Source organism: Onychostoma macrolepis, chromosome 02, assembly GCF_012432095.1.
Source record: "Onychostoma macrolepis isolate SWU-2019 chromosome 02, ASM1243209v1, whole genome shotgun sequence".
In the NCBI taxonomy this organism is placed as follows: domain Eukaryota; kingdom Metazoa; phylum Chordata; class Actinopteri; order Cypriniformes; family Cyprinidae; genus Onychostoma; species Onychostoma macrolepis.
In genome coordinates, this window is record NC_081156.1 from 9,172,386 (window position 1) to 9,286,945 (window position 114,560).

A 114,560-nucleotide genomic window follows, 5' to 3' on the forward strand; every position below is an offset into this window, starting at 1 on the left:
AATTGTGATGTTACACGCAGCAGCTCGTTGACACAAATGCAAGCGTTTTTTTTATTTTTGGATGGGCAGTGAAATGCTTGGTCAGAAAATATGAACTTTTCTGCTCAGAGAAGTGATGACATCAATAGTCTGTAGAAATGCTATAGAAAGTAAGTTTTGAGTCAAAAGTCGAATTGCATAAATCCTTGTTTTCTCTAATAGTGGTATATGCTGATTTCACACACTTAGTTCAAAAATTTATTCGAAATCTGTGTTTTTTTTTTTTTTTACTAATTCTGTTAGTAAAAAAATATATTTTTGTAATATCTGTTTTGGTATCAAGTGAAAAGTCTTATACATTAATTTATACTTTGAATCTTAATTTTTCATTTTAACCTATGTTTTAAGGACAAGAGTGATATAAGGTCGGGGCAGGTTGTCTCATGTTTTGTAAATGTTATAAATATAATAAAAACAGTATTAAAGCAATATTTATAGGCTAAAATAATGGTTTGAATTTTTTACATTACCAGTCTTGAATTGATTACAATTGTATACTGTAAAAAAATAAAAAGTGAGATTTTCGAAGTTGTATGTTTTAAAAGGAAATAATATTTCAGACCTTCTACTGTACAAAATTTCACATTTATTTAAATGTTACTGATCAGTTCACATACAAATTTACTTGTGAATTTTACTAGCAATGTCTGAGTGCAAATTATTTCAGAGTAAATCCTACACCTTTCTTTCTCATGTATATTAAATATATGTTTCATGAAAGTTGCATAATCGCTTAATTTCATTATCACTGAATCAGAAATCTATAAATATTGCAACATACTCAATACGTGACAATTCACACTCCATACTAACGTTTCAATACACATGCAAACCTATGTGTTTTACATATTTCATCTCATGAGATCTTACACACAGATAATATCACTGAATTTCTATTACACGTGGAAATAGTGATTTAAAAAGTAGATTCAAATGAATTTCTTGTCAGTGATCAGAAGCATCCTGTGTGTATAGCAGTTATGTCACATTATGACAATGAACTGAGCAGCTTCGGTTGAGAGAAAACATTCCCTGTTTTGATAATGATGATTCAATACATTCATAGGTCATGACCTTTAGAGTGATTTTATCCCTTGGCTCTGTCCCGAATGAGTCACTTACCAAAAAGCCACATTTCTGTCTAGAACTTCAACAGTGACGCTGGTCTGAAAATGATAAGTTGTATGAATCTGTGAAAAACATTTTCATTGTTGAGTTTTCTGAATGTTTCTTTTTTACAGCATTGCAGAACACAATAAGAACACACTACATCTGAATTTTGACATAAAGTGTTTTTGTTCATGTTTTGTTTGTTTTTTTTACTTCATCAGAATGGTATGAAACTTTTTGTGTGAACACAAAAATAAATAAATAAATTAACAATCATGGACATGGTTCGAAAAAGGTTAAATGGTCCAGAACAAGCAGTCAAACTTGTACTGTTTAGGGTAAAAAAAAAAAAAGACTCCATTGGAAATGAATGGGAAACGAATTTCCTCTAGTTGAAATGTTTGGTACTGCGGCCAAACAAACTCTGAAAGCTCATTTTTTGAGATGTCAACCTCAAATTCGGAACACAACTTGTTTAGATTTATGGCTTTGAATTCCTTGCAGTTTTAGAGTAAAACGTGTTTTGGAAAATATATAGTTCATATAAAAAAAATATATATTATTTTTGTTTATTTCAGCAATGATCTGCCAAGCGTCTTCTTGAAAAAGAGACCAAACTTAAGTTTGACGACAGTTTCATTTTCAGGCCTATGCTCAAGTGGTTAACATATATTAAATGGATTATGACTACTGCGTAAATACAATTTAGAACCATAAAAGCCCTGAAAATACAAATATTAAATGAAAAAATATATATATATTAGCAAACTAAAATATAGTGCATTCATTTAATTGAAATAAATGCAGTTTAAAATATTGTCTATTTTTGACGGCCACGCAAACAACACCAGATGGTTAATAAAAAGACATTGTGAAATGTATGCATTTTTTAAAGTGCTAGAATACACAAAGTAAAGAATATACCCAATGTAGAACAGGCAAAATAAGAAGAGTAGTTTGCTTTGTAAATCTTCACGGATCAATGTATTCTCGTCATATTTCAAATAAAATGATTCAGTGGATATTTCTTCTAAAGCTTCGCTCGTTTTCCTTTGGTGATGCTCTACAAATGCATGCGCTCATCATGTCATGTTTACATCCTGTTATATCTGCAATAACACTTGCGGTTGAAAAACTGGAAACTGACTAAGAAGTCCTAATAATGGAGTGGAAATCAATATCCGGCAGGTTTCATTTCTTTGAAGACGACGATAACATCGTTTGTTTACAATTGACACAGACAGACGACACTTTCCCTCCAGCTCTACCCAAAACATGCCGGCTGGGGCTGACACAGTGAGTTTGCGCGAGAGAAAGCTCACGGAAAGATTTTACCCGTCACCTTGGCTTCCTGTTGGGGGAAAGCACCAGCGCGCCTCTTCCCGCTCACGCTCTTCGCCTACCATTTCAAAGAGGTCCGGCCCTGTTTATCAATCGCTTGTTTGTGCTTTTGAGCTGGCGACGTGTTACTGAATGAAAGCTCTGCGGTCTTCTCTCAGGCCTATGGTTGCTCTCTGAAGCTCCAGCCTACCTGCGGCTGTAGGTTAACTCTGGGCCTTGGGGGGGGCCGTGTGGGGAATAACCTGAAAGGATCTTCATTCATACCTATAAATAGACTTATCAGAAATTGCAAGTCAGTTACAGAATGATGCAGCCTGTTTTGGAAAGCAGATCAAGCCACAAGACTCTTCTGCTGGAATGACTGACCTATAACCACACTGTAATTTATCAGATCGGCCTGTGTTATTATTACACCTGTATAACACATGAACGTACATTCTGAATCTACAGTCGTAGATTATACAGTTGAGGTCAAAAGTTTACATCCTCCTTTCAGAATCTGCAAAATGTTCATTATTTTATCAAAATAAGAGGGACCATATAAAAATTCATGTTATTGTTTATATACTACTGACCTGAATGAGATATTTCACATAAAAGATGTTTACACATAGTCCACGAGAGAAAATAATAGATGAATTTATAAAAATGACCCCGTTCAAAAGTTTACACCCCCTTGATTCTAAATACTGTGTTGTTACCTGAATGATCCACAGCTGTGTTTTTCTGTTTTGTGATAGCTGTTCATGAGTCCTGCATTGGTCCTGAGCAGTTAAGCTGCCTGCTGTTCTTCAGAAAAATCCCCCAGCTCCTGCACATTCTTTGGTTTTCCAGCATCTTCTGCATATTTGAACCCTTTCAAAAAATGACTGTATGATATTGAGATCCATCTTTTCACACTGAGGACAACTGAGGGGCTCATATGCAACTATTACAGAAGGTTCAAATGCTCACTGATGCTCCAGAAGGAAAAACCATGCATTAAGAGCCGGGGGGTGAAAACTTTTTGAATTTGAAAATCAGGGTAAATTTAACTTATTTTGTCTTCTGGGAAACATGTAACTATCTTCTGTAGCCTCTGAATGGCAGTTCTAAATGAAAAAAAAAAAAAGATATTTAGGCAAAATAAGAAAAATGTACACATCTCCATTCTGTTCAAAAGTTTTCTGTAATTCATCAGATTGGCCTGTGTTATTAAACCTGTATAACACATGAACGAACATGTAATAACTCCATAACAGATTAAAAATACTTCTGAATCTACAGTCGTAGATTCTAAATAGACCCTTCATATTTTATTCCACAAACATTCATTAAATTGATCGAAAGTGTCAGTAAAGACATTCAAAAAGTTCTCATAATGTTATTTTGAACTTTTGTTCATCATTCATGTGTGAATCCTGAAAATGTATCACAGTTTCCACTGCAATATTGGGCAGCACAACTGTTTTCAGCATTGATAATAACAAGAAATGTTTGTTGAGCAGCACATCTGCATATTATTATGATTTCTGAAGGATCATGTGACACTGAAGACTGGAGTAATGATGCTGAAAATTCAGCTTTGATCACAGGAATAAATTACAGTTTAACAGATATGCACATAGAAAATAGCTATTCTACATTTTAATAATATTTCACAATTTTACTGGTTTTTATTGCAGTATTTTTAAATCAAATTAATAAGAAATTTTTTAAATCTAAACGCTGGGTGCTTTGAACGCTAGTGTATATGTAAAGATTGTTGCAAAAATGATCAAATATAACCAAATGAGATTTCAGGAGCAAATTTCATTTACAGAATGTAATAAAATATAATTTAAAAAAAAATTATTTTATAAATACACTTTTATTTTTTAAAACCCCAGTGACGGGTTGGTTTAGGGGCTGGGTTAGGTGTAGCTCATTCGTATAAATTCATACGAATGTGCAACTCGTAAAATACATACGATTTAGCAAGAATCGTACAAATTTGTATGAGTTAGCCACCTCTTTCTAATAGTTGCATCATTTATTGTTTTAATTTATATGTGGGTCACATGACGGGCCAGACTGCTGAAAAGAAATTAAAAATCGAAACAGATTTTTCTGTGATTTAATTGTGATGCTTTCAGTCTTGTTCTTTACACACCTTGTAGCCTATTGTGATATTTGATCCCATTTAGAGCACTGTTAATCCAGATTTTATAATCTGGAAAAGTCTGTATCTGGATCTAAGTGATCCAATCCAATGTTGCTTTAGAAAAGAAATCAGTGCAAAAGTAAAATTACCTGATCGTGGGGAGCAAAATATGGGATTTTCATATGTGGATCATAATGATCCAGATTAAGCTTTTTAACAACTGGGCCTGCATGGGGAATAACAGATAAAGTGTATTAATATAAGTCACTTTGGATAAAAGAGTGAAATTCATAAATGTAAATAATGGATTTTTATTAAGCATTATCACTAGATTTGACACTTACAATCACTAGTCTGGTTAGTTCAGTCATGTTAAATAATATTTGTGATAAAAGCAGTTCATTTAGATGTTACCAGACAAAATACATTTTTACATTCTATTCTATTCTATTCTAAGGGGTGCACAGAGAGTCAAGCGTCACACTGTCAGTATGCAAAAGTATATTTTGTGGTCTCTTGTTGTTGATAAGTAGCTGCTGTTACAGAAATGTAAAGGCACTAATTGGTGAATGATGAATCATTTTCAGTAAATGTGAATGTGCATTTGAGAGACAGCTCATCAGTCAGACGGCTAGGCAGCTAGTAACCGGGTTATCGGCGTGTGGGTGGGGGAGGCACATGCCGTCTCAAATGTCAATAAAGCCCAGTTAACATGTATTTACACTACATTCTCCTCAATATCACAGCATTGATGAGGCCATCTCATATGCACAGAGACACATGAACACACACATCTGAGGAATGACTCAAAGACTTTCCTCGAACAGTAAGACAGGACCATGTTTCTTAGTCAGGCTGTAGAACAACAAGAGTGAGTAAGCGCTTGTAGAAACACACACACACACACACACACACACAGAGCGTTTGGTTTTGTCAGAGGCCAAAAGTGAAAGTTTTGTGGTTTTAACATTTGAACAATGCTGTGGACAGGAAAATGGGACGGAGAGTTCAGGTCACAGTGAAGCTTCTACTCTCGTTCTGTCAAACCAGAGAAATCTGACTTTGATTTATGACTTTCAGAAAGTAAAAATAGCATTATTTCCTTAAAGGAATAGTTCACCAAAAATGAAAATGTGCTGAACATTTACTCACCCTCAGGCCATCCAAGATGTAGATGAGTTTGTTTCTTCTAGATGAGATGAGATGTAGATGAGTTTCTTGCATCAGTGTCTCAGCAATGGATGCGCTGCAGTGAATGGGTGCCGTCAGAATGAGAGTCCAAACAGCTGATAAAAACATCACAATAATACACACCACTCCAGTCCATCAGTTAACATCCAGAGAAGACAAAAGCTTTGTGAGAAATAAATCCATCAATAAATCTCCAACTTTAAATGTCCTTGAAATGAACAATAATTCGAAATTCTGACTGTAGCATAAATTTGACAGACACTGTGAAGTAGAAGTGCAGCACTGTCACAAAGATCCAGCTGAGAAACGAGAGAAGCTGAAAACGCTTATAAAAGTTTGACAAAGTGTGTTTTTGTCAAAGAGTTTTACTATTTGTCTGAAATGGGAGAATCATTCGAACAATCTCATGCCTTAAATTAGGAGAACGTCTTGGGAACGGCTACAAATTAAGGTGAGGCCAGGTATTTCTATTTTTATATTTATTTGTGTATTTTATTTGCATATGCACTTTCATTTTTAAAATGGTTATTTTTAATACAGTGCATGATGACTATTGATGATAACCTGACAAGTTCAATCAGCATCAGAGCAGTGAGACATTATTAAAGCCGTGCATGCTTCTTTAAAACATGAGGGTTTGGTGTTGTGAGATCCATGTGATATCTTCGCAGACAGAAATGCTTTTGAGATCAGTGATCTGCTGTAGAAACCTCCCAAGAACATTCATTTGGCGTCGATCTTTGTATAATACACAATATCTGCATTTTATGTCTAAACCAGTGACAGCTCTCTTCCATAATTTTCAGTCAGAAATTGCTATTAAATTTCACAAATAGTTACAAAGTAATGGCATGTAACACATTGAATTAAACATGAAATTCTGAAGTGCTCTCCAAAAAAACAGTCTGAACTGAAAGTAAACAGACAAGAGATGTTCACATGGTGAGCACGTCATGTTGTCGTGGAAGAATTGAAAGTCTGTTCAACAAAAAAGAAGAGGAAGAAAGGTGAAGGAGGCCAGAATAATACATAACCAAATTCCTCACTTGGAAAATAATACAGTATTAATACTTGAAAACGGCTTCACTCCTTGTTTATTTCTCATGTCATCACAGCAAAACCTCGATGTAAAGGACCTGTTTATGATTGCCATTCCCTAAACTAGTGTGGTGTCATCAACCTCATCAACAGTTTCGACATAATTCAACAAATTTATTCAACTAAATTAATGCAGCTCTCAATGGAAATGAATGTTATGATATTGCATTGTGATGTCAGAACAATGCCACATCAAATGCACACTGTAATCAAAGCTAAAGGCGTTCTAATTAAATATTATGAATTAAAATGTGCAATTTTATTTTATTTTATTTTTTTAACCAGGCAGTGTATGACATAATGAGCTCACAAAATATCTTAAACACTAAACCTAACCTCACACTCCCTGATCTGAAATCCTTCATATAATACGCAGAAATGACTGGAGGTTTCTAATACATTCATCAAGATTTATAGACCATCCATGGTCAGATCTTAACCAAAACCAGACAAAATCCTTTTAGTCTTGACTCTCTCTCTCTCTGTGTGTGTGTGTGTGTGTGAGAGAGAGAGAGAGAGAGAGAGAGAGTGGGGACAGGTCAGCACACTTTACAGTGTTGCTGTGTATGAAGTGAAACCTGGTAAAGTCACTTCTCTTAACCCTTATTAAGAATTTGATCAATCCAAAGAGTTTCAAACCACAGTTTGTATATATAAATCACAATTGACTCCTTTAGATTCCAAATTGATTCCAAATCAATTCATTTATTCATAATCTTACTTTGAACTCAAAATGTTTGGCGATTTATAAATGAAGGACTATGAAACTCAATCCATTGCTCACTGCATCTTCCAGTGACCTACTGATGCAACTAAACAAGAGAGCGGATGAAATTTGTGTGAATACATGTCAGTATATACTGTATCCCACAACAATCTGAAGCAGTATGAGGTTCTAAAGATGGCACATAAGTGCTTCATGTTTCTGTTGTGACTGGGGAAGTGTGTTTTGAGTAAACAGATACCACTGAATATGGACCACAAGAGACCCGTGCTTCTGCTATTTACCAGACATTACTGACATTAAATGATTTGGGAATCTGTCAAGAATAGGTCCAGGTCATATTTCACCACCAAATCAAAAACTACCATTTAAATGAATTAAGAAAAGTTAAGTTTGACATAACAGTTAAGTAGCTACATTTACATGCACCCAAATAATCAGTTTGTAATCAGATTGATGGCTCAATCTGACTGAAAAGCCCTCATGTAAACACTTCAGTCAATCCATCTGAGCTCAATATAAATAAAATTTTGATCAATGGGAATAAATTAAGCATGCATACGTTTGAATGTGACTTTTCTCACTCGGAGTCAAAAATAGCTTGCTTTGATGCACAAGTTTACATAAGTTTATGTGCATGTGTTTATTTTCATCTGACGTCAGATTGCATCATTTAGGATTCATATAAAGAGACTTTTAGAATCTAAAATCAGATTGGATTCATTCAGAGAGACAAAATTTAGTGTATGTCATGGACGAATTCATATTTGTCATTTCACAACACAAAAACAACTAATGGTCCTTAAAAAGTTTTCATTTACTTGGCACAAATTTTAACTTTATTATTTGTGCAAATCAACTTCAAATTAACTTTATCAGTTGTGTTGGGGGTGAAATATGATGTGTTCATATTTAAAACCCTTGCTGTCCTGCCTTTTTTTTTTTTTTTTTCATATTTAGTCTGTTGACAACATTTATAACTTTGAAACCTCTTTGTCTTCCTGACTGTGGATGTAGATCAGTAGCTCTGAACTTCAGTGATGTTGAACTGGCAGTATCTCTCATTATGCAGGTATTGTTCTGAGGAAATGATGCAGGATCTCATCTTAACCTTTTACAAAGCTGCATTTAACATGACAAGAGTCAACAGTGCATCCAATGGAAGAAGGTTTGAGGTTTTGAGTCTCTATGGAGATGCAGAAAGAGGTTGTGGGAAAGTGGATGTGAAACACCTGGTAAATCAGGTTCACCAGCACAAACACGGATTTGTAGTTTCACATTTACATGCTTTACCGTTAGTGAGTGAGTATTACAGATCACACTAAAGCTGTTCCTTAAAATGAGTATTATTTGGTTAAAATAATTCTCTGTTGATATTGTGCACATCTATCTGGGGATGAAACATCATTTGGAAACCAATATTTTGCTCAGCTATGTTACTAAATCCTTGAGAGGAAATCCATATTTAGGCAACATAGGCTAATTGGAAAAATTATATTTTTGCAAAACTCCAAAAACATACCTATTCATTCAGTTTCCAGCTCAAATAGACTAAACAATAAAGACTTATTTACAGGCATTTCCTAGCAAAATACTGGGTTATGACCTCAAAGTGCTATTATTACAGAGAATGCTTTATCAAGTAATATATTTTCATGTTTGCATAACCATTTTCATGCATGGCTTTTTTAACGCAGTAAACGTGCTCGGAAGCACACCTGGTACAGTACTGCAGTTTATACCAATCCAGTGAGACACGAGTCACGATGAAATGCTCAAAGACATGAAATGGCATGGTTGCTTTAGTAGTAATTGTGGTGCAGTTTTTGCTTTTTTGAACATCGGTTAGGTTTAGTGTAGATGGCACGTTAATATCAAACTCTGTTCAGCGTTAATATTTTATCGTCACTCAGATAACATTTTATTTCTGAACTGCGGGGTAAAACCACCGTAAAGTCACGTTTCCCCAATGGTTTGCATTAAGTGATGTATGCTGACACAAGCATCATTATTATAGTGTTCATATTTAGTTTATAGAGGTTATTATAAATTTCTAACCTTCTGTCTGCACTTCATTTTACAGATGTTTTAATAAAACCTCAAGTCAGGCAGCTGATGAAAACAGGAAGCAGTTTTAGATGAATAGCCTATAATCTTTAAATTATTTCCCATCATGCTTTCTCAAGAGAGTCATGTGTTTTTGAATCTATGTTTTATAAATACACTTCGACAAGTATGCAGCATTACACACTGAATGATGGGATGCGGAGATTGGCTACTGCACAAATGGGCAGCGAACAACTATGGGAGTGATGATGCATTATACATCCTCTGCAGAATATGTATTTTTAGCAATAAGAAAACTAATTTATTGTGAGAATATATTAAAAATAATTTTGTTGTAGTGCATTTCATTTGTAATCAGCCCACCAATAACAGCAGAGCATCCAGCTCAGCATTTTCACAGTTCTCTACATGTTTAGCAACATTCCCAAAAATAAATATCAGGCAGTTTCCCTGAATAAGGGCCATTCCACCAAATGGGTGCCATTTCTGTCCCCAGGACATTTCAGGTACAAACATGCATACAAATTAACTATAAAATACATTTTATTATTAAGCAAAGTGTCCTGCACATTAATCTAACTGCAAATTTAAAATATATAAATTAAAAAAAATATATTAAAAACTACCTAAAACATTGAAAATATAGCATTTGTAAATGTCCCCAGTGTCTAACGCTACATTTTAACATGACAGAAAATGTTTAAAATCCTTCAGAAATCATTTTTATTTAGCATTTTTGTGTACCTCCATATCCCATATGTGCTTTAAATGCATTTATTTCAAAATAAATGTATAATATTTTGGATAAAATACACATTTTAGTTGTGTCCCCAGGTTTTCACTCAGTCCTGTTGCCCTAAGACATCCCCCCTCTAACAAACTGCAACTACAAGACACATTTCAGCATAATATTGCAACATCTGGATGTTTGGAAGGCAATGAAATGATGAAAGCATGTGGTCTTATTTTCTTTTCTGTATATTTGATGATATTGTAACGGTGGCTGGGTGCGTCATTATAAATATACTGTCCTGTTACCTAAATTGTTTCTTAGATGTTACTTGTTTATTTTAAAAATACAAATCTTTGATGAATCACTATAATTTGCTGAGTATTCTCGTAATAGTAGCATGTACTCTATGTGGCTACATTAAATGTATTTGCTCATTTTATCCTAAAATCTCAATCCTGTTACTTTCAGTCCTCTTACTCATATATCCTATACTTATACATAGTAACTGATTAAAAGTAACAGGAGTCAGTAGTGTCATCAGATTTATTAATGTAAATATTAGGTTACATCCATATTAATCTAGATAAAATTGAAAATGCATCTTTTTCTCAACGTTTTGGCCTTCTAAACGTTAATTTTACAAGTGTCTGCAGGACTGTTAGGAGAGGTGTAGCTGCTCTATTTAAAGATGTTTATCAATGCAAGCAAGTGTCATTTGGTCAGTATTTGTCCTTTGAATATGTAGGTATTGTGCTGAAAGGTGCTCCACGCATTCTGTTTATCATTATTTACAGGCCTCCAAAATACTCTCCAGCCTTTGTTGAAGAGTTCACAGAACTGTTATCAATGATTTCCTCAGAGTTTGACTGTTTTACTATTGCAGGGGATTTTAATATTCACATAGATAATGCAGAAATCAAAACTGCAAAATAAATTATTACTGTTTTAAACACTTTTGATCTGATCCAGCATGTGCATGAACCCACACACAATCGTGGACACACTCTAGATTTACTCATCAGTAAAGGTCTAAACATTTCATCCATTGTTGTTAAGGATGTAGCACTATCTGATCACTTCTGTATTTTCTTTGATATATTGATCTCTGTTACCACTGAATCTAGATCTGTCTCTGTCAGAAAGAGATGCATTAACGAGAACACTAGTGCGCTATTAATGAAGGCTATATCTTTAACACCAAGCATTTCTGCAGACTCTGTTGATCTTCTCCTGGATTCTTTTAACTCAAAAGTTAAGAATGTTATTGATGATATTGCTCCGACAAGGGTCTGCAAGAAGAATGGCAGACAAAAATCACCATGGAGAAAATCAACGGCAGCTCAGAGTATGAAAAGACAATGCAGAAAAGCTGAGCGGATGTGGCGGAAGACAAAACTTGAAACTCACTATAGCATCTATAAAGACAGCCTTCATGCTTTCAATGTGGAACTAGCCACAGCTAGACAGACCTACTTCTCAAACCTTATAAACAGTAACTTAAACAACTCTCGCACTCTTTTTGCTACTGTGGAGAGACTGACAAACCCCCCAAGTCAGATTCCCAGTGAAATGCTCTCCGACAGTAAATGCAATGAGTTTGCTTCCTTCTTTTCTGAGAAGATCAATAATATCAGAAAGGAGATTTTTCAAAAGTGTGCTTGACTGTTTAGAAGCAGATCTCTTAGAAGTGGTGAACGCTTCACTTCTTTCTGGGACTTTTCCAAACTCCCTGAAAACTGCAGTTGTTAAGCCCCTTCTGAAAAAGCGCAATCTTGATAACACAATGTTGAACAACTATAGACCAATATCAAATCTTCCGATCATAGGTAAGATTATTGAAAAGGTAGTTTTTAATCAGCTGAACAACCACTTAAACTTAAATGGATACCTGGACAATTTTCAATCTGGTTTCCGAGCACATCATAGCACAGAGACAGCACTCATTAAGATAATAAATGATATTCGCTTCAATTCTGATTCAGGCAAAATATCAGTTCTGGTACTACTAGATCTTAGTGCTGCGTTTGATACGGTTGATCATAACATACTTCTAGAGAGACTGGAAAACTGGATCGGGCTTTCTGGGATGGTACTCAAATGGTTCAGGTCATACTTAGAAGGGAGAGGTTATTATGTGAGTATAGGAGAGCATAAGTCTAAGTGGACGTCCATGACATGCGGAGTCCCACAAGGCTCAATTCTTGCACCGCTCTTGTTTAGCCTGTATATGCTCCCACTAAGTCAAATAATGAGAAAGAACCAAATTGCCTATCACAGCTATGCTGATGATACCCAGATTTACTTAGCCTTATCTCCAAATGACTACAGCCCCATTGACTCCCTCTGCCAATGCATTGATGAAATAAACTGTTGGATGTCCCAGAACTTTCTTCAGTTAAACAAGGAGAAAACTGAAGTCATTGCATTTGGAAACAAAGATGAAGTTATCAAGGTGAATGCATACCTTGACTCTAGGGGTCAATCAACTAAAACCAAGTCAAAAATCTTGGGGTGTTTCTGGAGACAGACCTTAGTTTTAGTAGTCATGTCAAAGCAGTAACTAAATCAGCATACTATCATCTCAAAAACATTGCAAGAATTAGATGTTTTGTTTCCAGTCAAGACTTGGAGAAACTGGTTCATGCCTTTATCACCAGCAGGGTGGATTATTGTAATGGTCTCCTTCCAAAGAAGACCATTAGACAGCTGCAGCTCATCCAGAACGCTGCTGCCAGGATTCTGACTAGAACCAGAAAATCTGAGCATATTACACCAGTCCTCAGGTCCTTACACTGGCTTCCAGTTACATTTAGGATTGATTTTAAAGTACTTTTACTCGTTTATAAATCACTCAATGGCCTAGGACCTAAATACACTGGAGATATGCTCACTGAATATAAACCTAACAGACCACTCAGATCATTAGGATCGAGTCAGTTAGAAATACCAAGGGTTCACACAAAACAAGGGGAGTCTGCTTTTAGCTATTATGCCGCCCGCAGTTGGAACCAGCTTCCAGAAGAGATCAGATGTGCTAAAACATTAGCCACTTTTAAATCCAGACTCAAAACTCATCTGTTTAGCTGTGCATTTGTTGAATGAGCACTGTGCTACGTCCAAACTGATTGCACTATGTATAATCACTTTCTATTCTTAAATGTTTTAAATTTCTTTAAAATCAATTTTTAAATCACTTTGTTTTTATTGTTGTGATTTTTATTATTTTTAATTTCTTATTATTTTTAATGACTATTTCACTTCCTTTTATGTAAAGCACTTTGAATTACCATTGTGTATGAAATGTGCTATATAAATAAACTTGCCTTGCCTTGCCTTGCCTTCTATCCACACTGAGAAAATGCCTTTGCACAGAGAAAACCTATGGTTGTTCCTGTATTGTTGTTTTATATTACATTCCTGCAAGTATGACAGAAAATGTACTTGAAATTTCTGTCCTGTGGCAATTATGTATATTAGACTCATATATGTAAAGGCATTTCAGTGTGAGCTGCGCTATAAGAAAACAAAATCCACAGAAAAACTGAACAGATATTATTTGTTAAGTTTATTATTTTTAATATTAATTTTAATTTAATATTATATATATATATATATATATATATATATATTAAAAAATTTAAATTTATATCTTATCTTATAATCCATCATCTACCCCTAAACATAACCCTAACAAATCCTCTGCAGACTACTAGATTTTTAAGCAGTGAGGTCAGCTCACTAGTCAATGTTCAACTCTTTCTCTATATTGGTGCGGGCATTAATACCTCACATGTGTAGTCAAACCTGTATACTAATACAATGGATACTCCTTCCTGTTACCAATTTCACTCCTGTTACTAAATTAAGTTTGGTTTAAATTAAGTTTTGTCCATAATTTATCCCATTGTTTAATAAATTGCATCATAGAAAATTGATAAGCTTGAGGATTGAGTCGCCTTTAAAATGAAAACATGAGTTTGTGTACTTTAGAAAAATACACCTTGTGTAGATAAATAATGATTTTTTTGACCATGAAACCAACAATTTCTTTAAAATAAACACCTGCCTGAGGGGGAAATGAAGGAATTTGTTGACATATTTTTAAACATGCTTTTTTTCATAAAAGACATTAGAGTTTGGGTAACAGGACTGAGAAAAATGTGTCCATCTTCCACTTAAAAATTGTGCAAAAAATTTAATAAAGTGAGATGAGATAGACCAATACATATTTTGAATAGTTAAATATGTGTCTTTAAAAAATTGAAGAGTTTTGGAAGCAAATGGCACCCATTCGGTGGAATGGCCCTAAAATGCTTGCCTTAAAGAGACAGTTCAAGCAGAAATGACAATCCTAGTCATTTACTTTCTTCTGAGGAACATACAGTATAAGAAATTTTGAGATATGTTTCAGTGTTTCTTTTTGCAAATTTGCTTTTATACTAAACACAGACAGAAAAGTCTCCTTGTAGTTTTCTGCCAAAATAAAACTCGAACATTTAACTTTTGAAAGTGAAGAATTTAAGACTTATTAGGATTGCAAGCTGTTGCATAAAATAAGCCCTCTTATAACCTGGACAGAAATTTAATTTGAAAAACCAACCTATTTTGCCTCTCATTTGCATTTTTGACTCTTGAGATTGACACGCATGCAAAGGTTAAACATTAGGGCCCGTATTCTTAAAGATTCTAAGAATCCTTTCAGAGAGCTCTTAATTTAGCTTAAAAAATTCTAACTAGGAGTCTTATCTTAAAAGTGATTCAGGACCAATCTGAGAGTTTCTCTGAGCGAGGAAAACGCAAAAACTTTTATCTCAGTGAGGAGGCGGGGCTGACCCCGTTGCTAGCTATGACACAGTCTTTTGAAGACTGTGATTGGTTGGTTGTCCAAGAAGGAAACAAGAGAGCGCTTTTTAGAGTAGGGTTTATTATAAGCCTTCACTTTGAAATTACATAAGTAATTTTTCCTGTTTTACCGTCCTCTCTCTCTCTCTTTCTCTCTCTCTCACACACACACACACATTATATATGTATATATATTCTTTACTTTTTTATTTACCATGCTGTCATACTTAACGTATTTTATAGGAAATGAACAGCGACACAATGAGGTTCTGAAAGTGCTGTAACACACCCAAATCACCGCTGCTGCAGAGTTGCATTTTTCCAGTTGCCAAATATGTTAATGTAGTTAATGTAGTGATTATGTCCATTTCTGGCGCTATGGCATTTCTGCGCGGTGTCGGAGATATTAGCTTATCTCAAATAAGACCGGTCACAAACATGATCCCTGCACGATCTAATGTGTAGCGTCTTATTAACTCACTGTCATGCATTGTGTGCAACACATTTCTTCTCTCTCTTCATGTTTAGTCCATTTTCTCTGCTGCTAAGAAACTCTTAAGCCTCTTAAAAGTCCTCGTTCGTACTCCTAACGATTTTGGACCTTAAGACCTCTTTTAAGGGTTAAGATGCTTTCTGAATTACTTTTTTCTTTACTAGGATCTTTTCTTTAATTTTAAGAGGAAACGCCCACATTTCTAAGAATTTTCTTAGAATATTGTTACTAGGAGCATCTCTTAGCACTAAGATTCTTCATGAATATGGGCCCAGGAGAGTATAAGAACACTTACCATCAAGAACGCCTGCGTGTATCTTTACAGAATTTGGGGACGTCCCAGGTGAATTATGTAATTAGTGAGAATTTGTCAGGAATAAAATCAGCAACAGCTACGATAGGGTTAATCCCTGATATTTAACATTATGCCCTTTTCGACCCACTCACCGTAGCGCAGCCTTAAAATCAACCCCTTCACTTCTAGATACTTGTATCTCATTTTTGAAGACTTTCTTCTGAGAAAGACCCAAGAGTTGGGGGAACAATATTTTGTGGCGCTGACAAAGTTTCTGTGAAATGCTTTGTTTCGATTATTTGCTAATATGGGCTGCAGATGTGGGCTTCACTTCAGTGTGTGTGGGTTGATGATGCAGACGTGAAGAACGATCATGAGTGCCGTCTCTAGTGGAACCATTCAGCTCAGTCAAGCCTGACAGAGAGAAAGATGCAGATAAAACAAGGGTTCCCCCTCTGCCCTTTAACATCCTCTCAACCAATGACATTTATACCTCCTAGACATGTGAGACTAAACTCGTTTAGCTCAGATAGAAGATTCAGGATGTTCAAATTCAAGACTTCTCTAAATTATACTCGTGATTTATCCATAAAGAATTGGTTGGATTTAAGAAAGAAAGAAAAAAGAAAAGTCAGGTCTCTGTTTGGTTGAAATAATTTGGTTGAAAAATAAAAGGGAAAATAAAAAGGAAAACTGTTTCAGACTGTGTGTGTGTGTGTGTGTGTGTGTGTGTGTGTGTGTGTGTGTTCACACATTCCATCCAGGAAAACATAATTTGTTTTATGCAATTCTGTATAATTTCATAAGATATTTATTTGTATGAAAATGTAAAATTTGTATGAAAAATGTAAGTACGAAAAACAAACAAACAAACCAAAAAGTGCAATTGCATTTTCCATTAAAACAATACAGTTAAGTGCAAAATTCAAAATACAGGTAAAATACCTGCAACAAATCAATACAGAAAATCCCTTAATAATACAGTACATCGTACCCTATTTTTACAGATTCTTTTTTATAGTCTACCCAGACTGCTGATTGTACGAATTCATTACGAAGTGTGGTGAGACTGTGTTGATCATTCACAAGTCATGAGTGTATAGTAAGAAAATAAACTCATCTAAATTTAATGTTCACTTTAACACAGCAATTGTATATTTTAAATTTGAACGGGTAGACATTTGTACAGTACACGGCTCATATCAGAAGAAAAAAAAAACAGCAATTGAAAGCTTTAGCAAATGATATTAATGAACGCAACAGGAAGGTACAGATGAATTTGTGTGTTGGGTGTATAATCCAGTAGAACAGATATCTGTAAATGTGCAGAGCCCCCCACCCGCTTCTCTTCGTCTCATTGTTTTTCTTGTGGGCTAGTCTTCCTGTGCACCTGTGAATAGGGCTTCCTGTGTCTTTCTCTCTGCACTCACACTGTCCCCTAAAACCACTCTGCTCTCACTCAAGCGTGACTAAAAGACAGCTAGACAGCAGCACAACACGTATACACGCCTGCAGTATCAAAACACAACCATACACACTATGGTTTTGCCAAGTGTGACCTGCCAAATTTTGTGGATGAAAATGAATTTTGTGACACAAAACACTCTTATGCTTTAATGCATGTACACAGGAAATACAAAAGCCAGATACATTTTTGTCTACTGAAACATCATTTTGTGCAAACACAAAGTTTAGTTTACGAAAATGCATTCGTGATTCCCTTTTGAGGATGAAATATTAAAATTCATTGACGGAATTATAATTTTGTTCCCAAAATGCATTTTGTGAAATGCTGGGAGGATTTTGTCCACGAAATTTGTTTTCTGTTATACACAAAAATGAAACAGTTCACCATTATGTCCATGAAATGCAATGCACTTCCCTGATAGCACACATACATCACGGAGACGTCTATTTGACATCTGCAAGACATAATTTTTAGAGTGTTTACTCATCTGCAATACGTCTATAGGACGTTTCCTATCAAACAGGCGTTTATTAGATGTCTTTAAGATGTTTATGATTTATGTAAGACGTCTGTCAGATGTTTGTACACAGCAGATGCTTTCCAGATCAAGCGATCTTTAACAGACATCTTGCAGACGTAAGTGCGCTATCTGGGTTGAGTTAATTTTGTGCACAAATGATGATGACTCTAAATTTCAGTAGAAGAAAATGCCGGTTTTTAAAAACTTTTTAGGTTTTGTCTCTGCGTATATTTGAGTGTAATTATGCAAACATTTTGAAATACAGCATTTTGTGTCAAGAAATTCATTTCATTCATGAAATTTAAGCAGGTCACACTAGCATGGCACTATCAAAAGATTGCTCATGGGTGTGTTTCCCAAAAGCATCTTTAGCCAGTTATGGTCGCAAGGTATATTGTCACCAACATAGTTGAATCCACAGTTCCATTAAATAATTGCAAACAGCATTGCAAACGTGTGTGAGAGCTCTTGACCTGATCTGATCTAGAATTGATTAATTAGCGTAAGCTAGCACTCCACCGCCTGCTTAATGTCAACATGGACAGTTGCAGTACTTGAGACTGGTCTTAAGACCACTTTTTGAAGATCTTGGTCTTGTCTTGTCTCGATCTCATTTGTACTCGGCCTTGTCTCGGTCTCAGACTAAAACTAAAACTAAATATTTTATTTCAAGGCCGTTCAAGACCACAACTGCAGGGACGTCACTATATTGCCAGTGCACTGTCTGAATTATTTGTTGACATCGTTAATGTGATGATGTAAAACTTCCTGCTTTAAATGCAATCAATAACTTATTTCTAATTTGATGCATTTTGATACCGATGTGGCCGAATTGTGCAGAATTTAATGGGGAATTATCAAACGTTTCACCAAAATTAATACAAATGGCCAAAAAAAAAAATTCAAGATATGATTGCAAAAAAGTACTTGAGATCTTATATTACATAAAATGAAGCAATATCGCAAGAGCAAAAGAGCTGGGGCCTCATTTATAAAATGTTGCGCAGAAATCATCCTAAAATTTATCTTATGATCATTTCTCGAATATGCTTACGTGTGATTCATAAAATGAACGTACGTTCAGAAAACGCACGTAATCGCCTCTTTCAGATGCGAAATCTCTGAATCGCAAAATGATCTTGAACTTGCGTGCAAACAAATGGTTTCAGCTCTCTGCCTTATAAACGACTCCTAATTAATGTCATATAAAAGATCGTTGTCCTCATCCAAATTATTTAATTTATAAATGAGGCCCCTGTTAGTTCTTTAGTTCTTTTTGAAGTTCTTTTCGCTGCCACTGATGGAGCCAAAATGACTTCTTGTTTTCACCAAATGTCCTCAAGCTGATTTAGTAATTTATATTATATTACATTATATGACAACAGATATTACATACTCATAAATACAAGTGAACTCAACGATAACCTTTAATGTGCATTAAAATCTGCAAAGTTCTGAAAGCCAAGCAGAAATAAACAATATACAGGACAAAACCAGGATCATAAGAAAAATATCTTTATTTGACTTGACTTTGAAAAATGCACAGATTTGAAATAAAATAGACGATACAACACAAAATACAATAAAAACGGTTCTGAGAATAGAAACTAGAAATTTGAAAAGGTCTTTCTCTTCATGCCTCTTTCATTCACACATCTGACATCACAGTTTTGTGGGCAGTGCCCTGCTATATAGTGTGTTCCCATCAGCACCCAACACGTGAACACACACACACACACACACACACACACACGCGCACGCGCACACACACACACACACACACACACACACAGACAGACAGAGGGGAGAAGCAGATTTTGTCATGATTGATCTTTACTTGAAGGCAGATAACACACACACACACACACACACACACACACACAACCACAAACTGTTTCTTAGTATTTAGCATTATATAACTTCTTGTCAGATGCTATTCAGAGAAATAATTACTTTGATTACATTCAAGATATCTATACAGCTGTACAGTACATTCGGCTGTGCATATAGAAACTTACATACATACAATATAAATACTCGCACGGTGCAGAGTTAAAAACAATGAGAAAAAAAGAGGATTGTGTTAGAAAAGCAGAGCAGTATAGACCTGTAATAGAAAATCTATGCAACTATACATCAACTTACCAAAAATATTTGTCCCACTAACAAACCATTACTATATTTTATGGGGAAAAATTGTTAGATTGTAGTTCTATTTTTGGTTAGCTTCTCTCTTAAATGTCCATATGAAATATTTGGGAGTCCAAAAACCTGCGTACTCTTCTGCTTTGCATAATTTGTCACTACAAATGACATTATCAGCACAATGTGAGTGAAAAGTTGAATTGAAATGAACTTGACAATGTTTTAGCATGTGGTTTGTGTCAGAAAAGAAGCTGACAAAACAAACTAAAATTTTTCCGTGGGTTTTCAGACTTTTGGACTCGTTGAATTCATGAAACTTTTTCATACAAAATGACTGCATCCAATACTGTATGGTGTCCGAAGAGCTGGATTTTCATGTTTGTAGCTTTTGGGATGTGAAAGTGGGCACTTGGTCAGGTAATCGCAAGGCGATTTCAAGTCTTCATTAAGATGTGAATGATCCTCCATTGGCTCTCACTAGTCTCCGCCGGCTGTAGAGCAGATACAGTACGAGCGGCTGGGCTTTGCAGTATCTCAGCTGCTTATATGTGAGGCTTGTTACTCCTGCAAGTGCTGGATGCTTCTCTGATACTCTTCTACAGGTAAAGCACCTTGACTCTGAAGCTCATATCCGCGCAAGTAGTGACCGTTGGTCTGACCCGCAAAATACAGGAGCTGCCGGGCAAACATGGGCTCCACCTGCGAAAGCAGACAAACACCATGAGACACGCTGTCCTTTAACTCACATTTCCCTGAAAGGTCAAAGCGCTGTAGTAATGCATTACTGGATCTGAGTACAGAAATATGCATTTACTGAGTTCATGCTAGTGCATTAACTTTATAATGATATAAATGGCGTGTCAAACTGCGGAGAGGCTGATTTTACCTGAGCTGTGATCATTTTGCTCTGCCGCTGAGGGTCTGGAAACTCGTCTCCGAAACACAGCACCACCTGAGAGCGCGGCATGGGACGGCCGTGGTGAATGAAGCCCTGCAGTTCTGCAGACAGAAAAACAATGCACATAATAATTAACAATAAATAACTAAGTTGCATTTTATTTAGGGGGTGAAACTTACAAATGTTCACCCCAAATGACAATTATAAAAAGAAGAAAAAATATATTGTGCATGAAGGAAATTAAGCTTTTTAGGATCATTGAGATTTTTTTCTCATTTTGCGTCACTGACATTTTTCTTTAATGCCAAATAAGCACTTTTTTTTTTTTTTTTGCCAGAATTTTAAAGCAAATTGTCACTTTTTGCAATTATTTATATCAATAGTTCTCATTACATTTTTGCTCTGATAATAAATGTTTGTATTTAGTATAAATTCAGGGTAACACTATTTTAAGATGTCCTTTTTACACGTTACATGTACTTACTATTATAATAACAATTAATTATGCATAATTACATGCAAGTAACCCTAAGCCAAACCCTAAGCACATAGTAAGTACATGTAATTAGTGAATATTACTCAGTACTTAAATATAGAATTACACTGTAACAAGGACACCTTAAAATAAAGTGCAACCAAATTCAGTATAAATAAAACGAAGTACACCTACAACAATCATCAGGTTTGAATTGCATATCATCGCTCTTTTGTTGGTTTTGATTGCTTCTATTGTCCTCATTTGTAAGTCTCTTTGGATAAAAGCATGTGCTAAATGTAAACGTGATTTAAGAAGCAACTAGCTTGACAAATATAAAGTGGTACAACAGTGTCTAAAAGTGCTGATGGGTTTTAATGTCAAAAGCCTGTCATGACTCTTCCCATCAAAGACAAAAAAAACTCCTGATGAGCAATAATGCGAACACAAGACCCTCTTAAACTGATGACTAGCAGAGAGCTGAAATGCAAATGAACTTTAGCAGGTGGACGGATGGAGTGTGTGTTCATGTGTGTGATCAGACGCTCAGGAGCTCGCTGGAAAATCCCACAGTGTCAAACATGAGCTAATCGTGACATGTGGCCAACCACACACAGCTTAATGAACATGCTTTCATGAGCTCACAGCTTAAATTACAGGCCTTTCCCTCATTCATCAAAAGAGCTGAATACCGTCCAATTAAAAACACATCTACAGCTAAACAAACTGCTCTGATTGGCTGCCATCTGATAAAGATTATTTATCAAGTGAATCAAATCAAAGAGACTGTGAATCAATCATTCAAACGTTAGTTCTTGATTAAACGGCTGCATTACACTGAATGTGTCAGCGTAGGTAAGAATAGTTTTATGAACAATTTAACAAGATGAATCCCAATGGTTTCATAAATGAGTCTTGATGTGTGGAAGCACCTCAAACATCTCCAGCCCTAACAACCACACAAAGTTAATCTAACCAATATGCCAAAAATATATGTGACGCTCAATGAAATATATTTTTGAAATTTAAAATGTATGTAGTTTTAACGTTCATATACCACAATATATTTCAAATTGTATTTCAGGGACAAGAAAATACATTTATAATCTTACAGTAGACCACATTAATGTAAATGTGGATGGAATTAGATAGATTAATAATGAGTATGTTTAATTTTCACAATTTTTAATATGTTCCTTGCTGAATTTTATTCAAATGTGTTCAATATGTTCATACGTGTTATAGACAACAAATACAATTTTTCAAATCAAAACAAATGTGATATATTAATGTATTTTCTTGCACTGAAATATATGGAGGATAAAATTTATTTTGAAATGCTTTTATATATATATATACATATATATATTTACACTGTATTATTAAAATATATTTTCAATTAACAATCAATCATTGCACACCTGCAGATAATAGATAGGTGCATAGGATAAAAGTACAAAAAAAAAAAAAAAAAAAAACATTTGTCAATAAAATTGCGTGTGGGATTTTCTTTTTGTTTTTTAGTTTTTAAAATATATTTTCAAAAAATACACAAAAAAACAAAAACAATATTGCACTGTAAAAAATCAAAAGTTGAGAAAACCTAAAAGTTTAAGCCAACCAGTTTCAGGAGATTTTTGAGTTCTCTCAACTTGGTTGTTTTCAGTTTATACAACAAAAAGTTGAGAAAACTCAAAAATCTCCTACAAAAACAAACAAACAAAAACAAATCTCCTGAAGCTGGTTGCCTTAAAGTGTCTCAACCACTGTTTTTTTACAGTGTGGTAGAAAATATATTTACATGAATGTATTCTGAAATATATTTCAGCAAAAACATTTTTTTGTATATTTTGAAATGCATTTAAATATATATTTGAAAATGTATCTCTGCTGTATGGGAACATCCCATGATTCTGTGCAAAAGTTCTAATTAAGTGAATTAAAGGGAGTTTAATCATGTTGGACTTCAAGCTACAGACAAAACAGTCATGTGACCTTCAAAATCCACCGTGAGGCTGTAAAGCAGCACTTTCTGTTCCCGCCGCGGTGAGATCTCTAACCTGAGAGGAACTGCTGCGTGTCCATCAGCTTGCAGGTCTGCTCTTTCTCCAGCTTGTTGGGTTTGTCTGCGTACGGGGCCAGCGGACCCTCCCAGTACACGCGGCCCTGGCACAGGCGCTTGGCGTAAAGCCCGTCCGGAGCCAGCCACAGCAGCACGCCACGCTCCAGCACATTGGGCAGCTTCTCGGCCCCGCGCCGCTGCGACTGAGGGTACGGGAAGGGGAAGAGCACGGGCTCGACCCCGCCGTACAGCCGCTCCTCGGGGCCCGGGGAAGACGGGGACGAGGGGGACCCTGGAGACGGAGAGGAGGAGATGCGACAGCCTTCAGGGCTGCTGGTGGTCACCTCCTTCACCAGAGACTCGCGGTAATACAGAGAGACGTGCAGGCGACAGTCTGCGGACCACAGAAGAAAGAATTTCACATTAACCTTCATCTTCCCTCGCAAACCTTTCCCTCACGGGTCAAAATGACCCAAAGGCCTAAACATTTTTATACCTTTTTTTTCTTTTCTTAAAATGTGACCCTGGAGCACAAAACCAGTCATCAGTACATGGGTATATTTGTAGCAATATGATCGATGATCGATTTTTCTTTTATGCCAAAAATCATTAGGATATTAAGTAAAGATCATGTTCCATGAAGATTTTTTTTTGTTTTTACCTCATTTTCCTTTAGTTTAACTTAATGTAATAACTAAAACGGAAATAAAAAATGTATATAAACTAAACAGACTCATGCAACAACTGCAAAAAATAAATATATAAATAAATAGAAATGACAAATAACACACAAGAAAATTACTAAAACTAAAATGAAAATAAAAATGGGAAAAAAAAATACATTTATAAAAAATTATAATAGTATCTCAATGATGCTAAAATAACACTGGCAGTGTTCATACCTGAAATGGCCATGGCTTCGGCGGATCTCATATTGGGGTCCATTGCCACCGGATGGGTTTCTGTAGGCGAATATGTGTAGAAGGAGCCAGATATCTGGTATCCTGGAAAGATTAGATGCATTAACATGGATTATTTTACTACCATCAAAATGAAAAATACATGACAAAGGTGCCTAGAGTAAAATAAAATGATTGTCTTTCCACTTCTATCATTTCAAGAGTCATGACCATTTCAGACCATGACTGGACCCGCTGAGACTAAACCCCTTCAGGCCTGTTTTTGTATTCGTTAATTTAGTACAATTAACCCCAAAATAAACAATAAGCAAGACCCAGATCTGGAAAAAGACTATATTTTGAGACCCACCGCTTGCGTCAACTTTGATTGGTCTCAAGACCAAGAACCCAAGGCTAATTCAAGAATGAATTTAAGCTACACTATTCAAAAGACCTTACGAATCCACAGTAAATTATTATTTATTTGTTTACTTATATTTAGCAAATGTTAATAAAGGGACTAAATGTCAGCAGAACAAAGTATGTTCTGTGACACAAATTTATTGGTACCACTTGAGTTTGCCATTTTACAAAGTGAGAAGTGCCATTAATAAACAAGCATTAATACAAACAGACTGAATCATAAATGGATTTCCTCTTTCTGTTTAAAGTCGGCTAATGTTGCTCGCCTTTGATAAACTATCTTCTTAATCTTTACAGAAACAAGTGAGAGCATCTATGACCAAGAATAGCTCTTGCTTCTCTGACATTAATATGCTAAATATGGTACACAACCTTTAAATATGGCCTATAATAATTTTGGCTTACTTAAGATCAGTGTTGAGGCTAAAGCATTACAAGTAACGCGAGGTGTGTAATCAGATTACTTTTGAAGTAACTAATAAAATAATTTACAAGAAAATGTCTCAGTTACTTTTTCAAATAAGTAACGGCAGTTACTTTGTTTTCCCATTTACTGACTGACAGCTCAGCTGTCTCCGCATTGAGAGAAATCAGAGGCACTTCCTTCAGCCTGAGGCTTATTCATTTCACTTTTGATGTGAAAGGGCTTTACAGTTGCCAACAATATAGCTTTTGGGTTTTTGTTATTAAAAAACAAATAAGCAAGTCCAGACCAGGTAACAAAAGTAACGCAAAAGTAATGTAATGAATTACTTTCCATAAAAAGTAACTAAGTAACGCAATTAGTTCATTTTTTTTATGGAGCAACGCAATATTGTAATGCATTATTTCCTTACAAATTAACTAGGTAACGCAATTAGTTACTTTTATGGAGTAACGCAATATTGTAATGCATTACTTTCTATGAAAAGTAACTAAGTAATGCAATTAGTTACTTTTTTATGGAGTAATGCAATATTGTAATGCATTATTCCCTTACAAATTAACTAGGTAACGCAATTAGTTACTTTTTATAGAGTAACGCAATATTGTAATGCATTACTTTCTATGAAAAGTAACTAAGTAATGCAATTAGTTACTTTTTTATGGAGTAATGCAATATTGTAATGCATTATTTCCTTACAAATTAACTAGGTAACGCAATTAGTTACTTTTTATGGAGTAACGCAATATTGTAATGCATTACTTTCTATGAAAAGTAACTAAGTAATGCAATTAGTTACTTTTTTATGGAGTAATGCAATATTGTAATGCATTATTTCCTTACAAATTAACTAGGGAACGCAATTAGTTACTTTTTATGGAGTAACGCAATATTGTAATGCATTACTTTTAAAAGTTACTTTCCCCAACACTGCTTAAGATACGTAGCTGTTTGCCAAATGTGAGAAAATGAGATGAATTTAATGTTGTGCACTCAGAACTGGACACTGTATTATCGGAGAGGCTGGTACCGTTGTCACAGGCTGATGGGTGCCAGGGTAAGGAGCGCGTCGGCGGATACGGGCACTGGCCGTATGGTAACTCTGCATGAGGAGCCTGAGGATGAGGCTGATCGCCGCTGTATTCCCTCCAGTCTCGTCTCTCCTGGGGAAGCATGTATCCCGGCATCTGCAGACAGACAGCGGACGGGTTTCTGAGACTGAACTTCATCACTGAAAAACAACAGTGCTGCTGCTCACCAGCATGAGATGCTATCATGCTGGAGCGCCCCTTAAGAGTTCTTAACTAGCTTAACCAACAAGATTCACTTGGTTAACCTGCTTCACCAGAGAGGTTTCATAAGGCTGTGCTGGTTCACCAAACCAGCAATAAACCAGCCAGCACCAGCTCATCTTTACAGCAGGGTTGATCGCACACTTTTAGTAAAGTTAACTAAAACTAGAACTAAAATGTAATTTATATTTTAAAAACTTTCATTAAAGTAAAATAAAATTTTATCTCAGCTGGTTGCTGAGGCAAAATTTCTCGTTTTTGTTTTGTTTAACTTGATGCACTTAAATAACTAAAACGGAAATAAAAATTAATAAAAAATTATATAGACATATTTTAAAAAAACTAATAAAAAGATAAAAACAACAAAATTACTTACACTTGAACTAAAATAAAAATATTGGCATATAAAAAAACCTAATAAAAATAACAAAAACAAAGTATAAAAATATAAACTAATTCAAAATATTAATAAAAACTATAAAAGTATCTTGATACTACAACATCGTTTCACAGTGAAAGCAGCTGCTAGGAACAAGCAGAGTGGAGAGTGAATACAAAGAAAAACTCTTCACATAAGACGTCTCCCATGGAAATTAATATTTTGTTAGAAAGGTGTGACATGGCAAAGGTGATACACCTTACCTGAGGCTGTAGAGGAGGATAAGAAGAATGCATTGGATAACTAATAGAAGTCACGTGTGCTGCGCTGTCATCCATACTGCTGGACTTAGAGCCTAAAATACAAAAAATAATCTATTCATAACCTTCATATATGCATATATAACTGCACAATAATATTTATGAATCTCTGTCTGCAAAAAAATAAATCAATAATTAAATATCCCCACAATTCGAGCATTTGGCTATAATTGTGATAACTGTGGCCAATTACTGATAATTGCACTTTCAAGCTTCTGACTTTCTTGGTTTGCGTTGAACGCGAGAACAGATTTCGAGAAGCTGCTAAAGCGCCAACTTGAGCTCATAACAAAACTTGAAAACTATTTTAAGAGTTCGCGATTTTATATGAATTTGTACAATTTGATTTGTACGAGAACGCACGTTTTGTAAAAAATAAATAAAAATTAAGCATGAAGGTCCAGCCCTAAACCCAAACCTCAGCAGATCGTACGAAAACATACGAATGAGATTGAACGAATTTGCCACCAATTCGCCAAGGCGTAAAACAGTTACGAATTGCCATGAGAGTGTGTTAAAAAAGCTCATGACCTGACGAGTGCAGTTTTCCTTCCTTTGCTGATGTATTTATTTTGTTAAGAGAAGCTGAGGCTGGACATATCGAACAATTCATCATTTTGTAAATAGCCAAAAAATAGTTTACGCCACAGTCAAGATTAGCTACTTGCTGTTGCTATCAGAGGCAGGTGGGAGGGACGTTTCCATTCTTTAGAGGATTTGATTTTGGTCAAAAGTCAGTCCAAGACGAGCGATTAATTATTATATTTTATATTAACATTTTTGGTCCGTTTTCTTTCCATTTTTGTGTCTAAATCTGCTTTATACTCAAAACGAAATGCACTCATTCGTTCACTTACAGTTCAGTTCTTGCCACTCACTTCGCAGGTAGTTCACAAACACTAATAATAGCAACTATATTAAGGTGTGAAACAACAATATATGTCATTTTTATAAAATTACTGAAATTCTGCATACTCTTGAACGCTTTATGGTCACACCAGAGGTCTTCATGGTCTTGGCCCAGCATCTAAGAGCACAAGCTCGTATTATGCAAGGTCTAAGGGATGATTTGTGTCGCTTTGGTGCTGTGCACTTGGTAACCGAAGCTCTATAAAAAGCTTGAGGGATTTTAGCACATGTAGTGGCTTCCTCTTAGCTTCCTGCTACACATACTGAGGGCAAGTAGCAATATTTAATGAGAATGCATAGCATGCCTCCACCTTTGTGAAACTCTGTTCACGGCTCTTTTGTGAGCTTACTTTTCAGTAAGAGCTGGAATGATACAATGCATCAAACCTAGAGCAAAAACTGCACCCCTTCAAGGTGTGACTTCCTACAAAATGTATATTTGTGGATTAAAAGGCAACCAATGCACAGTTCCAACAGACCTTCTACTGATGCATATTGTGATATATTAAATGCATTTCGCTCATTGCGATTCATTGCTATGCAATCCAAAAATGGGAGTTACCTCTCTTGGCTCCTTCTGGTATTATTCTGTAGACCTTGTAAGGATCTGAGATGTCCAGCTGGCTTCTCTCCACCAGTTCATCAAAGTCATTGCTTTTGTTCAGGGCACAACGCAGCCTGGTCTTCCACGTTGGGGGGTCTGGTTTGTCCAAGCCTTCTCTGTACTTGCCTTTGAACAGGGCCCAAGCCTATAAACCACAACACCAGCGTGAAGATGAGAAGAGATGAAGAGGGAGGAAGCAGAAGAAAATGGCCATGAAGAACTGGTTCACATCAAGTAGGAACTCAGAATACAGGCATATACTAATGCAAACAATAGTTAAAGACTCTTAAAATGGATGAGCAATGTGATTCTTGTTAATAATATGATTATTGTTAATAAGAGTGCTATTATGTAATGAATAAAATACTGTTCAATGTGTCTGATTGCCTGAATTGTCATTGCTTTTGTTTCTACTACAACAGAATGCCAATCTATTAACATGCAATGGTCTTTCTCAGCTCAATACAACACAAATGCATTTTCTCTGATAGGAAATTACTCCTAATAATTTATCCTACAGTAGCCTATATGATTACAAAAAAAAAAAAAGAGTTGCAAAAATGTGCCTTAATAATACTAATACTAATACTAATAAATATACATTCACACAGTTGCCACAAAAACTATTTGTAAACCTAAGCCACTTAGAGGTGCCTGAATGTCATCGCATCAGATAACAAAATATCAAACCACGTGGCTGCAAACAATTTTTCTCGGAACAAACTGCGCTTTACTTTAGCATTTTGGCTTGATTGGGCTGCTCTGAATCAGGTGGTATTTCGGTGATTTTTAGGGGATGAAGTCAAGTTCACACAGGTGTCCAACAGAGGAACCACGAGTGTGGTTCAGTTCAATAACTACGGCATTATCCACTAATGTTTTGCAACCACTTCTGGCTTCATTTTCAACACTAGATCTATTGTTTATGTTTAAGTGTTTATTTAAATAAAGCCACTTGGTTTGATAATAGCTACGAGTCCTAATGCTTTCTGGGGCCACAACACAGGTCTAAAAGCACTTCATGATTGAAATCAGAGGTCCACCTTCATCCTCAATCACCTTGAAGAGCGCCGCGTCCTCGTCGCGGTTGTAGTCCTGCTTTCCCGCGTGTTTCCAGGGAATCCTGAAAATGCTTTTCTCGTCATTTTCCCAAACCAAGCCAGGGTACTCCCCGCTGTCAATCTGATCGATGAGCCACTGTCTAAGTTTGCCATTCCCACAACTGACTGACATGCTGCTGTCCCCATCTAAGTTCATGTCTGTGAGGGAGGGAGGCATGCGAGAGCAGGTGCACATGCAGTGAGCAGAAGAGCGATTCAGATGAGTTCATGCATGCATATTCCGCAATAATACACACATTTATAACGTCTACTGCAGGTGCTCTTAAACGACAGAAAATGTTGCATGAAAAGAATGCGTTCAAAGAACGAAGCTTCAACTTTAAAAAGTTTACGTGCAAGTCAAATGTAGTTTAATTATTATTATTTTAATGGAACAAAATATAGATATCATGAAGAATGCATGAAGCATAAGCATTATTAATAAACAAGCTGCATGCTCATAATAGTTTCTCGTCTTTAACAGTCAAGTCATATTCAGCTCAGTTGTTATTTGATTGTCACACAGATTAAGCCTCTCAAGTCTTACCTTTGTGAATGCAGACAGCTTCGCTTTCAAAGCCGACACTTCTCAAGTCATGTCAGAGGAAGGTGTTTCTATTCTTAAATAATGTAAAGCGTGTTAGGTGGAGAGATGGGTGGAGCGTTACGTAGAAGTGTATTTCTCCAGCACACCATTAGAGCTCAAGACTTCAGAGAAACGCGACATAACCGCAAGAATAAACATCCAACATACGGGAAATCCCTCAGAGGCGCACAAACACACACGATGGAACAAATATCTGTCGATAAAATATGCCAAAAAATCTCCCAGCGCTCGTCATCAGTTATCCTGGTGTTTGATGTTTGTTTATGTCGGTTTGATTTGAGGAAATTCACAGCTGTCGATCGCAGCAGTCACGGAACAACACGGGGTTCACTAACTTATTCTCAGACTGCGAGCGTCCCGTCAACAGAGGCGAATTTGGTCAAAGTCTTTGTGCTTTAATGTGTTTTTAAATTCCACAGAGCTGTAAACTGTTCGGAGTCTTTTTTTATCCCCCAAAATAATTTAAGCAAACGGCTTAAATACGAAACTCATCAAGCAGCCTATTTGATATCAAGCGACTTCAAATCTGTTACCAATCTCTTTCAAGTTCAACAGTGTTGAATATGCTGCCCCCTGCTGTCCGACAGAGAAGTAACATATCTTCAGTCTACCATATATTTTTTCCCAGGTGAAAAAAGTGCACTTCCATACTGTATTTAAAGTGGTCTATTTTCACACACTCATTTTGTACTTAATTAATATACTAAAAATGATTCTTTAGTGCTTCCCAAGATAAACTTAAGATCATCTAAGTGCACTCAACTGTGCTATTTTGGGACACCATGAATATATGAACTAAATTGTGCTTTTAACATAGTATCTCTGTATTTAAAAAAAGAAAAAAAGAAAATGCATTTACTTACCACTTGTAGTACACTTGAACCCATCTTTCATTCACTTGTACACTCCAGTGTACTACTAATAATAACTAAATCATTTTTTTTTTTTTTAAATACAGTTTAAAGCACATTTCATGGTGTCCCAAAATAGCACAGTTGAGTATACTTGGATGATCTTAAGTTTATCTTAAGAAGTACTAAATAATTTTTTTTTAGTGTATTAAGTACAAAATTAGTGTGAAAATAGAGCACGTTAAGTACATTATGGAAGTGCAGCTTACTTTGACATTAAAACGGCTTCGACTGATCCAGCAAGTCTTAAAAGGATAAATGAAGTTTCTGTCACTATTTACTCATCCTCGATTTGTTCCAAATCTGAAGTTTCTTTCTTCTGTTAAACACAAAAGTAGATATTTTGAATGTTGATAACTAAACAGCTGCTGGTGGCCATTGAATTTATTATTATTTTCTTTATTATTATTTAAACACTATGGAAGTCAATGGCTACCAGCAACTGTTTGGTTACCAACATTCTTCAGAATATTCATTTTTGGGCGAACTGTCCCTTTAAGAAAAAAAATTAAAAAAAATAAAAATAAGAAGAAAGTCAGAGATTATAGTACAAATCGTTTTTTATAATATAACTGTGAACACTGAACAACAAAAATGCAAATTTGCTTTAAACGTCACATCAGTAGTAAACATTAAAACCTTGAATATGTCTTATTTACAAAAAGTGTCCATAAGTTAATAAACAGTGCTGTGCCATAGCAAACACAATCGCAGTGTCGCATGATGACGTTTCTAATCCCAGATATCAGTCATAACGACACGACAGGAATGCTCAGTTGTGTTGAAAGTCGTGGTCCTCCGGCGGAGAGGAGCTGGACATCTGCGCCAGCAGGTTACGAACCTCCTCCTCATCACTGAAGGGGTTTTCCTTATACTCCTCCTTCAGCCACTTTCTGAACTGAACACACATCAAACATTATGGCAGAAAGTTGAGAGGGTCTTCAAACTCTTCATAAACAAACACAAACAAACATATTTACCCTATAAATCCACAGTATCATATTTGATACACAAATTTGTAAGGCCTCTAATTTATCAACACGTTTAAACTTGTTGAGAAACCCATCATACTCAATCTACTGCATGTCTTCTGTCATCTGATAGTTTAATGTTTTTTCATCCAGTAAAAGTGTCCAGCTGCTGCTTCTCGTGTCAAATCTTGACTGATTTTGATCAAGTAAGCGTCAGAATAACTGCAGTCATATCTCCAGATGAACACTTACTGGACTGAAGCAGCTCAGCTTTACTTGATTCTCCATCAATCATTTTCAAGAAACATCAGAGCGTCTCAAATCTGATCATCAGGATCTTTTGAGGAGCTTTACTTTCACTGTTCCTCAGCGGAGGAATGATCTTCATCTCACATCTTCTGAGGAGCGTTTATTTCTTCATCTCTCAATCAGCATTGCATTATATGTTTGGATCATTAACATCTCATCTTACTGAGACATATTATTGGAGATATAGAGCGACCGCTGATATTTAGATCATTTTATGTCAGTATCTGCTCTGCTGTTATTAAGATCTCATTGATTTGCATTACAAGCATCAAAATTTCATCATAGAAATATCAGCATCTGCAGCAAATTCATATTTTTGCTCAGTTTGAGTCAAAACTCAATAGTATTTTCCTCCCTTTTATTAGTAATCAGATTATATGAGCCACAAAAGCCTGACAGATCAATTATGGTCTCAACAAAAACACATATGCAAAAATTAGATTTAAAAAAAATATGTCAGGGGTTATTCAGAAGGGCCACTGTCAGGTTTGTGAAGATAGTGCCACAGACACAAAGCGAGGAGGAATCACCTGCTGTAGCTGGCTGGTCTCAAACTCCTGCAGCTGGTTCTGGAAGCCCGAGTTGGGTGAAGCACAAGGTCTGGCCACCTTCACCGCATTCAGAGCCTCCTCCCATCCCAGAGAGGTGACGGTCATGAGGTACGCCACCACCAGAGTCACGCTGCGCGACACGCCGGCCAGACTGCAGAACACCAGACCAGAGCGTTTAATAATGTCATTCTAACATAACAGCTCGTGGCCTTTAGAATGATTACAGGATGATGTTTGCTCATACTGTAGGTTAGTGATCAGAACGAGCTCCTACCCTACTGAAAAATAAATATACTAAAATGTATTTGAAATACATTTATTTCATGCTACAAATACATTTAAATATTTATGCACTTAATAAAAATACCCTGCGATTGTACTTTTTGTACACTAAACTGGTATCCTTAAAGTCTGATCAATTGGAACGACTAATTTTGCGCTTAATGCACTTTAATTGTGCTGAGGTCCAACTAAAGACATGCTGAAGTATATTTGATTGTGCTAAAGTGGAACATTTAACATTTAGTGTGCATTTAAAAGACCGATCTTATTCATACAATCCTCATCAATAGTGACATTAAAACACATTTTAGGCTTAATATTAATTGTGCACAAGTAGTGCACCAAATAAAGTTTAATTATAGTTTTCATATCAGTAAGTCTTGAGCGATTTAAACTGTACTTAGTATGAGATAAATGTATTTTATACTGGGGTAACCGTACTTATTCAACTCGAAGTCACAGGAGGAAGAACGTGAGATTTCAGAGAAATGCTACAGACCTCATGATGTTTTTGAGAATGAAACGCTCGGCCCGCAGCAGTGTTATAATCTCACATTAAACACAGGCTCATGTTTACTGTTGTTTTGGGAAGTTCAAAAATAGCCCACCCCCCTTGACACCTAGTTATCAGCTGTTCACATGGTCACACTGGGCTCGATTAGGGCTGGTATCTGGGTTGAGTGCACATTTTGCTTCCTCTTAAGGTAGAGTTGTGTATCTTGCAATCATACTGCACACCTAACATCAGCTCATTTACAGTGTAGATTCAATAGCTGGAGGACAAACGAAGCCCTCACTTACCAGTGCACCAGACAGCCCTCGCCTTTCAGCCGCGACTCGTGCATGAACCTAATGCTCTTCTCAAAATGCTGAATGCTGTGGAGGGCAAAGAGACGATTGTGTCAACTTCATGCAATTCTATAGAGTTTTTAACAGCTCTTTTTAACTTTTCCAAAAATATTAACATTATAAAAAGTATTGATAATGTTGTTGTTGTTTTTTTTTTTTAAAGCTTTAAATTTTATTTTATTAGCTTGAACTGATAAAAATGAGTATCCAATAGAGTAGTTGAGAAGCTAACATAAAAAAAAGTCTGTGCAGCTGCCGTTAACCTTGAAATTGCAGGTCAAACTGACCCACAAGCATCATGATCGTAATAAACACTTTGCATGCACATACACACATCCCACAACACCTCAGAGTTTCAAAACTTTGCAGGCTTGATCATAACCCTGAATGAGAAATAAGAATAATACAAAATATATAAAATATAAAAAGGGATAACGCATGAATGTGATGGGTTTGTTTTGATATCTTGTTATCTAATGCATTGACATTCAGGAATTAAGTGCGGCTTACAAGGATAGTTCAGCCAAAAGAGAATATCTAGAATGAGCTGTTTTTGTTTTTACATTTACATTACATTTAGTCATTTAGCAAATGTTTTTTAATTTTTTTATTTTATCCAAAGCGACTTACAAATGAGGACAATGGAAGCAATCAAAATCAACAAAAGAGCAACAACATGAAGCGCTATGACAGGTCTCGGTTAGCCTAATGCAGTTTTTTTTTAAATTATATAATAAATAAAAAGAAAACAGATATAATAGAAAAAGAACTAGTGTTTAGAGGCCTTTTTTTTTTTTGCTTTTTGTTAATTGCATAATAATAATAAAAATAGATAGAATACAAAAAGTATAGAGAAGCTAGTGTTAGCCTTTTTTAAAGAAAACAAGCTGTTAGTAAATGAATACAGTGCAAGTCTAAAAGGAGACTTTTTTTTTTTTAAGAATAGAATTAGAATAGAGAGTGCTAGAGTTAGAGGGTCAGATAAAGATGGAAGAGATGTGTTTTTAGCCGATTTTTGAAGACGGCCAAGGACTCATTTTTAATGTGAATGTCAGTGGTTTCCAAAACAACTTTCGCTGTATGGAAAAAATAATAAAAAAAAAAAAAAAAAATGTTTTTTTTTTTTTACATTTTGTGTTCCACAGAAGAGAAAAAAAGAACATCATACAGGTTCGGAACGACTCGAGGGTGAGTAAATGATGACAGAATTTTAATTTTGGGGTGAATTATCCTGTTAATTGTGCAAAAAAAATGTAATAAAAATCATTTGAGGGCCGGTGTAGTGGAGTTTAGGTTTCCTCTACATTCAGACTGAGGCTGACAGAGCCGTTCCTCCAGCGGTGGGAAGGTCGTAACCGGAGCAGTAAACACAGAATTACGAGACATCCTGTGTACATGATGTTTTCCAGATGCAGATTACTCCGCGGCCGGCCGCTCTACAACTCATAGCTTTTACAGCTTCACCATTTACTGCCTTCGCAGTTCCTGTCAAAAGTTTATTTAGGCTTGATGCTGATACTCAAACCGGCGCGTACTGAAATGTTCAAAATATTTCAGTAAGCTGAGCCAGTATAACAGCGTTAAAACACTGGCTTAAACATACAATTATTAATTAGCAATTCTATCCTCTCATCTGCACACTGAATCTAATCATGAACAAGGAAGAGCCCCAAAAATAAAGTTAGGCTCGTTACAACAAAAATGCAAAGAAGGAAAATGCAATGTTCATTGTTTTATTGTATGTTGCTATTATTCCTTCAATTAAAAAAACAAAAAAAGAAAAAAAAAGAGGTCTGACTACTACAGTACATACAAAGTACAAACATACTCTTTTTTTTTTTTTATGAAGGTATATTAAAGCCTAAATTGAAGTTGCTTTATCCAAATGGATTATTTTAACAATTAATTTTTTTTCTTTTTACTTTTTGAAACATGAACATTTTGGTTGCATGGACTCGCAAAATTATCTTCATGTATGTTTGAAGATGAATGAAAGTTTTATGGGTGAATGAATAAATGATGACTGAATGTTTATTTCTGGATGATTTTAACCCTTGTGTGTAAACACAGCCCTTGTGTTCTCCTTGTTTTAGTCAGGTTTTGTCCTCCTGTGTACTTTTGTGAAAATAACATTATTAAAACACTGCATTTGGATCATATTCTCCCTCATCTCTGAATTCTGTGTTACAGAACCAAGACCTAAACCAAGAACAACGGTTTGTAAAGCTGATAAGGATTGCTAAGGAATGATCTAAACTACTGTTCCCAGGTTGCACAGATTTTGCCTTTTCAGATTTGATAGATTTAAACTATTTTACATTTTTTAGTGCCCAAATGAGTCCAACAAACAGACTGACGGGCAAGTTTGAAGATATTTTAGAGCAAAGAGAAACTAGAAAATCAATATACACTCTTAACAATAAAGGCTCTTTATTGATATGCAGAACCTTTAACATCCATGGAACCACAAAATATTCTTTACTGAGGAAAGAAAAAAAGGTTCTTTATGTGCTTTTTCCGAATGGACCCAATAAGATGGAATGCTTTTAAACTATACTGCACGTTTTTAGAGAAATGCATGTAGAAAAGGAACAAACGTTTGTGACCTCGCACACAGAAGCCGTGCAGATGAGATCCAGCAGGACACTCGCTTCATTACGCCGTGTGTTTGTGCAGGGCTTTTCTTCAGAAGGCCTTCGAGGTTCTGGCAAATCCACGATTTATCAGGCTATCAATTTCATTTTTAATCGAGCTAACATGTTTATTTTTCAAATCCACTCGTCACAACTGAAAGCCGAACTCAGAAATAACGTGTCTCCACGAGACAGGCAATAATATAAAGTCATTTAAAAAAAGTAACGGAGCAGCAGTCAAAAAAAAAAAAAGTCGTCGAGTTGGACTCGGGTCTAATTTTATCCGGTCTGTCTTGGGTCAGGTTTTCCCTTTAAAAAATGTATTTATGCACATCAGGTTCGAGTAAGAATTGATTTGGGTCAGGAATATTTTAGGACCCGATAAGACCTCTACTTCACACTAAGAAAAAAATGGGTCTTTTAATAACTGTTCACGGTTGTTTGAAGGACCCAGAATGTTTCTTCTATGAAAAGCCCCTTTGGTACCTGTATTGTTAAGAGTGCAGATTCAACATAGATATTTCCAGGACTTTTACAGGCTTTAAAATAACAACTGTAAAATCCCCTGATATTTACAGGTTTTCCAAGGGGAAAAAACATGCACCACTAATCACTGACAATGTTGGGTTGACATCTTCCTGCTTAAACCTAATGGCTTGTGTGCGTGAATACACACACACACACACACACACACATACACACAACTAAAATGGTTCCAAGAAATAAAACATTTTCGCCTTTCTATTCGTATATTCTGCTTGCAAGCAAAAATGCAGATTTTTTTGGTTTGAAACTGTCCAGATTGTAGCTGTCAAGATTTCCAGAAATCTGACTGTGGTTTCTTCTTAAAGCATGTCAGGTACAGCGGCGTTTCCTCCAGAACATCCATCCTTTTGACAGGACCAGGATGAGAAAGGGCTGGGCTGGTCCAGTTTGGTTAAAGAGGGTCAGTTTCACATTACGCATGGCCAGGTTTCACAGGTTTGAAAGGGTGACAAGAAGGCTGATGGTAAAGGAGGGATAAAAATAAAGGCGTAGAGCGACCAAGGCATCACTTCAGAACCCAGCTCACGACTTCCTTCCTGCACCAAGAGGGCCACAAGAGGAAGTGTGCGTGCGTGCGTGTGTGTGTGTGTGTGTGTGTGTGTGTGTGTGAGAATGCACGCGCGCTCAAGGGTGTAACTAGTTTGATACAGCATAAAAAACTAACATCACAGAGTCAGTGTTAGAGAAGACTGATGAAAAGGCGAGAGGGAGCAGCATGCGTGAATGCAGAACTTTTAAAGCGTTTGTTTATGAAAAGCCTTCACATCTTCATGTTGCCACAGTGACTCGCGCTGCCCACTGGCGGCCGAGAGAGATCGGATAGCTATTAGAGAACGAGCCCATCAGAAATGCAAGCCTACTCACAGGTTTTGCGTGGGAGAATCTGCTGCTGGGATACAAAGATAAGTCATCTCCTAAAGAAACGGAGGAAAGACAGAGATGTGCTTTAATACTCCTCAAAGTCACACGAGAGAGAGCAAAAAGTAAGACACAGAGGGTAAACCTGTTGTGTCATGTCATGTCAAGACCTCATGCACACAACGTTTTATACAAGTGTTCATTTCATAATAAACTCAAAACATGGCATGCATTTCATTGTTTTATTTCATTCGTCTTCACAAGTCTTTGCACCATGCGAGAGCACAATGCATTCAGTACATTTGTGCAGAAAGGGCTAATTTTCCTGTAAGAGAAGCCCTTCGCTGAGAAAGTCTGCTTTAGGGTATCTGCAGAATTTCCTGAATCAAACAGAAGATTTTTAGGACCTGCACAAACACAATTAATATTGCATGTCCACCCAGAACAAATAACTCATGCATCTCAGATTCTTCACTTAATTAAACAGGCTGCAGCACATTCAGCTGCAAAAAGGTGTAATTGCAAGTTTAAAATTCTCAAGACATGTTTTACTAAATATATAACATATCAGTACATAAGAATTAGAGGTCAATCGATGCTGGATTTTGCTGATACAATGATATTTAAAGATTATTGTGCTGATTGTTGTCAAATCTATATATTGCATGTTAAATAATGTTCTTAGTCTTTGCTTTCTGTGACGGGGACTGTGCAAATTATATCCCAAAAATAAAAAAAGACTTTATGCATAATGTGGGGCATTTAATGATAAACAAGCCCAAAATACATCAGGACTTTTATTTTGAAATGTCTATGCTTTACTACTTCCAGCTGAAAGAATATGCACACTTACAACCATCAAGTAAACACTAATTCATAATTCAGTAATCTTTTGAAAGTATTCACCGACTGAGAACTGCACTGAAACGGTGAGAATGTAGAATGCAAAACAGTGCGTTTTGATCTTCCTTTAATTAAATCATATATTTTTTTAAATGGAATAATCACATTAGGCTGCATCGAGGTTCTTGTTTTATCGTCACCCAAATTTAAGACTTCTTAAAATGCTCATTAAGACTTTTTCTGCTGCTTCATTCATCAACACTGAAGCCAAACCCCAAAGTGCAGCAATAAACTGCTTAAAAAGTGTTTGTGTGTCTGTCACTGTGTTAAACTTGCATTTTTTTTTCCAAACAATGGGTGAGTAGTTTACTTCATTATCTATCATGCCTCATAAAAGTCTGCATTGCAAAAAATTTAATAAAATAATAAATAAATAAAACTAGGCTGAAGCCTTCCACTACAGTGTAGATGCTGTAACTTGTAACTGTAACTAACAAAACACTCCAAGCCATCTCAAATTAACTCATCTCAACTCTTAATAACACCTTCTGTTCAATCTCTTCACATTATTGACAATATTTATCGTTCACAGCAAATATTATCCTGAAGTTGTATAGATGGGAATGAAATTAGCTGTTCAGCTACACCTAACTGTTTTGATATTATTTCATTATTTGGATTTGGAATACGGTATTACTGTAGAAATGTAGAAAATTGCTGTCTAATTCAGTTTTGTGTTATGTTAGGCTATAAAAATTAAGTTTTACAGTTTTGAAATGAATATGCAAACATGTGCATGCAGGTACATTGAGTTTTGGTTGTTTGAGTGAGAAAAGTATTCATGCAGTTTTAATGATTGAATTGAATGCATCTTGTGCCAAAGCAATGTAAAATGATGCATGAAGAGTTTAGAAAAAGTGATCCAAGCACTGAGAAACTGGTCTTAGAGACTGTAAAAATGTAATATGGCAACTGAAATAATAATTGCATGTTTATTACACAGGCTAAGATCCACTCGTGTATCACCAGAAGACATGATCAGTGATCTTGGTCACAGCGATGCTCATCTTCACAGATAATCACATGTTATATTTAATATATTCTCTGTACTGAACACGTGAAGTAATGAGTCTGTACCTGTAAAATGGGCGCAGCGGTGTCGTGGATGGAGAGGATGTGTGTGATGTTGTTTCTGGCTAATTGCTCCCTGTCTCTGGCATCTGTAAGAACAAACCCACACGTTTATCATCTTTCCTAAACATGCAACTTATTAAAAATGGCGTCGTGGATTCTAGCGTTGTGCTTTCTTACCTTTGAAATTACCCAAGTACAGGTCTGGCAGAACCTGGAACGACACAGGCAGACTCGTTCAGTCACAACTACAGCTTAACACTCACTCCGTTTTCCGAAAACTGACAACTAATGTGTTTTTGTGTGTTGCTTTCAAACAAAAAATAATGTTCCGGTATCATCTGAATTTGCTGTAACATCATGTTTTTGTAAAGCTGTTAAACGAGTGAATGATAAAACCACACTGACATACTCTGGGACAAGAGACAGCAATACAATGAGGGCTTGAATTGTGTTTATGCATATGGTAGTTTTATTTAGACAAGTTGTCAAATAAATCTTATAAGTTTACATTCTTAATTTCTTGGCCAAACCAGTGGTTTGATATTTTTGCATGTTAGTTTTTCCACTTTTGAAGATCGCTTTCTAGCAGTGCTGGGTTGTAACTGATTACATGTAATCTGGATTACGTTATCAGATTGCAAAAGTTACGTACTCGAGTATTAGAGTATATTACCTTTTGTAATGCTCGTAATTAGATTAGTTACTTTTATTATGAATTACATGATTACATATTATTCACACAATGGCAGTAAATTATTCATAATTTATGCTTCTTCTTTTAAATTTTCCAAATCCGTTTGACATTATAAATATTTACTTGAAATCTCTGAAGAAGTTAATATTTCAATAATTTAACACCCAGATGCATGTTTACAGCTCAATCTTCTTGTGTTTTTAGTGTTCGAGTGTTTAAATAATTAATATTATTTTACATTTTTATGATTTAATTAATTATTAGCTTTTTATCAACTGAGAAACCCTGGTGTAATGTAATGCTTAATAATGCAAATAATGCAAAAAAAAAATAAATAAAAAATTAATGTTTTCGTTTCCCTTTGCTTTTTTTAAATATGCAAGTTGCTTTGGATAAAAGTGTCTGCTAAATGACTAAATGTAAATGTAATGTTTGATGGTGAGTTTAAAAATTATTTAGATAAAAAAAAAAAGCTATGGAAAAAGTAGTCAGAGTGCATTACCTAAAATGAGTAACTGAGATTATGTTATTAACTAAGTTTTCATCATGTAACCTGTAATCACTAACAGACTACAGTTTGTAAGTAATCTACCAGCTCTGATCTCTCCTGATTCAGACCAGACAACTTATTCGCTAGAAGAAGCCTTATTATGAATTATGAATTGATATTTTACCTGAAAACAAGTTTGAAGTTAAAAAAAAAAAAGTCTTGATGGATTTGTTTCATGCAAATACGCAACTTTTGTCTTCTCCGGATGTTAACTGATGGACTGGAGTGGTGTGTATTATTGTGATGTTTTTATCAGCTGTTTGGACTCTCATTCTGACGGCACCCATTCACTGCAGAGCATCCATTGCTGAGACACTGATGCAGAGACACATTTAAACTCATCTATAAGGTGTTTTTATGTGGCCACGTTGCTGTGAACAATTGTTAGCACGTTGCTATGTGGTTGCTAGGGTACTGCTGTTGCCAGAGTATTTCTATGCAGTTGCTAAGGCTTTGTAGTAGTTAGCACGCTGCTGTGTGGTTGCTATGTTGCTTTAGGTGGTTGCCAGCGCGTTGCTAAGCAGTTCTAAGTGGTTCTTAGCTGATAGTTGAGCGGTTGCTAGTGTGTTCTGCCGGTTGTTAGCGCGTTGCTATGGTGTATATTTCTGTCCCAAATCAACTTAAAGTCTAACTGTTATGATGTTCTTTAGACACGTCTCGGGTCGGTGTAAATAGATTATTTATTTTTATTTTTTTGTTTGTTTGTTTTATCGTAACCGACAAAGACACGTGATTTGATAAATCGCTGATAGTTGCGCGCATTAGTTTTGTTATTAGTTAAATCAGTAACTCTGATTATATGCGCAACAACTTCCTTAACTAGCGTCACTAATGCACGCCTGAAAAACAGCGTTATGTTTGCTCTGCGTTATGATTCTCATCACGTGCCCAACATCGAGATTACATTCCTCTCAAAGTTACGGTCCTAAAGCAGAAGGCGAAGGGAAGTCATGCCCATCTACCTTATTTATTCCGTTTCCCATGCCACAGTGCTTGCAGTGGCAGTGTTTCAGGAGTCCGCTTGTATCGACAGGTTTTAATCGCTGTTCGTGCTCAGATCTAACTATGTTGTGGTCCAGAGTCCACACGCTCAGACGCATCGAGTTCCCTGACCAGAATCTCTTAAAGGCACAGTACACACTATTACAGACGCCAGCGCTGTTCATGCTCGTGATGCTACTAAAGTTTGATTAAAGTACTCGCAATGGTTTCATGCTAGGAGGACTGCATTGAATTGGACATCTGCAATCAAGATTAAACCTAATATCTAGTCATTTTAAAAGTGCACAGGCAAAAAGGTTTGCGTCACTGATGCTTTTCTGCAAAATGGGCGAATAAATTAATAAATGCATTACATTAAACGTGGATACGATAGAGGGCATTTTTAGGATTTATAACATGTTTTCTGAAATACTTGATTCTGATTAGCCAGTTCTGTAAATGTTTCTGCACTGTTTTTGCAAGTAAACCAGTAAAATAATTCTGATTTAAATCTACAGTTGGTGTCCATTTATTTATTTATTTATTTATTGCCAAGTAAAATTTATGTTATGCACTTACTTATCTCTTACAACGGCCATTTACTCAGATTAAAATGTTCATTTTTTTCTTAAACAGTGATACGGCATTTTTTTTATTTATTTTTTTATTTTAAGTGAATTCGCTTTAAAAATGCGAAGGAAAACAATTTTTTAAATGATTATTTGTTGAACAGTTAGCGCCAGATTAAAATGTGATCTGGTTTTCTGATGTTGATTATGTCCGTCTTCCTGATTGTTACTTTCACTTTGTAAACTAATATCCCGGAAGTGAAGGAGAAGTGAATCTAAGCGGAATGTTACACGGTATGTGTTACTCTTATTTACTATTGCGTTTCTGATCAGTTTTAAAGATGTTTATTTATTTATTTTTCTCGGTAGTAGGAGAAATCTAGTATTTGAAGTCAACTAACGAAGAAAAAGTTGCGTTGTTACTGACTAGTGTATCTGTATTGGAGTGGAAAGCAGAAATGTCAAATAGGCTACAACCTTTCGAATACCGATTTTTAACATTTTCTTTGGTGTTTGTTTCTAATGTGTTTCTCTGAGCTGCAGTTTGTCTGTGGCTCTTCATTCAAACTTTCGCCTTTGACCGTCGGGAAATATGTAAAGTGTTTTGTCAGAATGTTCGCTACTTCCGCAAACCGCAGCGTTGTGTTTGCATTGGGTTGAGTTTGTCTGATGTGTTGTGTGTTTATGCGGCTCTAGGGAAGTCTTCTGTAGGAATAGAGGAACTATGGCTACAGCTGCGAGCCTGAGTCTTATGAAGTCAGCAGATCTGATCAAGAAAGAGCCTTTGGACTATGGAGGGTTTGGGGAAGTTTACCTGTGTTACCACAAAACACTGGGCCAGGTGGTGCTGAAGACGGTCTACACCGGTCCGCCGCGCAATGGGTGAGTGTGAAGAACCTGCTCATGACAGATTTCAGCTTCAAATGTTGTGGAAACTGACTGAGTTTAATGTGTGTGTGTCAGGCGGCAGAAGCAGTCTCTCCTGGATGAAGGCAGTCTGATGAGCAGGTTAAACCATCAGCGAGTGGTCAAGCTGCTGGGTGTTATTCTGGAAGACGGAGACTATTCTTTAGTCATGGAGCTCATTCCTAAAGGAAACCTGCTCAGCATGCTGGAGAGGGTGACAGCAGACTCTGTTTTATGCCAAAAATATACGTGAATTTTCACACTGGACCACACTGAATAAATAAGCTTTCCATTGATGTATGGTTTGTTAGGATCGGACAATATTTGGCTGAGATACAACTATTTGAAAATCTGGAATCTGAGGGTGCAAAAAAAAAAAAATTAAGGAGAAAATCACCTTTAAAGTTGTTCAAATGAATGACTGGTTTTGTGGTCCAGGGTCACATTTCTGTTTGTGCAGCACTGAATGTGACCACTTAGTGTCCAAAAACACACTTAATGTACCAAAACAGTTGTGCAAAAACAGTATTACCCCTTGTGCAAAAGTTACACAGAGGTCCTTTGATGAAATAGTCCATGTCATCAAAATATTATATTTTAATATGTTTTTCGGCTTTCACTGACACAGATTTTCTTTTTTACCAACATCAGTGCTGATCATAAAATATGTTTATTTTCAGGATTTTAACCATTTGTTTACATAATGCCACTGTTGTTGTTGTTTTTTTGGGCGTGTGAAATTTTCCATTATATTAAATGCTAAGCATTTTTTTTTTACAGTCCTGCATATTTCAATAATTAGCAACAACATTCATTTTGATACATTATTATTTTTATGCTGTGTCAGATTAAAACAAAAGCTAGCGTTCAAACACAGATTTCTCAGTACACACATTTATTTAATGAAAATAGTATGTTTATATTTAAAAATAGTAACAATTTTGAAACCTTGGCAAAGAATGCGTGTTTTTATGCTCAGTGGCACTGGGATTAAATATTGCAACATTTTTGTCCTTAAGGTCGTAAGTGTAACTATTTTTGTACCTAGTGTAAAAATATATTCATGAGAGGAAATGAGGGTGAAATATGACAATTTCAATACAAATACACATTTTTTGACTAAGTTTATCCTGTTTGCATGAACACAGCCAAACTGATATTAAAAAATAAAAAAATCAACAACAAAAAATCAATAAAAAGAGAAAGATGTGCCTAAAGATGCACAAGGGTTCATAAACATGAATGCACTTACAAGTTTACAACAAAAACTATTTGAATGATCAAAATCTGTAACACTATTGGTATCTTGATATAAATGCAGATAAAAATCAGACAATGTGTCTTTAATGTGCAAAATGAATTCACTGTATTCACAATCCACCTGCTGTCCACCATAACCCACCCTTGCATGCACTTGTATACAAATATTGTTTGCTTCATTACCCGATTTGCATAATGAATCGATAGATCCACAGACAGAGCGTGCAAATAAACAACTCCTCACTCAAAGCACGTCATTTGTAGTGAAATCCCTCTTCACTTCGGAAATGTGCCACTTTTTGATATCTTTAATATTTTCCTCATATTTGTTGCTCCAGGTGCCTGTTCCAGTATCTGTGAAAGGAAGGATCATTCTGGAGATCTTGGAGGGAATGGTTTATCTCATGGAGAACCAAGTCATTCACAAAGATCTCAAACCAGAAAACATCCTGGTGGACAAGAATTTCCACATAAAAGTATGAACACAGTACACACTTTTTAAAAAAGCTAAATATTGACATTATTGAACATAATTACCCATAGTTTAGATTATGGCCTTTTCACTGGAGCGATGCCTTTTCAAAAGGTGCTAAAATCTACCATTTAGTTACTAATATGTACTTTTAAGTATAGTATGCAGCCTGTAGGGGTAAATAAGTTACAAATATGTACGTTTTTGAAATGTCTGAGAGCGTATGTAAATCTCTTATCAAGGAGAGGAAATTAATGTCTGCTTTAACTGCCTGATGATTAAATGATAAAATGTAATATTTATTATTAAAGTTCTTTAAGCATACTTAAAGAACTGAACGTTGTTGTGAAATGTAAACAATATCGCGCAACTCTATATATAAAGCTGGATATATAGTACATACAAATTTATCCACATACATCCAGTTTAATAATTTAGTGTGATATTATATAGCAAATGTCAGCTGCTTAATTGCTTGTATCGTTACAAAATATAACCTCTATTATCGCGCAGCTCTAATCTGCTAAATGTGACTGTAAGGCATTAAGATTTGTGACCCTGGACCACAAAACCAGTCATAAGGGTCAATTTTTCAAAATTGAGATTTATACATCATCTGAAAGCTGAATAAATAAGCTTTCCATTGATGTATGGTTTGTTAGGATATGACAGTATCTGAAATCTGAGGGTGCAAAAAATATCAAAATATTGAGAAAATCACTTTTAAAGTCCTTAGCAATGCATATTACTAATCAAAAATTAAGTTTTGATATATTTACGGTAGAAAATTTACAAAATATCTTCACGGAACATGATCTTTACTTAACATCCTAATGATTTTTGGCATAAAAGAAAAAATTATAATTTTGACCCATACAGTGTATTGTTGGCTATTGCTACAAATATACCTGAGCTGCTTATGACTGCTTTTGTGCTGCAGGGTCACATATTATAAACATTAACGTCACGATTTTCTGTAAAGCTGCTTTGAATCAATGTGTATCGTAAAAAATCATTTGACGTGAAGGATTTCCGTGCACACTCTGAGCTGTGTTTTGTTTGCTCTGCATCAGATCGCAGATCTCGGTCTGGCCACGTCTCAGACGTGGAGCAAGCTGACGAAAGAGGAGTCTCGCAGACAGAGTCATCGGGGCAAGAAGTCGTGTGCACGCGCCGCAGGCACTCTGTGCTACATGGCTCCTGAGCACCTGAAGAGCATCAACAACCGCTCCACCGAGAAATCTGACGTCTACAGCTTCGCCATCGTCGTCTGGGTCGTCCTGACCGGCCGCGAGCCCTATGAGAGTGAGTCTCGCTTCACAACGGCATGACTAACTATTCCCCGCTGCACTGTGATCCTGGGCGGTCGAGTTACAAAACCACAAAATTACTATTCATATTCATATATGTGCTATATGAAGAGTTCATTTGCAAAAACAGATTTTTCAAAAATCATGTTTTTTCATTGTGCATTCCAGTTAGCCTCAATCAAACTGCAGTTGGGCTGTTCTGATTGGGTAAAAAATACAGCTAACTAACGCAATAAAACATAACATTTTAAAAAACATGATTTTTGAAAATTAAGTTATCTGTTTTTGCAAATAAACACTTCATATTCTGTTGTATATAGCTTTTTTGTAAGGAACAGACTGAAATAATAATATAAATATAAAATAATAAAAATATATAAAATTTAAATATATATATATATATTTTCATTATTCCTGTCAGTTTAAACAGCACAGTTCTTCTTTCTCAAAGATGACACATTTTGATAAGGCCACACAATTCGATCATCATCATGATTTCTACTTCTTTTGATTTATTAAGCGTAATTGTCTGCGATATTTGCCCGCTGGTTATTTATCCTGAAAACATCGTAATTTGGCATTTGTGTTATTCCACGTTCATGGTTGCGGTTGCCAGATGCGAAGAGTTTAAATCCACCCCAGTTTTTTCTTTCTTTTTATAAATGGAAATCAGCCCAGTGGTTTACTTAAAGGCATAGTTTACTCAAAGATGAAAATTCTGTCATTTACTCACCTTCATGTCGTTCCAAACCTGTACGAGTTTCTTTCTTCTGTTGAAGGAATATAATATGGAGAAATTTTCCGTATTGATTTTTCACGGGTTTTTAACTGCGTTTTAAATTCCTCATTGTATTTTGTGTTTTCGGGTTACAGGGTTAAAACAGTGTACTAAATGATCAACAATCGCAGGTACAAGCTACTAACAAGGTGTATCATAAATGAACAATGATTCAATTATTATTATTAAATTGAACTTTTGAAAATAGCAGCTAACTTAATTCACGTGATGTGTGTACTGCTAAGCATCTTTGGTTTCCTCTTTTTGTGTAATTTAGATGGAAAATGTGTGCCTTTTTATCATTTGAGTCACTTATCGAAAGTTGCTAAAAGTTGCCAAATAAATTTTAAAAATAGCTAAATTTGTTGCTTGGTGCTTTTGGAAGGAAAAGTTGCTTGGTATTTTGAAAAGTAGCTAAATTTAGCAACAAAATTGCTAAGGTGGCAACACTGGAGCCGAACAGATAAACGGTGCGTGTGGCGCCGAGTAGCGCTGTTTATATCGACCATTTAGCGAATTTATCGATTATACTGCGATAATTTTCGTCTTATCGCCCAGCCCTAATTGCATGCAAATGCTCTTTAATATTTGACCCCATTTCATATTTGCAGTGTATCAAACTCAAGACCAAGGTTTAGTACCCAGAAAGTGTGAATGAAAAGGTTTTTTTTTTTTTTTCAGATGCCAGGAGTGAAGATCAGATCTGCCACTGTGTGTGTCAGGGTGAGCGTCCCGACGTAGCTCTGATCCCACAAGACACTCCTCAAGACGTCATAGAGCTCATGAAGACCTGCTGGAATGAAGACCCTCATCACCGGCCCACATTTAAAGGTAGAAGCCTTGAGGGTTCATCCTAGATACAAAATGAATGTTTTGTCACACTTGCCAATGAGGATGCATCTTCCTCACCAGACGTGTTTAGCAGGGCACATTCATTTAGTTTGATTATGAATGGAACATAATGCAGTAAAAACTACTTTTACTTGACATAGCATCCTAAAACATACTGATAAAGTATGTGGGTTTTAATTGTGATGCATTATTTAGCTTAACATGTTTCTGAATTTTGTATCAGTTGACAGTTTTGGTATATTAGTAACAAATTATGAGAGGCACATAACCTTTTTTTTCTTTTTTTACAGATAGCTTTGAATTTTTTTTACCTTTTTACCAGGAGAAGCTGGCAGTAAATGTAAATGCAGATTTGGAAAGTCTGATGGTGAGAGTTTTTTAGTTTCTTTCTCAGCTCGTGTTTCAGGTGAATCTGTACGTGTTCGGATGTCCAAACACTGATTCACTGATTCTTTTACCCCATCATTCATCACAGACATGCTGCGACATTTCACATTTAATATATTGCTGTTTTTATTGGATTACATTAATTAAGTTGAACTGATTAAGCTAAGTTGATCCGATTACTGTGCATGACACAAGAGTTTACCACTATTTTTATACTTGCACTGCATCTGACATGAACAAAACAAAGCATCATTCTTAATTAATTTTCATAATCATGACAGTCCTATGTGTTCCTTGCATTATAGTTTTCTTTGACTCTTAAAGGAATAGTTCACCCAAAAATGAAAAGTGTGTCATCATTTACTCCCCCTGTGTGATTTCTTACATCAAATCACTGATTGACACACACATACACAGACTGCATCAGTTTTCATTTTAGGACAGGCATTTTTTAACTCTGTAATTTAACCTAGAGATTATTTGTATTTACTGTAAGTGAAATACAAGACAGATGTTCTGTTATTATTTCATTGCATTGTTTTCTTTTGCACAGAGAATGTATGAGGGCCCTGAGGAGCTGGTAGAAAAGATGAAGTCCCTCACAACGGACTCACTCACTCCTGAAGGTGTGCTGATTTATTCAATCATGTTGTGGATTTGATGTTTTATTTACACCAGGGCTCAGCAACCATTTAACATCGAGTGCCTTTTTTGTGTTTACAGTATATTTCACTTAAGACCACTTACTGTGCATCAAATATATACCATATTTTCTGCAATATCAGCCATGCTTTTTTATCATATGAAACATGTTGCTACTTATTTTCCAAACCAAATTATATCATGCAGTTAAAATCAATCACTCAAAACATGCGAATGTGAAAACTTTTTCCGTAACGTAGAGAGAGTGAGAGCAAATGGTTGCCATGTTGGGAATATTAAGTGAACTACTGGGCAGAAAATGTATACATTTAAGAAAAAAGCTCTGATTGGGGGATTTAAACTCTTGACATCTGGCAACCGGAGACATGAAAGCTTATCAATGCAAGACAACGCAAATATCAAAATAAAATAAGTAGCGGCAAATATCGCAGACGATTGTGCTTAATAAATCAAGAGAAGCATTTTCAAATCATGACCACAATTGAAATTTGAACGATTTGTCATGCAGCCCTACTAAAAGTTTTTTTAATAAAAATATAATATATAACATATAATATAACAAAAAATAACAATGTTAATAACTGTGAAAATGCGTCATCACAGTCTGTGAAAAAGGTCCATTTCTGAATGCAATAATAAAATTTGACTTACACTAATCATATTCGAGTTATTACACTGAGTGAATTCGAATAAATTGTTTCTTTGTCTGTAAAAATGTTTTTGCAACAGTGTTGATTGTACATGAGGCACATCCCAGCGAACAAGGTTCTTTCACTAATGTTTTAATAAGCTGTATAACTGTTAGGACACAACATTCTTAATGTTCATATAACATACATCAAATATTATTGAAGTTATAAGAATGTTCTTCTCATAACGTTAAGAGGAAACATTCTTAGAATATTATTTGTACTTGAAGATTCTAAGAAACATTTTTCTAACCTCTAGCGTTCTAATAACCATAATAAAACACACTTTAACATTCTTAGAATATTAAAAATAATAATTCATATATTATCGTTGGTTTTTTTTGTGTGAAAATAAAGTTCACAGAACATTCTAATAAATGTAACCTTTAAATAACATTGTAATAACATCAAGAAAACTGCATTTTAGAAACATTTCAAAACAATGTTTCCACAAAGTTTTTCTAACCTATATTTGAAACCTGGTATCAGATGCTTGTAAATGCAATGCTGACTGTTCTTCTTGTGTGCGCAGACCCTTCGCCGTGTTCCAGAGACTCTCCAGGGCCCTTGAGGAGCTCAGAAATCGGCCCGGTGGAGGCCAGCATTGAAGACCTCAGCTTCAGGACCCCCGAAGAGTCTCTGCTGGAGATAGACGCAGCGCCTCCCAGCTCTCCCAATCTGGAGCTCAAACTGGCTCAAGAGTACAACTACCACAAATACGGCAGTCGTATAGTGGATCAGCCAGACGGCAGCGTTTATAATCCGCTCCCGCAGCAGCCGGCCAGCAGCAGGTGGGCCGGAGAGGCTTCTTCTGTGAAGTCTTGGACTAAACCCACCGCTTATCCAAACCTAGATGAGGAGCTCCATCTGAGGCCTGCAGGCTCATCTGACAGATTGCACAGGCCAGAGTTGGCGAGTCAGCTCTCAGCGCCTTATTCTGACTATGACAGACTCCAGCATCCTCATCATCTGCCGTACAATCGCATCAAGTCCTGTCCAGAAGGTGAATCTCGTGCAACGGAGTCTTTTATGCTGGATTCACACCCTGGCCTGCATTTATCACCTGTCGTATGTCCTCCATCTGACTCGGGTACAGTTAACAATTCACAACTAACAAGTCATTTCTGCAGTGCTTTATACAATACAGATTGTGTCAAAGCAGCTTCACAGACAGTGATAAACAGGAAAATAGCAGAATCAGTTTTCAACAGAATCAGCGGCTCTAAAAGGATAGTGAATAGAAAGGGCTACACAATGAATCATATTTTAACCGTAATCACAATTTCTCGATTTATTAAGCATAATCATCTGTGATATTTGCCTGCTGGTTATTCGTCCTAATAACATGTTAGTTTGGCATTTGCAGCATCTTGCATTGGTAACAGGCCTCTACAAGCTTTCATGGTTGCGGTTGCCAGATTTCAATAGATAAATCCCCAAATTAGAGCTGTTTTCATTAGGGATGCACCAAATCTTCAGCAACCGAAATTATTCGGCTCAAAATAGCAAAAAAAGCTCTTTCGGTGTTCGGTTGCATAAGTGAAAAGATCAAATAAATTGTACCGAACAATGCCATGACGCGATCATATAGAGGCGTGCACTAATGCAGCAAACGTGTCTGCAGTGTGAAAGTTTTTTATAACTGTCAGAGAAAGACAAAAAATCATTACAAGCACGAAGCACCGACATCGAGAGACTGCTTAGTACTGCATCGCATGTCTCCGATGAGAAGAAGAAGAGGTGGTTGATGCTGGTTACTGTATGATGATTGAAATCACGAAATGGCCTTAAACAATTAGTAAATAAACTGCAGAATGTTATGTTTTCTAATACACACACAAATGGCATGTATTCAAATAGCATTGCACGAGCTCGCCGCGCCAGGCTTCAAAGTCCAAAGCGCAAGGAAAATCTGCGCTGAAACAGTTTTACTCGTCAGTTGCTCAGTCACATTTTTATTAAATTTTTTAAAGACGTGACAATATGATACGTGCGACAAACATCTTCCCAAATTCATAATGAGAATCATTTATAAATATGTTGTCAACATTGAGATCTTCCTACGTATTTCTGCCAAAATAAAAGCTGAGAAAAAGCAACAGCTCCATCAACATTCATAAATGTTAGTATTGTAATGTTACTGTTGTTCTGTAAAATAAAAAGTAAGACAGTAATAATGATAATAATACTTACCCTACAACAGCTCTATTAATATATTTATTCATTCACACATAGTGTTCAAATTGGGATCTGTAATATATTCTCATTTTTAAAAGCAGTCTCTTCTGCTCAGCAAGGCTGCATTTATTGTACAGTAAAAATACATGCCTGATTCAAGAAGGGGGTCTCAAAAATGGCCAAAAAATATTATTTTACTAACTTATTAATTTTAAGTTAAATTGTGCTTTATTGGTATAATGTCTGCTAGAATGTTAAAAAATGTTCAGTGTTAAGTAAAAAAAAAATTATTTGAAAAGCAGGACAAAACAGTAAAAAGCACATTTTGACTATTTAATTTATGCAATGGTGGAAAAAATGGCAAAATACAGTACAGAAAAAATGTGAAAAACCGTGTTCTGTATTCGGCCTTCAGCCCAGTGTTTAATTTTGTTCAGCTACGGTATATAAGTACTACAAATATAAGTACAGACAACTAACAGGTCAAACTCATCAGCTTTCGTCAAAATGTGCCGTTCTGATATTGAAATAGGTCACTCATGAGATTCGTACAAATACAAAGCAATATTATTTTAGCATCAGATCCACCTTAATGTGTCTGGCGTTCGCTTCCAGCTATTTGTAGCTTTACAAAACAGCTCGTTTTGCTGCTTGATAATGCAAACTAGTGTGTCCTAGTACTTTAATGTGTTATCGTAATTATGAACGCACCGTTTTGTAGTACAAACAGTTTGACCATTTACTGCACTTCCTTATTCTTCTTGTTATTTCCCAACCGTAGCTAATGAACTTGATTTCTTCTGCATTGAAAAATAAGGTGGAAACTATTTCGGTGATTTGGTTCAGAAACATTTTTTGTTACGCTGGTTGAAAGTCTCTTCACATCCCGATAACAATCACTAAGTCTAAAGTGGTCTAAATGTATTTAAATGTATTTATATTGTCTGTGGATGGCGTAGGACCATAAAATGTTCGTCCAATCATATTCTTCGGTCCAAACATTACGATAGGCTGTTATAAATGCCTGTCAACGTATGTATTTGCATACCTCCGCGCACCGTGTTCGTGCAGACACGTCATCGGCGCGTTCATTATGCTATTGCAGATCGAGTGAGAATCGAAGGCTTTATTATTGTATTATTATGCGCTTTGTACTGTATTGTTTTCTCAGCTGTGAATGAGACATGAGCTAATCTGGCAGCGCTGACGCTGGTTAGCCTCTGCCTGTGTTTGAAGGAGGCGTGGCTTTGGAGAGTGATTATGCAGGGAGGGTGGGATCTTATGCTTGTAAAGCTACCCTGACTACCTTAATCTGATCTGAGAAAGTTTTATTTTGGGGTAGGTTTGTGTGGGGAGGGGGCGGTTTGGGTAGTTATATGAATGTCTATAACTATCTATCTATCTATATATATATGTACATAATATAAAACGTTCTCCTGATTTGATTGGTTTTCCATTAGGGTGGCCTGTGACCATCTCGAATGCCAGTGCGATTCAAATCGGGAGTTACAACACGATGAATTTGCGAGTGCCTGATAACAGCTCCTTCAGCTCGTTATCCACCGGATCCATCAACAGAACCAGATATAATGAGCTTCTGCTGAAGTACGGTAAGACTGTCTCTGTCTCTGTTTCAGACCTAGTGAGCTGCTATCTAATTAAATAAGCCCTAATTTGCATACATTTCCAGAACAAAAATCTGAACACTGAATTAAGTTACTTGTTTGATTTTTGGGGATTTGTCTTTTTATCACTGTAATACTCTCAACAGCCAGAAAAATGGTTTGTTTAGGAATAAAATGGTAATTATATATGCAAATAATTTATTATTGTTATTATTATATACAAATCTCTCTCTAAAAACCTTAGGAAAATAGGAATAAACATGTAAGGTTTTGTGTGTGTTAGTGCTGCTGAAGTGGAGACTGTAACTACAGATGCAAATAGATAAAGTGCAATTAAAGCAACACCTATAATTATATTTGGGATTTTTTCTGTATGCTAATTTGAAACAACAGTTTATGGAAAGCCAAATAGCCCAAAATCCTAAAGTTGACCAATGCATGTTTTTTGTCCTTTACAAAGCCCTCATTTTATAGTAGTCCTGATTAAATGACTGAACTCTCATTGCTTTAATTGTGCCAGATGTGTTTTCTCCGTTTTATTGTGTTGTGATGATCAGAGGAGTGCACGATCACTGAGATCCACCTGGAGGTGGTGCGTCAGAACGTGGGTGGAAACTGGAAGCAGGTGGCTCGTAAACTGGGGCTGACCGACATAGACGTGGACACCATCGAGCACGACTACGACCGCGACGGCTTGACAGAGAAGGTGCACCAGATGCTGGAGCGCTGGAAGATGAAGGAGGGCCTGCTGGGCATCACCGTGGGTAAACTGTGCCGTGCGCTGGAGGGCTGCATTAAATCCAACGTCCTCCTGCATCTGCTGCTGAAGTGTCAGGACACCGCTGGAGTGCCTTGAAACGCCACCTTGGGGTTGTGTCATAATTATGTAATGATTACATAATTGCATTGGGTAACGGGGCATTTATACAACTCTAACAACCTTCATCAATCGGTGAAACATTGCAAAGACGTGCAGTATTTTTGACAGCCTAGCATTCACCACTGTATCATGGTGTTGGATGCTACGCCATAATGATTACAATTCTGTGAACAGATCATTGCACAAAAATAATCTTTCTGCCATGTGATCCGAGAGGACATCTACATGACACCATTTACGCCATCTACTGGCCTGCTGTGGGTTTTTGGTCGTTTTCGTGGATTTGTGTGAGCGGGGATCGTATTGACAACTTTTCTAAAATGCAAAAGAAAACCTTTTCCGTTTTTAGTGCATCGTTTTCATGTAAACGTACGCTGAGTTTAGAATAGATTCCTACGAAGTGCCTTTTTCCTAAACTTGATCAGTTGAATTCGTCTTTATATTTCAGAATCACTTGTCACAATTCTAAGATGCTTTATGATTTCTTTTCTGTTTAGAGATTTCTTTAAAATGAAATACTGGCATATAGATCACTGACAGGAGTTTGCATGTTCTCCCAAAGAAAGTGTGGGTTTCCTCCGCTTGGTCCGGTCTCCCACAGTCCAGAGGCGTGCAGGTTAAGTGGCCTGGATATGCCAAATTAGCTGGAAGAATGTGTGTGTGTGTGTGTGTGTGTGTGCGCCTGCGCCTGTTTTTCTATCCCAGTGGGGACTTAAAACTGAATGCACACTGACTCGTGGGGAAACAAGCTTATAAATCATACAGAATGAGTATTTTTTTGAGAATGCCTGTAGTTTTCTGTGAGGTGTAGGGTTGCTGTAGGGCGATAGAATATAAATCCACTGCCAAATCCAGTGTGTGGATCATTCTGCTGTGGCAAAATGAGATGATGATAAAGATATGATAGTGACAAATCCAAAGAAAAACCAACATAAAGTGTCTTTTACGGTGTTGAGCCACAAAAGGGCTTCAGTGCACTTTGGCATTGACCCTAATTTCTTAAAATCAAAGGTTCTTTATCTGTAATGATAGATGGATTAACATATACATGAATGTTTAAGAACCTTAAACATTCATAGAGTCTTTCCATTGCACAAAAGGTTCTTTATAGTGAACGTAAGGTTCTTCAGATTATTAAAAAGTTCTTTACACCAAGAAAACAATGGTTTTCTTAAGAACCGATCAGTGAAAGGTTCTTTGAGGAGTCCAGAATGGTTCTTCTGTGGCATCAGTGTCGGGGAAAAACCCTGTTGAAAGGTTTGTTTTTCAGAGTGTGCTGAAGGGATGAATGTCTCTTCTTCCAAAAGATATTTCCTCATTTGGTGTTTTGATGAAGATGTTGTTGGAGAGTGCTGGTTTCAGATCTGGTGACTGTGATCTGTGTGAATGGGACACGATCCCATGAATAGAAATGTTTCATCAATGCTTCATCAATCAGCTTTATATTGGTTTGCAGGGACCCAAACCATGATGTTAGCAGAATGCTCGTCAGGCTACCCTGTGGATTGTTTCTTCATTTGTCACCTGTTTGTATATCAAAAATGTTTTTAATGCCATCCAGCGTTTTATTAAAATGACCTTTTACTGTAAAGAAATCATCTTCTCTCATTTGTCTACATATGATATATATATATATAATTCTACATCAGAAGTGCCCTTCCTCATTTTATCTATATATCTAGAGGTCAGTAGAGTGTACTGTATATAAACAGTGTCTAACACCCTAAATCAGCACTTTATTAACAGTTACACTATGACCAATAGCAATAACCACAGTATTTGGTTTCATAATGACTATTAGAAGCCAGAATTAAAGTGTAGTGGTTTATATTTTGCAGACAGAAGTCACATACAGCGTATATTGCACTTTCATAATAGCGTGTATGTTTTCATTAATTACATTTTTCCACATCCCAAGCATGCTGATGTGGAATCTGATGGGAAACACAGGAAATGGGAAATGAAACTGAATTGCGGTTCATAGAGTTTAACACAACAGTGGAGCTTCATTAGTCAAACACAAATCCAGGGGAACAAGGGAAGAAATCTTTAAAGTTCATGAAGTTTGCGTGTTTACTGATTTCAATCCAGAGTTTTTTAACTTTTTTGAACAAAGCAAACATTGCAAATGACATTATAAATGTAATATATGCATGGCCACAAATTAAGAATTAGTTCCTGTTTTAGTAAATAGCCACGTTTATATGGAGCCTGGGGCGTGACATGAAAAAAAATGTTGCCACGAATTAAGAATTATTTACCTTGAGGGAACAAATTACTACAATGTGGCTATAATGCATGCTATATATAGTGTTCTGATGCAGTAGTATCCTATTTTATAAAGTGTGAAAGGCTTTTAGTCCAGACTCTTTCCTCAGTAAATAAATATGAATACACATCAACAAATATGAATAATTATTTTTCTAATTTTTATTTATTTATTTTATTGCAAAACATATAATACAAACATAATCAGGGAAAATATGACTGTATCATTGACAACATCTACACGTACATCAACAACAAAACAAACATGGGTTTACGTGCACAGACAGAAAAAAGCATCATAATAAAGTTAACGTGTCTTTAAACACATCCTAATAAAACACTTTTGTGCTTTTTTAAAAAAGAAAATTAAAAAAAATGTTTTTGAGTCTAAGGGATGAAATTAAAGAGTTGAATTCAGCAAGGAAAAGTGGAAGACACAAAGAGGACGTACACAAGAATAAACAATTTATTTATTTATTATTATTTAAACTTCCAGAATGATAGTGTGACGTCATCATCGCTCTCTCTCTCTGCTGCCCTCCAGTGGAGGAATCTGGAACTATCTGGAAAGTTCACGAACTCGCTGGTGCTGAATAAGAGCAGTATATAAACGAGAGACTCGCAACAGCATCAGAGAGAACCCTGTAGAGCCCGCGCTGACTCCAGCCTTCATTCGTGGCCAGCAGATGGAGACTGAACCGGTCACCTGCACAGAAAAAGCCAGAAGTGTCGAGGACAAAAGAAGAGATTTGAAGAATGATGGTAACCAAACCGCTGTTGGTAGCCATTGACTTCCATTTGATTTATTTATTTATTTTATTTTATTTTTTACAACATACAAATATCAAGATATCTTCTTATGTGTTCAGTAGAAGAAAGAAATTAATGCAGGTTTGGAACAACATGAGGGTGAGTAAATGACGACTGAATTTAATTTTTGTGTGCACTGTCCCTTTAAATAACATCTGTCAGAATTGATATGTTTAATGAGACATACTAATCTTAATTAATTTATAACTTTATCAGGTATATCAGAACTAGTTGGTCACAGTAAAGTTAAGTTAACGCATAGGCCTATATTGTGCAGCTACTCCTGAAACTATGAGTATTTTAATGTTAACAGATCAGATTCGCTTCAAGTTTTGTGGGAGGTTTGGTAATGTCTGTGATAATTATGCCACAGATGCTGTTGATTGAACGTAACATGTTCTTAAACCAGAATATTCCTTTAAATTGCATTAAAACCGATCTGCTATATTCACATATTCATCATTATTCTCATGGCTTTGTTCACACATTGCATCAATATGAAACTTGTCCTGGGGATTTGTAGGGTAAAACGGGGTAAAAGGCGCCTATTATTTTCGTCTGCACCACTAGATGGCATAAAAACATGGCTTAGCACTTTCCAAAACATTCAAACATCCAAAACTTTTCAAGGTGCACGTGTATATTTGTCTGATCTTTAATGCGATCGCGTGCAGCAGCGCAAAGTTGATTCTGTGCTTTCTTGATCCAATATTTTATGTTTTTTTTTAATGTTGTAGATTTAAGTAGCAAATGAGAACTGCTAAAATCAATGCATATATTTTGAAACAGGTCTTCTTTTCCGAAAAATGATTTTCGGTTTTGTTTAAGATAATTAAAGCAACAGTTTTTAAATAACGAAAGTATGTGTAAAAAGTATGGTATTTGGGGTAAAAAGCGCCCCTGCTGTTGGGGCTAAAGATGCACAGTAATTAACATGATAATTAATAGATAGCTGACTTTTCCATTTGTTGACATGACATGGTTAGATTCAGATGGTAAATATCATATATTATGTTGGGTGTCCACATTAGAGATAATCACCATGTTTAGAATCAAACCATCATATTTTAAAAACATGATATTAATCATATCATAATAAAATATCATTCGTTATTACTACTGTAAATATATATTCAGTTATTATGGGATCTCCTTCAATGCTTTCAGTACTTTTTTTTTTCAAATATTTTTTATATTAACATTTTAATGACAGTATATTTTATTGAACAATAAATAATTCTTTTATTTTTCAAAATAAGCAGAAAATTGTACAAACTTTGTTAAAGTGATTGTTTTGAACAAGTATTAACTTAACATTATAAAAAAAAAAACATTTTAGCTGAAGTATTTGTATCAATACCATGTGCCTTTTACCCCCTCATACATTTATAAGATTTTTAAACAAAATAAACGACTTGTATGATTTAATTTCACACAAATTATGTTGCTCCATTAATGTTCAATACAAACATATATATTTTCGTGCAATTATACATTTTAGGCGCAGTGAACAGCACATTTTTTCTTAAGGTGTGTTGTACCCTCTTTCCCCTTTTTAACAATCTTACTGTCACACCATTTAGCTTTGACTCTTCACAATATAGCCATGTAAATAATTCTGCAATCCATACTTCTGAGTTTGGAGGAAACGCTCCACTCATGTAATTAGTCCATGTATGAAACAAATAATTATGCAAGTCTCTAACCACTGGTGATGTGTAGCTGTGAAACATCATATCCTTCAGTATCTGCTGATTCTGGACAAAAATATTTCAAACCTGGAATATCATTGCTGTTTTCATGTTTATTAATGATTGTTCATGTAATGCAGGGATTCCCAAACATTTTTGTCAGCCGAACCCTTTTGAAATTAAATATTTTCTTGAAATATCTCTGAGGAAGTTAATATTTCAATCATTTAACGACACATTTGCATGTTTATAGTTCTCTGATTTTGATTAATGGTGACATTGACATGCAGATAAACAAATAATTTTTATCATTTTTATGATTTAATTAATTAGGTTTTTATCAACTCACAAACCCACTGCAGTTCTTACAGTAAGCCCAGTCTGGGAAACCCTGGTTTAATGTAATATTTAAAGCATTTCATGATGTTGATGTGAAAAAGTGGAATATATTTTCTTTCCAATTTCTTTTTTATATCAATATGATACATTTAATGATACGTTTAAAACAAGATAGATAAAAAGTAATCTAAAAGTATTCCAAATAGTCGTCAGAAAAATGAGTAACCTAGATTACGTTAGATTTCATAATCTGTAATAGACTACAGTTTGTTAAAGAGTAATTAAAGAGTGTTTTTACTCTTTAATGTCTTTAACGTACAAGCCAGTATGAACAGAGACAAAGAACCATCGCTCATAATGTTTGACTATTAATAATATCTATCAAAACTGATGTGCTTAATTAATCAGGCATACTCATTTAACACTTTAATTGAAAGAGCATGTAAACAGAAATATAATTGTAACTGTAACTGGTGATTATTGTATTTCCTTCTGAATGTGTTGTAGTCAAGACCAGACCAGCGCTGCTCAAATTCATCTCAAGGATCCACATTTACTGCCTGAGAAACGCCTTATTTTGAATCATTAAATACAATAATAAGACACTTACAGAGCTGTTACCAATCAAATGAAATCTCTAACAACAAAATCCATCTTTGCACTTAGAAGCTGCGTCTGAATTGGTATAACTACAAATGCATAAATAATGTTGAGAATAATGTTAAAAATTGTTTACTGAATGTTTTAACGAAAGCAATATAATTTTTTTTTTTCAAAGCAGTTATCTTACTCTTGTGATATTGCTTAATTATATCATATTATAATATAAAAATCCACATCTCATACATTCAAGCACCTTTTTTTGCAACAATATCTTGAATTTTGCGGGTGTATGTATTAATTTTGGTGACATTTTTGACACAGTCCCTCTATGGGGCCTTAACAAACCTCCAAGGGGGCCTCAAGATGACTTAAAATTGTTTATAATAAAACAAAACAAGCATTAAAATGAACTAAAACACATTTCTTAGTATTTGGTTGGTTCTTAGTATGAATATGCATCTTTCTAGTCATGCTAAGCTCTAAAATATTTAGTTTGAGTGGAGGGGCCTTCAAATATTGTTGTGGACAATAGTGGGGCAGTGAAGTCAAACATTTTGAGATCCACTGGTATAAATCAAATAATTTATTTTTGTTATTTAGTTATTTAATTAGTTATTGATTGCATTTGAAGCAGGAAGTTTTACATCAAATGATGGTTGTAAATAAATCAGACAATTTAGTGATATCCCCGCAGTTGTGGTCTTGAGTCCTCTGAGTCTGAGACCGAGACCGGTCTCGAGTGCTACAACGCTGTCACTGTATCTTCATGTGGTGCTGGTTTGATCAGCGTGACTTCGGACAGTGTCTCTTGACGTGGGTCAGCAGATTGCTGGACTGAGTGAATCTCCTGCCGCACAGAGGGCAGTGGTAGGGTCTCTCTCCGGTGTGAACGCGCTCGTGTCTCTTCAGCGCTCCGGAGTGACTGAAGCTCCTGCCGCAGTGCGAGCACTTGTAGGGTTTCTCTCCGGTGTGAACGCGCTGGTGCATCTTCAGTGCGTTGGCCGTGATGAAGGCGTTCCCGCACTCGGAGCAAGCGTGCGCTCTCACGCCGGTGTGGATGTTCTCGTGATCTTTGAAAGTGCAGAGGCGCGAGAAACTCTTGCCACAGATAGAGCACAAGAAAGGCTTCTCGTTTGAATGAATGGACAGGTGTGTTTTTAAGTGCGACGCCAGGATGAATTTTTTCCCGCACTGGTCGCAGGTGAACGGCCTCTCGCCGGAGTGATAGCGCAGGTGACCTTTGACATCCGTGGCTCGTTTGAAGGTCTTCCCGCACTGAAGGCACGTGAACGGCCGCGCTGGGCTCGCTGTAGTTCGCTCCTGACCGGCGCTCTGTGATGGACTCAGTGGTTTTTCTCCAGCTGTGATATGCTGAGGTTTCTGATACTGATGGTCAGATTCACGGTTCCACGGCGCTTCATTCAGTTCTGGACTTTCCTCTGTTTTTTCCGATGGGTCTAAAATGAACAAAATAAATTGTTGGTAAAAAAACAAAAACTAAAAAAATGGCAGTAAAGCACAGACGTCAGGTAACGATTTTGATCTACTTGGCTATAATAATGCATTTATCACCGTTTAACCCTATTGTATCATATTTGATAAGAAAATTTCTCTAAATGATCAACATGATTAAACTTTGCAAAATCTAAAATTATCTCGTTTTTTTTTTTTTTTTTTTAATACAGTAAAAGCTCTTTTAGTGTAATTGTCCAGCTGCTGCTTCTCGTGTCAAATCTCGACTGATTTTGATCAAGTAAACGTCAGAATACCTGCAGTCATGTCTCCAGATGAACACGTTCTGGACTGAAGCAGCTCAGCTTTACTTGATTCTCAATCAATCATTTTCTAGAAAAATCAGTGCGTCTCAAATCTGATCATCAGGATCTTTTGAGGAGCGTTTGTTTCTTCATCAGCATCGGATTGCATTGCATTATATGTTTGGATCATTTACATCTCATCTTACCGAGACACTATTGGAGATATAAAGCGACCGCATTTTCATCCTACTTTTTAGTCATATAAATATTAGCATATCCTGTCAGTACATACTTTATTTGTAACCACATTATTTGACTTCTTCCAGTCTACCGAATGCATTCCTCCGCAGTCATTAACAAATGAATGAAAGAACAAATTTGATTGTTTTAAACTTTTTTTTAATTATTATTAAATATCTGTGTTTGATTATGTATTGTGTACACAAACCTCTTTGTTCCTTGTTTTCATCTTCATTTCTTATTTGTGATGGTTCTGGATCACTCATGTCTTCAGTATCCTCTTTAATAAACTCCACCTGTACAATATTACGTTATGAAGATTTCAGCTTTTTCCCTCTAGTTGACCAGATGGTAGAAACATTCAGCATTTACTGATGAATCAGTGTAAATTGTGGTGTTGAGACCTATAGAAAAACACAAAAAGTTCCTTAATTTACACATGCATACATTTATTTGCATCATTGTAATGTGGATATAGAGAATCAGTCTTTATGTATTTACATTTATATTCTTCCACAATTTTTTTTTTTTAACATTTATTTCCTTTTTATCTTTAGAGTGAATAGCATACTTTACAAGACACAGATGCAAAAATATTAAATACAAATATGGAGGTAAATTTTAAAAATTACAGAAACAAATATTGGTTATAAAACACCAAAATCTGTAACGTTATATTAAGAAATGTTGCTTAAACTGACAATCTGTCATTTGGATGTTTTTATGACTATTGTTCAGTTTGTCTGAGCGTGATCTTGCACTCGTGAGTTTATGTGCATCAGATATGAGACAGAAGCAGCAGCATCTGATGTTGGGTTTCTCAGATAAAGTGCTGTTATTCTGTCAGTCTACTACTTACGAGGAGCTGCATCAGCTTTCTTCATATCTTACTGCAATGCAATGCACGTATAAAAATGTTTATTGCATAAATAACCAAACTAAGAATCCGCGAAGAAAACCTCGTTCAATATTCCGAAACTCTTTGATGGCCTCTCGTGAGATTAATGTTGTTCTGCAGTAAACTCCTCCCCTTCAGTCATGTGATCAATCGTGCGGATCACGTGATGTAAACGCAGCTCTGTCTCGCGTTATTTTGGGTTTATCACAACATCGGCTAGCAGAATAACTTAATTTCTTTCATTCACTTTATATTTTACAGCATTTAGTCATCTTATTATTGTTTTATATAGTACTGATGCAGTCCGTCTCACGTGTAATGTCAGATTTGCTTGAAAGTCATAAGTATTCATCACAAATCATTAAAATATAACATAACACACAAATTTGAAAGAACACAAACGACGTTATTAAAGTAATCATATATTTTATTAGATTTGCTTTGGGGATTTTCTTCTCCAAACTGCTCCTGATTCCGCATCGGCGAGTGTGTTGCTATACAGAAAATAAAACAATAATTAAACATTGCTGACATATGTTATTCATCTATAATAATAACTAACACATGCCTAAAGCAGACTGCCTATTGTAAATACACAATAACACGAATGTGCTTTTCACCTCTGTAAGAATTAATGGTTAGTCGAGCCACTAAACACAGAGTTGTCTAAGCAGTGTTTAATTCTCAATGCATTACTGTTCAATAGCTTAGCTTAACAAAATGGTTTTGAATGGAAATAACAAATGAGATAAATAAAAGATGCCAATGTCATCAATTATTAATTTGGTAGTTTTGATCCTCCCGGAAATTTGAGTAAAAACATCTATATTTCGGCCTAAATTTAAGATTTATGCATTTGATTTTCAGATATTATTTCCATCCGTTACTAACATAAACTTAATGTGATGCGTATTTGTCATTAATACATACATGAAACAGGCATTGATAACAGATTTATGTAATAATATTAATAAAATTAATGTTTAAATACAAAATAACCAGGTTTATATTATCATTAATAAAGCCAATCTTTGTTCATGCTTTCTTTATTCAATCTTTCAATGAATAAATAGTTTTCAGAATGAACAAATTTATGCTGACTCTAAGCAATTTGAATAAATGCATTTTAATTTGATTTATTTTAGTTAGTTGTGCCTATTTCATTTATCTATGACTGAGCAAATATGCATCGCATTAAATGAATAGTTCACCTAAAAAAAAATTAATAATAACATTTGCTGATAATGTCCTCATCCTTAGACCATGTAGATGAGTTTGTTTCTTCATCAGATTTGGAGAAACGCATCATTCTATCAGTGTCTCACCAATGGATCCTCTGCAGTGAATGGGTGCCGTCAGAACGAAACAAATCCTTTAAGATGTTTTTAATGTAAGATGCAGAGGTCAAGCACCGTTTACAGTCCAAAACCAGATTTTTATGTAAGAAACAGCAGAAGATGGACTTTTCCACTGGAAGAAGTGTTATTATGGATTATAGACTTGTGTTTTAGTAAAAAGCGTCTTGATGGATTTGTTTCAGCTTTTGATGGACTGGAGTGGTGTGGATAATTGTGATGTTTTTATCAGCTGTTTCACTGTTTAAAAAAAAAAAAAAAAAAGTTGACCCAACTCAAAAAAAAATAAGGCAACCTATCAACTTGTTAACTCAGCTAGCAACCCACAACTTAAAAACTTCAGTTCATCTAATGAATAAATGTCAGTTTTACTGAGTGATAAAAGATCTGTCAGAGCAACCAAAGATTTTTTAGCATTTGAAGTTAACAATTATCTTTCCTTTAGATTTTGTTTATTTTCAAAGCCTTCCACATAATATGGGTAGTATTTGCCTCTTAAAAATAAAGGCAAACATTTATGCTGATAAACAAATGCATTAAACAAGATGCAATGAGATGCACATACAGTACCTCAGCACACGATTCTCAACCATGGTGAGGATCAACAAATTTTAAATCAGTAAACATATGAACTCTGATCCACATGAGAGCTAACTGACAGCGACAACAGCAGCAGCATAAATTAAGCCAGTAAAATTTAAAACAATTATAATATTTTAATAATAATTAACATAAAATGTTTTCAAGCTGCAATGCATGCAGGGAACTTGTGCAGTTTTGCTCAATGTAAAATTGTTTGTTCAGATGACTCAATTTGAAAAGTTGGGAGAACATTTGCATATGTTGTGAACAAATACTTGAGTATCTAAGTAAGTTTAACAAAAAAAAACTTTTGCTAGCGACATGTTTAGAGTATTTTTGTTCAGTTCACAAAAAAAAAATAAACTGACTTCTACTAAAAATGATTTGTTCAGGCTACTTTTTTTACATTGTTAGTAGAACTTTTCGAAAGTTGGATTTTTTTACAGTGTTGGACTCTCATTCTGACGGCACCCATTCACTGCAGAGCATCCATTGCTGAGACACTGATGCAATGCTACATTTCCCCAAATCTGATGAGGAAACAAACTCATGTTTGTTCATGTTAAAACTGCAGAATCCAAATGAATGGAAATTTTAATTCCATATACATTTTAAATTTAGACCCAAATTTAAAAAAAAAAGTTTTTTATTGATTAATACTCAGTTTCCTTTGTTACTGCCCCTCAATATGTCCATTTACATGGTGTTCATTTCTTTGGCCAGTGAGCAGCGTGTTTTTCTATGAATCTGTAGATTTCTTGATGAACTGAATCTCCTCCTACATGAAGCGCAGTGATACGGCTTCGCTGCGGCATGCAGTCGCTCGTGGGTTTTCAGGGATCTTGACTGAGCGAAGCTCTTTCCACAGTGTGAGCACTTGTAGGGTTTCTCTCGAGTGTGAATCCTCATGTGAATCATCAGGTTGCTTTTCCGCGTGAAACTCGTTCCGCACTGAAGACACGTGAAGGGTTTCTCTCCGGTGTGAATTCGTATGTGATTCTTAAGGAGTTTTTTCTCGGTGAAACTCAGTCCACATTGAGGGCATGTGAACAGCTTCTCTCGGTGAATTCGCACATGCATATTAAGGTTTCCTTTGTAGGTGAAGCTCTTTCCACAGTGAAGACACACAAAGGGTTTTTCTCCAGTGTGAATCTTCACATGAGTGTTCAGGTTTGATTTCTGTGTGAATCTCTTTCCGCACTGAGGACATGTGAACGGCTTCTCTCCGGTGTGGATTCTCATGTGCGTATTTAGCCTTTCGTTGTGTGAGAAACTCTTTCTACACTCCACACACGTGAAGGGCTTCTTTGGAGTGTGAACTCTCATGTGTCTGGTCAGGAAATGTTTTTGTTTGAAACTCCTTCCACATTCAGGGCAGGTTAATGAAGGCTCTTGGTTCAAATGCTCATCACTCTGTGAGCAACTTAAAGCTTTTTCTGCAGGATTGAATTCAGAGGAATTCTGATATTCATGGTGCTTCTCGTCTTTTAGGTTTTCATTTTCTTCTTTCACCATCAAATCTAAAGTGAGAAAAAAAAATAGTCAAACTATTCCGTTGTTATGTCACTCTGAAACACATGCAGTTTAATCTTTTTAAAAGCAAGTTTAGTTTTAATAGCATTATACATTCATCAAGAACCTATTTGATGGTTGCAAAGAACTATTATTTTTTTCCCCTTTTGCATGAGACCATCCCACATAGCACACATACATCTCCAAGATATCTAAAGAGCATTTCGTCTGAAAATGTTCTGCTGTGTATAAAGATCAGAGGCCGTATTCACAAAACATAAGAGTTTTCCTGAATAGCAGCAGAAGTTCTTATGTAAGACTTTCCTCGTAAAACCTGTTCACAAAGCAGCTGAGAGCAACTTTTACTAAGGAAAGGGGAGAAATCTTAAGCTGAGAGAAAGCGCGGGGCTGAGATCGTGGCTATGGATGATGTCATCAAGCTTACTAACTATGATTGGCTGACAGGAGATGTGTTACTGTCAGTCATTCGATCATAGAAACATTGCAGTAAATGTTGCCAAATTCAAATAAAGATTTTCAAATATATATGTTCCCATATCCAAATAAAAACTTTAAATTTAAGATTTTTAAAAATAAAAATGTTGTCATATTCAAATAGTTTTTAAAGTGTAGGCTAAAGCCCTATTCGGACGAGACTAGTTTTCTAAACCACGTTTGAGTTTCGATTCTTATCATCTGATGTCTGTGACTGTCATGTACCAATTATGATGGGACTAACATCTCCGTGTTTATTACAGAGGTGGGAGGGGCTGTTTTGTACATCTGGGCGTTGCAGAGATCACGTGCTCATGCGTGCATTGTGTATAGTCATTCGGATTGATTGCCATTAGTACACTGAACAAAATTATAAATATTAGATTTATCATATCAAATATATCAATAAAAATCAAATATTGTTCACAAATCTGTCTAAATCTGTGTTAGTGAGCACTTCTCCTTTGCCGAGATACTCCATCCACCTCACAGGTGTGGCATATCAAGATGCTGATTAGACAGCATGATTACTGCACAGGTGTGCCTTAGGCTGGCCACAATAAAAGGCCACTCTAAAATGTGTAGTTTTACTGTATTGGGGGGGTCCGGGGGGGTCCAAAAACCAGTCAGTATCTGGTGTGACCACCATTTTCCTCACGCAGTGCAACACATCTCCTTCGCATAGAGTTGATCAGGTTGTTGATTGTGGCCTGTGGAATGTTGGTCCACTCCTCTTCAATGGCTGTGCGAAGTTGCTGGATATTGGCAGGAACTGGAACATGCTGTCGCATACGCCGATCCAGAGCATCCCAAACATGCTCAATGGGTGACATGTCCGGTGAGTATGCTGGCCATGCAAGAACTGGGATGTTTTCAGCTTCCAGGAATTGTGTACAGATCCTTGCAACATGGGGCCGTGCATTATCATGCTGCAACATGAGGTGATGGTCGTGGATGAATGGCACAACAATGGGCCTCAGGATCTCGTCACGGTATCTCTGTGCATTCAAAATGCCATCAATAAAATGCACCTGTGTTCGTTGTCCATAACATACACCTGCCCATACCATAACCCCACCGCCACCATGGGCCACTCGATCCACAACGTTGACATCAGCAAACCGCTCACCCACACGACGCCATACACGCTGTCTGCCATCTGCCCTGTACAGTGAAAACCAGGATTCATCCGTGAAGAGAACACCTCTCCAAAGTGCCAGACGCCATCGAATGTGATTCATTTGCCCACTCAAGTCGGTTACGACAACTAACTGCAGTCAGGTAGAGACCACGATGAGGATGACAAGCATGCAGATGAGCTTCCCTGAGACGGTTTTGGACAGTTTGTGCAGAAATTCTTTGGTTATGTAAACGGATTGTTGCAGCAGCTGTCTGGGTGGCTGGTCTCAGACGATCTTGGAGGTGAAGATGCTGGATGTGGAGGTCCTGGGCTGGTGTGCTTACACGTGGTCTGCGGTTGTGAGGCCGGTTGGATGTACTGCCAAATTCTCTGAAACGCCTTTGGAGACGGCTTATGGTAGAGAAATGAACATTAAATTCACGGGCAACAGCTCTGGTGGACATTCCTGCAGTCAGCATGCCAATTGCACGCTCCCTCAAAACTTGCGACATCTGTGGCATTGTGCTGTATGATAAAACTGCACATTTTGATATGCCACACCTGTGAGGTGGATGGATTATCTCGGAAAAGGAGAAGTGCTCACTAACACAGATTTAGACAGATTTGTGAACAATATTTGAGAGAAATAGGCCTTTTGTGTACATAGAAAAAGTCTTAGATCTTTGAGTTCAGCTCATGAAAAATGGGGGCAAAAACAAAAGTGTGTTTATAATTTTGTTCAGTGTATAACCACAGATTTACAACAAATACCATGGCGAAGCTATATGGCTCCTATAGCAAAAACATACTTAATGTGTGGTTACTTTAACTTTTTTTTTTTATTTGTAGAAAAAACATGTTTAATTTTCATAAAGGTACATATGTAATTAAATTATGTAATTGAGAGCAGAAATGAAGGTGAGTAACGCTAATCTTACATGACGCTGATATTACAGTAGCCAGCCTTAACAGTTCACGTGATCTGGCTCTTGACTTCATTATTATTGTTTTATTTCTTTGCCGGGAGGTAAACATATCAAAAATGCACGCAGTAAGAGTGTCTATGGTAATTTACGTTGGCCAAAACACACAAGGAAACGCACTGTGAAAAAAATATCATCAGCAATCACAGACATTCACATTCGGACAGGATTAGTTTTCTCAGAGGATCACTGAGTTTGTCAAAAAACTGTAGGTAATTTGCTCTGGAATTATTACAGAGGTTGTGTGAAAAAAACACAGACGTGGCAGATTCAGACGGGATTAAAATCGCTTATTTGGTCTGTGAAACACAAATTTCTAACCACCCCGTGTAAAACTAGTCCCGTCCAAATAGGGCTTAAAGGAACACTCCACTTTTTTTGGAAATAGGCTCATTCTCCAACTCCCCCAGAGTTAATAAGTTGAGTTTTACCATTTTTGAATCCATTCAGCCGATCTCCGGGTCTGGTGATAGCACTTTTAGCATAGCTTAGCATAGATCATTGAATCCTATTAGACCAGTAGCATCGCGTTCAAAAATGACCAAAGAGTTTCGATAGTTTTCCTATTTAAAACTTGACTCTTCTGTAGTTATATCGTGTACTAAGACCGGCGGAAAATGAAAAGTTGCGATTTTCTAGTCCGATTTTGCTAGGAACTATACTCTCATTCCGGCGTAATAATCAAGGAACTTTGCTGCCGTAACATGGCCGCAGCAGGCGCAGTGATATTACGCAGCGCCTGAAAGTAGTCCCCAGCCAGGTACCTAGTTATAATATAGCTGGGGACTACGTTCAGGCGCTGCGTAATATCACTGCGCCTGCTGCCGCGTCAAAGTTCCTTGATTATTATGCCGGACTGGGAGTATAGTTCCTAATCATATCGGACTAGAAAATCGCAACTTTTCATTTTCCGCCGGTCTTAGTACACGATATAGCTACAGAAGAGTCAAGTTTTAAATAGGAAAACTATCGAAACTCTTTGGATATTTTTGAACGCGATGCTACTGGTCTAATAGGATTCAATGATCTATGCTAAGCGTGCTATCGCCAGACCCGGAGATCGGCTGAATGGATTAAAAAAAACGGTAAAACTCAACTTATTAACTCTGGGGGAGTTGGAGAATGAGCCTATTTCCAAAAAAAGTGGAGTGTTCCTTTAAGTGTCACCAATTACACAAGTTCAAGTTTAGCTATTTGTCAGCCTCTTACATGAATGCATCTCTTAAACAATTAGCACATATGCATATAAACAGCCTTTTAATCAAAGTGCCCCTATTACGGGTAATGACAGGTTCATATTTTGGTTTTGGGAGTCCCTAACAACAGGTTGACATGCATGCAAGGTCAAAAAACACTTTCATTATCTTATAGTATTCATTTATTTTTTACCTTACTTGCTCAACGACTCCCAAATGATTCGCTCAACGATTCATTTTTCCAAACCCCTCCTTTGCGTGACGTTAATCTGTGGTGATTGGTCTCATCTTCATTCCATCATTCCTGTAACACCTGATAAAGCAGTGTTTGTGAGGCAGTGCTGCTTTGTGTACAGCGTTACCGGGGAAACAGCTATTTTTAACACTCCAACAGCTGCACCTAGTGGCAAAGAATGAATTTGCATTTTCATTCAGACCAATGGGAGAGGACCAACAAGTGGGCGGGCAATATGCTAATGTTTCATGTTGACTTCAACATGGCTTGGGATTTGTTTTAAAAACAACTCGTTTCAATGATTCAGAGTCGACTTTCTTTTGAGAGACAATAACTTGCAGGATGTTTTCATTCACTTAGAGCTCTTAAACACAGCATGAAAGGTAATTTTCAAAAATCCATAATAGGGGCACTTTAACAGACTAGAATAATCAAGGCTGATAGTAAGACGATGTGCAGATAAGAAAGTAAACCAAACTGAATCTCCTCCTACATGAAGCGCAGTGATACGGCTTCGCTGCGGCGTGCAGTCGCTCGTGGGTTTTCAGGGATCTTGACTGAGCGAAGCTCTTTCCACAGTGTGAGCACTTGTAGGGTTTCTCTCGAGTGTGAATCCTCATGTGAATCATCAGGTTGCTTTTCCGCGTGAAACTCGTTCCGCACTGAAGACACGTGAAGGGTTTCTCTCCGGTGTGAATTCGTATGTGATTCTTAAGGAGTTTTTTCTCGGTGAAACTCAGTCCACATTGAGGGCATGTGAACAGCTTCTCTCGGTGAATTCGCACATGCATATTAAGGTTTCCTTTGTAGGTGAAGCTCTTTCCACAGTGATGACACACAAAGGGTTTTTCTCCAGTGTGAATCTTCACATGAGTGTTCAGGTTTGATTTCTGTGTGAATCTCTTTCCGCACTGAGGACATGTGAACGGCTTCTCTCCGGTGTGGATTCTCATGTGCGTATTTAGCCTTTCGTTGTGTGAGAAACTCTTTCTACACTCCACACACGTGAAGGGCTTCTTTGGAGTGTGAACTCTCATGTGTCTGGTCAGGAAATGTTTTTGTTTGAAACTCCTTCCACATTCAGGGCAGGTTAATGAAGGCTCTTGGTTCAAATGCTCATCACTCTGTGAGCAACTTAAAGCTTTTTCTGCAGGATTGAATTCAGAGGAATTCTGATATTCATGGTGCTTCTCATCTTTTAGGTTTTCATTTTCTTCTTTCACCATCAAATCTAAAGTGAGAATAAAATAGAGTCAAACTATTTCGTTATCTCACTCTGAAACACATTGGGCCTCACTCATGAAACTACTAAATATTAGTAAATTCTGAGCAATTTGTGCGTAAAACAGACCTTCCTGAAAACTCTCCTCTGGATTCACAAATGCTTCGTAAACCTCCCGATTTGATAGTTAGACGTGTATGATAATGAATTCCAATTAGGGATGCACGGTATACCGGTACTGGAAAAATACCGGTGTATATATTATATTTAAAATGGTACGATATAATTTTGCTCAATTCGGTATTACATACGCTGCTGTTGTGAAGTGCACCTGCAGGTGGCAGTGCGTCCCAAACTGCTGCGCAACCGGTAAATGTGACAACAGAACAACGTGATGAATCAAACAGATGAAACTATCAATGCATTAATAAATAAAAAGAACAGCAGAAGTGAAATATGGCATTACTTTGCATACAAAACAGATGACAAAAGTGAATGAACTGACCTTACTGCACCTGTATGCTATAAATCATGTGTTGCCACAGAAGGCAACACATCAAACCTTTTAAGCATTTGCCACTTGCTCATCCTGATCTTTACAGGGAATTAAGAGATCGACTGGTGAGTGCATCATTCATAAATTCAGATTTAAATTTAACTTTTATTTACAACTGATCAACGCACATTCAGATGTGATACAGTAAGCTCAAATGTGCATGTGACATGCTAGAACCAGTGAAGTTTTTGTCACGTAATATACAGACGTGGTCATAATTGTTGGTACCCTTGGTTAATATGATCAAAGAAGGCTGTGGAAATAAAACTGCATTCTTAATCCTTTTGATCTTTTATTTTTTTGAAATTCGCAAAATTCTAACCTTTCATTGCATAATAAGAATTTAAAATGGGGGGAAATATCATTATGAAATAAATGTTTTTTCTCTAATACACATTGGCCACAATTAACGGCACCCTTTTATTCAATACTTTTTGAAACCTCCATTTGCCAGTTTAACAGCTCTAAATGTTCTCCTATCCACCTTTTTCTTGACGTAAAAATGGGCCCATTTGTAAATTTTATGGGTCTAGCTTCCGGTCTCATCCGCGTCCAGCTATTTTTAGCTGTACAAAACAGTTCGTTTTGCTGCTTTATATTGAAAATTAGTGTCTTATATTATTTTAATGTATTATCTTAATTATGAACACACTGATTTGCAGTGCAAACAGTTTTACCGTTTACTGTGCATTGTTATTCTTCTCGTTATTTACCTACAGCGGCTAATGAACCGGAAGTCTCACCCATAGGCAGAGGTGTAAAAAGTACTCCAAAATTTGACTCAAGTGAAAGTACAAATACTCAGTGAAAATCTGGCCAAAAACATACTTGAGTAAAAGTAAAAAAGTACAACTTTAAATTGTACTAAAGTATTAAAAAAGTAGAAGTACTTTCTTTTCTGACAGACATTCAGAAGTTTGGTTAAAGGGAGAAAACGAAACAAAATGCAATGGTACAGGTCAAACACGTATATCTAGTGCAACAACAATTAAAATGCAGCACAGCGGAACACCGGGAAAAAAAAAATACAGGGAAAGGGATTAAAAGGAAACTCCATCCTTTCCACCCTCATGCCATCCCATGTGACTTTCATTTATCAGATGAACACAAAATAAGAGTTTTAGAAAAAAAAAAAAATCACTTGTATGGGACACCCAAAAAATGACACTTCAAAAACTACACAAAGTGAATATGACAGTAACGCATGCAACCCCTGTTAATGAATCAGTGTCCTCTTAAGTGAAATTATAGTTATATGTACGTGTTCACTTTGTGTGGGTTCTGAAGTGGTTCTGTTTTGCATTATCTGGACTAAAAATCTTTGCTTGTGTTCATCTTAAGAAAGAAAGTCTTAAACATCTGGGATGACATGAGGGTCAGTAAATGATGAGAGAATTTTCATTTTTGGGTGAAGTATCCCTTTGAAGAGCAAGATGTGATGCAGAGGCTAGAAACATATTCCACACAGAATACAAGAAAGTGTTGAATTAATGAGGAGAGTCATAGAATTAAAACATACAACATTAACGTTTTGAAAGGCCACATTTTTGTGTGTTGTTGATCTTTTAATTATTTATTTGGGGCTTTTAGAGTTTTTTTTTTTTCTCAGCAAATATTGATAAATAATTATTTGTTACTATTTAGATTAATTAATGAGCAAATCATGTAATTATTAAGATTTAAAAAAACATTGACAGTCCTGATTCCTACTCAATGCGTCGTATAATGACATATTATAAATACAACTTATCCACTACCTGGTGAGAACATCAGTAAACATGAATTATAATTAATTTAACAAACAATGCTTATTTAAACACTTTTGGAGATTTTTAATTAATTAAGAAAATATTTCCACAAAAATATTAATGGTATTTAAATTCTCATCACTGATTTTATTTGCACTCAATCTTGTGCATTCAGCTAATATATTACACAGCTAATGGCTCTATCAAAACAGAACAAATAATGAATAAACTTTTTTTTTGGGAAAATGCAACTTTGCTACCTCAGTATGCTTCCTCGGATTTGATGGTGAACTTTTGAAGCCAGACATTAACCTGATGAAAGTCATAAGTGAAGTAGAAATATGTGTGCTTGATGCATGAAACAATGATCATTGGTTCTCACAGCAGCCACGCACGTTTGAGCTTCCGTTTACCATATTTAATGTGCATAAGATAAAATAAAAATGTAATGTACTTTTCAAGATGAAATAAAATTGTAAGGAGTAAAAAGTACTGTTTTTTTCTTCAGAAATGTAATCAAGTAAAAGTACAAGTAGTCAGTTTAAATTGTACTTGAATAAAGTACAAATCCCCCAAAATAATATTTAAGTAAAGTAATCAAGTAAAATTACTCAAGTATTTTACACCTCTGCCCATAGACTTACTTCCGCGTTGAAGAAAAAGGTGGATAATGCCCGATGAGGTTAGAGACACCTGACAAGAGATCAGAGACCATTCCTTCATCCAGAATCACTCCAGACCCTTTAGATTCACAGCTCCATGTTGCTGCTTCTTCTCTTCAGTTCACTCATGTCCTACAGGGTTCAGGTCAGAGGACTGGAATGGCCAGCAGAAGCTTGGTTTTGTGACCCATTTTTTGTTTTTTTTGTTTTTGAGGTTTGTGTTTGGATTATTGTTGATCCAAACATGGCCCATTATAAGATTTCTAACAGAGTCAGTCACTTATTGATTTTTTATCTGTTGGTATTTGATAGAATCCATGATGCCATGCGTCTAAACAAGATGTCCAGGACCTCCAGCAGAAATATAGGCCCACAACATCAAAAATACAGCAGTATATTTCATTGTACACATGGGGTACTTTTTATCCCTGTGTTCACCAAACCCATCTTGAGTGTTTGCTGCTAAAAAGCTCATTGTTTAGTTTCATCTGAGCATAGAAGCCAGTCCCATTTGAAGCTCCAGTCGTGTCTGATAACTGAATATGCTGGAGTTTGTTTTTGGATGAGTGAGGAGAATTTTTCTTGAAACCCTCCCAAACAACATGTGATGATGTAGCTGCTGTTTGACAATTGTTTTTAAGGTTTTTTGACCCCGAGAATCAACTATATTCTTCAATTCTCCAGCTGTGGTCCTTGGAGAGTCTTTAGCCGCTCAAACTCTCCTTCTCAGCGTGCATTAGGACGATATAGACACACGTCCTCTTCCAGGCAGTTTCCTAACATTTTATATTGATTGGAAATTATTAATTATTGCCTGATGGTGGAAATGGGAATTTTCACTGCTCCAGCTCTTTTCTTAAAGCCACTTCACTAATTTGTCAAGCTCAATTATCTTTTGCTGCACATCAGAAATGTATTATTTGGTTTTTCTCATTGTGATGGATGATTAAGGGAATTTGGGCTTTGTTTTCCCTCCTATTTATATTTCTGTGAAACAGGAAGCCATGGCTGGATAATTACATGTTCATAATCACTCTGGAGTGCTCAAAATTGTGAATATGAATGGGAATATACTTCAGAGATATTTTACTCATAAGATTTTCTAGGGGTGCTAATAATTGTGTCCAACGTGTATTTGAGAAAAACATTTTTCATAATGACATTTCCTTCCATTTTAAATTCTTATTATCCAATGAAAGCTTAGATTTTTGTGAATTTTTTTAACGAAATATCAAAAGGATTAACAATGCAGATTTATTCTTTGATCATATTTACCAAGGGTACCAACAATTCTGACCACGTGTGTATGCACTTGCATTTCATACCGTCGAATATTCAAGCAAGAGTTCTGCTATATTCATTTTAGTATCAATAATATGAAAGGAATGTTTCTGCAGCGCTGCCGACCGCTAATTGAAGCAGCCAAGAGAGGGACAGAGTGAGATTAATATTTAATGCTTTTTCTTTCGCTATCTGAGTCTGAAATCTGAAAACAATCTGAGAGAGAGAGAGAAATAATGTGATTTTGACTGTTAGAATAACACATTACAATAAAGCAACATTTGTTGCATTAATTGCGTTAATTCATTTGTATTTTTTTTTTTCTTCAAACTCAGTCAAAATGTAAACTATGTTCCCGGTAGGTTTTTTGTTACATTTCGAGACATTTTGTTTGCACTGAACAGATAAGAAGATTTGAATATATTTTCATTGTATTACTTCAGTTATATATTTTTTTTTCTCCAACATCAAAATTTAACCTATGTTCCCTGTAGGTTTTTTTGTTACAGTTTGATACAAAGGTTTTAAGATATTAATCTGTTTGTATTATTATTATTTTAATAAAATTGTTTTCAATTTACTTATCATTTGAGGCTTGTTATGCGTCACCTATGGTGTCGTTTTAGTATCGATACCGAGGTATTACATTCTGGTATCGTACCAAAGCCAAAATTATGGTATCGAGCCATCCCCAATTCCAATAATTCGTAAATAATGCACTCGTGCACGCTCATTCACAATTAGCATAATCCCTGCCTATGAATTACAGCTACGCAAATTGCGTGTCCAGGAACGCAGTGGAATATTCTGGTCTACTTTCTCAGGTTTGGCTCAAGTATATTGCATAAATGCAAAAAAGACTAATAGCCCATATGCCTGACAATAAATATTCAATAACGTGTGTCCACTAAAGCGTTTTTAGCCAGCTGAAAAAATGCGCTCTTCTTAAAATGACCAGCTGGTTTGCGCTTGAGCATGCTTTGTTGGCACAGTGTTTTTCCAGCTGAGACGCTTTGGTTGCTATGATTTGGAATATCCACAGCGGCAACGTACTACTAGTATCTCATTTTTAAGAATTTTACTAAATATAAAAAAGCAGTAACCAGGAATATTGACTTCTCCATTGCTGTAGGCAGTCGTTGTACAAGTGGATGGTTGGTTGGCATTTGTCCCTCCTCTCATGGGTAAATAGTGACAATGACGAGTACTGTGTTTTACAGTTATCAACTCGGGTACAAAAATTCAAAAAGAGGGCGAGGGCAAATGAACTTGTAATTATTATGGCAGTGCACCAAAATTCAGTGTCATCAGTTTGATAAAAAGAACATTATACACACCATGTAAACGTGGTAAGGAGCAGGTGTACATTTCTTTCATAACTAACATTTTGAAAGTACGAACATTTTCATGAATTCGAAAGTTTACGTCAGAGCGGCTTTATGAACTATTTACACAAAAATTTGCTCTGCTCGTGTTTCATGAATGAGGCCCATCCAGTGTAGTCTTTTTAAAAGCAAGTTAAGTTTTAATAGCATTATACATTCATCAATAACCTATTTTATGTTTGTAAAGAACTATTTTTATTTTTTTATTGCTATTCCATGAGACCATCCCACATAGCACACATACATCTCCAAGATGTCTAAAAAGTGCTTTGTCTGGAAATTATCTGCTATGTATAAAGATCAGGGGCCGTATTTACAAAACATTTTATCTTAGCACGAAGAGTTTTCCTGAATAGCAGCAGAAGTTCTTAATGTAAGACTTTCCTGAACCTGTTCACAAAGCAGCTGAGAGCAACTTTTACTAAGGAAAGGGGAGAAATCTTAAGCTGAGAGAAAGCGCGGGGCTGAGATCGTGGCTATGGATGATGTCATCAAGCTTACTAACTGTGATTGGCTGACAGGAGATGTGTTACTGTCAGTCATTCGATCATAGAAACATTGCAGTAAATGTTGCCAAATTCAAATATAGATTTTCAAATAAAAATGTTGCCATATTCAAATAGTTTTTCAAATGTAGGCTAAGTGTCACCAATTAAACAAGTTAAAGTTCAGCTAACTGTCATCCTCTTACATGAAGGCATCCCATTAACAATTAGCAGATATGCATTAGAGCTGCACGATTAATTGTTAAAAGATTGCGATCTCAATTCAAACATGCATGTGATCCCATTTCTAAATGACAACGATTCTCCCGTGTCTATTAAACCTTCGGAAAACATCATGATACAGGAACATTACATGACACCGAGAGCAGTCAGTTAGCATGTTTAGGTAAGAAACAGCTTCACAAACAGTCTTTTCAACTACACAGTATTATTTCTGTCTTACAGTCATTCATATTATCACAGAAATACTGGGATTAAAGTTTATAGTTCAGTGACTGTAAAAAAAAAAAAAAAAAAATATTGTCATTGAATCATTCATTCAAGAGATTCGTTCAAAAGCACTGATTCATCCAGTAATAAAACAAGTGAAGTATTTGAGTGAGTCACTGAATTTTTCATTCAAACCACGTTTAATATTTAAAAATCGGTGTATTAAATATATTATATTTTAAACGCATATATAATAAAATATTTAATTCATTCAAATTAATTAAACACTTTTAAATACACTGCAGCAATTAATATTTTGTCACACATTATTTTGTTTAGTTCAGAATCGTGATCTCTATTTGAGACCAAAGATAAAAAACAAATATCGTGATTCTCAATTTATCCAGAATCGTGCAGCTCTAATATGCTTATAAGCAGCCTTTTAATTAACAGACTAGAATCATGGCTGATACGAAGACGATGTACAGTCTTCCAGGTGAAAGCGCGCACGTCAGACAGTATTTTTTGCTTTCTAAACTTTATCTCATTATTACAGTAATGAATGAATGAAAGGATCAGTGATCACCAACCTCTCTGTTCTTCTGTATCTTCATCTTTCACTCTGCATGTTTCTGAATAACTCGTGTCTTCAATCTCCTCTTTAATAACCGCCATCGTTATAGTAGTGTGTTTGAATTGCAAAAGTATGTACTACACATATCTCTGAAGATTCATCTGGAGTTACTCCTGCTTGCTTGAAAACTAATCTTCTTCGCGTTTAGGACGATGAGATGAGAATATGCCCAACTCGCATACTTCTTTAGGACAGTTAAAGGGCACACCGACCTGGCGACACTTTAAAGTGTGTTTCTTGATTTGGCAGACATGAAACGCGCCGCACGACTTTAAAGCGTGTATTATTGTTGTTCTTCTTCTTTCGTTTATTGGCGGATCGCGCTGTTGTTCTTCTTCGTTGGTGGTTCGCAGACCGATTGCACGCCGCCGTCGCCGCCTACTGGGCTGTTGCGCAATATCGGGGCGCCAGATCCCCTTCTGATTCCCCTTAATAGTGACAAGTGCTGGGTAGCATGTAATCTGGAATACGTAATCAAGTCCAAAAAAATTGAGTACCCATAATTAGTGTATATTACATTTTATAATGCTCATAGTCAGATTTCAAACTGCAGGTTCTGTTCTCATAAAATCAGTCTGTGCAAGATTTTGCTCTATTTTATTTCTGGTAATTTCATAATTTATAATTAGAACAATATGCACTACTATATTAGTGATGTTAAAAGAGAATAATCATAAACATTACTGAAATATGTTATTTATGAATAATAGCTAACACATGCCTAAAGACGACTGCTTTCTGTAAAGTAGGCACACAATAACAATACTGGAAAGTGCTTTTCACGTTAATTTTCTGGTTGTCATACTATCCACCTATTTTTATGCACATTTTGGAATATCGCATAAAAAAATAAAAAAATATAGCTGCATAACATTAGTGTCATCTTGCGTTTCAGCAAGGTATCTCTGGCTAAAACCATCTAACGTTAAAGTTAGTGTGTCCACGCTACAAACCTAAATAGCGACTGTTCTCACGTCTTGTGCAGTGTAGGTCAAAAACACGTACACAAAGGTACATTTCAATGCCTCTCCTTATTAAACTGGTTAAATGTAAATGAATTTAATCTTAATGAACAGTGCTGATCCGGGATGTTGTCATTGTGATCGTGACGAGACTTCTCCTGTTTGCATTGTGATCTGTATTTTTACATATTTATTTTAAAATCTTTTATCCCTCCTTGGCATATTTAAGTCCCACTTGAATGATGGTCCTTCTGAGTCCAAAATTGATCAAATACATCGTGCGACAAGGTTTTCACACTGACAGCTGTCACTGCAAGACAGTAGCAACAGTAACTAAGGGGTGGGGCTTACCGACAGGTCAATTGTTAGTCAAGCTACTAAACACAGTGTTCTGTATCAGCAGAAATGGTGTTTAATTCTCAAAACATCACATTCAACAGCTTAGTTTAAGAAGATGGCTTTGAATGGAAATAACAATTAGGTAAATAGATATCAATGTCATTGATAACCAACTTGGCACTATTGCTCCTCCCAAATATTTAGGTACAAACACTCCTATAGGCCTAAATCTAAGATTTATGTATTTGAATTGCATATAAAATGTTCATCCATTTGGATTATTAACATAAACTGAATAGATGCATTGACTATTCTTTGTTCCAACACTAGACATATTTTAAATGGTTTTAAATTCATACTTTTTTTTTTTAACTGAATAAATGCAGTAGTTTTCAGAATGAACAGATTTATGCTGATTCCAAGCAATTTGAATAAATGCATTTTAATTTTATTTAGTTAGATAGATAGATAGTTTCACACATGTATGAATGGGCAAATATACGTCAAATTAAATGAATAGTTCACCCAAAAAAATAAAAAGGTGCTCACCCTTGGGCCATCCAAGACGTAGATGAGTTTCATTCTTCATCAGATTTGGAGAAATGCAGCATCACATCACTTGCTCACCAATGGATGCTCTGCAGTGAATGGGTGCCGTCAGAATGAGAGTCCAAACAAAGCGTTATCATAGATTACAAACTCGTATTTTAGTTAAAAGCGTCTTAATGGTGGATTTGTTTCAGCTTTTGTCTTCTCCGGATGTTAACTGACGGACTGGAGTGCTGTGGATTATTGTGATGTTTTTATCAGACTCTCATTCTGACGGCACCCATTCACTGCAGAGCATCCATTGCTGAGACACTGATGCAGAGACGCATTTCTACAAACATGATGAAGAAACAAACTCGTGTCTGTTCATGATAAAACTGTGTAATCCAAATGGATTGAAGTTTTATATGCAATTCAAATACTTACATTTAGACCCTCTTTTTTGTCTTAACATTATTCCCTATGTTTACTTTGTTATTGCCGCTCAATCTGTCCATTGGGAACAATTCTGTCTTTACCTTTTGTACCATTTACATGGTGTCCACTTCTGTGGCCAGTGAGCAGAGTGTTTTTCTATGAGTCTGTAGATTTCTTGATGAACTGAAATTCCTCCCACATGAAGCGCAGTGATGCGTCTTTTCTCCGGTGTGCAGTCGTTCGTGTTTTTTCAGGTTTCCAGACTCCACGAAGCTCTTTACACAGAATGAGCACTTGTAGAGTTTTTCTCCAGTGTGGATTCTTTGGTGCATCTTCAGATGATCGGCTCTAGTGAAGGCTTTACCGCACTCAGAGCACATGTAAGGCTTCTCTCCGGTGTGAATTCGTACGTGATTCTTAAGGATGTTTTTCCCCGTGAAACTCATTCCACATTGATGGCATGTGAACGGCTTCTCTCGGGTGTGAATTTGCATGTGCATTTTAAGGTTTCCTTTGCACGTGAAGCTCTTTCCGCAGTGATGACACGTGAAAGGCGTTTCTCCAGTGTGTTTCCACATATGAGTGTTCAGGTTTGATTTTTGTTTGAAACTCTTTCCACACTGAAGGCAGGTGAAGGGTTTCTCTCCGGTGTGAACTCTTATGTGAATCTGAAGGATTTTTCTCTCTCTGAATCTCTTTCCGCACTGGGGACACTTGAACGGCTTCTCTCCGGTGTGGATCCTCATGTGTGTTTTAAGCCTGTCTTTACGTGGGAAACTCCTTCCACACGCCACACACGTGAAAGGCTTCTCTCCAGTGTGAACTCTCACGTGCAGCGTCAGGAAGTTTTTTTGTGTGAAACTCTTTCCACAGTCGGGGCAGGTTAATGAATGTTTGGCTTGTTTTCGTTTGGTCTTTTCTTGGTTCAGATGCTCGTTGCTCTGTGAGCAACTAAAAGGTTTTTCTGCTGGATTGAAATCAGAGGAATTCTGATAGTGCTTCTCGTCAAAGTCATTCAGTTTGTTTTCTTCCTTCACCTTCATCAAACCTAAAGTGAGAACAAAACAAACATTAAAAATGTATTCCAAGAAAGAGAATTCTTGTGTGTCGGTCCTTGGATCAACATGTTCCTACTTTTTTGTGAACTGTATTCTTATTGCCAATATCTGTATTTGTGTTTATATAAAAGATCAAAACTGACTGAATGCATTTCTGAAACTAGAGTTGAAACAGCTCTACAGTAAAACTCTTTTGAGCGATTGCAGGGCCTTGTCTGTTAATGCAAGAATGTATTTTTGATCATCATGATGATGTAATATGTACTCTGTTTATAAACTATGCTAACTGAATTATAAACCATTTCCTCAAATTACATTAGGAAAGTCACAATTGTTTTTTTCAGTCATTTTAGATGATCAGATTTGACAAAAAATTATCACAGCCTCATCCATGAGTGTCATGCCTATTTAACCAGGAATAAATGACAACGACACACAGAATTATCAATAAATAAAACAAATGCACATAAAATGTTTTAAAGAAAGAAAGGATGAATGAATAAATAACCTAGTTGCATAAACATGCACCTCTTTTTAAAATTATTATAATATTATAACAATTGTAATACTTTTCTAACAGTTGGTCGTGTTAGTGGGAATCAACCAAATGCATGTAAACTGAAAAATGATTAGAATCATCCAGTCCTCATTTACAGTGGCAAAAAAAAAAAAAAAACCCTGTTAGAACTGCAGCTTATTAGGATGAATAAATCAAGTAAAAATATAGCTGCAAGCAACATTTTTTTTTAGGGCCAAGCACTACAAAAGCAACAAGCCAGCAAACATCACACCAACTACAACAATGAGTTATTGATGCCATTTTAGTCTAAACAAATCTGAAAAATCATAAATACAAGCACTACTATGATTTAATGATTTAAATTGACCAATAGGTGGCCGTCTTATCAACTCATTGTGGTGTGGTCAGTGTGAGGTGACAATGGCACACACAAAGTTTGGTGTCAATATGTCAAAGCTTTGCAGAAATACAGACATTTTGGCATCATTCCAGCTAATTCGTTGATGTGTTAAACCATAACCATTTCATATATTGACACCAAATCCATAACTTTTTGCCAGCATGGTCTGAAGATGTTCTGGGTCAAATTTGGTGAAAATCGGACCAATGATCTAGGAGTTCAAAAATTAGTTTTTTTAAGAAAATCAAATTGGCTAAAAGAAAGTTCAGCTGACTCTGGCACAATTGGTATCTATGTTCTCAGCATGACCCAAAGAATATATTGAGACCAGTTTAATTAAAATAGGTTAATATACTTTTAGGTTATTAGCATTTTGAAAATCTAATTAAAAATTTTGACCCAAAACATTCTGAGACACATACTGAGGTTTGTAACGATACGACAATGTGTTTGTAAAATATAGCATTTTATGAAAAAAATAAAAATGGCTGGCGCCCAAAATAGCAAACATGGGAAAATTGGGTATGGTTTGACTCAGCATGCTGCACCGAATCTTAGAAAGAAAAAGAAAGAAAGAAACCTTTTGTGATTTTTAGCTAAACCATTCAGAAGTTATAAGCAAAAATAGCCATTTCCATATCTCCTGATCACTAGGTGGCACTAGTGCTGGGCGGTATACCGGTTCATACCGAATACCGGTGTTTATTTTTCTTATGATATGAATTTTTAAAATACCGCAATACCGGTCTTATTTAAATAACGTTCGGAACGCGACACACTGTTTGAGAGGGGTCTCTTTTCACTATTGCATTGTGGCAAGAACACCGCTGTATGTGTTACTAAGCGTGTTCTGAAGCTGTAGAACTAGTAGACCGTGATGATACAGAAGAACTCATCCACAATATCCACCGCGCGCCGCCACCAGCTCCTGCGTCTCACACACACGAGCGTGACTTTAGCACTATATTTAGCAACTTTCAGACCCTTTTAGCGGCTTTTTTTCCATAGAATATACAAACTGACAAACCTAGCGAATGTTTTGGATAAACCTTAGCTATGGTTCAGTTGGAAGATGTCGCCAGTGCTGCCCGCGAGCGAGATCTGACTCCCAGCGCAGCATCGCGTCTCTCTGCGTCTGTTCTGTGCAGCGAGCGGCAGAGAAGCACCGCATTCATTTGGCCGTACCGCGTCTGTTTGGAATTATAAATATGAGTATAGTTCGTCTGTTAATATTATGCACTTTTTTGTTTTAGTTTACTCAGACGCAGGCAGTGCGCTGCATGAGACAAAAAAGTAATATAGCCAAAACCACCGCATAGCCGCTCTTTAGTATGACGTTAGATGCATGTTGATTTTATCAGATGGTGTCGCGATTATAAATGAGACTGACTCCTGGTTAACATGTATTAATGGGTCGTGTTTAGTCACTATTTAGTGTGGAATTTTTCTACAATATTCGCTCATCATGACAGTAAAATAGGGCATTCTAAGTCAATCTACTGCAGTTTTCTCTCTCAATCAGTAGAAAATGTGGTTAACACCCGATCATGCATGAAAAAAAAACAATACCGTCATATACCGTGAAACCGGTATAATTGTGAAAAATACCGTGATATACATTTTTGGTCATACCGCCCAGCACTAGGTGGCACTATGCCGAAACTGTGCAGGTAGCCTCAGGTCATGGTTATTATCCCACACACCAAGTTTGGTCTCAATACGCTAAAGCAGGAAACTCCAAATTCATTCCTGGAGGGCCGGTATCCTGCAGAGTTTAGCTCCAACTTACCTCAACACACCTGCCTGGAAGTTTCAAGTATGCCTTGTAAGACCTTGATTAGCTAGTCCAGGTGGGTTTAATTAGAGTTGGAGCTAAACTCTGCAGGACACCAGCCCTCCAGGACTGAGTTTGAAGACCCCTTTGCTAAAGCATTGTGGAGACATAGCCTCAGGCCAATTTTGGAGTGCTTTCACCCAATTAGTTTGCACGTTATTCGAGAACGGTTTGACTAATCAACTTGAATTCCATAACTTTTTGCCAGCATTGTCTTAAAGGTGCCATAGAATGGAAAACTGTATTTACCTTGGCATAGTTGAATAATAAGAGTTCTGTACATGGAAATGACATACAGTGAGCCTCAAACACCATTGTTTCCTCCTTCTTATGTAAATCTTGTGAGTGCAAAAGACCACTGAAAAATAGGCGAATCAAAACATAACACCGACTGTGACGTTACAGTCAGGATCACTAATAGTTACGCCTCCAACATTTGCATAAACCCGCCCATGTTCTAGGCCAGCCACCAGCCGAACCATCAGAAGTTCTGCAGGTATTGTGAAGAAACAAGCAAGGACAACAGCGAAAATGGCAGATCATGGAAATAAATGTTATGTTCCAGGCTGTGCAGGGGATGTGAAGTGCAGGGATGGGTTGGTGTCTGTATTCAGAAAGGCACGGAAAACAAATAACGCGTTCTAATATAATAATGCGAGCCACTAAAGGGACATGGTTAGCTGCTTGCTAGCCTGTTACATTACAGTACATAAGATTTCACTCACCACATAAACAGAGTAAGGAGAGATGACTGAGGATGACGGCGAATGATTTACAGATCCTGAGCACCACTGACAAGCATCTGATCTTGTGAAATGTGTGGTAAGTACAGCCGCTCCATAGTATAAACAGAGTTCGTGCGATCGCAAATCTCGAAAGCGAAAGTAAAAAGCAATCGTGCATTTGAAAGCAGTTTCAGTGCCCCACATATTAATAGTGGCTCCCTGATGCCCGCATTTTATATACAGTATAATTACCCATAACAATATAACTGTGAGAGGAAGTATTGAAATATATATTTCCTTCCTGCTGTGTGAGCTACTGAAATGAGCTGCACTGTGAAACAGCCAATCAGAGCAGAGCTCAACATTATTATTCATGACCCTTCCAAATAAGCCAATAACAGACCATTTCATTCTAGGGAGAAATCCTAAGGTTGTAAATGCACATGTAAAACTGTTTCTGGAGATTTTTTGCCCTTACCTAAGCTACATACCTTCTATGTAGATATCAGAGAACAATTTAAAATATTGTATCAATGCATTCTATGGCACCTTTAAGATGATCTGAGCCCATTTTGGTGAAAATCCAACAAACCAATATGCTCTGAAAGAGTATATTTTTCAAACTATTAAAAATTGTGAAAAATATTGAGAAAAAAGTTAGAGACTCCAAATTGCTATGGTTAATGTTGAGACTGTCCTCTATCTGTGTGCCGGATTTGATAATTTTCCCGCAGACAGTGCTATGGGTTGCCATAGACTCCTAGAGAAAGAAGAGGAAGAACGCCAATGGATACTAATAAAGTCAGAACATTTTTCCACAATCAATGCAAGAAACTTTTAAGGAAAAACAAATATACAACATTAAATTGACCAGGTTGCACAAGGGTACACCTAATACTGGGCTGAAACATCTTTTGCTTTTAATACAGCAGCCAGTCATTTAAATGAGGCCATATCAACTTTGATTATAATTATTTTTTTTTACTACTTATCCTTGCAGCAGATCTCCAGATTGATCATATTGAGAGGGATCTCCTGTGTACTGACTGCCATTCCACAGGTTTTTAGACTGGATTTATACGTGGCCTCAGACTGGACCATTGTTATCATGCTGAGAAATGAAATTCATCCTCATCTTCAGATTTTTAAATGAGGCCTGCAAGTTTTGAGCCAAAATGAGGCCGTTCGCACCGCAGGAATTAGGAACGGTTTTAGGAACTCAGTTTGGAGGAAATAAATTAGCTCCTACTTCAGAATAGGGTCTAAAACAGTTCTATAGGAACTACCAGTGACGTAAGTGTACACTGATTGGCCAAACGCATATGAAACACCGGCTATCCAGCATTTTTAAAAAGCCATGTGAACATATTTATTCCACAAACATGGGAAACAGCGATAACGGCATTTACCTGTTGTCTACAGTCAGCTTCGATGATATGCAACACTGCAAGTTGTTATAAATAAAATTTAGTCTCTTTGCCCAACTTTTTGCTCTTGCAATCGCGTGAATTGTGCATTTACATTCCATCTCCGTTATCACGAAACCCACGACACACAACAAAAACAGCTCCGATCACGGCGTCCTCCATTCACTGGTTGTTGACGTTTGTTAATGCCATGCAAAAAGACATCACTGTCGGCTGCTCCAGAGTTGCGAACGCAACCAGGAAAACGGCCCGAGGGAGAAATTGGTTCTCTAGGACTACCTACAACTAAGAACTACACAGTGCGAAAGCGCCTATTGTGGCTATGTTGGTATGGTGTTGTGTTGTTTGGGTGATAAGCAGTCACTTTCATGCCAAATATGGCCCAAACATTCAGTTTGGTTTCGTGAGACCATAGGGGTTTTCACACCGCATAGTTCTATAGGAACATAGTTATAGGAACTATCCAGCATGGTGGTTCCTAGAGAACCAATTTCTCCCTCGGACCGTTTTCCTGGTTGCATTCGCACCGGCAGCAGGAACTCTGAAGCATCATCAATAACCGGTGAATGGAGGACGCTGTGATCAGAGCTGTTTTTGTTGTGTGTCGTGGGTTTTGTGATAACAGAGATTAACATAAATGCACAATTTACATGATTGAAAAGTTGGGCTAAGAGACTAAATCTTCTATGACAACTTGCAGTGTTATCGTCGAGGCTGAGAAAAGAACACAATGCTGTAGACAACATGTAAATGCCGTTATCGCTGTTTTTCATATTCGTGGAGAAAATATTTTTACATGGCTTTTTAAAAATGCCGGGTAGCCGGTGTTTCGTATGCGTTTGGCCAATCATACACGTACGTCACTGGTAGGTCCTATAGAACGGTTTTAGACCCTGCTCTGAAGTAGAAGCTAAATTATTTCCCAAAACGGAGCTCCTAGAAATAAAACTGCTCCTAGTTCCTACAGAGTGAACTAAAAAGTGGTTATTTCCGCCAATAGTTCTAAGAACCATGAAAAGTTTCCTCCGGTGCGAAAGACCCTCATGGTTTCATAGAGGCTTAGATGTTTTTTGGGGGGGTTTTTGTGAGCACTGGCTTCCATTTGGCCACCCTACACCATAACCCAAACATATGAAGAACACCGGATATTGTTTTCACTTACAGCAAGTGAGCAGTTCCCATGAATGAATGAATGCTGCTTCTCTTCAGCTGGGACTGGGGCAGTAGTGAAGAGTTATAATGCAAGGAGTCATGCAGTGGGGGAAATCCTGGAGTGAATCTTGAATTTTAACATCTCAAAAACCTGTGATTTCAACAAGGGTGTGTTTTTGGTTTATAGTCATCATACCATGAAGGTAATATTTTGTGAAGAAATGGTCATTCTGTGTCAACTCAACCAGACTGATATTGGTTGTTGATCACTTTTTGGCGAAAGCCAAAATACTAATAAGTAAAAATGACATCAGATTAACATAACATTTTTGTTTGTTTGTTTCTTTTTAAATTGCTGATGTTCTTAAAGTGTTGAACTTTCTTCGCCGTTGTCCTATTCTTCATGGCAGCACAGCTGAAAGGTTTGTTTGAGCGTGAATTTACATTTCCTTCAGCCTGAGGCTTTTTCATTTCACTTTCGGTGTGAAATGATTTTACATTCGACAAAAATATAATTTTATATTAAAAACAAACAAGCAGCCCCAGCCCAAATGAGAGAAAGTAATGCTAAAGTAACACAAAAGTTACACAAAACCTTAATTTTTTTTTTCTTTTTTAGGAATAACGCAATATTGTAATGCCTTCGTTTTAAAAGTAACTTTCTCTAACGCTGTAAATAGAGAGAGTATTGATAAAGAGATGATAGGAGTGAGGAAAAAGTTACTTTCGTGTCCCTCGGTATTCAATGAAAAATAAAGATAAAGAATGGACACCAACCTAATTGTTCCTCAGTTTCTTCATTTTTCACTCTACATGGTTCAAAATCACTGGCGTCTTCACTCTCCTCTTTAATAAACTCCATCTTTACGGTTGTATGTCGTGTAGATCTTCGTTGTTTCATCTGGAAACGTTCAGGATGATGAGAATATTCGCGGGGTTTGTTTAGTTGGATCATATGAGAACCTGCACGCATCTACCTGATTTAAAGTTAGTGTATGGAGTTCGCTGTTCATAAGTGAATGTTTATTACTAACGCGCGCGTATCTCACGTGCCGCCATGCTCGCGTGACGTCACACAGCCGTAAAGCATCGTCTTCTTCTTCTTCTGTGGGTTTATTGCGGGGTTGCGAACCAAATCAAAAAGTACATTCCGCCAACTTCTGTGCTGCAGCTTGAAGATAAATAAACGGGGTTTAATATATTATTAAATATCTTTCTAAAACGTGTTATACAGTATCAAATTCCTTACACTAATTCATCATAAACCTGTATTATGCTTTTCAGACATAAAATACTTTCTTAAAGTAGCCACCCCCAGAAGTTAATATTTTAATAATTTAGTATTATTAGTTTAAAAATATGCTACTGTTGTAAATTACAATTACACAGTAAAAAGAAATGAATACTTGATTAAAAAAAAAAAAAAGGCTACTTTTCATTTTATTTTTCACAAGTTACATTACATTAAGTTACATTAAATTCTTCACTTTCAAACGTTCAGATCCTTGAGGTTTTATTTGACAAAAATCACAAAAATGTACAAAGGGCTTACACACACACACACACACACACACTTTTTTGTAAGTCTGTATTTAATTGGGTTTACATGTGTCTGCTATGTGCACTCGGTGTCAGTTTCTTGTTGATTTATGTAATTGTGTTATTAAGCACATTTTGTATTCAACACAGAAGCAAAATAATGTCCTTTACCTTATCAAAATAACAAAATGAATTGGCAAAATAAAATACATATTTGCCTTTTCGAAAAAATGTTTCTTATAAGAGAGCAGGCAGATCTGTAATCAAATCAGATTAATGTCTTTATATATATATATATATATATATATATACAGTGTGTAAAAATCTCTAGTGTGTGCACGGACCATCAACACTGCAGTGCAGTCAGGCCGAATACAATATACACAATACACAGAATACTGAACACAGTATACATATTATACACAGTATTTACAGTATACATACTGATGATGGGATATGCAAATTGAGAACGACAGAATAATAATAAATGCTCTTTTTGGAGTGAGAAGGAGTCTGTTGTTGGAATACATTAAACTCTTATGTCAAAATATCAATGACAATTGATTCCTCAAGATCTGGCATCCGGTATCCGATGTTAAAATTTTAATATAACATGCAAAACGATGTTTAGTATATAAAATCACTTGTCCTGTGACTGCTAGATATGATTTCTGAAAAAAGTTGATATTTAAAAAAATGCAGCTATTTTCTGTTTCTTGCTATATCTAGATTTTAAATGAAACAAAGCCTTCTGTGATCAGTGGTGCAGTTTTATTTCTGAATGAACGGTCATATGTCTTGTTATGTTACTCAGATGTTTGAAGGTGCGTCCACACTGAGGGCAAATGTAAGGGTTTTCTTTGGTGTGGATCCTCGTGTGCGTCTTCAGATGCTCTTTTCGAGTGAAGCTCTTCGGACACAGGTGACAGGTGTGAGGACGCTCTCCGGTGTGAATCCTTCTGTGTCTCTTCAGGTCACTTTTATGAGTGAATCTGCTCCCACACTGCGGGCAGGTGAAGGGACTCTCTCCGGTGTGAATGCCTACGTGATCGTTAAGGCCTCTTTTATAGGTGAAGCTCATGCCGCACTGACGGCATGTGAAAGGTTTCTCTCCGGTGTGAATCCGTACGTGATCCTTAAGGTTTCCTTTCTGTGTGAAGCTCTTTCCACACTGTTGGCAGGTGAACGGCTTCTCTCCCGTGTGAATCCTTATGTGAGCCTTAAGGTGACTCTTTTGCGTGAAACTCTTTCCACATTGAGGGCAGGCAAGAGAAGTCTTGGATCTTCTGTTTTGTGACAAACTCTTTACCGTCTGTGAGCCATTTAAAGACTCATGTCCGGACCGATACTGATGCTCCTCTTCCACTTCATTCAGCTCTTGACTCTCCTCTTTCACCTCCATCAGCTCTGAAATGAACACGTAGACAAACATTAATCAAAAGGGACAAAACCAATTATGCAGCAGTTCAGACGGGCATTTACGCTGCAGTTTTAGATGTGGCCAGAATGATTATTTCTGTTGGGAGAAAGTGATAAAAGTGACATTAGTGTTTCTCAGATGGTGGGTTTTGACTGTGTCAGTGTCTATTATGTGCACACAATGCTGATAAACTACAACAGGTTAAGATGCCACATTGAATCAATCTTCATTTTGATGAACAGATACTGATATGGTAAGATCGATCTTTTAGTCTATGCTGTTTTCAGTTGATGCACGAACAAATCTTCACTAAACATTATTTGTAATGCATCTCCCACCTAAAATTTGTGACCCTGGACCACAAAACCAGTCATAAGGGTCATTTTCTTTTTTTTAAAAGTGAGATTTGTACATCATCTGAAAGCTGAATAAATAATCTTTCCATTGATGTATGGTTTGTTAGGATCGGACAATAATGGACGAATACAACTATTTGAAAATCTGGAATCTGAGGGTGCAAAAAAATCTAAATATTGAGAAAATCACCTTTAAAGTTGTCCAAATGAAGTTCTTAGCAATGCATATTACTAATCAAAAATTAAGTTTTGATATATTTACGGTAGGAAATTTACAAAATATCTTCATGGAACATGATCTTTACTTAATATCCTAATGATTTTTGGCATAATGGAAAAAAATCAATAATTTTGACCCATACAATGTATTGTTGGCTATTGCTTCAAATATACCCCAGCGACTTAAGACTGGTTTTTTGATCCAGGGTCACATCTGTTATAAAGCTTTGCTACTTTTGATATGAAACAGTCTCAGTTTTCAAATTCTGTCAGTTTTATTACAAAAGTTCAATCAATGAATGTGTATTTGTGGCTCTTTAATGTGTGGTGACAGATGAATGCACATCAGAAAAGAACGTTGTAAGAAACAGAACAACATTTTGTGAAACATACAACATGAACTGAAAGATGAATATTCAAGTTATTTATTCAATGTAAATTTTCACCAAACATTTAGCCATGTTTTGATGCACAGTGTTTTCTTTGAAGTGTACACACACACACACACACACACACACTGCTTAGGAACATGGGACAGTCTTAACCTTCAGGAGTAATGTCTGCAACTCGTAACCAAAGGATAAAAGCATTCCCAGCATATACTGCGCAATTAAGGCATTTTATACTACAGAAGTGATTAATGGACATCAACTTGAGATAGTCACCACTGATAAGCTATTACTAAAAATACTTTAATTTTCTGTAAAGCTGCTTTGCAACCATTCGCATTGTGAAAAGCGCTATACAAATAAACTGAATTGAAATTAATGATGAATCAAATGGACACCAACCTGTTTGTTGCTCAGCATCCTTTATTTCGCTTGCTTCTGGATCACTCGTGTCTTCACTCTCCTCTTTAATTAACTCCATCTTTTCAGTATTGTTTCATGAAGGATGTGAGTTATTGCTGCTTGCTTTAATCTTTAATTACTGGATTCTGTTAACAAAACACTGATTTCTTCACTCTCTTCTTTAATAAATTCCATGTTTATAATATTATGTAAAGTAGATCTCTCAGCTGTTTCACTTGGGAGTTTTTCCTGCTGGTTTGCTCACCGTGTCACGTTTAAGATGAATAATTACCTGAAATAAATAAATGCAGAATAACTCTTTCTGTTACTCATTTCACATAACCCCATTACAGCAGTACAGCCATACTACTCTCATTTCATTACTGTTGCGTTTCTCGTTTTAAAGCGCATTATTACGTTTGTAGTGCTTACTGTTGTGCTGTAGTACATCTGTGAAACTTTAAATCCATCTGACCGCTATAACAGCTTAAATACTGATGGGTTCAAAACAACAACAAACCTCGCAGCTGAGCACTAGCCTGGTGCAGCATGACGCCTCAACACACATCAAAATAAAAGTCTCGTTCATACGTTACGGGATAATAATACTGTACTACTACTAGGCTGCTACTACTACTCCTACTACTACTAATAATAATAATAATACAAATAATTAAATTAACAAATTATTAATTCCAATACCACAAAACGTAATTTTTAATTTTACTTACATAAAGAGTGTAAATATCTATTCTGAGTGGAGTCTCGCTTGGTAGCATTTTCACATCGTTGGACGACATGTGTATTTTCATTTTCATTTCACCAGATAAAATCATCCCGTGACCTATATCTCATTATCAATCTATTATGGAAACAGCGTACGAACAAGACTTTTATTTTGATGTGTGTAGACGTCATAATTATGCGCCAGTGTGCGCTGGGATTCGGCTGAGAGGTTTGTGGAATTGAACCCATCAGTATTTTAGGCGTTTAAATTGATTCAGAGCATTTTTCTTTTTTTTTTATAAGGTATTGCAAATTAAGGTAGAGTGTTAAATGTAATATTTTATGTGAATGGAGCTACATTAATGACTGAATAAACGATGTGTAAGGCACATCTAAATGAGTTGCAGAAAGACGTTTTTGTTTAGTTACTTATTTTATTTATTATTTAATTTTCAGTTCATGCTAAACATAGCAAAGTGTGCAAACAAGTAAAAAAAAATAATAATAATAAATAAATAAATAAACTCAGGTGGAACAACTGAGATCTGTGTGACATAATATTATAAACATGGAGTTTATTAAAGAAGAGAATGAAGAAATGGGAATTCCAGATCCATGCAGAGTGAAAGATGAAGATACTGAGGAGAAAATAGGTTGGTTTCTATTCACATTACACAGTTTTTCCTCTGAAGAAATTAATAATCTTTTTGAAAATGTTTACAATCATATAAACTGAAATTAGATGAGTCAAAAATGAGTGGCCTAATTAAAGTTACTTGACGAGTTCAGTTTTGTGATTATGTATAACCAACTGAAATGTTAAATCAGGATGGGACATATCTAAGAGATCGTAATTTCTCCCCATGATATTGACAGTAATCAAGCATTTTTCTGGTCTTCATTTAAACTTATTAAATGATTAAAACTGCAAAGCTATTTGCTGAATTCATTTTATTACTGAAGCTGCATGGATTTAAACTTTCTTTAGCAAATGTGAATAGCAAACATTCTCAGGGTGAAGATATTCCATTAATTGCATCTCAATTCAGTGCATTATTTTTGCAAACTGCTCCTGTTCTTATTTTGGTGATGCATTACAATTGAACTAAACCAGTCAACTAAAATCTGATAATATTTAGTATGGGTCATTCCACGAAATCGGTGCCTTTTCCACTTAGAAAAAATAAAACAAGTTTAATCAACATTTTTAAAATATCCATGATATGAAGACACCTTAAAATGACAAGAAATTGTATTGTACCATCTCAGGCTATGCGATTTATTATTTTATGACTATTTTTTCTACCACGTTTTGGCATTTTTGTCCACCCTGTTACTGACACAACTGTTACTAGATACTATAGTTTAATTAGAAGTATGTGATCATTTTCACATAGTTTTGCAGTATTTTAGTCCCTCTTCATACTGGGATTGTTTCAAATTTTGGATTTGTTTTTATATTTTTATATTTGTCATTCAGATGACCAAGAACATCCTAATTTTGGAGGGTGACCACGTAAATTAAGAAAAATATATATTTTTACAAGACAGAGATTAAAAAAGGGCTTTGTCCAAAATAAAATATGGTTAAAGTTACAATGGAAAAACCTGGAAAGCTGTATCAAATATAATTGTTAAATAATATAGAATTTTAAAATATAAAAATGTCAATTTTTTATGAAATTAATGACAGTAACAGGATTGATGTCATAGTCACAGGACTGACAGGGATGACAGGGCACACATTCTTATTTCTTAGGGACACAAAAGGCACTGATTTCGTGGAATGACCCATATACTAAAACAAAAAAAAATCAGATTATTAAAATATGATTAAAACTAGGTGGCATTTCAGTCAAAATGTCATAACTAATCTAAATCCTTGCTTCATAAGTAAAACGTATTATGTTAACACATATACAATCATGAATAATGTTAAAATAAGAAGAAATAAGCAAATTAAAAGCAACAAGACAAATAAACATAACAGAACAAAGGCATATGCAATTGTGTTTTACGGTTTTCAGATATGTCTAACATAGTATTCAAGTAATAAATACTACAGTCACTGAATAAAAAATACTCTTCACTCTATGAATAAAATATGCTACAAAAGCTGTTCAGTCGAGCAGTGAGTGATTTTCTCTTTCCTTTATCGACACGGTTCACTGTCCTCGGGTGCACTCTGAGTGTGTCTCCTGTTTTGGCCAAAGCTCACTGAGTCGGGCTGCTCTCATTGTGAGAGCATGAGTCTCAGCTCGTTAGGAGAGAGAACCATGAACTGAACTGAGTGTGTCAGATGCTGCGTTCACACCATGACGAAATTACCGTAATTCTGAGATGACAACACATGACATTTTACTCCTCACTTTCTATGCCCTCGGACTCAGAGTTAGCGCCTAAATGAATCTGGCGGTGCTCAGGTGGCGCAACTGTTGCGCAAGTCGCAGCTTTTACAATATTCCAAGCTTACAAGTTGTAATGATGAGTTCTTGTAAGTAATTGCACTTGATCATTTAACACTTGCACTCTTTACAATACTTGCTTTCTTTTTATTTAAAAACAGAGCCTCTAACACTAGTATTTTCTATTCTTTTTCTATTCTTTCGACTTTTTTTTTACTTTTTTTAAATGAGACCCTCTAACACTAATGTTCTCTATTCCTTTTCTATTTCTATCTCATTATTTTCTTTTTTGTTTTTCCTTTTTTAAATACTACATGTACTGCGTTAGGCTAACCGAGACTTGTCACAGCACTTATTATTGCTCTTTTGTTGGTTTTGATTGCTTCCATTTTCCTCATTTGTAAGTCTCTTTGGATAAAAGTGTCTGCTAAATGACTAAATGTAAATGAGTTCTGGAGCATGTGAAGGCTTTGGAGTTGATAGTGTTGCCATAGAAACACATAATTTAGCTCTGAATAGAATGTCACATGTTGTCATCTCGGAATTATGGTAATTACGACATGGTGTGAACGCAGCTTTATCTCTCTCCTAATAAGCTGATGATCTCAATCAGGTGTGTTGACTAAGGGAGACATGCAAAATGTGCAGAGCAGGGGGACCTCAGGACCGAAATTGGGAACCACTGTTCTAAATTATCATTATGTAACCACAGCAGCTATCTAGATTTGATGCCATTGACATCAGAATTGCAGAATTAGCTATAAGTTATTTATTGGTTGTTGCTTTGTGGCATGATCCCCAGTTTTTTGTCTTAAATTATTTTTGACCATTTATTATGTTAATTTTAGACCTGATGCCGGTGAAAGAGGAAGGTCAAGAAATGAATGAAGTGGAGGAGAAACATCATGATTTCACCAGTGGAGAAAAATCCTTTAGTTGCACAGAGACAGAAAAGAATTCCTCAAAAAAACAAAAAAGAACTCTGAAAACAAGATCTAAAAGTGGTTTCACTTGCTCTCAATGTGGAAAGAATTTCTTGCGTAAAGGACACCTTCGTAGCCACATGAGAATTCATACGGGCGAGAGCCCGTTTACCTGCAAACAGTGCGGAAAAAGTTTTAATCAAAAAGGAAACGTTAAAATCCACATGCGAATTCACACCGGCGAAAGCCCATTCGCCTGTCAACAATGTGGAAAAAGTTTCACTCAAAAAGGAAACCTTAAAAGCCACATGAGATCTCACACTGGCGAGAGCCCTTTCACCTGCAAAATTTGTGGAAAGAGCTTCTCATTGAAAGGAAACCTTAATTACCACATGAAAATCCATTCTGGGGAGAAGCCTTTCGCATGCTCTCAGTGTGGAAAACGTTTCACACAGAAACAATCTCTTAATTGCCACATAAGAATTCACTCTAGAGATAACTGTTTTATATGCCATAAGTGCGGAATGAGTTTCACAGACATGGAACACCTTAACAGACACGTAATAACTCACACTGGAGAAAAGCCTTTCGAATGCCAGCAGTGTGGAAAGAGGTTCAGATTAAATAAAAACCTTAAGAGTCACATGAGAGTTCACACCGGAGAAAAGCCTTACACGTGCAAGCACTGTGGAAAGAGTTACGCTCAAAAAGGAAACCTTAATGTTCACGTTCGACTTCACACTGGAGAGCGGCCTTTCATTTGCCCTCAGTGTGGAAAGGGTTTCACACATAAAGGAAATCTTAAGAGTCACATAAGACTTCACACTAGAGAGACGCCTTACAAGTGTCTTCAGTGTGGAAAGAGTTTCACTTATCAGAGAGACCTGAAAATTCATTTACATATTCATTCTGAGTTCGTACTGCAGTGTTCGGAGTGTGGCAAGACTTTTGCAGACAAGATCAACTTCTTAAATCATCTACGCATTCACCCCGGAGAAAGGCTGTTTAACTGCGATCGCTGCAATAAAAAGTTTCTTTTTCAGTCTCACTTAGAGATACACATGAAAAGCCACACTGACGAGAGAACTTATTTGTGTTCTTTGTGCGGAAAGGATTTTAAATGGCTTGGCAATTTGAAATCACACCAGAAAATGCATGCTGGTGCGAATGCTTGTGTCAGAGCGAGCCACTTGAAACAGAAGCAACAAATCCATTCTGGAGAAAAAACAGACAAGGATTCCAATAGCGCAGAGACTTTGACTTCTTCAGAAACTTCAAAAACAGAAGGGATGCATCCTGGAGAGAAGCTATACAGCTGTGCTTCATGTGGGATGAATTTCAGCACAACAATTTATCTATTGGCTCATGAGAAAAGACACTGTCCAAAATAGCTATAAAGAGCAAAGCTCATCTTCAGGTGAATGGAGTAAAATTACGACGCATTTGTTGCAAGTTCTACGGAGGAAGAGGTCAAAATATGTTTAATAAATGTTTTCTTGCTGTGCAGTACCACAGGGATGTTTTGGATTGTGGATTAGCATTTGTATGAAATTAATTAGGCAAGGTTAATTAAGTAGCACATCTTATACACAATAGTAATAGCGTGAGAAAGAAAATAAACGTAAAAATAAATTAAAAGTTGTATTTAAATTGGAATTGGGTGAATAAAAAGGAAAGAAAAAATATATATAAGGAAATAATCTGAAAGAATGCAGATTGCACAGTACTCATTCATTGATTAGTTCTGTCACGACAACTCTCGGAGAGTTTAGCATGGTAATATACGAAAATGTCAATGTGTTTGGTCTTGACAGAATAGATCTGCTACACTGCTACTGCAGCAGAGCAAACATCGAGACTTACTACCGTCAATACATCTACACACATGCTGCTTTGAGGAAATACTTCTGCTGCACATATAACACATATGAAATAACCCCTGCATATATCCCGCTGTAGCAGATCTATACAGGTGGAGCTGGGGAAGGTGGAGGGTTTCTGAAGTGAGTTACAGCTGCTACAGTAAGCACTAGCAGAGTATTTGAATGCTGAGCAGCAAGCTCATTGGCTGCTGATGAGAAAAGAAACCAATTGGCTGCGCCGTGTGAATGATATGATTGTGTTAGATTGAGTTAGAGCCTATCGGCCTGCGCCATCTAGAGTTTCATGGTAGAACTTTGTATTTATGTTATATTTTCTTATATATTTTGTTTTGTTTGTATAAGTTGACAATAATAATAATTTAAAAAATTAAAATTATGAATTCTTGTCAGTTTAATAGAGAGTATCACTCTGTTCCTTAAGTAAAAATTCCATTAATTTGATTTGATTTGAGGAAAATTGATTTTAAACAATAACTAATAAACCTCTAAAGACAGACCTGTTGTGAGCTCTGAGTTTGTTAATCGATTGTATGCTTTTATACATGCTTTTTTAAATGGCAGAATTTGTGGTGAAAAACTACATTGTCCATACTAATACAAAGCAAATTCCACCAATCAGAGAGTTTCAACAAGCAAAGTGCACCAAATAATATCTTATGCTCCACCCACTCTTATGAAGCACAGCAAATGTAATCAAATTGGTCTCCCTACACTCTCAAAATACTTTCATATTTGTATATTTTTGTGTTTTGCAATAAGCTTATTGCAGATATATTGTTTTTAAACATACAACTAACAACTTTAAATTAAAGAGTTTTATATTTCTCTGTCATTTTTTATTTGAATGTCATTTGCAATGCTTCTTGGGATTGTAGTCGTTTCCCTCACTAAAGCTGTTAAGTTCACAGCCTTGTACCTTGCAAAAGACAGTTTGGGCACCCCTGATCAACACTGAAAGATTACCTGTTTTCCAAAAGTCATATCAGGGGTGTTTCCTCCGAGGAGGCAAGGGAGGCAGTGTCTTCTCAAAAAATTGGATGAGAAAAGAATGCATAGTACAAAAATAAAACAACGCCAGTGTTACAAATTATAACATTAAAAAGCATATAAATCACTTGTTTTTTAAAAGAAACACTGTCCAACAGCGACACCAGCAGGTAAAGTTACAGCGGGAGTCTGTGTCTCTCTTGCCTCCCCTGAGCCCATTGAGTTTAAACGGACCCCTAAAGCATGCTCTGAGTTTGGTGGGGGGTAATTGAGAATGAATAGGGAAAAGTCACTTCTGCCTCTTGTGTTCTTTGTGAATCAGTCTGAATGGACAATATAATGGTGTTAAAGGGATAGTTCACCCCAAAATTAAAATTGTCATTAATTACTCACCCTCATGTCATTTTCGGAACACAAATTAAGATATTTTTGATGCATTCAGAGAGCTCTCTGACCGAGAATACTTTTTGTACGCAAAGAAAAGAAATAATGACTTTATTCAACAATTCGTCTCCTTCGAATTGTTGCGTCACCCTAATGCCATTTTGCGTATCAAACGCGTCCGCATGGCGCAGCTGACACAGAACAGCATATGCTGTTTACGTTCAGTGGATACTCTCCAAAATGGCGCTAGGGTGACACGGAGGAGACGAATTGTTGAATAAAGTCGTTATTTTTGTTTTCTTTGCGTACAAAAAGTAATCTCGTAGCTTCTTAAAATTATGGTTGAACCCAGAGCCGGCCCAAGGCATAAGCGAACTAGGCAGCTGCAAAAAAAAGTGTATATTTTTAAATATGATTGTTGGTAGATTTTATCAGTATTTACCATACTTTGAAAGCAAAAATTAAAATGGGAAAAATATGCAATATGGAAATAATTTAAGAAAAAAATATGTTTTACTGAGAAAAAAAAAAAAGAATTGGTTTTCAAAAAGCCTTTTTCCAAAAGTTACATCTGGAAAAAGGGGGGTCGTCTTATAATCAGAGTCGTCTTATATTCGGGTCAATACGGTATTTTATTTTATTTATTTATTTATTTTTTTAATTTGTGATATATTATGTCAATGGACAATGGTAATTATACGAAAGTGCAATATTAAATAATCTATACATATCATTTTATTGTTTCCATAGCGACGTGTCATGCAGGCACAATATGACCCTGTTTATAATTAGCTCTGGACGCTGCTGTGGATCTGTCGGATTAACATCATGCAAATTCACATATTTCTCCCGAAGTAGCCTACATGAAAGTAAGTGGCCAATTAGCTGGGAGAAAAACGGAGTTAACTTTATAGTAACCTACACAATGTGTAGCCTATTTGATAGAAATAAAACACGTCGTCCGTTAATTGAAAGGATTATTATTTCTGCTTTTCATAGAAACCAGTGTGTATTTAACAAACTAAATGTCTTTTTACTTAATTGAAGTGTATTTAAATGTCTGAAACCTAAAATAAACTTTATTCGGTTGAAACCACTGAACAGTTATCAAATCTGAAAAACACTGAGCGCGTCTTTCTTATTGTTTATTTTTATTTTTGTCTGAGCTCGTCTTTCTCACGGCTACTAGGGTTAAAATCGTGTTTTGGGGTGGAGGGGACAAATTCAACAAGGGGTTTTGTGGCACAAATCAGGCGTGCGTTTCAACATTATTTACCTTAGCATTCCTTTTGGGTCTTTGCTATTAAATTCCAATATCATTATGCCTCAATTAGCTAGATATAGATTGAGTTGTTGTTTTATAGGCTATACAGATGCTCACTGCTGTGTTTAATATTTATTATAAAAAAGTGTGACTTGTAATAAAAGTACAACTTTGATTAATATTTATAAGTTGTTAAAATAACATTCTGTTCTGTAAATGCATTGTCTGCTGGTTTATTTAGCTACTTTTCAGCACACCACATTAAGTATGCCACTTAATACTTTAAGACTTTGAATGTTAAAGTGCAAATTAACACCTGACCACTCTTGTAAGTTTGCAACTGTTACAATTAAAAAATTACAGAAGGGTAAAAACATGCCAGACAGACATTGGTATGATGTAAGCAACGCAGCTACAACAAACAAAACTGATAATGGGTGTGTTAGATTTATAGTGTGTGAATAACCTAGCTTTGACAATAACCAAATAAAATTCTGCTTAGGGCCCCATAAAGGCTTGGGCCGGCCCTGGTTGAACCACTGATGTCACATGGACTATTTTAACGATCTCCTTGCTACGTTTCTGGACCTTGATCATGTTAATTACATTGCTGTCTATGGAGGGTCAGAAAGCTCACAGAATGCATAAAAATATCTTAATTTACGTTCAGTGGATACTCTCCAAAATGGCGCTAGGGTGACACGGAGGAGACGAATTGTTGAATAAAGTCGTTATTTTTGTTTTCTTTATGCATAAAAAGTAATCTCGTAGCTTCTTAAAATTATGGTTGAACCCAGAGCCGCCCAAGGCATAAGCGAACTAGGCAGCTGCAAAAAAGTGTATATTTTTAAATATGATTGTTGGTAGATTTTATCAGTATTTACCATACTTTGAAAGCAAAAATTAAAATGGGAAAAATATGCAATATGGAAATAATTTAAGAAAAAATATGTTTTACTGAGAAAAAAAAAGAATTGGTTTTCAAAAGCCTTTTTCCAAAAGTTACATCTGGAAAAAGGGGGTCGTCTTATAATCAGAGTCGTCTTATATTCGGGTCAATACGGTATTTTATTTTTATTTATTTTATTTATTTTTTAATTTGTGATATATTATGTCAATGGACAATGGTAATTATACGAAAGTGCAATATTAAATAATCTATACATATCATTTTATTGTTTCCATAGCGACGTGTCATGCAGGCACAATATGACCCTGTTTATAATTAGCTCTGGACGCTGCTGTGGATCTGTCGGATTAACATCATGCAAATTCACATATTTCTCCCGAAGTAGCCTACATGAAAGTAAGTGGCCAATTAGCTGGGAGAAAAACGGAGTTAACTTTATAGTAACCTACACAATGTGTAGCCTATTTGATAGAAATAAAACACGTCGTCCGTTAATTGAAAGGATTATTATTTCTGCTTTTCATAGAAACCAGTGTGTATTTAACAAACTAAATGTCTTTTTTACTTAACTGAAGTGTATTTAAATGTCTGAAACCTAAAATAAACTTTATTCGGTTGAAACCACTGAACAGTTATCAAATCTGAAAAACACTGAGCGCGTCTTTCTTATTGTTTATTTTTATTTTTTGTCTGAGCTCGTCTTTCTCACGGCTACTAGGGTTAAAATCGTGTTTTGGGGGTGGAGGGGGGACAAATTCAACAAGGGGGTTTTGTGGCACAAATCAGGCGTGCGTTTCAACATTATTTACCTTAGCATTCCTTTTGGGTCTTTGCTATTAAATTCCAATATCATTATGCCTCAATTAGCTAGATATAGATTAAGAGTTGTTGTTTTATATGTACAGATGCTCTCTACTGTGTTTAATATTTATTATAAAAAAGTATGACTTGTAATAAAATTACAACTTTGATTAATATTTATGTTGTTAAAATAACATTCTGTTCTGTAAATGCATTGTCTGCTGGTTTATTTAGCTACTTTTCAGCACACCACATTAAGTATGCCACTTAATACTTTAAGACTTTGAATGTTAAAGTGCAAATTAAGACCTGACCACTCTTGTAAGTTTGCAACTGTTACAATTAAAAAATTACAGAAGGGTAAAAACATGCCAGACAGACATTGGTATGATGTAAGCAACGCAGCTACAACAAACAAAACTGATAATGGGTGTGTTAGATTTATAGTGTGTGAATAACCTAGCTTTGACAATAACCAAATAAAATTCTGCTTAGGGCCCCATAAAGGCTTGGGCCGGCCCTGGTTGAACCACTGATGTCACATGGACTATTTTAACGATCTCCTTGCTACGTTTCTGGACCTTGATCATGTTAATTACATTGCTGTCTATGGAGGGTCAGAAAGCTCACAGAATGCATAAAAAATATCTTAATTTGTGTTCTGAAGATGACCGAAGGTCTTACGGGTTTGGAACGACATGAGGGTGAGTAATTAATGACAGAATTCTCTCTCAGCTCTGACTGATGATCTGAAAAATTCAAAAACAGTTAAAAGTTAACTATAGCTGAACATAGTTCACAAATATATTGTTTAAATTGCTACTGCCTTGAGTTATTATTTTTGGAATAAATGTAAAAGGCTTAAAACTGCCAAAGCCATATCACCCTGCAGCCCAAGACTGGTTGCCCGCTGAAGCTAAGCAGGGTTGAGCTGGTCAGTACCTGGATGGGAGACCTCCTGGGAAAACTAGGTTGCTGCTGGAAGAGGTGATAGTGCTCACCCTGTGGTCTGTGTGGGTCCTAGCACCCCAGTATAGTGATGGGGACACTATACTGTCAAAAAAAGCACCGTCTTTCGGATGAGACATTAAACCGAGGTCCTGACTCTCTATGGTCAAAAGTCCCATGGCACTTCTTGTAAAGAGTAGGGGTGTAACCCCAGTGTCCTGGCCAAATTCCCTCCACTGGCCCTTATCAATCATGGCTTCCCCATCCACTTGATTGGCTCTGTCTCTCTCTCTCCTCTCCACCTGTAGCTGGTGTGCGGTGAGCGCACTGGCGCCGTTGTCCTGTGGCTGCCGTCGCATCATCCAAGTGGATGCTGCACACTGGTGGTGGTTGAGGAGAGACCCCCCCCCCCACACACACATTTGGGTGTACAGCAATACACAATAAAGCGCTATATAAATGCATCATTGATTGATTGATTGATTGATTGATTCATACATTCATTCATTCAAAACACTAACTTGATGAGATTCATATTTGGCTTTAATAGAAAATTGATTAGGCCCAAATTATTAATGTAGAAATAAAATAGATTTGTTTTTTGTTTTTCTGATAGTGTAAGCAATGTTATGCTCATTTAACCAAGAAAATGTAACTGGCACATTAATTTACATTTGATTTAAAAAAAGCATTTGATTTTGCCTCCTCATTTCAGAACACCATCGCACATGGATATATATATACAGGTGCTGGTCATATAATTAGAATATCATCAAAAAGTTGATTTATTTCACTAATTCCATTCAAAAAGTGAAACTTGTATATTATATTCATTCATTACACACAGACTGATATATTTCAAATGTTTATTTCTTTTAATTTTGCCACTTCTGAACCAGAGACAACGTCAGAAGCATCTTAACTGGGCTGTGGAGGAAAAGAACTGACTGTTGCTCAGTGCTCCAAAGTCCTCTTTTCAGATGAAAGTCAATTTTACATTTCATTTGGAAATCAAGGTCCCAGAGACTGAAGGAAGAGTGGAGAGGCACAGAATCCATGTTGCTTGAAGTCCAGTGTGAAGTTTCCACAGTCAGTGATGATTTGGGCTGCCATGTCATCTGCTGGTGTTGGTCCACTGTGTTTTCTGAAGTCCACAGTCAACGCAGCCATCTACCAGGAAATTTTAGAGCACTTCATGCTTCCTTCTGTTGACAAGCTTTATGGAGATGCTGATTTCATTTTCCAGCAGGACTTGGCACCTGCCCACACTGCCAAAGGTACCAAAAGCTGGTTCAATGACCATAGTGTTACTGTGCTTGATTGGCCAGCAAACTCGCCTGACCTGAACCCCACAGAGAATCTCAAGAGGAAGATGAGAGACACCAGACCCAACAATGCAGAAGAGCTGAAGGACACTATCAGAGCAACCTGGGCTCTCATAACACCTGAGCAGTGCCACAGACTGATCGACTCCATGCCACGCCGCATTGCTGCAGTAATTCAGGCAAAAGGAGCCCCAACTAAGTATTGAGTGCTGTACATGCTCATACTTTTCATGTTCATACTTTTCAGTTGGTCAAGATTTCTAAAAATCCTTTCTTTGTATTGGTCTTAAGAAATATTCTAATATTTTGAGATACTGATTCATCAAAATGAATGAATATAATATACAAGTTTCACTTTTTGAATGAAATAAGTGAAATAAATCAACTTTTTGATGATATTCTAATTATATGACCAGCACCTGTATATGTATATATATATATATATATATATATATATATATGCATGTATGTATGTATGTATGTAAGGGATAATCAAAGGCTAGCTGTGCATTAAACAATTTGAATGCACGACGTGGAGGCGAAGAACCACCTGACGTGCAGCTGTTGTTATATGCGCATAAAAATGACGGTTATTTTCGTCTGTATTACTAATCAACTGTAACTGTATGTTACTATGGTTACCAATGTTTATAGGAAGTGCATTAATATAGAACGTGATTAAACTGACCTGGAACTACCTGTGCAGTTATATATATATATATATATATATATATATATATATAGCCCTTGCTATTATGTAGCATTTGGAATGCACTTGGTAAAGGGAGCGACGTAATTTCCTCATTATCTTTGGCTGGCATATTCCATATGTCTTTTTGTTATTAGCATAGCTGTTGCAAATAAACATACATTTTATATTTTAAAAAGTATTATATTAGTTTTTATATATTTATATAAAATGTATGCTTTGTAGTTACTGTATTATTATTATTTTTTATTTTTCATTTTATCCAAAAAAATAAAAACTACGTGTGATTATTTATTCTGTGGAGCCTCGCTTGTATTTTCACAACGCCGGACGATGTGTATTTAAATATTAATTTCACCAAATAAAATGATGCTGTCTTGTATATTCCTGGAGGAAGGAGCGTATAAAAAAGACTTTTATTTTGATGTGTATAGACGTCATAATTCTGCGGCAGTGTGTGCTGGGATTCGGTTGAGAGGTTTGTGGAATTTAACCCATCATCCGTATTTAAGGCTTTTAAATCGATTCAAAGCGGTTTCCCCCCAAAAGAGTATCGCAAATTAAGGTAGAGTGTTGAATGTTATGTTTTATGCGAATGGCGCCACATTATTGACTGTATAAATGATGTGTAAAGCGCATCTACACGAGTTTCAGAAAGACTCACTGTTTGTTTATTTTTTCAGTTCATTATTCTCATCATCCTAAGCATGGCGAGTGTGACAACATGTAGAAGAACCTTTAGCTGGAACAACTGAGATCTGTGTGACATAATATTACAAACATGGAGTTTATTAAAGAAGAGAATGAAGAAATGGGAATTCCAGATCCATGCAGAGTGAAAGATGAAGATACTGAGGAGAAAATAGGTTGGTTTCTATTCACATTACACAGTTTTTCTTCTAAAAAATTAATTATATTCTTGAAAATGTTTACAGTCAAACTGACATTAGATGAGGAATTGAGTCATATGATTGACCTAATTAAAGTTGCTTGATGAGCTCAGTTTTTCTTGATGTGATGTATTTCCCATTAAAATGTTAAGTTAGGAACATATATAAGATATTGTACCTGTTTTTGTTGTTAAATTAGGAAAATGTTTAATTAATGCATTACATTTTAAATAAACCAATTTGATTTAGTCGACTAAAATTGAAACAATTCAGATGACTAAAATGTGACTTAAACTAAATAGCATTCTAGTCAAGACTAAAGCTAAATCAAAATTTGCTGTCAAAAATAACACCTAACCTCATAAAAAAAAAACTTAAACGATTATCTGCACAAGTAAATCATAAATAATATTAAAATATGAGCTAATTACAAGCAATACGACAAACAGAACAAGGACACATTGTTTTTTTTCCAGATGTCTAGCTATAGTAAAAATAAAATAAGTCTTTATTGTATTAATTAAATAAACCTTCTACAAAAGTTATATATTTAGTAATAGCAAATTGAAGGCCATAAAAAGCCTTAAATGGTACAAGAAAGTCTTAAATATGATTTCAAGACAAGAATCGCAATATAGCTTAACAAAGGTTGTGATATGAGCGCTGCACGTTTCAAAACACTTCAAAATGTTCATAAAGCAATTGTACATGTAATCTATATGAATCAAGCTGTTTAATCCATAATCTGTAATCGTTTTATATGATGAATAAATTTAATTAGTAAACTCAAGCAAGCTCAACCATACTTGCTTGTCATATGAGAAAAAAAACTCCCTGGTTCTTGCGGCAGCTGAAATATGCATGTGTGATGCACGAGAACAAACCTTGTTGGTTTACATTTAGTAATTTAGCAGATGCTTTTATCCAAAGCAATTTACAAATGAGGACAATAGAAGCAATCAGACCAACAGAAGAGCAATAATACTGCATGCAAGTGCTGTGACAAGTCTCAGATTAGTCTAATGCAGTATACGTAGCAAGTGTGTTTTTTTTTTTTTTTAATAATAAAAAGAATAAAAATACAGGTTTTTTTTTTGTTCTTGTGGAAACTCAAATGTGCTTGTGTGACGCATGAAAACAACATTAGAATTACAGAATAAGCCTTTAATTGTTTAATATGTTGGTTTGTGGCTTTAAAATGGGGATCAGCTCTTTTTTTGTTTCACCTTTCTGTCTTGAATAGATTTTTGACATTTCAACATGTTTATTTTAGACCTGATGCTGCAGAAACAGGAAAGGCAAGAACCGAATGAAGTGGAGGAGAAACATCATGATTTCACCAGTGGAGAAAAATCCGTTAGTTGCAGCACAGAGAACGAAACGAATTCCTCAGTAAAAATAATTCAGAAAACAAGCTCTAAAAGTTCTTTCACTTGCCATGAATGTGGAAAGAGTTTCTCACGTGAAAGACACTTTCGTAGCCACATGAGAATTCATACTAGCGAGATCCCATTTACCTGCCAACAGTGCGGAAAATGTTTCTTAAAGGAAGGAGACCTGCTTATCCACACCAGAACTCACACTGGAGAGCGGCCTTTCATTTGTCCTCAGTGTGGGAAGTCTTTCTCACACAGAGGAAATCTGAAGTGTCACATAAGGGTTCACACTGGAGAGATGCCTTACAAGTGTCCTCGGTGTGGAAAGAGTTTCGCTCAACAAAGACAGCTGAAAAGTCATTTGCAACTTTATTGTGGAGACGTACTGCAGTGTTCGGAGTGTGGCAAGAGGTTTGCAGACAAGATCAACTTCTTCAACCATCTGCGCATTCACCCTGGAGAAAGGCTGTTTAACTGCAATTACTGCAGTAAAAAGTTTCTTTTTCAGTGTCACTTAGAGATGCACATGAAAAGCCACACTGACGAGAGAACTTATTTGTGTTCTTTGTGCGGAGAGGGTTTTAAATGCCTTGATAATTTGAAATCACACCAGAAAATGCATGCTGGCGTGAATGCTTGTGTCAGAGCGAGCCACTTGAAACAGAAGCAACAAATCCATTCTGGAGAAAAAACAGACACGGATTCCAATAGCGCAGAGACTTTGACTTCTTCAGAAACTTCAAAAACACAAGAATGCGCCCCGCATGCTGGAGAGGAGCTGTACAGCTGCTCTTTGTGTGGGATGAATTTCAATACAGCAATTTTTCTATTGGCTCATAAAAAAAGGCACTCTCAGAAATAGCCATAAAGAGCAAAGCTCTTATTCAGGTGAACGGAGTACAAATAAAATTTCTCCCCAAAAACAGTCATTTGATGCAAATTCTGCATAGAATTTGACGTCTTAAAAGAGATCAAGATATTAGTTCAATAAACTTGTATGACTTTGCAATACTGCAATGTTTGAAGGGATGTACAGGGATTAAAGTTCTCCGTCGCTACGACGGATTTCCGTTAATTGCAGGGTTCCCGCCTGTCCTTAATGTCTTAAATTCACTTTTCGTAATTTTAAGGCCGTAAATAGGCTTACATTTCTCAAATAGTGTAATAAATGTCTTAATTTTAGATGAATAGGCCTTAATTAAGGAAAGAGGAGGTGTATTCAGCCTGCTGAGGGGATGTGATCAAAGCCTGGAGTGGAGCAGAAGCATGTTCCTCTCTCCGCTCTGAAGGTCATTGCACATTGAAGGTCAGTGCACACTGAGTACGAAATTTTCGTCCGAATTTTCCGCACGTTAAAAAATAAATACGACCTCACGTTGTGTCAATCACGTTTACACACTGCCTCCGAAACTTTCGTCCGTCATAAAAAAATTCGGATCAGGTTCAATATTCCGCGTTTTCGCATCTGTAGCATGCATTTTGATAGGAAAGGATGAGGAATACGAAAAAACGCATGCGAAAATTTCGGACTCAGTGAGCAATGACCTTAAGTGCTCAGGATCCACTCCGGATTTTCTATTCCCGCTCACTGAAAAACTGCTCCGTGTTCACTCCATTTTAAAAGTTATCAGGGATTAAAGACGGATTTCTGTAAATTGGAAAAAATAAGGGGAATAGAAGCATGTAGCGTGTTGTTGTTGTTCTGCCGGCACACCAAACATCATCCCCCGTGGCTGCAGCTTCTCACTGACAACATAGTAACGCCGCTCGCATCATTCGCAGTCAGGTAATTAGCAGAGAACACAGAGCAGAACTTGAATCTCGGCGCGGGATTGCGGCTATTAATGATAATTCTACTCATTCCCGCAGGTTCCGACGGAATGCATCACATCTGCACCTGCTTTTGAGTCTCGAGAACTCACTCGCGCGCTCTCATTTTCTGTGCGCCCACAGATCGCGATAAGAGAGTGACAGCTTTTAATTATTATTAAGGGAGTTTGCAAATGTGATATTGATTTAATACAAGTACTGCATGATTTTGCTCTATATCATGCACGAAAACAGTTCCAAATAAAGTAACAGCTGAGCCGCTGCGCATCTCTACAAGCAAACACAGCGGTGTTTCATTCATGAATGAAAGTGCGTTTTTGAACGAATCTAGCGAGTCAGTGATTCATGATTACACATTCATAAAGACAGTCACTTGCTTCATCCCTGAATGAATCAGCCGTTCGAACGAATCAATTGAATGAATGATTCAGTGATAAAATCAGTGACTTGCCGCCACCTGCTGGCGGTTTCAGTTGAGGGGCTACTGTGTAATTTCAGTTATTTAAATCATTTAATATTTCTGTGTTCAAAATGTTATATTTAAAACATTAATCTCCACATGAATATATGAATTTAATTGCACTCATGACACCTCTGAGCCTCATTAAACGTCTGAAAATGTACAAACCACTTTTGTGTTCTTCTGTGTCACCTCTGTAGTACAAATTAATTGTTTATTAATACTAATTTCGTATGATTGGTAACTTATTTGTCTTATTCTACTTCTTATTATATTGTTTTAAACAGACATTTTAAAAAGCTTATAAACATACATTTTTGAATTTGACATGGATGAAAATTATGCCATTGCAAAGGTGAAAAGAAAATACCCCTTTAAGGCACTTTAAGGAGTCAAATGTCACCTTGTATTAGGAAGGCTAATTTTTGATCAGAATTTTTGATTATTGATCAGAAGGTGCTCCTAAATCTTTGAAATTAGGAGGACAAGAACTCCTAAAAAGAAAAGTAAGCATAGAGCCATGTGTAACATATTAGATCTGTGCATGCGGTCTTAAAGAGACAGCAGCCTAAATAAACCTGCTGACTATCTATAAAGACTATCCAGTGTTATTTTACAGGTGAATAGATTATAGTTAGACCTAACTGAAAAATATTAAGTACTGATAATTTAATTTGTATCTTTTTATTGTTTTTGTTTGTACTATTGACTGTCATTAATTTATTTGTTCTTATTTTATTATTTACTATTCATAAATTCTTGGGTGGGGAGGAGGCATGGTCCATATAGTCCTGCCACCACAGCTTGAATAAATCCTAGAGGAAACACTGCATACATTTAATAAAATTAGAAAAATGCATTTACAAAAGGTAAAAAGATTGTATTAAGAAGGCAAATTTTTTATCAGAATTTTTTATTATTGATTAGAAGGTGCTCCTAATTTTTTTCAATTAGGAGGACAAGCGCTCCTAATTACAAGAAGAAAAACACGGCACTTAACTGGGTGTGTGACAGGTTTGGCCGAGGAAAAATTTTCAGTCAAAAGATTTTTTTTTTTTTTTGCTTTAACTCCTGGATGTATTTTGTTCATGTTGAATTATGGGCTAGCCATTAGTATGATGTTAATTAGGCAAGGTTTATTATGTTGCACATCTCATACACAATAGGGTCATTCCGTGTCAAATCAACCAAATTTCTAAAAATTCCTCGGCTCAAATTTTTGATTTTGCTAATATTTTTACTGTAGAAAGACAGACATGTATAGTGATGAAAGCCAAATTATTAAATGTCATGGGTGTATATTTACTGAGTAATCCACTATTATGTAGAGGTGGGTCAAATGTAAATTTTCACCTGAGATTCAGAGCCAATTACAGGGGGAATACGAAAAAACGGAGAAACACATGCAAAGATTTCCATTACAGGGGGTTAAAAATGACTTCAGAAAGATGGCAGCATCATAATGTTATTTTTACACAGAGATTGGTAGCTGTGTAAAATATGTTGAATTTAGCAATCTTTGTTGCATTATGTGCCAATAGTGACCATTAAAAAATGGGGAAACAGCACTTATCAAGTTTTTCCTCCAAAGTTTGCATGCCTGTAACTCAAGAAGTATTAAAGATATCTTAATGTCCTTTTAGATATTGGGTCTTAACAAACTTTCCTTTTGGTATCTTCATTTTTAAGGCCCCATATGGTTCGGTTCCAGAGAAATTGGAATTGTATTGCTTACAATTAAAAAAATAAATAAAAAAATCTGAACATTTGAATAATCGTTTTGCATTTGGTAGTTTGTGAAACAAATATAGTCTCTGTGTTAAAGTAGCTAGATGACACAGTCGCTATGTGTTGTAATTTATACAAGCTACATGACAACTGAAGTTAGCTAGCAGACGGTCAGTCTGTCACGGACACCGGATAGTCAAATACTAACTCTACAAATATTCACTGGCAAAGCTTAATTAAATTTGTATAGATAACTTAATCTATTACCTTATTGCCAGAAACATCACAGTAAAAAAATAAATATCAGAAATATTACATATCTGTAGTGATGGCGAAGTGAAGCGTCCTGAACCAGTGACGCTTTCAACCTAATTGTATTGGAAAAAGGTTCATTACTCGAAGCTTTTTAAAACGGTTCATGCTGTGGCCATCTTGTGGTCATAGAAATGAATAACGTCTTCCAAAGTGCTGTGATTCATTACAGCTGTGGGTTTCACATCTGGTTCTACAACTGATTCCTTGTTTTAATTTATTGTATAAAAATAATGGCCATTGTCAAAGTCATTGTCAGATCAATGTTAACTCTGCCTCAGTCCTTAGACTGTTATTTCATCTGCAAAGTTCATTTGACCTTAATATATAAATTACAATAAAAATAAATTTAGTTTGAAGCTTCAGACGTCATAGATCACGTGCTTTTGGCAAAACGAATCAAGTTCCGATACAGTGCTTCAATGTGAAATGTGTTGTTTTTTTGATACAAGCTTTGGAGCTTCGGTATTGAACGTAACATCGCTACATATCTGATAGAAAGCAAGAAATAAGGATACTGAAATAAAATAAGTGAGAGACAGAGCCTCACTGAATGGCTTTGTTGTCCTCCCTCAGCAATACAATACACTGTGTTGCTGAGGAAGGACAACAAAGCCATTCAAACATTCCTAAATGGTAAACATTGTTCTTCAATTTTGAAGCACATAACACATTGTTACTATTGTTAACACTAAAGTAACTCAAATATTCAGTGCAACTAGGCAAAAACAATCTTTGTCTATATTATAGTAGTGCCTTATGACTAAATATGACTGTCAATGATTGTTTCAAACATAACATTTAGGAATCCTGAGTTGTTCTTTGACCAATAGTTGACCTTGTAAAATATCAACACTGATTCAATGTAACACTTTACAATTTTGACACCTTAAAGAAAAAAAGCTTTTCTTGTTGGTGCTGATAGCCTTGTGGGCAGTGCGTCGACATATAGTGCCATTGCACCACGAGCGTCTCGAGTTCGAATCCCACTTCACTTCCTGTTAGCTCTAAACGGTCCTATAATAATAGACAAAAAATGGCAATAAAATAGATCTTAAAAAAAAAAATTCTCTCAGTATTAACAGTATTCAAAAAATTTCCAACAAAGGTTGACAGGTGACTAATTAACATACCTGCAAACTAGTCACTTTACAGTGAAATTTGCCGTTTTGAATCAAAATATGTAATTTATGTGAGCCGAACAGTTTTTAAAAAAAATTATT

At 36.2% G+C, this 114,560-nt stretch overlaps 8 protein-coding genes across 15 annotated transcripts; 3 read left to right on the forward strand and 5 right to left on the reverse strand.

The window, feature by feature from the left end:
- Nucleotides 1-19,542: 19,542 nt before the first annotated feature.
- Nucleotides 19,543-31,183, reverse strand: irf4a (interferon regulatory factor 4a). Its single transcript, XM_058747165.1, has 9 exons — nt 30,521-31,183; nt 29,933-30,132; nt 28,832-29,018; nt 27,304-27,395; nt 26,400-26,556; nt 24,526-24,627; nt 23,622-24,017; nt 21,075-21,187; nt 19,543-20,887 (listed from the first exon to the last, which is right to left on the reverse strand). The coding sequence occupies exons 2-9, from the start codon at nt 30,128-30,130 to the stop codon at nt 20,747-20,749; spliced, it is 1,386 nt and encodes a 461-aa protein (XP_058603148.1). The 5' UTR covers nt 30,131-30,132; nt 30,521-31,183; the 3' UTR covers nt 19,543-20,746.
- An 846-nt stretch (nt 31,184-32,029) lies between these two features.
- On the reverse strand, nt 32,030-42,869 carry dusp22b (dual specificity phosphatase 22b). Its single transcript, XM_058747175.1, has 7 exons — nt 42,674-42,869; nt 40,645-40,678; nt 40,471-40,553; nt 38,497-38,546; nt 34,406-34,480; nt 33,302-33,473; nt 32,030-32,389 (listed from the first exon to the last, which is right to left on the reverse strand). Exons 1-7 carry the CDS (start codon nt 42,809-42,811, stop codon nt 32,264-32,266), a joined length of 678 nt encoding a protein of 225 aa, XP_058603158.1. The 5' UTR covers nt 42,812-42,869; the 3' UTR covers nt 32,030-32,263.
- A 56-nt stretch (nt 42,870-42,925) lies between these two features.
- On the forward strand, nt 42,926-56,856 carry ripk1l (receptor (TNFRSF)-interacting serine-threonine kinase 1, like). Of its 2 annotated transcripts, none has more exons than XM_058747152.1 (11): nt 42,926-43,555; nt 43,958-44,143; nt 44,225-44,381; nt 45,766-45,903; nt 46,973-47,204; nt 48,669-48,818; nt 49,130-49,206; nt 49,780-49,852; nt 51,111-51,581; nt 54,217-54,366; nt 54,939-56,856. In XM_058747152.1, the coding sequence occupies exons 2-11, from the start codon at nt 43,986-43,988 to the stop codon at nt 55,235-55,237; spliced, it is 1,905 nt and encodes a 634-aa protein (XP_058603135.1). In that variant the 5' UTR covers nt 42,926-43,555; nt 43,958-43,985; the 3' UTR covers nt 55,238-56,856. The 2 variants fall into 2 exon arrangements, with proteins under 2 accessions (XP_058603135.1, XP_058603126.1); XM_058747143.1 differs by having other exon boundaries at nt 42,930-43,555; nt 51,111-51,668.
- A 1,533-nt stretch (nt 56,857-58,389) lies between these two features.
- Nucleotides 58,390-112,246, forward strand: LOC131554173 (gastrula zinc finger protein XlCGF8.2DB-like). Of its 3 annotated transcripts, none has more exons than XM_058799388.1 (3): nt 58,390-58,438; nt 107,425-107,607; nt 108,905-112,246. In XM_058799388.1, the coding sequence occupies exons 2-3, from the start codon at nt 107,523-107,525 to the stop codon at nt 109,867-109,869; spliced, it is 1,050 nt and encodes a 349-aa protein (XP_058655371.1). In that variant the 5' UTR covers nt 58,390-58,438; nt 107,425-107,522; the 3' UTR covers nt 109,870-112,246. The 3 variants fall into 3 exon arrangements, with proteins under 3 accessions (XP_058655371.1, XP_058655363.1, XP_058655355.1); XM_058799380.1 differs by lacking the exon at nt 58,390-58,438 and adding an exon at nt 107,154-107,219; XM_058799372.1 differs by lacking the exon at nt 58,390-58,438 and adding an exon at nt 107,164-107,306.
- LOC131522026 (oocyte zinc finger protein XlCOF6-like) lies at nt 61,538-82,141 on the reverse strand. The gene is made up of 6 exons (XM_058747242.1): nt 79,725-82,141; nt 71,839-72,576; nt 66,505-67,324; nt 64,308-64,361; nt 64,181-64,197; nt 61,538-62,429 (listed from the first exon to the last, which is right to left on the reverse strand). Exons 1-6 carry the CDS (start codon nt 79,807-79,809, stop codon nt 61,756-61,758), a joined length of 2,388 nt encoding a protein of 795 aa, XP_058603225.1. The 5' UTR covers nt 79,810-82,141; the 3' UTR covers nt 61,538-61,755.
- Nucleotides 82,149-90,013, reverse strand: LOC131522034 (gastrula zinc finger protein XlCGF7.1-like). Its single transcript, XM_058747253.1, has 3 exons — nt 89,929-90,013; nt 82,741-83,083; nt 82,149-82,692 (listed from the first exon to the last, which is right to left on the reverse strand). Exons 1-3 carry the CDS (start codon nt 90,011-90,013, stop codon nt 82,149-82,151), a joined length of 972 nt encoding a protein of 323 aa, XP_058603236.1.
- Nucleotides 90,585-94,333, reverse strand: LOC131554189 (gastrula zinc finger protein XlCGF49.1-like). 4 transcript variants are annotated; one of them, XM_058799406.1, is made up of 3 exons: nt 94,208-94,333; nt 93,477-93,768; nt 90,585-92,097 (listed from the first exon to the last, which is right to left on the reverse strand). In XM_058799406.1, exons 2-3 carry the CDS (start codon nt 93,553-93,555, stop codon nt 91,448-91,450), a joined length of 729 nt encoding a protein of 242 aa, XP_058655389.1. In that variant the 5' UTR covers nt 93,556-93,768; nt 94,208-94,333; the 3' UTR covers nt 90,585-91,447. The 4 variants fall into 4 exon arrangements, with proteins under 4 accessions (XP_058655389.1, XP_058655391.1, XP_058655379.1 ...); XM_058799408.1 differs by lacking the exon at nt 94,208-94,333 and adding an exon at nt 93,997-94,137; XM_058799396.1 differs by lacking the exon at nt 94,208-94,333 and adding an exon at nt 93,909-94,049.
- On the forward strand, nt 94,416-99,909 carry si:ch211-241e1.5 (uncharacterized protein LOC567583 homolog). Of its 2 annotated transcripts, XM_058799359.1 has the most exons (3): nt 94,416-94,431; nt 94,659-94,855; nt 97,456-99,909. In XM_058799359.1, the coding sequence occupies exons 2-3, from the start codon at nt 94,771-94,773 to the stop codon at nt 98,919-98,921; spliced, it is 1,551 nt and encodes a 516-aa protein (XP_058655342.1). In that variant the 5' UTR covers nt 94,416-94,431; nt 94,659-94,770; the 3' UTR covers nt 98,922-99,909. The 2 variants fall into 2 exon arrangements, with proteins under 2 accessions (XP_058655342.1, XP_058655336.1); XM_058799353.1 differs by having other exon boundaries at nt 94,423-94,855.
- Nucleotides 112,247-114,560: the final 2,314 nt, after the last annotated feature.

Bases quoted from the DNA above. Each gene is read 5' to 3' on its own strand.
- irf4a (XM_058747165.1), bottom strand. From the start codon at position 30,130: ATGAACTTAGATGGGGACAGCAGCATGTCAGTCAGTTGTGGGAATGGC. The intron at 27,396-28,831 runs GTAACTCCCATT...TTTGTATTTTAG, and splicing joins ACCAGAAGGAGCCAAGAGAG to GCTCTAAGTCCAGCAGTATG. The intron at 24,018-24,525 runs GTATGAACACTG...TGTGGTCCGCAG, and splicing joins CGAAGCCATGGCCATTTCAG to ACTGTCGCCTGCACGTCTCT.
- dusp22b (XM_058747175.1), bottom strand. From the start codon at position 42,811: ATGCGTCTGAGCGTGTGGACTCTGGACCACAACATAGTTAGATCTGAG. The intron at 40,554-40,644 runs GTAAGAAAGCAC...TTGTTCTTACAG, and splicing joins GTACTTGGGTAATTTCAAAG to ATGCCAGAGACAGGGAGCAA. The intron at 38,547-40,470 runs GTACAGACTCAT...CCGTTTCTTTAG, and splicing joins CCGCTGCGCCCATTTTACAG to GAGATGACTTATCTTTGTAT.
- ripk1l (XM_058747143.1), top strand. From the start codon at position 43,986: ATGGCTACAGCTGCGAGCCTGAGTCTTATGAAGTCAGCAGATCTGATC. The intron at 47,205-48,668 runs GTGAGTCTCGCT...TTTTTTTTTCAG, and splicing joins CGGCCGCGAGCCCTATGAGA to ATGCCAGGAGTGAAGATCAG. The intron at 49,853-51,110 runs GTGTGCTGATTT...TTGTGTGCGCAG, and splicing joins GGACTCACTCACTCCTGAAG to ACCCTTCGCCGTGTTCCAGA.
- LOC131522026 (XM_058747242.1), bottom strand. From the start codon at position 79,809: ATGGCGGTTATTAAAGAGGAGATTGAAGACACGAGTTATTCAGAAACA. The intron at 72,577-79,724 runs GTTGGTGATCAC...TTCTCACTTTAG, and splicing joins AGATACAGAAGAACAGAGAG to ATTTGATGGTGAAAGAAGAA. The intron at 67,325-71,838 runs GTAGGAGGAGAT...TTCTCACTTTAG, and splicing joins GCCGTATCACTGCGCTTCAT to ATTTGATGGTGAAAGAAGAA.
- LOC131522034 (XM_058747253.1), bottom strand. From the start codon at position 90,013: ATGGAGTTTATTAAAGAGGAGAGTGAAGACGCCAGTGATTTTGAACCA. The intron at 83,084-89,928 runs GTTGGTGTCCAT...TTCTCACTTTAG, and splicing joins AGAAACTGAGGAACAATTAG to GTTTGATGAAGGTGAAGGAA. The intron at 82,693-82,740 runs GTGCGGAAAGAG...GATTCACATAAG, and splicing joins AAGCCGTTCAAGTGTCCCCA to AGTTCACACCGGAGAGAAAC.
- LOC131554189 (XM_058799406.1), bottom strand. From the start codon at position 93,555: ATGGAGTTAATTAAAGAGGAGAGTGAAGACACGAGTGATCCAGAAGCA. The intron at 92,098-93,476 runs GTTGGTGTCCAT...TGTTCATTTCAG, and splicing joins GGATGCTGAGCAACAAACAG to AGCTGATGGAGGTGAAAGAG.
- si:ch211-241e1.5 (XM_058799359.1), top strand. From the start codon at position 94,771: ATGGAGTTTATTAAAGAAGAGAATGAAGAAATGGGAATTCCAGATCCA. The intron at 94,856-97,455 runs GTTGGTTTCTAT...TGTTAATTTTAG, and splicing joins AGATACTGAGGAGAAAATAG to ACCTGATGCCGGTGAAAGAG.
- LOC131554173 (XM_058799388.1), top strand. From the start codon at position 107,523: ATGGAGTTTATTAAAGAAGAGAATGAAGAAATGGGAATTCCAGATCCA. The intron at 107,608-108,904 runs GTTGGTTTCTAT...TGTTTATTTTAG, and splicing joins AGATACTGAGGAGAAAATAG to ACCTGATGCTGCAGAAACAG.